The sequence below is a fragment of the Anomalospiza imberbis genome, chromosome 16 (assembly GCF_031753505.1).
Source record: "Anomalospiza imberbis isolate Cuckoo-Finch-1a 21T00152 chromosome 16, ASM3175350v1, whole genome shotgun sequence".
In the NCBI taxonomy this organism is placed as follows: domain Eukaryota; kingdom Metazoa; phylum Chordata; class Aves; order Passeriformes; family Viduidae; genus Anomalospiza; species Anomalospiza imberbis.
The window spans coordinates 7582704-7704599 of record NC_089696.1 but is presented as its reverse complement, the minus strand read 5'-3'; the positions used below and the strand labels follow the sequence as shown (position 1 = coordinate 7704599).

General features: G+C 36.9%; 2 protein-coding genes across 9 annotated transcripts; both read left to right on the top strand.

Annotated features, from left to right (window-relative positions):
• Positions 1-566: 566 nt before the first annotated feature.
• On the top strand, positions 567-9221 carry TNFRSF17 (TNF receptor superfamily member 17). Of its 5 annotated transcripts, none has more exons than XM_068206812.1 (6): positions 1207-1243; positions 3451-3667; positions 5728-5794; positions 7444-7578; positions 7748-7879; positions 8649-9221. In XM_068206812.1, the coding sequence occupies exons 4-6, from the start codon at positions 7464-7466 to the stop codon at positions 8903-8905; spliced, it is 504 nt and encodes a 167-aa protein (XP_068062913.1). In that variant the 5' UTR covers positions 1207-1243; positions 3451-3667; positions 5728-5794; positions 7444-7463; the 3' UTR covers positions 8906-9221. The 5 variants fall into 5 exon arrangements, with proteins under 5 accessions (XP_068062915.1, XP_068062913.1, XP_068062910.1 ...); XM_068206809.1 differs by having other exon boundaries at positions 3451-3671; XM_068206813.1 differs by having other exon boundaries at positions 3451-3686.
• Positions 9222-10281: 1060 nt separating this feature from the next.
• SNX29 (sorting nexin 29) lies at positions 10282-108595 on the top strand. 4 transcript variants are annotated; one of them, XM_068206807.1, is made up of 22 exons: positions 10284-10403; positions 15815-15879; positions 16775-16827; positions 17252-17376; positions 18498-18678; positions 20371-20441; positions 21300-21548; positions 23566-23935; positions 24645-24763; positions 27928-28009; positions 28506-28588; positions 35649-35712; positions 36926-37054; positions 42599-42681; positions 45557-45663; positions 50407-50523; positions 51331-51386; positions 52329-52410; positions 65667-65807; positions 80128-80267; positions 105600-105634; positions 106175-106258. In XM_068206807.1, the coding sequence occupies exons 1-21, from the start codon at positions 10397-10399 to the stop codon at positions 105616-105618; spliced, it is 2343 nt and encodes a 780-aa protein (XP_068062908.1). In that variant the 5' UTR covers positions 10284-10396; the 3' UTR covers positions 105619-105634; positions 106175-106258. The 4 variants fall into 4 exon arrangements, with proteins under 4 accessions (XP_068062907.1, XP_068062909.1, XP_068062906.1 ...); XM_068206805.1 differs by lacking the exon at positions 105600-105634 and having other exon boundaries at positions 10283-10403; positions 106175-108595; XM_068206806.1 differs by lacking the exons at positions 80128-80267; positions 105600-105634; positions 106175-106258 and adding an exon at positions 69872-72233 and having other exon boundaries at positions 10282-10403.
• Positions 108596-121896: the final 13301 nt, after the last annotated feature.

The following is a 121896-nucleotide window of genomic DNA, read 5'->3' as shown; positions in this document are numbered from 1 at the left end:
GCAAAAGAAATACATGGATTGCTACACCAGAATGCCAGTTTGTAATTTTCTGTGTCCATCTTCTCAGCTCTCAAATACCTCACATGTTCAGCTCATTATTTTTAAAAATAGTCATGTGTGTCTCTCACTTTCACGTGTATACACAACCTTTATTCTCTTTAATTGTGTATTTCTAAAAAGAAAGACCGAAAGGTCTTTTTTCACAAGTGCCATCCCTTTTTTCAGGTGACTCTAATTGGAGGCTTAGAGTTCTCAGCTGTGTGATCTATTGCTTAGTTACTCTGTATTGTTTAGATCTCAGAGATCTGTAAGGTGAGTTCTTGTTGGGTCTTTGCTCATGATGCCTCTCTTTGAATGCACAGTGCCTCCTCAGACAGAATTTCTTCTGTGGTTTTGATACCCTGAGACTCCAGACTGAAAAACAGGAGAGGGAGAGTATAGGTAAGTAGCTTTTCTGTCAAAACTGTTGTGTGTGTGGCTTTCTTGCTATCAAAGCTCAAAGAAACACAGATGGGGATTTAGGTGTGCACATTGTGAAGAACCTGTGTGCAGTTTATAAACCTTATGACAGTTAAAATGTTGTGAATAGCAGAGGGATTGCTTAATGTGGAAGGAATGTGCTGAGCAAAGAACGCACATCCAAGGAAGGGAAGAATGAGATCACTTAAATGATGTAAACAGTGACTGAGCTAGGACTAGGAAGGTTAGAGACAGGAGGGAATTTATTTTGAAGAAAGGCAGAGATTGTGTGGTTTCAGAGATCTGAAAGTCAGGTGTAGGCTTGGTGGGAGGAAGCATCATGTCAATCAGAATACTGAAGCAGCTGAAAAGAAATCTTGTGAAGTACAATCCAGACCTCTGTTTTTCTGTTCTTATGCTTTCTTTTAGATTAGCAATATTTTGATTAGAAGATTAACCTTTTGCTTCTTTAGAAGCAGCATGGCCAGCAGGACCAGCACAGTCACTGCTGCTGCTGAGGCCACACCTTGAGTGCTGTGTCCAGTTCAGGGCCCCTCGTGACAAGAAGGACGTTGAGGTGCTGGATCATGTCCAGAGAAAGGAACAGAGCTGGGGAAGGGGCTGGAGCACAAGTGTCATGAGGAATGGCTGAGTATTAACACACTGTTTACTCACACCCTTTCTGATTGCAGGGTACTCCCTGACATGGAGAAGCTCTGAGCTGCAGTGTTCACTGCTGGATTCCATAATAACTCCAGGCCAGATCTCCTGCTTTATAAATATGGTAAGAGTTTTATAACACTTAAGTTTTATATGGAAAGTTTTACATGCTGGCTGTCTCAAGGGAGGGGGAAATAGAAAACTGGTTCCACGTGGGATTTTCATGTGCTTTCTTTTCACCTTCTTAATTTTCTGGAATTCCAGTTGAGGGAGCATGTTGTCCATTAGAGATCCCTTAAGATTTTAGTTTCACTAATGACTAAAGCAGAATGGCATTATTGTTATGAAGGAAGAATATCAGCTTCATGGGATTTTTAAAGCTCCTAAAGTTCTTCTATGGCTAGTTAACATTTTTGCAGAAAATAATTTCTTCATTATGGAATTGTGAGAATGAAATAGTGAGCTTGTTTCTAAATAGGTTCAATCACTCTAGAAGTATTCTGTGCCAGTATTATTATTCCAGAGACAGCAATTTGCACGGGGAATTATTCTGGAGTAGTGGTGGCTAAATCAATTAAAATTTCCCTCCTGTCTTGAGGGACAGCACACATTGACACTGTGATGCTGTTCATGAGAATTTGAAAAAAGTGAACGTGCATTACTCAAACTTCTGATTAGCTAGAGAATTTGGCTAAAATTACCAGAACAAAAATTTATGTTAGACTTTAGTGTATACCAAACACTTTGCATAATTCATAATTGTTCCTGCACATTTATTTTTGTTGTAACTCCAATACTCCTGTTGGCATTATACCACTGATGATTTTTAGTTTATTTTGTCCACCTGCAAAATTACTAAAATAGTAGCATATAAGAGATTATTTTTCCAACATAAAATGTAAGTGCTAACATTAAGAAATAAATTATATTTACATTCTGTAAAAATTATTGTACCAACATAAAAATGTCACTGGTGTTCTAACAAGCTTAATCCAAACTTGCTTGCACAATTCCTTTTTTATGCATTGTCCTTAGTAGTTACATAACTATTCTGGCACATGTGGAATGTCAGAAAAATGAAAAGGTATCTTCTTTGCCCCAGTGGTTTGGAGTCTATTAGGACTGCTTTCCTGGGCTGTGCACTTCCTCTGTTCCATAAGCTGGTTCCTAGCTAAGTCAGCTTTGAACACAGTGGGGGATACAGAAGCTGTCTGTGATTTAATTGACTGTGTTTATACTATTGTTATTTTAATCACTATTTTAAAGGAACATTTTCTCTTCTCTTGTTTTGCTCTTTAGTCCATTTTGGAAATACTCAGTGTAGCACCAGCAACATCACTCTTTTCAAAGCTGTGGTCTAATTAAAATGTGCTGAACCAAACAGGCAAAATCCACATTGTTCTTGTTTTTGCTCTGTGTGCAAATGACATTAAACAATATTTTGTCTAAGAGCAGCATTGTTCTGTGCAGCTGGTAAAAGTTAATGGACATGATGAACCCCTTAATAGCGCCATTCTTTTATTTACTAGCAGTGTGTGCCCCATTCCTAGAACAGCTTATCTCCTCCCAGCCGTACAGTCAAAGCATGCACTTCACAAAACATGGATTTCTGAAAATAACTGCTTCAGAAAGCTTTAACACTGTTTTAGGAGATGACTGTCTCTAAGACTGCTTTTCCTTGAAGTGCAATAACTTTTGAGAAGAAAAAGTGGTGGTTTTTGGTATATACATTGGTCTTACAGATTTTTAGGATTGTTGAGGTGAGGTGATTTATATGAGACTTTTTTGGGGGATTTATTCTGTAAATAGCTTTAGAGAATTGGAGAGGATCAGAGCAAGTCTGTAGTGTAAGATTTGACAGTGTAGGTCAGTTGCCTTAGTGAGTGGGAAAAAAAGAGCTGTGCCAGCACAAAACCATCAATGTAGAAGCAACTATACAACCAGAAGAATTTCTTTGTCAGCCTAGCTAATGTTGTTTGTGAAGGGAATGTTATAGTCCTAGCAGAAAACCCTCTTTCTCTTGGTAAGTGCTATGTAATTATGCCAACAGAATTTCTGAAGTACATTCAGGCAAAAAGTTGGCACAAGCTTCAACAGAGAAACCCTGAAGCAGTGCCAGAACAAAACTTTGTTGTTTAAGTTATGTGTGGTAAACAGATCTCAAGTTATTGTTCTGTGATAGATGAATTTAAATCTTTAATCATTGACATGATGATATTACTTACTTTGATTTTCCATCCAAGTCCTCATTTTGTTATTTTTGCTTAGACACTCACAACAGCTTTTTTCAAATTAAATAGTGAAAGATAAAATTTTTCTTACCTTTTCCAGGTGACTGATTTCTGTCACATAATATCAATTTCAAATGTCACAAATAAGAACTGACAAGGATTTCTGGAAGTCTTTGGTTTCTCCAAATGTTTAACAAAGCCAACAAATTTGGGTTCGTGGCAGGAAATGCTCTGGCTGTATGTTCAGTGCTCGGTGTGCCTGTTTTCTGCAAGAGCAACATGGAACTGGAGGTGTTCTGCTCCCATGGGAGAAGGCTGTAGGTCTAAAACATTTGTGTATGTTTGGGTACAACTCCAAAGCACCAGCTCCTGCTCTGTGCTGGGCTCTGCTCCCTTCACCTGTACTCCCTTCACCAGTAAAAATGACTTGATTTCTTGAAATCCGCTTCAGCAATTTGATATCCTACTAGAACTGTCAATGCTAAAACCATTCTTCTAAACAACAAACAGAAAATATAATTCATACTAGTCTTTATAAATTGTCCCCAGGTGTCACTCCTGAGTCAGACAGAAACATTTTAGAAACAAATCTGAGAATTGGCTTTCCTTTTCTCTTTTTTCCTCCTGTTCTTTCTGCAGTTGATACTTCACTTCTTGCATTTTTTTCCCATTGCTCTCTGTAAGGATGCCAACTCCAGCAGGCCAGCTTACCTTGTCTGAATTATTCTTAGAGGATATCTTGGGGAGTTTTTGGATTTCAGTTACAGTAACGTAACTGCAGAAATACTTCCCTGGCAATACTTTGTGATTTATGGTTAAATGTTTATTGTAGTTGATAAATCCTTTCTTATTTTGTCCAACTCTGCTAGTTTCTGCCATCCTTTTGAAGCAAAATCAAATTAAAAGAAGAGAGCATTTATTAGCATCAACATGTAATTTTTTGGAAAGCCAGTGCAAGCTCTGTAAATCCCATAACTGAACAAGAGCTGAAATATAACTTTACTTGTAAGTAAGGGCATATATTTATTATTCCCTAAAGGTAAATATCACTGTAGGAGAACCATCATTCCATACCATCATCTCATTTTTTCCACATATAACAAATCAGTGTTCTGCTTAGAGGATTTAATGTGTATTATACAAGGCAATGGAACAATTATTAACATAACATAGATACAGTTTCTAAGTAACAATATCCTTAATGTCACTTAATGAATTTATTCTTAATGCTTATGGTTTTTGTTTTATTTGTTGGCTGAATCCAATATTTTACTTTACAAACAGCTTCTCAATTCAGGTATAAATCATCTCATATTAAAACCAGTTGGTATAGCACACTTCTCCCAAAAAAGTGCTTAAAGGGTTGATTGTTTTGTTTTTTTGTTTTTTTTTTTTTTTAATATTAGCTCCTTGCTATCAAAATTACTCAAAAATGAAGGTTGCACAAGAACTTATTAAGCTAGAAAATGTCTTTCTTACTCCTGGACATAGACTGTGAAATAACATGTGCTTTAGATGTGTAGTGAGATCTGTCAGGGGGAATCTATTGCTTATCAAGATCGATTGATTACATGCTTGCTTTCATGCCCTTGAGGAGAGGAACTTCTGAATGTTAGGATGTGCACAAAATAAAGGCAGCAGACCACGACAACTGTAATTACTCATTGTTTTCTGAACCGTTTGTTGCCTGTGTTTTGTCATGGCATACATCACTGACACTGTGTATAGCTCAGGGAAAAAGGCTGGCACTTGAATGGTGGCTGCTTAAAGGAATGACACAGTAGAGACCCTTTACTGTCATTGCTCCCCAGTTTCCAATGTGTGAAAAATGTATTGCTTTATTACCAAGTATTTGTGGTTTGGGGCACATCTGTCAAAAAATCAGTTTATCCTTAAAGGCTGTAAGCTTTGGGAAATAGTAGTCCAACTGTAGAGGGAAAATTACTGCTGTAAGAGACAGCATCATTCTCCAGAGCTCTGATGAAATGAGCTGTATTGTGCCTTTTACTTGGGGGGAAATTTCCTAGAGTTTGACTGAAAGTATGAGACTACTTTGTATTTACTTTGTGTCTTACAATAAATATGTTTGAACTCTAACCAGCCATACAGGAAAACTTTCTGGCCAACTGAGAGAGAAAGCATTTCTGCCACAATATCTTATTATCCTATATATACAATCTCAAATAATTAGGCATAAATTAATTTCTACTGTACTTGTTTGACTTGTTTGACAGGACTTTTCAAATGAAGACATTGGTGCATTAGTTCACCAAATGTGGATTTCTCTGGTGGACTTACTTGCATGTCGCCAGTAGGTGATCAGCTGTTTCTATATACATTTTTTTTTTTCTGTGTTGTTTCTGGCCTTTTTTTCCAGGGCCTAGGATGTAAAACTACATGAACTGACTCAATTAATGAATGAAAGCTGCTTGCCCTGTGGTCAGGTAAGCCCTCCAGCCCCTCCTCACATTTCAGAGTACATAGAGTGAAGAGCAGGACTATCCCTCTCACTAACACCAAGACATTTAATCAGCTTATCTGTATGTAATCTATCCACATCTTTAGTGACCCCCAGACATAGGCACATTTTGTTATTTCTTTCCTTGCTTTTAGATCAACGTTTCTCTGGCAAAGTCCCTTTACGGTTTTTATGAATAGTACCAATGTCACATTGAGCAGATATCAGTTGTAGGATACATCACAGCAACACGCAGAGCAGGAGTGCATAACAGTCCAACAAAGACAAATGTAAGGTGTTGCACCCCTGAAAATGTAATCCAGGAGTGCAGCAAAGACTGGGATCTTTCACCAAAGTCAGTGGATAAAAGCTTAAAGAATTGGATCAGCTTGTCTATCCTGAAATTCACTTACTGTACCTGTGGATACCATGAAGATACCTTCATGAGTATCTTTCTTGAGATCACTGTTGAGAATGTGACTGTCCTCTCCATGACTGAAAAGGCTAAACAGCATCTTAAAAGCAAAACCTGAAATTACTCTGTGCATAAAGTACCAAATGGTGCTTCATCAGAAACATGGATGATATTGCAGCCATAACTGAGGTTTCTTCCCCCAGAGGGTGATTGTATGGAGCAAGTCAGAACCAGTTTTACGATTTCAGCACCAGCACTGACTTCCTAGTGAAAGTTTTGGCATAAACCACAGTCTCTAGCCTTATTTTCTTCTGTCACATCTAAATCAGATTTCATCAATTCTTATTTATCCACTAATCTTGAAGAGGGAGAAAAGCCTGTGATAGAAAGCCTTGAGCTGTGCAAGGCCATAGAAACAAGTGCAGAAGCCACAATAAGCATTTCCATCTGCTAGAGACTAGAATACAGATCTGTTAGACTGCTCCACTAAAAACAGTTTGTGTATTCCCACACAGTGTATTTGGTGGGAAAATATGTCTCATAGTAATGTGGTTTGAAATTACAACTCTTTATACAATGTTTTCCTTTTATATTTCTGTAGTCAAAAGGGCAATTGACTTAAATATGATAAAGAGAGAGAGCCTGTAATTCTGATCTGTCTGTGGCAGTGATACTGGATAGAGGCAGTTATTGCTACTTGCTAGAAACTATTAGTTAACTTTGTATTTAAAATAAATTGTTGGAATAAAACATCAAGATACAAGTTAGCTTTGTAAACTACTTTGATTGTCACAGTCTGTAGTCACAGGCTAATTCAGAATGAGGAGCAATCGCTATGAAAAGAACCCCAGTTTTAGAGAAAAGAACAATTATTATGAAGTCCTGTTTGGAGATCTTTCTTCTCTACAGTTTGTAGTATTTAGCACCTGCTCTAGAAACATCTTCTATAAATAACCATTTTCTGTTTCAGACAAAATTTACATTGAAAACTATCTTGGTGCAGCTGCTCAGTTTTTCTAAAATTGTGAATCACCAAAAAAGGAACAGTAATTCCTTGGGGACCTCAGAGTTAAATCCTTTTTCTGTAACATGATCCCATATAGTGGAGCTGAGATGGAAGTCCATTATTACTGCTAGCTCTTTTAGAGTCGCTCAGACTGGGACCTGAGAAGCCTTTTGTACATGATCCTCGCTCTTTTACAATTTCTGTGGCTTTGTAGTTCCATAATTACTGCCCCTGATGGCACAGTGCCCCAAAAATGAATACTTTGATAATTTGCTGCTCTCTTGTACTCCTTGTCACCTCCGGTGTTCCAGTGCACCACCGCCCTCCTGTGAAAACTACTGTGAGAAGAGTAAGTAGATTTCTGCAATGTGGCTGTGCAATTTCTGCAATTTCTTTCTCTGTGGCTGTGCTGGGCATCTTCATGTTGTATTTACATTCGGGTTTGATGTGTTGGACATGTTTACTGCACATTAGTTATTGTTTATGATTAATGTAATGCATCTCTTTTATTTCATAAGGTACCAATTCAAGTGGAATTCTTTGGATTTGTTTGGGCATAGGGTTGATTTTAATATTCACTCTGTTTACCTTAATGGTCTTGTTTAAATGGAAGCACCTAAAGCAACTAAAAGAAAAACTGGAAAACACAGGTGAATAAATTCTTCATCAAATAATTTTAGATCATTGTACATTTTAGCTGCTCTTAACATGTAAAAACATTGTATATATTCCAGATTCTCATGACTGTCTTTGTTGGATTGTTTGGTCTTTGTTGGATTGTTTGGTATTCCTCAAATAGTCTCCATGAAATTATCACAGTTACTAGGGAATAAATATCCAGCTGTTGACTTGCAAAAGCAGCAATTTCTCTTTGTGGGTTCTGGATTCCGTGAGGATTGTGTTGTATATTCATACCTGGCTTACTTGCTGCTGTTTGAGAAATAATTTATGAAAACTTAAAAGCAAAAGACTTCAATAAGGGTTCCACCCTCACTGAATGCAAAAGGAATTGTTCCCAGGCAGAGGATACACATTCAATATTAGCTTTTCATTTTATAAGACTTTAAATAATTTTATTTAATATTGTAGTCTGTGAGAAGCATATGTGGTATATTGTGTGAAGGTGAAAAAAGGTTTTTTTCCATTTTACAAATACTATATTTGTGAGTTTTCAGACAATAAATAATAACTGATTAGAAAATGTGTTGAATTACTTCAATACTTATTCTGAACTAGAGGGTTGTATTGTCATTGAACAAAAGATTATCATATATAGCTACATCTTAAAACTTTCACTATACCTTAAAATTTTCACTGAGGTTAGAACATAGCTGGACCATAATGAAATTTGGATCTTTAATAGCTCTTTGTTTAGTATAGCATGATGTATGTACTAAATTAACTTCTATGTATTTACAGACTCCTCTGTGGAGCCGAATAATATTCTCAAGGCTAATACTGAAAGCAGTGTGAATACAGAAGAAATTAGACACACACTTCCAAGTGAAACATTAATGTATTCAGTGGAAGAATGCACTTGCAGTGACTGTGGCTTGGTAAAACCTCAGACTGGCTGTGAAACTTCATTTCCATTACCAGCTACTGAAGAACGAGCTACAGTTCTAGTTACCACCAAATCTTTTGATTATTACAACTATGTTCTGGGTGTCGGATGACTGGGAGAGAAGTGTATTTCTACTGAGTAATAATAAATGAGTTATTCCAGTACAGCTGTAAACCTTAATACTTGCAGTCAGTGGAGACAGTAGCACACCATCCTTAGAGCTCTCCCATTGTGCTTGCATTAATATTGTCATATTAGTTCTAATTCTAGTAATTAGTTGATTATTTCTACAGTATTCTCAGGCACTCAATCAGTTATTGGAATTTTTAGTTTCAGAAAGTCCTTGCATAGGACAGCTTTTTCTGCCTTTAGAGATTGTGCCTACTTACAGCAGATATATACAAAATAAACAAGTTTGAAAATATGTATGTTTATGTTAGACTCGGATCTTGTGCCCAAAATTACTTGATGGTATACAAGGACTGTTCCAAGAGGCGAAAATGAAGACCTACAGTACATCCAGAGTCTTGAGAAGAGTAATTTCAACACTTGGAATAGGAAGGTTTTAAAAGATGGATACCTTGTTGAGTATGGAGGCCCCTGGGTTCAGAAGGTATCACTCACTGGGTCACCCTAAGGGAAGTTGTGGTGCTGGGGAGCACAGATCATAGAATCACAGAATGTCCTGAGTCAGAAGGAACCCACAAGAGTCACTGAATTCCAGCTCCTGGCCTTCATTGCAATCCCTGCAATCCTATGTACTTTCTGGTGGTACAGGCTTTCCTTTCAGTGCCAAGTGGTTTCAGACTGAGATTTATTTATCTTTTACTAATTTTTTTTACTTACCCTTGTTACTTTTGCAAGGATGGGTGATTAATCATGCTAGACTACTCTGTGGCCTAAAATTAGGAATATATTTCTGTCACCTTGCCTTCCAAGCATTAATGTTACTTTCCTAATATTAGGCCACAGCTTTATTCCTGGAAAACTGCAACAACAGAAGCAATAACCACACCAGCAACCACAACAATCATCTTTACATGGAGCTAACATTCTACTTCAGGTTCCTGCATGAATGACAAATTGAAATGCTTCATTGCACGAAATCTACGAATGACCTGCTGCAGCATCTTTAGGAGGCTGAAACAGTTTGGGGCGAGTTGGGAGTTAGGTGCTCTGTGTGGTTTTGGTCACACAGGGCCAACACCTCTCAAAAAGGCCAAGAAACTTATGAAATTTGTTATTATCATCACTTTGTTTTTTGTTTTTATTTAACGACCCTTTCCGAGCTTCCACCCTGCACAGCACAAGCGGCAGCAGAGGACACTTGGTCTCGCTTGTCTCACCCTTCCTTTCGCGGTGTCGCGTTCCTGCCGCGCAGGATGCCTCTGCCCGGGTGGGGCCGGGCGGCTCCGGGGCCGGGGCGCGCTGAGGGCGCGGAGCCGCGCTGCGGAGCCCCGGGCCGGGAAGCGCACCGCGGCGCTCCGGGGCCGTGTTTACCTTCCGGGGCGCCGGGCGGGTTCCGGGGCGGGCGGAGGCTGCCGGCCCGGCCGTGGCTGTGCGGGAGAGCGGCGGCTCCGGCGGACGGAGCCCCGCGGGCACCATGAGCGGTGAGTGCGGCCGGGCCGGCCCCTCCGCCCCGGGCCCGCCGGGCGCTGTGGGGGCTGGCGCGGGCAGAGCGTGCCCGGGGGGCCCGGGCGGGAGTGGCACTGCCCTCGTTCCCCCCGGCTGCTCCCTGGTGCCGTGCTGAGGCACGGGACACTTGGGTCTCTTATCTCCTCATCCCGTTCCTCGTTCCGGCTTCCCTAGTTCTCCCGAAGTGGTGTTTTAGCCCGTTTTAAATCCTAAGTCCTGCCCTTGAGGGTGATGCTGGCTCACAGCACAAGTGATGCTGGGCTCGGGCATCTGTGTTGCCTCAGCTGTGCAAAATCATAGGAAATATTCGTGAGGAAATAAATGACCAAGAGAAAATAGGAGTTAAAAAAATTAAACGTATGAATTCAGGAGCATGCAGTCGGTGGGAGAGCTGAGAACCACGGCTTGTGGAAGAAGGGCCCTGTTGCTGTGTCCTTAGCTGGGTCCCGGTGAGGATATGTCTGTTTGGATGCGCTAGTTTCTGTGGTACAGGGGAGCGGTGCGGGGGCTGTGCTAAATCTTGAGGGTAAATGAGTGCTAAATCGCGAGCTTGCTGAGGTTTTGTAAAGGAAATACTTGAAGCTTTCCATGAGATTTATGACCCATAAACTATAGAACTGGAGGAAACAGATCCACTTGAATGGGCAAGCATGGAGAGTTATTTGTTAGGATAGAGTGAAAATTCTAATAGACTTTTCTCATAGAAGTAAAGGATAAGTGGTATTTATTTAATATGTATTAAAACACATCGGCAAGGATTTGTTTGAGGCTTTTTGAGAAGGAAGGTGCTTTAGTATAAACTATGATGGGTCTCTTTGTACATGTTCAGCAATGGAAGTTGCAGACAACACTCTGCACCTGAGGATTGGATCACGTATAGATCTCCCACCCTGATCGAATACATGGTGATCTTCGATGCCAAAGGCAGTAATAAAAAAACCGAGGAGTTAACTGGAGTAACTAAATGCTGCATGTTTTGTGGGGAGCAGACATTTCTGAAAGTGAACTGAAAAATAAAACCACTTCACTTGTATATTTCTCTGGTTTATTCTCACCTTTATGGTAGGAAGAAAATAGAAGATTTTTGTGGAAGAGATGAGGTAAAAACAAAAAAGATTACAATGGGGAAACCGCTTGTGAAAAATGCAAGTAACAGTGAAATCTTTCAAAGAAAGTTTCTCAAATGTTTCAGATCTTGACATAATATAGACTAAATCCTAATTACAAACTCTGTAAGAGTCATCATTTTCATATGGAAAACCTCAGCCCTTCAAATTCAAACTGGGAATAGCCTTGTGCAAATTTATGCAAATTAGAGCCTAAATCTTCCTAGGAGCCTAATCTTTGAGAGCTCTATTTCGATTCTGTGGCTCAGAAGGCAAGGTAACACCTCATGTGGCCTAAAGCTTCATCGTGTAGTTATTTTTGTTAGCTTTAATTTTTTTTTAAGGCAATGAGGAGATACATGTTTATGAGAAAAGAAACATTTAATTACTTAAAATAGAGTAATGCCTAGGGTGACATTAACATGAGTGGTTCAATTGCATAGTAACCACTCATGTATAGCCCCTGCCAAGAATTATAAAGTTTTCCCAACAATTTCAATTAGACAGCAAGATAACAAAACAAAAAAAAACCCCTAATGTTGCACTTTGACAAACAGTACTGTTACAGTGCTGTACAGTGTTTTTCTAGAATAATATAAGTCAAACTGATCAGAACAGAGAAATATCTATCATTATCATGCTTGTTTCAGATGATGTTAACATCTCATCAATTTTAACCATAGCCTTCTTTTATTGCCTGTAACAGCACTGCCTGTACTTCTGTGCCCAGTTGTGGCCTTTTAACTAACAGAGGTGTTCCTAAAATATAGATGGAAGAACTTCTTAATGGCTATAATTATGGTTAATGTTTATTTTCTTTAGCTACAATGTATTTCTGGTGGATGTGAAGGTAAATTCCTGTTGATGTAAGCTTCACCTTAATATTACTAATGCTGCTTACTAATTACATACTCATATTTTATTCTGCAGTGCTGAATAGGCTAAACTTTAAAGACAAATAATACAAGGATACAAGATTTATGTGGTTGTCAAGAATTGGGGGTGTTGTCATTTATTTAATGACAGTTTCAAAAAACTTGAAATTACAACTCGTGGTGGGGGGAGTAATCAGTAGAATCATAATAATGTAGTATAAGGTAGCATTTAAATTAGGTCTGTGTTTGTTTTATTTTAAACTTGTGCCATCAGAACCTGCATTAGAGCAAGCAAAAGGGCTTGCAGTCTGAAATGTTGCATTTAGGACATAAATGCAAGTTATATAAGAGCAATATGAGATTTATTTGTTTTACTTATATGCTGCATGTGGTGCTGAAGAGGGCTTTACCTAGGAAGAACTGGATGAAAATCCTGCTTTCCTTTACTTATATGCCAGTTTGCTGCTGCTGTAGGTGTTGATGTTTGTGTCAGAGTATGGAGAGAAGTTTGTTTTAAAAATGGAAAGCATGACCTTGAACAACAGAAAATGAAGAGGGTCACAGAGGCAGGTGCAGCACCTGAGCCTATTTTAAACTGTTTTTGACTGAGTAGATGTTGGTGGAAGGAGTCTCTTGAAGTTTCTTAGTTTTTCAACCTTATGTTTTCATAATTATTTTTAGAGTCTTGTATGAACTTCCTTTTTTATTGCAATAGTCTAAATACAGCCTTTTTCTGAGTAATGCTGTTTTTATGCATTCTATGTTTTGTATTTGTGTGTGTGTTGCTGCAGTTTTTACTGCTATTCTGAATCAGGAGATGGGTATTATAGTCAGTTTGTAATGCACGGTTAGTCTTTAAATCAGCTGGAGTTGATCACACTTAATTGATGCTCTTGTCTGAAAATATGTTTTTTTTTTTCTGAAGACTTAGTTTAGAAAATGAGAGAGAACTACATCTTCAGTAGAGTTAGTAGAGATTTATTTTTACCTTCCACCTACTGGAAACAAAACCATCACTAAATAGTACCATATTTTCTAGGCTTGTTACAAAGAAAAATACACCTTCAGCATGAAAAGAGACACAACTTAATCTTTGAATTTTTAAAAAAAAAATTAGACTTTGTGAGTATTCTTTTCCTTCTACCTTGTAAAATTTCTGTTAAGCAACAGCAGTAGAAGAATTTAGGATTTGCATTGAAGAGAAAGCTCAGCTAAGCCCTCAGTAGACACATTACATGGCCTTATAGCCTTGTTAATGGTGAGAGTGATCTGAACTGCTTCAGGAATTATTGGTTTTAATCTCCTGCAGTCACAATTGTTAGTGCAAATTTACGAGTAAAATAAAGAGAAAATACACATTGCACTCAGTCTGTAAAGTTAAGGTTGTTTGGTATCACATGCTTTAATGGTTTAGAACATTAATTAGTATAGTGAACTTCAGTAGGTATTCTGTATTTATGCATTTTTTTATATTGATCATGGTTTGGAATCTAGTTGCAAACCATTTCTGTTACCAAATAGATACAAAGAGTCCAAAGAGATGTGAATTTAAAAACTAACATGTATTGCATTTGGAAGACAAACTTGGCCCACCTACTAATATTGTCATTTGATAGATGTTTTTCTGGTCATGAAATTATTAATTGCGTACATTTGTTCTGATGTTGTCTCAAGCTTTTAATATAAAGAGAAATATTGTGTTATGCCTCTTCTTGCAGAGTTGTGTATATTCAGTGCTACTGAACATGAGAGGTTGCTCTAAAAGTTGGGATTGTTTTCCTTATTTTATAGTGATGTGATTTATTATAAAGCAAATGGATACATAGGCATGTATACATCTCCATTATGGCAATGTATGCGTGGTAAGAACATTGAATATTGTTTAATAAATTGTAATCTCTGAAGAAACACAGAGTGGAAAGGTAGGGATTATATGAATTTAGCCTTATCTTCACGCTGGCATAACTGGCATAGCTGTTAGGAAGTTAAAACCCATTTGGTGTGGGGTTTGTTCCTGGAGTCCTGGGCTGGCACTGAACATTGTTTGTGTGCACTGGAGTGCTTGACTAACAGCCCCAGACCTCACACATCACATGTCTGCACAGTTTGAGTCAGAGTTCAAAATGGGAAGCACAACTTCTTGGAAATGCCCTGTAATCAGCAAAATCAGCATTGAGAAGCTTAGTTAGCAGCTATGTTTGCATGTTTTTCCTGTTGTTTTCATTATTCTGACATACTGTGGGGGTTTTCTTCAGTTTAATGATTATATGAAACTACATGGAATATGAATTCTATTAATATATTTATATATTAAAATGAATATAAAAATATGTTATATCAGTATAATGTATATTTATATGTTATATGAGAATAAGTATTTAAAAGCAGAATAATTTCAACAAATTCTGTCGTTTCCTGCTGGTTTAAAAGCAAACTGTTTTGAATGGGATTATGAAGATAGGAAATTCTGGGATTTGGACCTCACACTGTTGGATAGCAAGAGGAAGCACATATCTTTGATGTCATCTCTCTTTGCTAGTGTGTGCTGTTTGATTTTCAGTGTTGGGAGGAATTTGCTCATGCAGAGTTTGGGTAATTGGCTTTCAGTCCATATGTACATTGGTTGTATGTTCTTTGAGAGAGAAAGGAGAATAGAATGACTTAAACTCCAGAGAGGTCACAGAGGTTTCTGATGGATGTCTTGAATTTAAGCTGAGAATAAAGAAATTACAGAGGCAATGTAGGTTATCTAAAAGAATAAATTTTACCATATTCATGGAAGTTTATAAAGGATATTCCAACAAGCAAAGTATTGTGTTATTGTTGAAAGAGCTTGAGAAGTTAAAGGTTGTCTTGCATAGCTCCTTATATAGTAACAAAATAGATTTTATAGGTGTTAATCAGAGGAACTGTGCTCTAGTTGAATTTTAAGGTATTTACTGTAACAGTTGCTCTCTGTTCACCTGGCTTAAAGCTCTTTCTGCAGTAAGGTTTGACAATAAGAAGATACTCTTGGTGTCTCTTTCTTGTTTTCCATTATTTTCTAGTGCTGTGATGCTGTACTACAGTGATAGTTGTGCTAAGAAGCTCAGGGCAAGCTGTCATCAGCTTGAATAATTATTCTGTATTCGGTACTGGTGAAATATATCTTCAAAATGGTACTAAAATAAGAATCAAGATGATATTTGAAACAGTATTGCTGCCTGTTAGAGAAAGGCTACTTGAAGCCTCAAAGCATAGTTTATACTGCATCATTTTACTTAGAGAAAATATATTAGTTAATTTAGTGGGATAATAGGCATGGGAAGAAAGTTTTCAGGGCCCAAAAGAAAGATGTTTGTGTTGACCCAAATGTATTTCAAAAAACAGTTTATTTTAAAATGATACGATTTTGTTGGATTTCAGGTTCACAGACCAATGACACTAAAAGACAATTTCTTCTAGAACGGCTACTAGATGCAGTTAAACAGGTGAGAAATCCAACAGACATTTCTGCAGTGGCTTACTCAGAGTTGTCACTACTAGCAGGGACTGTCTTTACTTTCTCCTTAACAAAGAGAATGAAAAAGAAGAAAAGGAAACAAAGAAGAAATCGTGGCTTTCATAGTACAACTGAGTTTTTGTCTGCTAGCAAACAACTACTGTGCAGTATTTATTTAAAATTCTGGTTCTGGACTGGTTATATTTGTAATAGATCTGTTTTAAATATAAGTAAAACTATACAATATATATTAGAAATATATGTTCTTGTAATCCTCATATGACTAAACTAAATTGCAGTGTACTGCAAAGTCTAACTTAGTTAATGTTTTAGAGTAGCAGCTTCTTTTCTTTGCACTAGACTTTTAGTGAATGGATAAAATACATGTAAAAATGTGATTTGTAAATGTATGTCTAGATTTGTGTCAACGTGAAGTTCAGCAAGTAGAATTTCATAGACTGAAGTCAATTTGGGAGAGCTTGGGAGGCAAAAGAATTCCTCTGAAGTAAGCCAGTGACATGCTTTTTAAAGAATGGTTCTGTAATTGTAGCACTAAGCTGGGTAAGAGCAATGTTTGGTTTTGTGGGTGCACATTTGAAACTCAAAAATAGTAATTTCCACTCAGTTTTCAATTTACTGAAGGACCTGCAGGTGTGTTGCTCTGGCTAGCGAGGATCTTTTTGAACTGCAAGAGCAGCCCATTAGTGTAACATGATGCTCTTTAAAAGCACTTTTTGGATGCAGGCTGTCTTTTGCAATGCTCTATTTTGTGCTGCTTCCTTTTTTGATATGACTTTGTTTCATATATAGAAATAGTTCAGAAAACTGAATTTATTTAGTGTAAGAAAATGTTCTTAAAATTTCTTAAAATCTGTTCATTGCAGTGTCAAATACGATTTGGAGGAAGAAAAGAAATTGCTTCAGACTCAGATAGCAGGTAAAATAGTCTAACAAAGACATGCTTAGATTTTGCATCATAATGAGATAAAACATATGGCACAAAATATTTTACATGCTCAAAAATTATATTGCATGAAAGGTAGGTTATCTGAAGCTGAAATAGCACAATTAACAGCCCCTCTAGCAGGTGAGGGTGATTTCTCAAATTGATTGCCAATTCTTCTGAATGTAACCGGAGCCTCAGGTTTCAATTGTTATGTGGTATAAGTAGATTATACTGCTGGCAAATAATGAGATTACTGCATAGGAGGGATCTTTCATTGCTTATAAGATAATGGTTCACTTTACATTTCCTATTCAGAGATCTGGAATAAAGTTGCTGTACAGAAACATAGTTGATTTTCACTATGATTTTTTTCATGGTTCCTTTTACATGAGTTCCATTAAAATTTCTGTTGCAGAGTGACCTGTTTGTGTGCTCAGTTTGAAGCTGTGTTCCAGCATGGCCTGAGGAGGAGCCGGGGATTAGCACTGACAGCAGCAGCAATCAAACAGGCAGCAGGTTTCTCCAGCAAAACTGAAACAGGTAAGTTGCTAATTATAGCTATCCTGTTTTAATTAGTTCTTATGTTCAGTCAAGTGATTTAATTTCTAAAAGGAAGTTTTAAGCATTGCACCAAACTGCAGATTGTTGGTAGGATACTTTACACCTGATGTGTTGTAGAAGTAGCAGTGAAAATGACTGTTGCTTCTTAGTCTAGTTTAACTTGCATTCATGTTTCATTGGAAATGTTGTGGTTAGGAAATCTGCACTTCCTACTGTTGCATCATGTATAGTGGCAAATTTATTTTGAATTCTGGCAGTGATCAGGGTTGTGTAATTTTGCTGTTAAGTTTTTAAAACAAGGTTTTCATTCTTGACATTGTCTTACTCAGTTCTTTAAATGCTATATTCTATATAGGTCAGATATGTTTAACTTCTAATTATTGATGTAATTTTTGGAAGAAAAATTATATTGCTTGTATTGGTTGGGTTGGTTTTTATTACTTTCTCCACACTGAAAGAGAAGATTCCTTTATTTTTCTTTTCACCGTGATGTTTCTCTTTTCTTTAATCAGAACTATATTAAGATACTGATCAGTTTTAATCAAATTTTGGGAAAAGCGCACAGAAAGTATTTTAGTGGAAAAAGATATTTTTGCTGTTTAAATGCAACACTTCTGTTTTCTAAAGTAACATGAATTTGTTATTTGCATGTCTACAAATTCTGGAGCTACCTGTTCCTTTGGACCTGCCTTCCAACATTTCACATCAGTAGTAACAAACATAGAATTCTAAAGAAATCTTTTCCCTTCCATAATATGTTTCTAGTTGAACATATGAACCTGTGGATAAAATACTAGCTTAAATGTGCTTTTAAATGTGAATTCTATGTAAAAGTATCACATTGAATCCTTTAATTTGTGTGGCTTTTTCAATGAAGTGAAAAGTTCTAAGTGCTTAAATAGCCCGAGTTCTATAGGAATAAGTAACTTATTTGACTGATGGGTTGCATGAGGGGAGTAAATGATTCACCTTTGTGTTCAAAGTTACATTGTTACCTGTTAGTTTTATAAATTTACATGTGAATGTATTCGGGTATGAGCTTAGTGGTTTTCTTGGTAGGGTGTTTGTCATGATTGTTATTATCAATCATTAAATTCTAGAGCCGGTGTTCTGGTATTATGTGAAGGAAGTGCTGAACAGACACGAGCTGCAGCGCTTCTACTCTCTGAAGGCCATCACTACAGACATTGGCAGAGGCCGGGCTTGGCTGCGCTGTGCTTTGAATGAGCATTCCCTGGAAAGATATGTTCATATGCTGCTTGCAGATAAAAATCGCCTCAGGTACTCTATCTGATACCTTTGTAATGCAGGAAGTGTACTGACAATGTCTGAAACTCCAGGCAGCCAACCAAAAGCCACAGCTCTGGTAGTACCCCGTATTAATTGCTATGCCTGTCAAGTCATTTAACATAATTCTTAAACATTTTTGTCAGTCATTAAGGTAGTGGTTTGTTTCTATATCAACATGTGACCTCTTCTCTAAATCCCTTTGCTGTTCCTTCAACAGTTTTCCTCACTGCAACCTGGACACCATGCTTTAAGGTGCCTCTCTCATTCCACTAAAATAGTACACAATTGCAGCCGTGTCTGATCTCAGTTCATCAGTGGTAATTGCCTGTTACCTTTTGGAGATCCTGTAATTGCAGAGCTCTGGCAGTGCAGCACTGGGGAGCTGCAGCTCACCGGGAAGTGGTTAGGTAGCAGTTTGTGAATCTTTTGTTACAGTTACTGAGAATAACTTACTACGCATTGTGAAATCCTGCCTTTTTCTCATATGGCTTCAACTTCTTTTCTTTATGAAAACTTGAGGTGTTTTCCTTTTTTAATCAGTAACTGTTGAGCTTGCTCAAACCAGTTGATCAATTCCAGTGGATTCAGCAGAAAGGCATTTTATTCATTTGCATTGATTAATGGATCTAGTGGATAAGCTTATTGACCAAGCTGAGTTCATTAGTACTTCCTTTTCATTTCTAGTTTGTTCCAGTCATCTGTAGCTTTCTTGCAAAAAAGATTTTGGAGAAATCAAATAAAGACAAATGAAATAAGAAAAAGGTCTGAAAATCACGAGGAAATTAGTGACTTGGATTGCTATGTCACTAATTAGTCTCAATTAGCAATGCTTGCATAGTATCAGGATTATCAGCACACTGCATTGTAATGCTATTTCTGAAAAGGTTTATTCCAGAATTTTTAAGACTTAAATGTTACCCAAATTCTAATGGGATTTACAGGATCAGTTTACATCCCCAATTATATGTTTTGGAAACTTTAAAATGAATCTGTCAGAGTTGTTTAATATGTAGATTGAGGATTTTCTGTTTTGTTTATATTAATTGAATGTTGATAGAAAAAAATACAGCATTCTGCTACTAGAAAGAACCAGACTTAGAACTACTAAATTTATGTGTTCACTGTGAAAAAATACAGGTTTTTTACATCCAAATTCATAGTTTACCCTAACTCTTTAGGGTAATTGGTGTGGGTTTGGATATTGAAACAGGTCACAGAACCATAGAATATTAGGATTTGGGTTAGAAAGGACCTTTAAAGATTGCGTAATCCAACCCTCTTGCCATGGGCAGGGACCCCTTTGACCAGAGTAGGTTGCTCGGGATAAAAGGAGCCATTTTGTTTGTGTTCATGTGTTCTAAGCTTATACAGAACATGTATAGCAATAGGTATAGAGAGATGCTGTGATTGCTAATGCAGTGTAAACCCCCCAGACCTTGAGTGGCTTTTTTTCTCCTGAAAAAGTGCAGAGCTAAAACTAAAGAAAAAAATACACTTTAGTATGTCTTTTTAGAACCATCTGAACAGTTAACAATTTCAGAATCTACAGCGAATTAACTGTGACATAAAATTTCATCCTTTGGGGTGCTCCTACTTATTCTTCAGAGCTTTTCTGTCTTTCAGAAGTGAAGAATATATTACTATAGCACTGCATGTCCTTTTTTTTTCCCTTTTAAATTACAGTGTCTTCTATGAAGACTGGTCTTTTATGATGGATGAAGAACGTTCTAGCATGATCCCTACGATGGCAGCTGGTAAGGCTTTCTCTTCAGTATAACTGCTCTTGGAAAACTACTGCATTTTGGGATGTTGCATCTGTTTCTGCTTGGGAGGAGTTTGTCTAATACACCCTGTTTGTGTGGAGAATGTGTGTCAGAGGCACAGTCAGGGTGAGTGGTCAATGTATTAGGGCAATTTATGCTATGAATTGATGGATTGTTAAAATCTTGGATCTGGCCTTCCTACAGTTAAAATATTTTCCACATAATTTTTTTAACTCTTCAGCAGTCAAGACTAACTTAAAACCAGTGCTATTTAGAGAAGCAAAGTGGGTTATTCCTGACTAGAAAAGAGTAATGATGGAATTTTATAGTAATATCAAAATTACAGGTAAATACAGGTAAGGAGAGTAAGAGTAAGGAATGATAACAAATAATTTACTTTCCTAGAGTTCATCCACAGAAGTGATGTATTATTACCTTTTATACACGTTTTTTCAACTACCTGGTCACATGCTTCATTCTGCAAGACAAGGTTCTCAGGCATTTTTGCTAATAGAATATAGGAACCAACAAATAGTAAAGTTGCAGTGAAATGGGTTTAAAGAAAAGGTTATAAATAAATGAATTCACAGTACTTTTTGATTATTTAATGTGCAGCTGAAGAGCCATCAAGAAGAATTCAGAACTGATTGCATCAGCTTGAATATAATCTAGAAAGGAATGAATGGTACATGAAAGAATAAGAATTCATGCATTGGGAAGTGTGGGAAATTTTTGGGAAAAATGTTTTCCATGTCACAGTTTCATTACTCTTTAGCTTCTATGTTCATAACTTGCATGTGACGTATATGGTGCATTTCTGGTCTCTTTTCCCCTTTCTTTTATCTGAAGGTCTGAACTCCATTCTTTTTGCTATCAACATTGATAATAAGGATTTAAATGGGCAGAGCAAATGCACACCCACTGTGTCAGATTTGTTGAAGGAATCCACACAAAATGTAACTTCCTTATTGAAGGAGTCCACTCAGGGTGTCAGCAGCCTCCTGCGGGAGATCACTGCCTCATCTGCAGTCTCCATTCTCATAAAACCTGACCAGGACTATGACCCACTGCCTGTTCTGTCCAGGAATGTAAATGCTGGTAAGCTTCTATGAATATTAGTGCCACTCAGAAACTTAGGAAATATTCAAGTGTGTTTAAATTACTTTTAAATTTACTTGTAATGTACTAATGTAGAGCAGAAGTCTTAAAAATAAGTGCACTGTACATACAAACCAGTTGAATGTGTAATTAAAAAAGCATGAAATTGGAAATATTGGATGTGAATACTGGACGGTAGCTGTGTATTTCAGCATTCTTGTATCACTGTGAGAGGGAGGCTGAACTGTTTTATTGGTAGTGCTTTGCTTGTGACCTGAATTTCGATTTCTTGTTCATAAAGTTATGCTTTGAAGTTTGTGATGTAATGATTTTTCATTTTTATTGTTGCCTTTTGCCACCTTGCCAGTCAGACACAGAGTGACTTATAGCTTTTGTTAAATATCAGATACAAATCTTAGCTTGTAAACTGCTTCAAGTAGTGACTGTGTTTACAGTCTGAATTCCTATGCAAAGCAGATAATTGCCAAAATGAAAATTTACTCATACACTCTTAACCTTGTGAGTTCTTAGTGTTGCAACCAGCTTGTATGATGTTAGTTACTAACAAAGACCCAAAGTCTTAATCTCTTATTATTTGAAATCAGTCAAGGAAAATGTGATTTTTGTTATATATTTTTTTGTTCCAAAATTAACAAAATAATGTTTTATTATCTTTGCTTCTGGAAGTTGAGCTAAAAGTTTGTTTTGCTTTGTAAAAGTACAAAACAGGAAGCAGGAAAGATTTAGGTGCTTTTCAATTAAGAAACAAGATTTGAGTTTAGGCAATAAATTGTTTTGGTTATGAGAAAAAAGCACAAACCCCACATGAGAATCTGGTAGGAACAGAAGTTGAGATAAAATCCATTTTCTATTGGCATTTAAAATAGACTTTGTCTTAAAACACAGTTTTTAGAACAATCTTGTGGTAAAGCTTTTGTTGTATAGACTTAAATGAGATTAAAATCGTAGGTGATACTTGACTTGGGATAACTTTGTTAGTATAGAATAGCCTTGCAAGATGAAAGAATTCAGTAATTGACCATATGGTGCATATGACTCCAGAACATGGTGTACCTGATGTGTACAGCACATGTGTATACAGGACATGAAAGGTACATCTGCCAATGAAATGTCTGAAATGTCACTTTAAAAAAATTGAGTTTGTTCAAATGCAATTATATGTGGAACATTAGAGCAAGTCAGATGTTTCCATTAAAGTCTGTGTTCTTTATTGTAATTCTATTTGCAAACAGAATGGGTTTTAACATCCTGTTAAACGTATGTTAGTGTTTGATGGATATGTAGCAGCTGGACTTGAATTAGACAAAGCAATTTGATCCCAGTGTGAGGTGTCTTGCTGAGTAGATTTCTGATATTTCTTGGAGAGTTTCAGCTTTGCATTTAGCTTCACGTGCACATCAGATTCAGTGAGAATAGGTAATAGTGTAAAAATAAGTGCTGTCACTGAATACATCTGGTGTAATCAGAGAGAATTTCAGCGTATTTCTAGAACAAGAGCTAATTAGCTGAAAGCTGACTTTTCAATTTTTAGAGTTTAGACAAAACTATTTGACTGTGGGTTGTAGATTTTGTTTGTATTGTGAGTTTGTTCTTCTCAGTTTTTCCTCTGTACTTCATGTTTTCTCTGTTGTGCAGATCTGCTCTGCATTATATACTAGGTGTAATCCATAGGAGGAAGTGACAGGAAGACTAACTTATTATTTTAAGTTTAATTTAATGGGTTTGTAGAACTTTTTTTTCAGTTTCAATTGAATCGTGTTATGAATGCATCTCCAGAATATCTTCTATAATCTGAATTATGTAAGACATATAAAATAAAGCTGGTAATTAGAGATTTAAAAGCTCATGTGTATGGAAAGATAATGAATGCCAGGTAGATCTAAGTGTTTTTTCCTTGACTTGAGTAATTTAGTACATGAGCTCTTTTAAGAAAAAAACAGGTTTCATATATTATTTCTCTTTTCTAAACTGTGTAAAAACTTTGTACTACTACTAGATTTGAAATACAAAAAAGATCGAAAAAAGAAGAAGAGAGTGACTAATATTATCTCATTTGATGAAGAGGAAGATGAGCAAAACCTGGGGGATTGCACAAAGACTGTGATTACAGGAGAAAGTTCAGAGGAGAGTGGAGACAGATCTTCAGTTCTTGCATTGTCTTCGTCTGAAAGCACGCTGGGAAAAAATCTGAATGGGAGTGAAAGTAACCATTCGTGGAAGAACAATTCAGTATTCATGAATGGAGAGTATGAATACCGGAAACTGGATGTGAAGAGCATTGACGATGAAGATGCAGATGAGGATGAGCTGTATGGAAAATCATTAGGAAATAAAGGCACAGAAGGTGGAACTGAAACTTCTGAAAAGTAAGTTTTGGTGCAGGAGATAGCGGTAAACTTGCCATGCTTCCCCTCTACTCCTCCTTTTCTTTTATGGGTACTGGAAATTCATGTGTTGAACTGAACTATAGATTTTCTCTTTTTTTTGTTTTTTCTCTCCATATTCCCCCTCCCCCACCTTTCCCCCCCCTTTTTTTCCCTTCTGTGGGACACTGCAGTGATGATATTTTACTTCTAAGTTTCACTGAAATCCCAAATTTTGAGATTTCAGGCTTCTTGTTCTTCTTGAAGTTCTCAGCTGTTAAAACTGTGGCATTATACAGCCAGGCTATAGTTCTCGCCTACTTGATATTTCCTTATTCTTAGCATGATAATAATACTATTTTGGCTTCTCAGTAAAAATGTGTTTTAAACAGAGTAAACTTGTTACATCAGAGTGTAGACAGTTCAACAAGGCAGGACAAAACTGAGAGAGAAAGAATAATTTTAGATACTGATATGCTTTCTTTATTTCTGACAGAAATTTGTTCAGAGAAAAAGGCAAGCACTGCTTGTCTCATCTGCTCTGGAATGTCCGATCTTTAATGAATTAATGTATGGCTGACCAAGAAATTGGCAGGCAGATTGAAATAAAGATTTTTCTTGCAGTGGTATCTCTGAAAGAAATGTAAGCATTATGAACAGTAATACTGGCTGTATAAATAGATTGGTTTGTTTGTTTGTTTGTTCTAAATAGGCCGCATGAAATAGTCACATGCAATTCTCAGATATGCAGTTGGAGTCCTCTGCAGGTCCTGAATGATGACTCAGATGTTCTGTTTCCTGTCAGTGCTGTTGGCTCCTACTCCCAAGCAGGTGGGCATTTGAATTCACAGAATTCCATCAAACTTTATTCTAGCATGGGACAATGGTAAGAAATAACAGGATTGTACAGACATGGGAGATACTGCACAACTGGGATAAAAAGTTCAAATTTATTCTAGTTCTGAATCAGAGTTCTCCATTTGAGTAGTTACTTAGTTAAGGGGGAGTTCTCAATGTCAAAATAAACCAGAGTTTTATTGGGATTAAGCTGTGGTCTTGTATTTTATTGAAGTTTAGGATAGCAGTATAAAAAGTATCCATATCCCTTTTCTAGATACCTCTAAGCTGCAAGAAGCTCCAAGTGTGTTTGAGAAGTTGAATTCAAATTAATCTTGACAGATGAGAGAGCAGCTGGAAGCAGTTCAGTTGAAGCTGTTAATTGTTGAAATACAGGATAAGAAGTGATTGACTAGGAAATAGTTGCTCAGAACAGGATATGGGAATGGTAGAACGGTTTGGGTTGGAAGGGATCTGCAGAGATCATTTGTTCTAAGACTGGCTTTCTGAGCTGTGAGCACCGCTTGCCAGCTCACATCTAATTTTTCTTGTGCCAGTATCCTCGAATCGTTTTCTGCAGGTTACAAGCTGATAGTGAATTAACAGAGCTGTGCATCAATGAGTGTGTCATTTGTAAATGTAAGCTCCATTGGCTGTGCTGTGGCCTCAGCTGCAGTATTGTATGCAGTGAGGGGCACTTCAACAATGATGTGGACCATTTGAAGCAAGCAATAGAAATGGTTAAAGGAATGGGAAAGAAGACCTGGTGCTTTTACAGTATCTGTATTAGTACCAAAAACAAACAAAAAGATCCACCAGCCCTCCCATTCACCCTGCTGATATTTTTCTAGCTGTTCATAAACCACTGAACTTTGGGTACACTCATGTCAGTAAGTATTTTAAAAATTCTCAGTGGTATTCAAATAATATTTTGTATTTTTTGCATACACATTATACGTCCAAGAGTTTAAATGGGGTGTTGATTGAAGTGTGAATCAACATCACAGTGATGGGCCTGTGAAAAAGTGTAATTCAGTTGTGTAAGTTCAGTGACAAAAATCATAAGATAATGCTGCACTGCCCTCTGCTGTATTTTAAAATATGTACCTCATAAGAAATGCCAGTGGTTAAAAGAAAAAAAAAAAACATTAAAAATTATTTCTTGTGCTGCCATATTTTTCAATTTAGAAAGGAATGGATTTAGAAAACATTGAGTAGTTTGTGGCATTGTGATCTCTTAAATACAAAACAGAAACTGTCGGGGAACATCCACAGGTTGAAATCTGGAATACAAGAATCCATTCCTGTCTGTGGGGGGTGGTGTATGGAATGGGAGCTCACAGTTGCTGTCAGTAGATGTCACGAGGCATCAGGAGCATAAGCTGGGTTTTTTGATCTGAAATCAAAAATCATGAGTGCAAGCCAAGACTTAGTTCTTGAGGCAGATGACCAAAGAGGACACCTGTATGTATCTGAATGCATCTTATCCATAACTGTCCCAGGGGCTTACTCTTACTAAGAAGACACCAAAGCCCCTTGTTTTGTGTTGCTTCATCTCAGAACTGTTTTAAATGTAATGCTCAGCCTACTGGGGATGATCAGCAGGCCCATTCTGATTCCTTCTGGGCACAGGACAGTTATTTTTAGTCCTCCTTCTGTCCCTCTTTGTGCTCTGTCATGCAAGTGAGAGTGATTCAGCATTGGGCTGGTGAAGGCAGTCAGTTCATCAGTGCTAGGAAAGCCCCCCAGACCCCACTCTCTGGTCTGATCTCACCTCTCTGAGCAGGAGGAGCTGGTGGAGTTGCAGGGAGGGTTGCACTGAGTGCGCGTTGCACAGCCCAAGTGCCAGCCAGTCAGGGACAGGGATACACACGGATGCAGGCACCCTCTCCTCACACTGACAGTTTGCTGAGATTGAAAGCTGCCTTAGGCACTTGTTTGCTTGACTCTGGGAGCTGCACTTGTGCTGGATGAATGATGTCAGAAGGAACATGCATTAGCTTATTCTGAGGACAGTCTAGCCCACTAACTGGCAAGCTCATTATTATCCTGATATTTTTTTAAAACATGAGCTTAATGAGCTCTTGTAAAATACATAGTTTAACCCAATATTTTGGTTTATAAGTCTTAATACCAATAAATAACACACACACACACACACACATATTTGAAATAGCATAATCTATAGTGTTATGTTAATATGTGTTTTCAATATTAATCTGTTGCAGTGCTCCAGGGATGTGTCAGGGCATATCATATCTCCATGTAACTAGAAATGAGAGAGCCTCCGTCAAAATGCAGTTGTTTGGAACAAAAATGGAGTATGTATTTTAGGAACTGAGCTTCAGTAAACTCTGAAGCTTCAAAAATAATTTTTCTCCTCCATAGACTTTCTGACATAACTTTATTTCCGATTAGCTTATTTTCTAGAATTTCTGCTTTTTCAATCTGTTCCATTTAGGATTGTCTTATAGTATCTTTGTAGCTCTTACACAGTGAGATGCAGAACACATCAATAAAATATGATTTTTGTTTGTTTCCACCTGAGCTTCCTCAATGACAGGCTCAGTGATGTGGATGTTTTGCTGCTGACAGTTGTGGATCTGTGGGCAGATGCACATTATTCATGCTTTTTAAACAATATCTCATCTCTCTGATTCCTGATAGTTGGTACTGGGATGTAAGGAGCCAGAGAAGAGCCACGGCGCTCTGTTGGGAATACAGAAAGCACTGATGTCTTTGCAAGGTTTCATGTGCTGGGGACTAACCGCAAATTCTTCTCCTGCAAGTTACAACCAGATTTGTTGTGAGCATGAGGTGTCATGAGGTGCTTCAACTCTGGGGGATGGCGCAAAAACTTCAGGAAGAAGTCTCCTCATAGCTTTGTGACTCTGTACATATCAAGTATAATCTAGGAATTGTGCAATACTAATTTCTTTATGATGGCTGTGTTCCAAAGAGTCTTTACAATCCTGCTGGCATTCAGGGTCAATTTGCAGAAGCCAACTTTGGAGACAGAATTAAAGGTGTTTAAAAGCTTTAGCAAGTTGAGTGTTTCTGTTTAAAAAGGTAACTGCCTAACTTCTGGATTTTTGTTTTTATTTTATTTTTGAGTAATGTAACCCAAAGGAAGGTAATGCTTGTGCATTCTACTTTAGATAACTTGGAGAATGGAGAGGGGCATGAGCATGCTGTTCATCCGGTAGAACTGGTTCCAAGGAGATCTGATCTTCCTTACAGGTATGTGCCAAATATGTTTGTCCTAAAAGAAAAAAAAACTTCACCCTGTAGCTGCCAACTTATTGTTAACTAATGTGCTTAGTACTGGAAAGCCAAATACTCATCAGGATACTTCTGCATATGTTTGGAAAGACAAATGCAAAAAACCTACAATTGCCTTTTTTGCAGAGTTTCATACACTGAACTTTCCTAATTATCTTGAAGAAGTCATTTAGTCATGTCAAATAACAAACTTGGCTTCTTGGTTTTGAAAATAGGTTTTATGTTGGTTTTTATGTTATTTTTTTACTATACTATCCATGGCCTTTTAATTCAGAATTTTTGTGTGTCTGCTTAAACCATACTCCTAGGAGATACATTAAAGGATTGTTCAACATATTTTGATTAAATATGGGTGAATAGGATAACAATTCTAGTTTCTGGAATGCTTTTCTCTTAAGTTTTGAATTCAGGATTTTGTTTTCATATATTGATTTTACTGTGCTTTTATGACTAGAGTGGAAGTCAGTCCTCCAGCTCAAGTGAATACTTTAAGCAGTATGTTGCCTTCAGCCACTGTGCCAGAATCCATGACAATTAGTAAGTACTCCCTTAATGTATCTAGATTGATGGAAATAACTTTGAAAGTCCTGTAACTCTTTCCATTTTTGTTCAATAAAATCTGCTTAGAGAGTCTTGGAGCATTTAATTTCTGATGTGCTGGTCATGTTAGTAATAACTGCTCTAAAATTATGTTTGTATTGGCAGGTTATGCTTCATTGCAGCTGATATATCCTTATATTAAATGTGGCTTCAGTAGTTAAATGAAAAATAATGATTTGATTAACATCTTTAAATTTCTACAAGTTCTGAACACACTGAGGGTTGGTTCTGATGCTGACTTGCTTATTTGGCCTGTTTTCATTAATGGCTAGTCAGAAACCAACAAACCTCACTCTTTATGTGGTTTTGATAAGAAAATCTGCTCCAAACATAAATGTATGTAGTCTTTCGCAAAACCATGAATTAAGATTAAGGGGCAGGTCAGTGATGTTTCAGTGGTATTAAGAGCAGAGCTAGACAGGATAAAATAGTTTTTGCTGCAGAGGTAGATTAATAGAAGCACAGGCAATTGGTTTATCACATATTTGATTTTTTTTCTTTGCATTCACTTGTAGAACAAAGACTTAGTTCTTAAACTGAATGTCTAAGCTTGTAAGCTAGTGTGTGTTTACGTTCCTCAGTGTACAGAATGTTCTGTAAGTCAACTGGCTTTGTTCCTAAAGCTCTTGGGTGTGGGTTTGTTTCTTCTTATAAATTTCAATATTTACTACAAGTTTTAAATTATGATATTTGGAAAGTTAGAAGTTATGCAGTCAAGATTCTTTTCTGTAATTGATTCATGCAATCATCAAAATGAATGAAATCTTAAGAAATTCTAATCTAATTTTCTAAAGTTATATTCAGATGCTGTATCAATCTGTGTTAAACGAGATAAAACAAGCAATTTCAGTGGACAGTGTTTCAGGCTGTGGCACTAGTCTGCTGACTGAGCTTTACAAAGCTGAAAAATCGTTCTTGCAAAGTACGTCATGAAGCGGCAAACTAGTTTGAGACTTCTAGGAGTCTCAGACTCCTAGAACTCTCACACTTCCAACTGAAGTGTGGAATGGACTTACTGTTATTAGCTACAGTGATACTTTGGTCACTAGATATTCTCTGCGAATGTTATTCCTACAACATCTTGTTGTTCTTATTTATTTCTTAGAGAATTGCACAGGGCAGTTTTCTGTGCCCCTGCGCTCTGTTGATTCTGCTGTTTGTAGGGGAGTCAGGTACCAGCAGGGGCCGCCGTTGGTCTCCTTCAGTTGCTCAGTTCCCAGTGTAGGTAAGAGCTATAAAATAGAAAGAAAATCTGGAGGTTTTCAATTCTCAATACTTAGCAATTTGTAAATGAAATGAAAACACAGGATCAACAGAAGCGTGCACACTATCATTAGTTTCCCAGTTCAGAGAAGGCTTTGGTGAAAGGAAGGGTGGGAAGCATGTCAAACCCATCTATAAAGCCAGTACAGCACTTAGTAAATAATCATAATTATAATTAAAATTCAGCTGACTATACATTTATAGAATTAGCGATTACCTTTATAATAGATGATCCTGGGTATGTTGAATAAAAATGCTTTTTTCAAGTTTGCTGTTATTGGTCGTAGATTCTCTACAGGAGTAATTCAGTGTTATGAGAAAGTCAGACACTGAAGCTCTTTCTCTCTATTGCAATTAGCAAAAGAATTATTAAATGCTGAGGCTTATAGCTTGGTTGCATAGCAACTGATTCTAACACATCAGGCAAGAAAAATGGAATGCAGTAGTGCAGTGAGAAAAGCTGTGAGGTCTCCAGTGACTGGATTTTTGTGTTTCTTACTTTTGAAGACAAAGCCTGAAATGGATTAAAAAAAATTATATTATTTTCCTGCTTTTTTTCCAACCTATTAGTGTAGTACTAAACTTTTTGTACTTCCTTTGATATGCAGGCTAGAAAGTTGGGAGAAGCTATAATTTCAAATTTCTGCCATTTTAAATTATTTTCCTGAATTATGTCCCATGCATTTGTGAGGTATAGGTTAACTTAGCCACAGATATATCTCAAAAAATACTAATACCACTGAAGAGAAATCCACAGAGCTTTGCTGTTTATGTCAGGCATAATTCGGAAACTGGCCCTGCTTTGCAGATTGTTTTGTCAGTAAGCTGGTCAGAAATTTTCTGTTTATGCATCTACTCTAGTATGCAATTTCAGCTTTTAAAAAAGTTTTCTTTATCTTGTTGTACTTGAATCACAAACAGCACCGTTTCAAGAGTTGCTATTGGAAGATTGTATTTTCAGCATTGTTTTTCACCAAAACAATCTCTTCTACCAGCACAAGTCTCTCCATTTTGTTTTTGCAGTAGAAAAAAAGAATAAGTTGCAAAACTTTCATTTTAGAAGGACATGAATTGTGTTCTTCTTTATGAGGTTCTTTTATTATAGTGCTATTTTTAGGAAATAATTGGTAATTTAGTTTTTTCACTATGATGTTCTTCAGTTTTTAAAATTGGGCTTCACCACAAAGGTTAGGAAAGGTTGTAACGCTGTACATCATTCCATTCTTTTTCATATATTCTTGAGAAATCCCCGAGCTTTTCATGATCACTGAAGAACTTCACTGAGTAATCAAACCTCCATGTTATATTTTTATCCTGGTTGTGTAAGTGAATAAGGTGTATGTTTTTGTACTTTCTGTGTCCTCTGAATAGCTGCTGACCTGTTCTGTAGCCCAGTTGCCACAGGTCACTGGCAGGTACTAAATTCTTGTTTGCTTTGAAAGCACAGCTGTGAAGGGAGGGTGTTTGTATTGCATCAGGGAGAGGAAAGCTGCAGTTTACTTTACAGACTTGGTTTTCACCAGGACTCTTCTATGCAGTAGAAGGGCAACACAATTTGTTTCCTACTAAAATTTGCCCTGTGAATAGTGACATGGCAGGATAATATTTACAAGGTTTTTGAGCACTAAATTAAGCCTTAAAACGCGGTGTTCATGTAGGCAGCTTAGGGAGCATCAAGCTCTTTAAGTCTTTAAAGGTCAGACTTCTGATTTAAGATGTAACTAGTCTGCTGGAAGTCTTATTTGTCTCTGAAAATATCTGTGTAAATTTTCACTCATGGAAAAAAAAAAAAAATCCTGTAAACTTCTCCCAGCCCACCCTGGTACTCTATCTGCAGGATTGCAGAGGAGGCTGCATGACCTTGTGTACTCTGAGGGATGGTTTCACTTACAGCTCATTCTTCACAACAGGTGATTGCAAATCATACTGCTCCAATCTTTGGCTAAATAGCACAAGAGTTGTGAAACTTATGACTTTTCTGGAGGTTGCTGGAAAGTGGCAGGTGTTTCTCAAAGCATTATATATTTCATGCTCTGTGACACTATGAAAGCTTTCTAGAAGCTAGATTTTGCATGAAGCATGGAATGGAACTAAAAAATGTTTTAGAGCAAATACTCACTTCATGAGTAATTAGGCACCACAGATTAATTTCAGCAATAACAGAATATTGCTAGTGTTTGAAAAAAGTGAGGTTTAATATGAAAAAATTAATGAGTACATTCCTTGATTTTTATATTATGTTTTCTTTTTTTGCTGATAAAGAGTGGTTTGGAATTACTTGTTTGTACATGGGAATTATTTTTTAAGAAGTCATTGCAAAACTACCTCTTAGGAAAAACTTCACTAGTTATCATCTTATCTTTGTCTTTATGGAACTCAGGTTATCTCACTTTTAGATATGTTTATGTTGAATGCTGATCCTTAATAACAGCAGTGTATTGCCTTTCATTAATATTATTTTACTAAACATAAATGTCATCAAGCACAAAACAACTCCGAAATAGGACCTAAAGTCTAATATCAAACACTTTTCTGAAGCAGGAATACTTGGCCATCCTCCTACTGTTTTATTAAAAAAAGAAAAGAAAAAAGAAGGGGGGGAGAAAGGTTGAGGTTGCACAGTTCAGAAGTCAGAAAATGCCAAATTTATGATTGCTGCTACAACCCTGACATTTTTTAAAATTTATTCACTTTTCTAACCCACACAATGTATGAGACATAAGACTGCTGGAGAAATTAGGTTATGATCATACACTCATCTTGAGGCAAGTGTAACAGACAGACAAATGCTCATGAACTGGGGATGTTCTGGCAGGTTTGAAGGGAACCTGCTGCAGTGTATGATACTGGATTTCCTTTGCATTCAGCTGACTGCTCTGACATGCTGCTGAAATTTTTCAAGAAGCGTAAGTGAAAGTAAGAAATTAAAATTTTTGAAAGTTTTAAATATTATACCTGAATTAAATAGGGTGGTTTCCTTTTAGTTCTACTCAGTTCCTTGCTTCAAAAATCATGACATTAAGGTTTCTGATTTTTTTTCTTGATACATTTTTACTCATTTAATTACATTAATAATGTACATTTTTGTATTTACTGTAGATAGAGAGGCTAAAGAAGTGTTGATTATAAACTGTTTAGTTCTCGTGTTTAAGTAATTTATAGAAAATATGATTCCTTAATACTCATCAATTCAAGGAAATCAGCAGAGCTCTAGCTATGGAGCAGTCTTGCTGCTCAGGTGGGCATGGGCTGGATGAGCCTTCTTGGAATTCTGGTCTCTCAGCCCAGACCAGTGGTTTGTGTTTATGCTTTCATCCACACCTCTGCTGGTACCTGTAATTGAGCTAAATTAGCAAGAAATACTGAATATGGAATGTGTTTGCATTTGTGGTCCTAAATTAAGCATCGATTTTTGCCCTTTAAGTGATAATGAAATTTGGAATTTCTGCTTTGTTGTTTCTCTCTAGTATTGTTAATTCCATGACTCTCCAAAAAAGAGGCAAATGGGAATAAATAAGCAATTTAAAGTCTTCTATTTCAAGAGGCTTCTTTTCTTCCTCTTCTGTGCAAACCATGATCTTTAGCAGGATCTTGCTTTTGTGCTCTGCTTGTGTGTTTGTGTGGGAGAGGGGAGTGAGAAAAGATGGGATTTCAGGTCTCAACTCATGCAGAAGATTCAGAGTGGAATAAGGAAAAGAAGATTAAGTTATTATGTAAGTTAAGGTTACAATTTGAATAGGCTGGTAAAATTGAAATAATGAAGCCAATTTATAATAGCTTAGCTGTATAAATGTTAATAAATCAGTGCACATTAAAATGCTGAGTACACACACAGGCAATTGCTGCAGAGTGGGCACCCTGTGCAAGTGCAGAGCCATGTCTGAGCAGCAACAGCTTTAATTTATTCAGAGTTAGAGACATAACAGCAACTACTTGTTGATTGTGCGCTATCATATTTTAATGGCACACTTAAAATATTTAAAATGCCATCGGCATGATGTGTCCTTGAGGAGGATTCTGAATTCAACATTATGGTTTAAGATTGTTATTTTGTTATGGAGTGTTACTGTACAGAAAGCTTACTGTGGATCTTTTTGCTTGTGTTGTTTATTTGTATGATGCTTTAACACTGGATTATTCCATTTTCCTCATCCACAGAGCAGTTGTTTATTTCACAGACAGGCTGATGGATTGTGGTCCCTTGAGCTAGTATTTAATACCCAGAAATTTCACTATTTCACTTCCGGTTTTTCTACAAGATTTGGATTTTTTTTTTTTTTAGGGTTGCATAAAATATGCTAAGTTCCTGTAGAAAACTAATTATTCTTTCTATGCTGAATTAATGAAGTGCAAACTCCCTCTAATGACCTACTGAAACGTTTCTTGCTAATGCCATTTAGCTCTTAAAGTATAATATGGGTGTTAAGGAATGGGCAGAAAACTGATCATCTACTTTCTCCCTGGCCAAAGACTCAGGAGTGTTTTGGAAAAAAATCTAGCATGAAGAAATTTGGATTGGCTGATTTCAAATGATATGAGAACACTGCTGAACCCTGCAGTCCTGCAAGGGTGGGATTTATCTGCAGATTACTATGGCCAGACTGGAATCATGATGTCTGCAGCACTGACTGTCAACATTTGGTTGACATAATAAAATCTTTTACATTTTATCCACTACTAGAGTTTGTCAGACTCCAATCTGGCCCATAGGACAATGTTAAGTTTTTGTTAAATTGGCAAAAACTTCTGTAACTATAGAAGATATTAAGGAAGATACAGGTAATATTGTGTACTGAGTGTAAAGAGGAAGAATGTTGTTCAATGGCTTTGCTTGCTTGAAGAAATCAAGTAATACCAGTTCTGTTAGTATATTTTCAGTAAAAGCACACAAAATTTACTGGCATCTGCACTGAATATTTGCAGAACAGAGTTGGCTGATTTATTACATGTAAACATTTCACTTAAATGTTGGGAGGAATGGTTTAATATAATTGTATCCTTGTAGTGCTTATAAAATTATTGATTAACATATGTGAAATTGTTAATGAAATTGTTGGAGCTGACACTTTTCTGTATGGTATTTGGCTGTTCTGGTATCATGTTAAACCTAACCCAAAGGAAATATTTTAAAATTCTAAAATTCTGTCAGTTATTTTTTTTTTAATATTCTTGATTTAATGACGGAAAGTATTTTTAAAGTATTTGTAAAAAAATATAAAGGATTTTATAGGAAATGATGAGGTTCAGAAATCTCATCATCTTTAGGGCTGAACTTGAGAAGCAATGCCATGAGGAAGCAATGACATTATCTCTACTCCCATCTCCCTGTAGCAGTTATTTCCTGTGTCAGGATTTACAGCCAGGAGAAGAAGCAATTTGGAGAAGCTGAACAAGTAACAGTGTATCTCATTAATAGGCATGTGGTGAAAAGGTGCTTTCTGCCCTACATCTGTGAAAACAAAACAGCTGCAACCACAGGCAGCAGTAAACATTTGTATTAAAGCCAGATGCAGACTAATTTGATTTGATCAATACTTCTGATGTGATGTTAAATAACACAGCTTTTGAAAGATTGCTCAAATTAGTGATGAGATTAAGAGCAGTTTTATGTGCTTTGCTGAATAGCAAATGGTGTTGGCATCATCTTAAGTGTGCTGCCTGTGTACATGACTTCTGGATCTGAAATGAGCAAAAATGTACACAGACATTAATCCTTTTTGTTTCTTCTTCTTAGATGAACTTCGTCAAGCTATCATGGCCATGATGAATAGAAAGGATGAACTGGAAGAACAGAATAGGTAGTTTTTTTTTTTTAATCAAGAGGGACTGTAATTAAAAAAACCTGTTCTCTAATACAAGCTGTTCTTTCTGTAAAGCTATATATAATATTTATGAAAACATTTTGATGTATATATTATTTTTTCTGTGAAAGGTTAACTTTTAAAATGTTGATACTGAAGAATAGTGTTTTGAGGGAGACTTTTTGCTTTTAGTTTGAATCAGGTAACTCTTTGTACCTTGGGAGCTTTGCAGTTGTAGTTTTTTCAAAACCAAACCTTATAGCTAGGAGATTCTGAAGCTCTGTTAAGATAGCTTTCCAAATGAGCAAAAATTTCTCCTAATGCAAATATTCAGAAAATTTCTGGTTTTTCCCTTCTGGTGAAGAAGTGATGTAGGATGGCTGACAGTGTAATGCTGAAAGTGACTTTCATTTCTCACTGTCTTGGGGCACAATGATGATGTAAATGTGGAAATGATCAGTTGCTTATATAAAATGCCATCAAACATACTTTGAATTTATTTAGTTTACTGAAACACATAATTAGATGAATGAAAATACAAATGTATTCAATGCTTTAGTAGGGCTATTTTGGTAATGCATATTTTCCTATAGGTATTTTGGGTTTTTTAATGCTGAGCTTACCAACAGATCCTATTTTCCTTCCTCCTATTCTTTCCACTCCCATAATTGCAAGTTATTGCCTCATTCAGCTTTGTGGGCTTCTTTTGGCAGAAGGACCAGGATGCTTTGGGTTTTACCATTATGCATCATGCTGCCCTTTGCTATCTCATCAAGGGTTTTTACACAAAGCTCTGTGGCAGTGCACTTGGCAGAGACAAGAACCCTGCCTGTCTTGCTATAAATTGCTTATAGATTGCTTATAGATTATTCCCAAGATGTATGGACTTGCACTGAAGTACTGAAAACACCTTACCAGCTTTTTAAAAAACCAAATTCTTTCTGCATGCTGATGCAGTAGATCCCATAATAAGTTGTGCTTTGGGCTTGTTGACCGGATAGTAATACAAATTAATACTAAGCATTTGCAACTGCTTTTTCCTTGTAGCTTTTCATATCTTTGTGTACTAAAATCAGGTGAATTTATTAAATTGAATAATGAAATTTTTGGATGACATCAGTGGTATCATTCCTCTGTGATTCTTGGAGTATACTCTAATTAGCAGGTAGTGTGTGCAGTTTCCTAAAGAGAGGCTGTTGCCTTCTTGCAGATCCCTGCGAAATCTGCTGGATGCAGAGATGGAGCATTCTGCAGCACTGAGGCAGGAGGTGGAGAACTGCAGGAGGAAGGTGGCAGAGCAGGAAGAGAGACATGCCACAAAAGTCCAAGCCTTGGCACGGTAAGAAGTGCTGAAAATGTCTCAAAAAGTAACTGCAGGGGAACAAGGGAATAACAGGGTCTGTATAGAAGGGAAATAATTTTCAAGTAGCTAAGTTTGCAGAAGAACAAAAGTGACTTAGGACTAAAAATCCTATAATAAGCAGTAGCTGTTGCTAAACGTTGTCAACAAGAGAGTACCAAGTTCTGAAGTGGTGCAGCTGTTTTTCCCACAGCTCCAGGAAGGTCAGCTGGAACAGGTTTCTCAGGACCGTTTCCAGTCGGGTTTTGAATATCTGCACAGATGGAGACTCCCCAGTCCCTTTGGGCAGCACTGTTGGCAGTGCTGTTCCTAGTGGGGTCCAGGCTGCTCTTGGCTTGCTTTGCCATGGAGCGGGCGTTGAAGATTTGTGCTCAGCTGCCTGTCCCCCAGGGCTCCCAGATCTTCCTCCACGGAGCTGTTTTCCAGCCCTCCAGCATTGCCTGGGTATCTTGAGCTATTTCTCTCCAAATGCAGGACTCTGCATTTACCCGTGTTGAACTTCACAGACATTTTCTGAGTCCAGTTCTCCAGCCTGTCCCTGTCTCCCTGGGTGGCAGCAGAGCCATGCAGTGTCTCTGCTCCTCAGTTTTGTGTTGTCTGTGACCTTGCTGAGGGTGTGCTCTGGCCCAGCATCCAGGTGATGTTAAGGTGTTAAACAGCATTGGCCCCAGTATTGAGTTGCCTCCAGCTTGACTTTGTGCTGCAGTGACATTGAAAGAATGTTAACCCTCTCCTTGTCTAAATGGGATTCAGCTTCAGAAAGACTTTTGAAGGTAAATGCTGCTGTAATAGTGTGATTTGCTTCTTACAATTCAAAATAAGCTGTAGAGTAACCATGATGTGTAAGATCTTGGAGGTGATTCATGTGTATAGTAAACAACAAACAATCCAAGAGTTAAATAATTTGCCTTACCCAGAGAGAGGAGTTTGTTTTCTGCATGCGCAAGCAGAGTGTATTTAGTGTCAATCACAAAGTACCACAGCTGAGATTCCTTTAAGCTTTTTATTGCCTATTTGAAAATGATAAATATAAAGCTTTCTTAAAAAATAAAGGTATTTAGGACACTACTAATTCTGCTTTTGATGACACATCAAACCAAACTCCTTGCTTTGAGGGAGGGAGAGATATGAATAAGTGGGTTTGACATTCATGTGCTGTAAGGCAGTAGAGACAATGCAAATACTTCATCATTTAATATTCATGTTTCAGGTTATAGGAGTTGTATATTCATATTTCTTTGACTCACTTCCCCCACAGTTTTAGAATTTGCAGTGACATATGGGTGAATCAGATATTTGTCATGCACATACCCCTTTAAAGAATAGATAAGGAGCTTTTATAACCAGACCTGAAGAGATGCTCACTTGGACTAATGAGGTATTTTTAAAAAAGTCTGTGTAATTCCTCTTATTGCTATATGGATGTGTTGTGTTGATTGCTCTTCTGAACGTCAGTTTGCCTTGTCATGTGATAAAAACAGTGTTGGGAGCTGCTGAGGCATGATAAATTCATGTGTCACCAGTTACTTTGGAAATAGAGGCATTTCTTTAATGATTCATTGCAACTCATTTTCTAACATCCTAACATAAGAAACTTTGCTTGTCATTTCTTTGGAATATAGGTTTTTCTTGTAAATTTTTTGTTGGTTCACTTTGTATGCTGTAGGTGATGCTGCTGCAATAATAAGAGTAGTATTTTTTTTTAAATAAATAGTTTAATAATAAATAAAGAAGTTGAGCAAGCTGAATAATCTAAAGAATTTGAAGTAACAGAAAGTTTGGAATTGCTTTTTGAGTGCTGCATAATACACTAGGTGAGTAAGAGGAAACTAAGTTTCAGATATTTTGAAGTCGTGAAATCTCACTCTTTCCCTTGAAAACAATTGATCACATGACCAGAGTAGAAAATTTTCCTCAGTTGTGATGTTCTGAATATTTTAAGGCAAGGGAAATCATTCAGTAACAATCTGACTGTTGTGATTTGATGAATGAATATTTTTCAGATTATGAGAGCTGATATTTATGTGTGTCCCCAAAGCACTTTTGAAGAATTTGACATAAATAGCTTCCTGAAGGCTTTGAGAACACAAATTTCAGTGACACATCAGTCAGAGCTGAAATGATGGCTTCTGGAAATCTGCAATTATTCAGCTGTTCTTCTGGACCCTCCCAAGAGTCTCTGGCCTCCCAAACAAAATTCTAGTTTACTGTGAGACATTTTCCAAAGTTTCCCATTTTCTCTTTGAAAAACGGAAGTCTTAGGTGAGCTTAGTTTCAAGTAGTGGTAATCTCATTGTTCCATGTGAAATAGTTGTATGACTCTTTCATAACAGTTTCTATATTGTTCCAAAAGAAGCAGGCTCAGGTTCAATATATTTGCTAGTGTTCTGCTAGAATACACTCAGTAAGTCTCTCTAGCATAATGTTGTCAGCTGTTCTTTTTTTTTTTTTTGTTTGTTTGGTTTTGGTTTTGTTTTTTTTTTGTTCTTGTCAATGAACCTTTCTCAAATTGCATGGACATATTGTGCCAGTGGCTTCTTGGCAATACTAAAGTTTTTTAATTGAGATTCTTTTTTTCTGTGTGGAATACTATTACATCCCTTTGCAAGGCAAAGGAATTTATTGAAGTTGACTGTGAAATTGGATAATCTCAGATTGCATATTCTTAGACTATATTCAGCAATGTTGGAGGAAAGCATATTATGAAGTACAGGCTTTGTAGCAAGAAAAGCAGATAGAGAAGATGAAAATGCACTGGGGAAATGGGGGATGAGAATTTGTCTCTGCTTTATCTTACACTTCTACATACCTCCTGTTTACTGTGAATTCTGTAACCTAATATGCCTCCTCTATCTGTCTGTGTTACTTAAACCACATTGCTTTTGGATTTGGCATTTTCTGTTATTGTGTTTTGCAGCACTTCTTTCACAGTCATAGCCCTTCAGTGATGGTTGAACTGATGTGTGGTACATCTTGAAATGATTCCATCACTTCCCTTAAGCAGCTTCTTAGAGGAAAAATATCTCTTGTTCCTGCTTGTGAAAACTAATTTGAATGTTCCTATATTACATTACTTTTTCTTCCTGCTTAGTTGGTTGGTGACATGTCACAAGTCACCAGTAGCTCCTAGACATGAAAAAAACCACTGGAAGTCAGCTCATTTAGTAAGGGACAGAGCTTCCTAGAGGGAGCAGGAGGAAGAAGTGGATGAGGAAGAATATTTGGCAGTAGGGCATCAGTGAGGGCAGGAGGAGGAGAAGCAGCTGTAGCATGAGGAGAAGGAAAGAGAAGAACTAAACAAGGTGAAAACCTCCCAGCCTCCATCTCTGATTGAACCCCCCAGCCAGGGGGAAGGTTTCAGTGATGGCAGGGCCTGCATGTAGAAGCATTTAACATCCTTCAGTCTGCAGATCTGACCTGTAACTCCTGGACAGGATTTATCTTCCTATGAAATGCTTGTTCGGAATATATCTGATAAAATACCTCTTGAAGTCATTAGAGACTTTTCAATGAGTGCTTACTAAATGTTTTTTAAAGATGCTCTGATTAAAAGAACTATATAGATTAATATACATCAGGATGGGCCCTCTTTGAAATCCAGCTGAATATTAGTAATGAGAGAGATAAGTCAAAGAATGAGAAGTAATAACCTGATAGAGGCATATTGGAAAATTGTGACTGGGCCATAGTATCCTGCTTTGAATTTCAGTCTTGTATCAAAAACCTCAAATGAATTAAAGTCTTTATCAACTTCATCTGTACTGTATCAACTTTAAGTCAAATTTAAGACAAAGTAGTAAAAACCAGGTTTTTTAAAATGCTGTCACAGTACTGTCAGAAGGCACTGAGTCTATTCTCATATGTAGAAATGAGGTGATATAGAGTTATTTCATGAGAATCCTTAATACTCAATGTGTTGTAACTGTACACAGTTATTTTCATGCAGACATTCTTACAACTCTGGTGAGAAACCTTTCTGTTTAGTTGTCACAGGAATTTTATTTAGTGAATAAATTATTTAAGTTTGTTTTAATATAGCATATGGGATAAAACTGTGTTTTTTTCTCTTTTTTCCTCTTACCCTGAATATCAGTGTTTGTCTCTGGAAAAACTGATTTGTTCTTTGTAGTCTCAGAAATGAAAAATATCATCAAATGCATAAAATCATCAAGGAATCTTAAAATTCGATTGCTGAGCAATCAATAGCTTCTCAATTATTTAGCAATCTCCTACTAAAATGCTGAATAAAACTGAGGTTACAAAGTTCAGCAAGCTGACTGAAATCCATAGGAATGGGAATATTGTGCCAGTCAAGGCTCCTTATAGGAGCAGTGTAGCATTGCTCACAGCAGCAGTTTGTGTGTGTATATATATATATATATATATATAAAATATGTGTATTTTATGTGTGTGTATATCTAATATGATAAGGACCATCAAACATACTTGCATGTTTTTTTGAATATTTCTAATTCTTAAATAAATTTCCATTAATAAAATGCCTTTTTTTTTTTTTTTTTGGGTGTGTCATCTATTTGCAGCTTTCTGTGCTGTGTTGCATGTTCAGGTCCCATCGTGCCTGGAGCATGGTCTTACTGGCCCAGATTCCCTCCTCTCTCTAATCTTGTGGGGTTCTTGTGTGTTGTGTTGCATTTGTGGCACTTACATATTTCTACCTTAGTATTTTCTTAAAGAAAAATAGCAGTTTGAATTCACAGTCTGGCAACACATTTTAGTTATGCTTCTTTGGTATAAACTTTTCTGTTATACTCACTTAACTGAATGGGCTTAGAGAGATAATTGAATTTTCAGACATGTGATTTGTCAGCTTTGTTTAAAATCAATCAGTTGGAGCCCTTTTTATTTTCCCCCAAATATAAACTAAAGTGCTTAATGTTGTTAAGTGGAGCCGTGGTAGTACCTGGTTTGAATGCTGGTACACTCCAAAGAGAAATGAGACAGGCACAGGCACTGAAGTGTGACAGCTGAAAGGATTACCTAAATTTCATGTCTTATGGTTTTCATTTAGGAATGGTTAGTGGAAACTTTTGCCTTGAATATTGTTGCTGAAGTGCTGCCATTTTCTTACAATGATAAAGCCTGTTTCTACAGCTGAATTATTATTTGCTGCAATTAGATGCAGATTAGTGAAATAATGATCTCATTTTACATTGGCCATTCTGAATTTCCTTGTGTAGCATCCCATCCTTATGTTTTAGTTGATTGTTGATTTAGGCTGTGTAGTTTGTTTGCCATCAGTATAGCATAGTACAGAAAATCTAAACTAAACAATTAATGGAAAAGTTTTGATTATGAGATAATCTGTTTCACTGATGTGTTTATGTGGTTCTGGAAAACTAATTTTCCTGCTATTCTGCTGTTGATGTATTATTTAATTTTTTTCCTTTTATCATGGTGACACGACTTAGGTAAACCTCATTATAACAGAGAGTCTATTTGTTTCCATTGAAAAGGACTTTTCATCTGTTTTGGGAAAACAATATTTTTATTTTTTATCAATAGAGAAAATGAGGTGCTAAAAGTGCAGCTTAAGAAGTATGTAGGAGCTGTCCAGATGCTCAGAAGAGAAGGTCAAACAGTGGAAGGTAAGAATAAAATGAAGGGGGGAAAAGAATCCATGCATGGGATTTGTTTTTCTGTGTGCAGCAATTCAGGGAGTAATACCTTCCAATAGTGAAAATAACATATTTGATATATTTTCCTTTTGAGAAAAATACAAATGTACATTTTTGTACTCATTTTTACAGAGCATTTTCTGGTAGATGTGGTGGTCTTACTTTTTTCAGTTAGAAGTTTTCCAGAAAAAGCTGTTTGATGAAAATTTAGCTTAAATAAAAATCTGTGAATTAATGTGATATTGAGATATAAAAATAAATACAGTATCTGTAGATTATACTGCTGTTTTGGAAATCAGTATTTGCAGATTGTTTGAAATAGACTCTGTGCTTAGTAGTAATGAGCAGATTTTATATCTGAAAGAAAATGAGTGAAGTTATCAGCAGTTTTACCTGTTTGTCTTCTGTGGTCTGTGGCAGAAGCATCCATGAGGGGCTGAATTGATATCTTGATTCTGAATCTTCTAGGGGGACCTGGGTTTCCACTGGCTACAGAAGGTGTTCAGAGAGCTGAGATGGGGTTTCAGAAATTGGCACCACTTTTAAAATTGTGAATATTTTGGTCTTATAAATGGCTGTATGAATGAATACTACTGTTCTTCAGGGTTAGCCACTGTACTTATCTGGAATTTCAAAGCTTCATTCATCCCTAAAAGGATATTTGTTAGTGAGAACACATGTTTTTACTTCCGACTTTGCTGGAGTGTAGTGATTCATAATAAGAATTATTCACAAAAACCATGGCTTAGGCTTCCTATAATAGCAGAAATTATCCTTCATTAGGTAGTGACAGTTTCCATGATGAGTATAATTATAGGAAAAGAAAAAAAAATATTCCTAGGCTAGCTATATTCCACCATGTTAAAATTATGCAGATTAGTGAGTGATAAGAATAGAAACTGAGTAGGATGGTCAGATTTTATAGATGAAAAAGGGGGATGGAACAGCACCAACATTTCTAAAAATGAACACACGTGTGCTTTATGCTGTAAAGATACTTAATCCACAGTAATTTTGTATATTTATCACTAGTGACCAGAATAAATTTCAGCTACATAAATACATTTTTCATACATTGTAACTTCACATGTTGAATTTTTATAGAACTAAATTTTTTTTCATTAGCTGCTATTGAAAATTTAGGTGAAATTTTAGTAGTACAGGGGTCTCTGACTCAAAGTACATAAGCATGTATATAATCCCTAAGAACTAGCTGCAAAAAAGAAGTGAAACAAAATGAGTTTTTTCTTTTACCAGATTTATAGAAATTATTGCACCCATGATTTGTATATGTAATGATTAATTTTAATTGTAATTAATCTTCCGAATGGCATGAAAACAAAGTCTTAAATGTGTTGTAGATTTTAGAATACAGGTTTTCTGTGTCTTGGTTTTGAAAGAGTCAGAATAAATTGGGCTTCTGCTGTTATTTTTATCACTATAAATAATGAAGACTCTACATGTTTGCTACAATAATCAGATCAAATGCTATTGAGTATGGCTTTTAAATAGTTTCCTAAAATAAGAAATGAAACTCAGCTTGATACTTTGCCTTGTGGAGACTTAAAAAGGCCAAAAACCCCACTCAGCAAATGTGATTATAAATAAATTACCCAAAAGTCAGAACTATCAGGTTTCAAAATGAATGATCACTGCTGTAGCTTGAGCAGTTGGATATTGGTATTTAAATATTTAATAAATGAGCATCTTGATTTCTCAGTCATCAGCAGGAGTTGGCTCTGTACCATTTTTTAAACCTGCTTAACTGCAATATTTATATAAAAATGCTGATCTTAGAAGTCTGGCTGAAGAACTTGAAGCAACATTTACAGGAAAAGATCTTAAAACAGCTTTCAAATTCACTTAAATAATAAACTTCTAAATTCTTCCTCAAAGCAAAAATCAGTTCCCAGGCTCAAAAATATTTAGCCAGATAAATTATGGTCTCTTCTAGCTACCTGATAGTGCTTGTATATATAGTTCAGATTTTGAAGAATGATGAAAGCATTTGTTCAGTTCCTCTTCTATTAGGGCTTTACTTTTATATGTTAACTTGTTTTCTTAGAAATTCATGAGCTGTGGGGAAAAGTGGAATTGGATTTTGTCTAACTTGGAGGAGATTTACTTAGAATAGGTCTTAAAGTGATCTTCAAATACGTAAATGATAGCTGGGAACAGGAATAGAATAATCTGTAATTTTCATTCACTACAGATAAAAGAAGAACTAATGGGCTGACATGGCAGGTGAAGGAAGTTTGATTAGCTATCAGGAAAACCTTTGTGAGAAGAGCACTTACATTTAAATAGGTTATGCAGGGAAGCATGATATCTCCCTTCTTGGAAGGTATTAGGAAGAAATTAGGAAGACAACTATCAGGAATGGAATAATTCCAGCTGATTCTGCTTGATGCAAAATCATGAAATACTGGATGAAGTATAGAATGTTCATTCTCAGTCCTGTTTTTTTTAATTTCTCTGATATGTGAACAGTTTGTGCAAACAATATAAAATATTTTGGAAGCCCAGTAAAAAAAAAAGGCTTAAAAGAGAAGCGTAAGATTAGTTGTAGAAGACTTTTGCCAGGAACTGCAGATACTACTTACATTAGACAGCTTAGTCACAGAACAGCCAAATGCTTTTGGTTTACATTCTTTTCTGTCCAAATATTTCTTACCAAAAAAGGTCCCTGCAGAATCTGTATTTTAGTGCTTGTAATAGTGTTTAATATTATGGTCTGTTCCAATGCTTTTAATAACTGCTTCTTATAGAGCTATTATTTCTAAACAGGATGCCCTGGACGTTTATGGAATTTTACTTTTTAATTTGAGGTATCTCTTTGTTATAGTTCTGCCAAACATTTGGAGCACTGATGGGGAATTTACAATTCCAGAGCAAAAGCAAGTAGAAAACAATGAGGAACTGGCCAGCTCTTATGAAAGGAAATTGATTGAGGTAAAGTTTGTACTGCACACATTTTATGGAATCCTAATTGTAAAGCAAGGTTTGAAGCTTAAATAATTTCTTTGTTCAGTTGATATCTTTTTTCCTCAAGAATGTAAAAGATAAATCTGATTTTTTTTTCTTCAAAAATAAAAAACCTCAGATAATTAAAAGTACTTTTCCTAACAGGGGCACACTTTTATATGCTGATATTAAAATGAATGTTTTAATAAATAAGCAAGTTCCTTCAGGTTTTAATTGCTGGTGGTGAAGTTGAAATCATCACAGACAATAGATTTGAGGTTTTGTCTAAGTTACAGTACATAGTTACAGGCATGGCTGTGTTGGCAGTTGAGCTTTATTTAAGGTCATAGTGAAATCTGTAGCTTTTTCTGTGCTTTCATGCTGGTTTCTGATTGCAAACCATGTTTCATTTTTGTATTACTTATTGAATACTGCAGTAGGGAAATGGCTGATAGAAGCTACTATTTCTGTTGATATGACCATGTTAGAAAAAGTTCCTAAGGCAAGATTGACTTTCAAGATTGATGTAAAGTTCATTACAGGAAAAAAATAGATTAGGGTTTCATCCAAAATTTGAATACAAAAAGTAATGAAATTTAGTATCTAATACCCATATCTGCTATTAAATATTAAATGAACATTTTTATAAAAAGTAAAAGAATTCTCTGTCTTTCTCTTGCCCAAAATACCCTGAAATTGGATACTCACATTAACTGATTAACATGAAGATGACTAAAAGGGCAGATCATGGATCAAAGAGCTTCATACAGTTCTTCTAAAACATGCATACTTGGTTATCCTTTTCTCATAGGACCGTGTGAAACTAACTCTCTCCCTAATGCTTACCTTTGGTTGAGTTCTTCTGACTCCTTTCTGGTGTTCTGTACCTATCAAGAGAATATCTTAATTAAGAATGCAGGTAAAACCTCCCTCTAAGGAGGCTGTGGAAGCCTCCTTAGTTGTACCACGTTTGTTCTGCGTGCTCAGGACTTTCTCGCTGACACTTCTGAGTTTGTGGCAGTGTCAGTGCTGACACAGCTCTGGATGTAACCACAGGAAAAGCTTTTTTATCAGTGATATTGGGAAGAGGGGGGCTGCATCTGTTTCACTTATTAGTCTCCAACAATATCCTCACATACTCCAAACAGGACATAACCCTTGTGACACCCCTTCTTGAAGGCTCTGAGCATGGCAAGCAGTGTCAGTCTCAGTAAACACTGGTAGGGCTGGACACAACTAGCAAAGACTGGGAATTACTGCAAGCATGAATAAGAATTTCATTAAATGTGCACAGTTCCCAGTTTATTTTGGGAGGAAAGCTTCGGCTTATTTTCTGCTTGTTTTGAGGAAACTCAACTTGTGCTTACCTTGTGTAGTAAGAGTAAAAAACCAATGAAGCAAAAATGAGTAATAATAAACAATGGAACCTCCTCTTCTCTTCCCCCTTTGCTCTTGGAACCAGTCCTAAAGGTGCAGAACTTAATATCCAACTTAATAAACAGAACAGACAACTGGGGATACAAGCATCTCAAAGTCACCCTAGGACCAAGCCCAAAGCAAAGCAGCTCAATGCCAACCCTATTCCTAAGTCTTTCAGTCTGTCTTGGACCAAATAACTTGTTTGCAGATGGAAATACTGTGAATAGAAAATGGAAGTTTTGAAACAGAAAGCAAAGTTTGAGCATTTTATGTCTGTATGAGTAGATTTTTTTGGAACCATCTCTGCCATTTTGAGATTTAGTGTTTTTCACTTGTAGAAAAAGGAGTTGTTAATAGGATGCCTGCTCTGTTTTGCAGCCCTTTGGCCTTGTTTCTTTTGAGAAAAAAATGTATAACAACATTGATTTTTGGAAAGGAAATCTTCTCATGGGAAAAATACACCCATTGCTTCCACTAAGAATAAAAAGAAGCAATTTTCAGTTTTGTCGAGAGTTTTTTGGGAAGCACATTGTTTTGTGTTTTGTGACTATTGGGGAAAAATGCCTACGCCTGACAAAAAGTCATTAATTCAGATGTGGCTTGTGCAAAAACTTCTATGAGGTCTTTGATGCAAACAATATTAAAAAAAACTTGGGTTCCACTAAAACACTCTGTAAGAAAATTACTAGATTTTTATTACTGCAAGTTTTTATTTATTTTATTTTACTTTTATTGTTGCATTGTTGTTAAATGTCTTTTTCTCTTCCTAGAAGTGTGTCCTTTCAAGACAGATTGTATTATTAGATGCTTAGTGAAACATTCCTAGCCTGTTTTAAGTTAACTGCTTGGTCCTTTGCTGTGAAACATGACGTGATATTTTCTCTGTCCTTTCTCTGGAGACTGCTCTCAGCTGTGGTCATGCTGGGCTGTGTAACTGCAGTACTCTCAGGCACTTAGGTTTTCTTTTGACAACTCTGAAGAGTTGTCTTAGTGTGGAGCCTCAAGTGTTTGCTTTAGCCTCACTTCACCTTCAGAGAAGGGTTTGGCCTTAAACTGTTTTCTCATATAGGAAGGAGCAAATCTAAATCATCCTCTGTCCAAGGGAAACTTAGCTTATTTATACTTTATTTTTTTGCTTCGAGCATATTGTTATGAAGAAAAAGAACAGTGAAGATGATTGAAGTCCTAGCAAAGAAATTTATTGCTTAAGGTTCATTGTGCATTGAGTAAAGGAAGATGTGACTCTATGAAAATTTAACTGAAAGGATATAATTATAAGGAGACCTTTTTATTGTTTTAGCAGACTTTGATGCAGGAGAAGTTAAAGGAACTTCAATTAATATTGTTATTCATTGCTCCTTTTGATTTGCTGTGATGGTAATGCATTTTTCTTTGACAAGGAAAAGTATTGAAGTCAGTTAATTGCTAATAAGTGATACCTGCCAGTTGTCCTTTTGATAATATAGAACAAGTGTTTTGGTGTTTTATTTGCTGTTACATTTCCCTTTTATTATTTAACTTGGCTAGGGATACTTATAAATTTTTGCATTACTTGTAGTGTTTTGAGAGAGTTGTTGAATTTACATATTAATTGAGTCTGCAAGTGGAAAGTTATTTCAAGGACATCCAAATCAGAGAGAGACAAAATAGTCACATATCATTCTGGATTTTGTTCTTCTGATAGACAGGCCCTGAAAAATCCAACATGTTTTCAAATATGTAAACTACTGAGATCCACTTGTAAATTTTTATATTGCTTTTGATAACCAGCAGTATTGCAGCTTTTCTCTGTGAATTTGCAACTAGTTGTGTGCTGTGTCTCTGTACTTGAAATGCAAGGAAGTTCTGCCTTCCAGCCCAGGTTCTGTGGAATTAACAGTGACCTGTTAATATTAACCTGGTATTCTTAAATGTTACAACACCCACTTTAAATTGGAATTAGTGGTTAAGCTAGTATGGTAAATAATTTATCTAGAATTAATAGTATTATATTATTGTTTTCTCTAGTATATTGTTGGTGTCGTTTAGCTCTTTTTTGCATATATGTTTCAGTGATTAATTACTGGGTTTGAAGGATTCTCTCTGAAATGAAATTGGAAAAGAATGCTTGGAGTTCACCTTGAGAAAATTATTTTTATTTTTTATTTATAATCAATGATGTCAGATTCTGGCCTGTCAAATTGAAGCTTTTTTTTTTGTTTGATTCTGTGAAGGATGCAGGCTTGTGTGGAACAGAGCACAAAATTAAAAACAGGCACTAAATTAAACTGAATTAAACTGCTTTATTTTGGGGAACTTCCCTGGGGAAGAGGGAGAAGGTAGAGTAATTCAAGAACAGGAAATGGTGAAATTCACAGATAATAATGAACTGCTTCCAGAAGGCAAACTATGAACTCTTAAGAGATTTGGCTGTAGTTGAAGTCTGTGTGCTGTTGCTGAGGTGCCTGGATTGAAATTCCTGTTGTTCAGCTGTGCTTTCATGCTGTTACCCTGCTGCCTCTGCTGTTCTGTAGCCCTGGAAGGGGCATGAGGAGGAGGAGGCATTCCAAGAGGTGCTGTAACAGGAGCAGGTTTCACCGTGCTGCTGGGGCAGCCCACGGGAAGGGGCCCAGCAGTGCCCACTGTGTTCATCTGACTGCTGGAACTTTCCATCCCCCTCACTCCCCCAGCCCCTGGCACTCTCAGAACACCCTGCATCACTTGCTGCTCTCTTGACTTGAAATGCAGAGCACAGCCACAGGCACGCTCAGTGTCCAAAGAGGCCACTCTGTTTACCTGTGAGAACAACCTGAGCTGCAGCCTGACTCTGGTATTTAGACTCCTCTGACCTCTCACAGATTTGCCTGGAGTGATTGACTTCTAGGTGCAATCCTATTAAAACTCCAAGTAAGGGTGAGAAAAAATCATTTATGAATTATTGACAAAGTTTAATGCAATTTGTGCATTTTGTAGTACTCCCTGTTCAAAACATTGTGATTAGTTTGTACCTGTTGAGTGCTGCATTCATCAAAGAATTAAACTGAGAACAGAAGTCAATGGGTGTTTTATTAGAATCAGTTGTCATATGATTTCGAGTGATAAGAATAAAATTTGACATGAAGTTGTATTTTGTCCTATTCAATTCAATATCAAAACTACATTTCAAAGCATGAGTCAAAATTATAGCAATGTCTGTTCTTAATGATCAGTTCAAACTACTGCATTAGCAATACTTGGAGAGTAAAAAGAAATTGATACACATGTAAGAAATTACAAAGTGGGATTTTTTTTCCCCAATTCAGATCACAGTTATCCCTTGGCTTTGCTTTTCAGGTGGCTGAAATGCATGGGGAACTGATAGAATTCAATGAGAGGCTGCACCGTGCACTGATGGCCAAGGAAGCTCTGGTGTTCCAGATGAGACAAGAACTCATTGATCTGAGAGGGCCGGTGAGTGTTTGTGTATTGCACTGTAGAATATCCCTCTGGAATAGGCTCAAACATGCTACTAATGATGAAATATCCATTAGCTTGTAAGAAATAACAGATCTGTGAAGAACTGGCTTTGAACAATCCCTTTCCTCTTAACTATTCTAGATTATGCTTTACATTCTACATTTTCCTTTTAAAGGAAAGAAGATACCCTTTAATGTTTATTCTAGCTGTAAAGTAAGGTAGAAAGCTATTTCTGTTTTGTTCTAAATGCTTTTGCAATCTGGTTTTCTGACAACTGCTATTTTGATTCTGCAGGTATTGGTCCATCATTGCATCATTATGAACTTTTGTGCTTATATAATGTTCTGTAAGAGCACAGCTGAAATAAAATGCTCTCGTGTCCTTCCCTTAATGGAATATTGGTTGTAAAAGAAAGTGATCAGTAGGTTTTATGTGCCTCATATTTTCCCATAAGTTGCCTATACACACAAAGTACTTTGTTTTAGCATCCTTTGCTCATAAAGCCCTAATTATGGTGCTCTTTCCTGCATTTTCTATGTCTTTCAAAATTACATGCTTTTATAAACCCAGATTTGTTTCTTTACAAAACTGTAGCAAATTCTAACATAAAGGACTCACAAGGGTGATATGTTCACAGTCTTCTTTCAGGATTTTGTTTTTCTTTTATTGCTTGTCAGTAATAGTTTTTATTGGCATTTATAAAATTGAATGCTGAATTGTAATTTCCTTATCATATTATGCTTTCTTAATTGAAAACATAATAGCCACTGTGTGGAAATTATTTCTGTTTTGTAAATAAAGGTCCCTGGAGATTTAAGTCAAACATCTGAAGATCAGAGTTTATCAGATTTTGAAATGTAAGTTTCATAATTCACAAATTTTTCTCTTCATATCGTCTCTGGGAAAGGAGAATAAGCAAACAGATTCAATAACTTGCTTTTCCTCTATTATTTCCAATAACTGCATTCTTAGCTGTCGTGTTCCATTGTTAAAAAGTGTGGAGAGCTGCACAGTCCATTCCCAGTGTAGTTAATAATGCTGAACTCAAGGAGTTTGGATTTGGGAAGATTCCCTTGGATTGCTTTTCAAGTGCCCTAGGTCTTGGTATTTTGCCAGAGCTCCAAGAAATTGCTGGTTTTAGTGTTTTGGTTTTGATGGGTGCTGGTTGCTATTCATCATGTGATGAACTTCCTCATTTTTACAGAATAGCTCCTTATCAGTGCTTAAAAAAAAACCCCAAAACCCCCACTAAGAACCCAGCCCAGAGCGTTCTAGAGTGTTGTGATTTGGAATTTTGCTCTTTAGTAGTCAAAATAATGAATCTTGCTTTTGTGGGTGAGGGGTTGAAAGTGTAGCTGATGTGTTTGAATCACAGAAATTTAGAGATGGGTGACAGAGTGGATGGAAATGGCTTCTGTATAATTGTGCACTGCTCTTCTGTTATTTAATGAACTTTACATGAGGTTTATGGCTGAAAATGTTGAATTTGTTGAAGTGAATAAATTTTGCTTCATGTGTATAATCAAATGTTGTCAAATGCATGCTGTGGAAAAACCCCCAAACCCCAGAAAACCTGCAGAAGGAATTGTTTCAGTTGGGTTAATTTTAGGGAATATTTTTAGATTCAGAACATATAAAAAAGTTCAGGCAGGACTCCAATTTTTCTGTTACTTCATTTGAAATTTTAAGTTGCTTTATTGATCACTTTGATCATTATCTAAATCATTGAATGTAGTTGCTTTGCAATTCTTACACATAAATATGATTCCCTGTTTGAAGTTTTTCTCTCCTCTCCTCAGATCAAATCGTGCTCTTATTAATGTTTGGATTCCCTCAGTCTTCCTGCGTGGAAAAGCTGCCAATGCATTCCATGTTTACCAGGTAAGTGAGCCAGCTGAACAGGGATTTTGTGGAGAAGTTTCTGACTGAAATAGCACATTTTAATAATTTAAAGCTCTGCATATAATTTCATTAGAGATCAGCTAATGAGCAGCAGCAGGAACTTCATATATATTCATCCATAGGATTGTGTTGATTATTCATATGGCATATTTTGAGGGTTGACTTGTAGTAGTTTAATACTTTAAAAGCATGCTAATAAGATGTCTCCGTTGGTCAGGAAGTGTAACAATTCAATATTTATCAGTAAAGCCTTCTTCAGTGTGCATGTACACGTTTTATTTCAGTTTTGGGGATAACAGTGACCAGAAACATTGTGTTCTGCCTCAGGCAGGTCTGAATCTGGGGGTTTGTGCTCCAGCCTGACTTGTAGCTGAAGCATTGAAATTGTATACTGTTCCTTGATTCCTGGATTCTTGGTTTCAGAGCAGTGACCCCTCCCTGGGCAGAATGGCAGGGTGGACTTCAAACACTGTCTAATGTGCTGTCCTAGGCTGTTTACATTTCTTTATTTGTGGATTGTTAGCAGCTGCAACATTTTTCCACTTTTGTTTCAGCCACATGTACTTAGTTCTGAACAAGATTGCTGAAGCTTGTTAACATTCCTCTCACTCTGAATGATGTTTTTTGGTAGAATTTTGAATAATTTATGAAGTGTTGGCAGGTAGTTGTAAAATACAGGAAAACACCCACCTTTTGGCCAGTAAAAGACAATGAAAAATAAGACTTGAGGTAATGGAAAGAAAAGCCACCAGGATGGGAACAGTTAGTAATTTGTTCAAAAGCACTGAATAGTCAATCAAATTGAGTTGCACAGGTGTGTGAAAACCTAACTTGTTGACAAGTGTAATATTTTTGTCTTTCTGGCTTTCACATATTTCTCCACTCTGCTGTCACTGGCTACAGATTCTCAAACCCAGACACAAGTCTGCCAACACAGGAATTCTTAAAAGCATCGATATCTCACTCCACCTGTTACTCTAATGATGTTGCAGCTCCTTGTCCACCAGAAGAGCTCTGGTTTCTACTGCTTCTTCCCTAAGCTGCTCTCTGTTGTTTTTCATCCTGCTTGAGTAGGGGGGGTGGACCAGATGGCCCACTGTGGTCCCCTCCAACCTTACCCATTCTGTGAAGAATTTAATGTTTTTTAAATTTTACTTGTAACTTGGTATCAAATTAGGTTACTAAAGACTTCAGTATTTGTCATGCAGTTTGACTGGACATCACTGTACAAGTGGGATTGTGAAAGCCTGCACAGTATGCAGAACTCACATCTACTGTAGGTGTTCTGCACATTCAAAAGGAAAATGTAGAGAGAAATCAAGCTTCCCAATTTGAAGGCGGTTCAGAGCTTTACCCAGAAATCTTCTGAAGTGACTAGAGAGTTAGATGTCACTTGTCTTTAACAGAAAACAAAGAACTTGTAATTGAAGGCTAAGCCTCTTGAGAACAGGAGAGAAGGAAGCAAAATATAGAAATATTGAAAAGATTGAAAATTCTGAATCTAAAAAAAGATCATGTTGAGAATTTTATTAGGTTTATATGTCTACAGTATAAATTTGTAATGTTGGGCATTTATAGTGTGCAAAATTTTGTTTACTGGTATATTTGAAAAATGTATAAGTTCTTCTGAATATGTTCCATTTATTATCATTTCACACTATCAGTTTACAGATGATTTTAAAGTGAAAAGTTAAATATAGCTGTCTAGAACATAGAATTACAGTCAGACTAGTTTGCCTTCAGTTACAGACAGCACAGGATATTACAGAATTTTTCCAGTGAAGAGTTGTACATTGTCTTTTAATAATTAGGAGAATAGGCAAGCAGGAATTACCTGTAGAAGTGACTTAAAACTTTTGTAATTCTTGTTAGACTTTGATCATGCCACCTGTTGAGCTTTCCTTATGTAAGAATACATGAATATCATTTCTGCCAGTTTTAGTCTCAGTAACAGGAGTGTCACTGCACCTGTGCCTCTGAAAAAGAAGTATTTTCCCAAATAGACTTCTACAACTGTGATGAAACATTTGAAGTGAGTGCCACCTCTCTGATCAATTATATAGTTGTGTGCTTGCTGAATATATATTTTACATTTTATAGTGACCAGGAAAGCATCATTAATTTAGAAAACTTCAGAATAGCTTCAATAACAGCACTGTGCATTTATCTTATTAAATCTCTGCTAAAATGTGTGCTCCTGGTTACAGAGACTTTGATTCAGTGATGAAATTGTTGACGAGGATATTTACCAGGCTACCAGTATGTCCCAAACAGGCCCAGACTGGGAGTCCAATTAGGATAAATTATTGAGCTCATTTCTGACAGTCCTTTTATTCATAATAAACCTTATTTCTACTGCCTTATCATTTATTTCTCCAGTGGCAGAACATTAAAATGCTTGTATAACTCTATGTATCAGCCACATGAGAAAGGACTTGTGGTATATCAGTATAAAGAAAAGTAGCAATATTGCAGAATGTTGGTGTGAGTGAGATTATTACCAGTGCCTTTTGGAGTCCACGTTTCTCTGGGAGAACTTGAGTGAACAGATGTAAAAAATGACTCTTGGTTGTGCTTGTTAATGCTGAGGAAAAGACATCAAATGAACTTTAGAGAAAGCTAAAGTGTGCCACCTGGAACAGGCAAAGTTTGAAAATTTGGTTTGGTTAAGCATGATTTTTAGGTTTGCTAAGTACTTATGACTGTACTTAAAGCTAATTAGGAATTAGCCCTCAGGTGCTTAACCCGACTGAAAATCAGATCATACATGTGATACTGTCAAGGTAAGATGTTGCTACTAAATGAGGGTGCTACAAAAGGGTATGAGCCTTGGCCATTGCTTTTCCAAAGGCAGTTCATGTGAGTGTATTTCTGAGATGGCTTGATCTCTTCTGCATTTGCTATTATTAGAAAGCTAAAGAGATTGTCCTTCTCTGCCCTCCTCTGATGAGCCACCTCGTTACCCTTTGCTGATTTGGAATTGTGTGTCTCTGGAGCACTTCACTTGATGGAGAGAGCAGGACTGTGCCAGGGGAGGCTTGCTAAGTCACACTTATTGTTGATGCACTTCAGAATTGTTGTCCCTTCTGTCCCTTTTTGCTTATAAATAGGTGTTTTGTAGCAGAAAATACACTACTATGTGCATACCACTTACCTTGAAAATGGCCAGAAGAGGGCGGAAACAATTGCAGACCATCTCAAGTAGTTTGAAAAATGATGAACCTATCAGTTCCATAGTGTCTGTTATCTGTTTTCAGGGACATCAAAAAGCTTCTGAAGAATATAAGAATTAGAGAAATAAATATGGGTTGCTGTGCCTCCTCGAAATCAATGCCAAATTTGCACTTGTGCTTCTTAAACCAGGAAGATAAATTAATGACATGTTAATTTGCATATCAATAGGGCCTGACTTGGACAGGATAAAAATAGAGTCCTGCAGGAGTTTTCTTATTGTGCTTGCTTTTTAAAATTTAATTTTATGTTTTTAAATTCAATGTAGATTTGTAATGCTGTTCTGAAGGGTATTTCAAAGCATTTCTTTTTGTGTCATGTTAACATCTGTTTTGGATGTTCAAAATCAGTGCATTTTTCATCCTTAAAAAAACCCCAGATGTTGCTCTTCAGTAAATACAGCAGGAAAAGTTTCCAGCACCAGCATACTTGTCACATAGTTTCAACCATCAACTAGTTTCTTTAATTTCTACTAAGGATTAAGGATTCTGGACAAGTTGAGAAATAAAACTGTGGACTCTGAAAGCGAGCAGCATTTTATAATTAATCCTATTAGATGTGGAAATTTCAATCAGACCTCTGTATTTGTAGAGTTACACTGCACTCTTGCAGCAGTGTTTAACTGGCAGAATTAACTGGTTATGAATCTTGAGGATTTCAAAACAAGCTCTGGAAACGTAGCCAAATTTTATGCTCAATTTGAATGGCTGAGTTCAAGGGGACAGTTGTGAGCAGCAGATAATTCAGTTTAGCACTATCTGTTCCTGTCTTAAAAATTAAGAGCTGGGGCTCTGTATCATTCAACTGTGGATGTTAGAACAATTAGAGGGTGTATAAATTTTAGGGGAAAAGCTATTTAGAATTGGATGTGCACTTCAGTGCAGTTATTGAGTTCAATTAAAAATATTTTTCACTTGTTTTCTCAGAATATAAATAGTAACAGAAAAATACACATTTTATAATCTCTGTTCACCATGGTGTTGTTATGGGTTACTCTCATTCTGGATTATTCCTTGTGGAGAATAGCAGATTGTCTGTTTTAAATGAAATGCCAGTAGCAGATCTTGTTGAATAAATACAGCATAAATCTCCAAATGCAGTGCACCAGAAATTCAAAGGTGAAATAGCTGAAAAGTAAAGTGACTGATAAATGCCTTCTGGCTTGCATACCACAGATTTTAAAGTAGCTAATCTGGCATAATTTTTAAAAGGTTTGAAGGAAATCTAAAATCCAAGTTGTTACAAATGATTAGGAAAGGGATAGACAAATAGAAAATGCTATTATGCTGTGTATAGTCTCTGCTTTATATGTGTGCAGTCTTACTCCTCTCCAAAGAAATATATCAACTGCAAATAATAAAGGTGAAAAAAAAAAAAAGATTTTTCACTGGAGGAGCATATTAGAAATTCTCAGCCTGCATGAAAGGCAGCCGAGAGGGGAATACAATAGCAATCTTTCAAATCATGAAGGAAATGGAGACATTTTTAACTGTTTCAAAATGCCAATTGGAGCATACATTGAAACTATTGCCTTGCAATTTCAAAACAAGTGCATGACAGTGGTCATATGTATAATATGGGGTAATAATGGAACTTTTTGTGGGTCTAGAAAATAATTGAGCTAATTAAATTGAAGAAAAATCAATCCAAACACAAAGATGTGACTTCTTTCTAAGGAAATCCCTTGATAGTGATATTTTCGGAATAATAAATACCACTATACCTTGTGTTTATATTAAGTGTTCTGGATTAAATACATTTCCTAATTCTCCAAGGAATTTTCTGAACTGTTGAGATCAGTGTGCCTTGCTGTAAGAGCAGGGTGCAAGAATCTTGGAGGTCATTTTAACTAAACATGAGTTGCCTTTCTAATGTTATGCTAATAATGACTAATTTAGTCCTAAAATGGAAATATTAGGTATGATTACAAAATATCTTTCCTTCCAACTAATGCTTATTTTCTGTGCATGACAAGCTCATTCTAAATGTTTTCAGAGCACATCCTCTCTATTTGTACTTGCTCAAGTTTGTTTTGCTTCAGGTTTAGTTCTTGATTCCTGTCTTGCCATTCAGTAGCACTGACAGATTACTAGTACAATTAATTTTGCACCTGAGTAGGAAAAAATAATTAGATGACCAATTGATGTCTTTATTATCAATCAACAAATCATAAGGATTGTTTGGACTTCAGTGGATGAAATTATCCAGGCTGTGACAGGAGCTTAGACTAGACACTCATGGCCATGTCTTCAGCAAGGACATTAGGCAGCTATCCAAGGAGCTTCAGAGGTTTATTCTCTTACAAAGTTTTCTGATGGCTATTACTGAGGGCAGACTAATTAGTTATAAACATTACAGGACACAGGCATACATGGAGAAATTAATTTGTTTTGTACGAAGTCACACTTAAGGAAGCCTGGTCTATTAAACAGACAGTTTAAATATTAGGTAACTTTTTAAAGCCAGGGTCATGGTGGCAAAAGTCTTCTCTTCCAAACAACCTGTTTTCTCTAGTTAGAGAGAAACAAGCTAGTTTCTCTAGGTTGCTTTCTGATGACTGCTATATGTGATCTCTGCAGTTTGATACCCATCTCTTTTTTGTGGCAGACATTGCTCACCATTAGAAAATAATTTCTTGTCTAATATATTCTGGGCCATACAGACAGAATCTAGATCAGAATTTAAAAAAAAAAAAAGGCATTTTCATTTTACCTCTAGATGGTGATAGTTAGATGCAGTTTCTTTAGTGTGTGAAGCAAGTTGATTATTGCAGTAATATTATTTTGTCATATTTCTCAACTGTAGAGTATCTTGTTTTCTGTATACATGTGGATACCACTTTCCTGTGAAGTGTACAGCAAATGCCATTAGTCATGCCTTTTGTTGCTATAATTATCAATGTCTGACACTCAAGATAATGAAACTGAGATTTTATGATTCCTAAAGTGATATCAGTATTTAAATGGCTTCTTGCAAATCCTCCTTGTTTGCAGAGCAGTGAACACTTTACATTATAAACCAAATAAGTTTAAAGATTAATATGCTAATCGGACAAGACTGCTACTATTTGCATATGAATAGGACACCCTAAGGCTATAATCAATAAACATTTCTTACAATTTTTTAATTCCTTTGACTATCTTCAGTCTTGCTGTTTAGTATTGGCTGACATATTTGCTTGTAATATTTCTTTTTATTTTACTTTAAATGATGTTTTAAAACCTGTTGTTTTCCTCTGCACTTCCTCTGTGAAGGAAGAGCAGTACAGTTTCCTATGAAAGCGCTTTTATCACAGGATTATGTCGGTTGGAAAACACCTCTAAGATCATGGAGTCCAGCTGTTCCCCAGCAGTGCCAAGGCCACCACTAACCCATGTCCCCCGGAGCCACATCCTCATGGCTTTTCTCAGCAGGTGTGGTGACTCCGCTCCTGGTGTGGGCAGCCTGTGCTGGACAGCCCTTTCCATGAAGAAGTTTTCCCTGTCATGCCTGAGGCTGTTTCCCCTTGTTCTGTGCCTGTTCCCTGTTCCCTGGGGGCAGAGCCCGACCCTCCCTGGCTCCAGGCTCCTGTCAGGGAGGTGTGGAGAGTGAGGAGGTCCCCCCTGAGCCTCCTCTTCTCCAGGCTGAGCCCCCCAGCTGCTCCCCACAGCCCGTGTGCTCCAGCCCCTTCCCCAGCTCCATTCCCTGCTCTGGGCACGCTCCAGCCCCTCAGTGTCCTTGCAGTGGAGAGGGAAGGATTTTCACAGAAACACAACATAAAAGAGATGGAGGAGAACAGTATCTGATACCCAAAAGTGTTTGAGGAGGACAGTGCCCAGAAAATACTTTTGAGTGAGAGATGAAACAGGGAAAGCACAGTCCAGGATGTGCCAGCTGGGCCTGTTGACCTTGAATTTAATCACAAGCCAGCATGGCCTGGGAATTTCCTCGAAGGTTGACAATGGAAGGCAATGGACTGGCAATTAAGAGTTGAAAGGTAAGCAACAAACTAAACCCAAAAAATTAAACCCAAAGTTGCATTTTATTTTCCTGATATGTGATGAATTGGATGACTTCAGCAGCTGCAGAGCTAAGCAGGCAAAAAGGAGAAATAAATAGTCTTCTAATCATATTCCATTTCAGTGCAGCTCAGGGCAAGTAGAGAGGAAAATGAACTGGAATGATTGGGAGAATTTGCAAGAAAGATGCTCTTGGCATCTCAGAGTGATTTGAGAATGCGTGAGCCAGAAAGGTTGAATGTCCCACTTTTTCTGCAATGGGACCCAAAGATGTGTCAAAGAAGTATAAGAGGAAGCATAAAGCAGAAAAAATTTTAGATAACTGGGAGGGGGTATACAAAGATGAGATCAGTCCTTGGAGACTTCTGTAATTATTTCTTTTTCTAAAGGAAACAGAATTACAGCTTAGTACATTGATTTGTTTATTGAAGTGCGGGATGCAAAAAATCCTAGGAGAGTAAAAGTAGAATTTCTATTTTCAGAGTATTTTGTAAGTACTTCTGAAAGAAGCAAATAATTTATATTCAATAAATATCTAAAATAAATATTGGTTATGTTATGTATTTTAGAAACCGATTGATGAGCTAGCCTCCTTTCCATGGCCTTAGCACCCACAATATTCTATTTGGAGAAAAAGGCAGCACCATTGTCATTTTACTTATTTTCTCTTGTGCAGAAACTTCTTTCCCTGCAGTGGTTGTTGTGCATTGCAACGACTGTGTGGTTCAAAGTGCATGTTTGTGAAATGACGTTAATTATCTGGGGTAATTATAAGTCATATTTCACTGTCTAAAGGAGCTTATTATGCTACTGAGTGATTTTTTTCTTTTGGTACTGATTTGATTTGTATATAAAAAGACAAAAAATACTGATTCTATGTAGCAAAAGTGGAGGCAGTGCTGCCTTTGTTCTCTAGTGGCCAGTCACTTTAGTGCTGTTGTGGTGAATAGAAGCAGAACTGTGACTGCAGAAGCAGTGATCATTACTCTGCATGTCTGTAACTGAGTGGATAAGCCTAAAATGTGTGACATTTTTCTCTTTAGTGGAACAGTATTGGCTGTTTTTAAGGTTCATGCTTTGGTATGTGTTATGTCATATATTCGACACTGTATCTTTCATTTTAATGAACTAAATAACAGAAACTTGAAGATTTAACATAAATATATTCAAGTATTTGTAGTCACTATGCAAGTGGATAAAATGGTCATATTGAAATAAAAGCTTTTTTGCTCAAATTCCTGTTATGTCTCTATGGCACACAAAAAGCTGCTCCTATCACAGCTGAAAAGTTTCATTGTTCCATTTGTTTTTTATTATGCAGAAAATTCTAAAATTGGATCATTTTCAAAGGGGGAACTTAACCATAAATGCAGGCCTGCAGCTGTCTCAAAATATAACTTGCATTTGTATTCATTTCTCACACTTCAGAGGTAACTTTGGAGAATTGAGCTTGAATTTATATTCTTAACAGAATCCCATTGTCCTGAAGTGAAGTAAAATGAAACTGGTTCTTACTTATTTTCATGAATACTTTTCACTTCTAAATACTTTGAGTGCAGAAATATATAATTTTGATAAAACTTAATTGGATTGAAATACATTACTCCTATTTCATAGTGTGCTTTTCTAACAGGAAAAAAGATAATTCCAATCCCCTGAGAATTATTATTTATTCAATGGTAAACTTTGATCAAAATCTCTCTTCATGCTCCTGAATAATTGAGATGTACATTAAAGTTGTACCAGAGTTTTAAGAATTAAAAGATCTTTATTATCCAAAGTATAAAACTATGGACTAATGATACTCCAAGATTTGTAGTGTTATTTAAAAGTGAATGTAAGGGAAACATTCACCAGTCAAGCTTAGCTGTATTAACATCAAAAAATAATGGTGCCAATTAGTATGTTCTGGTTTTGTGTTCATGCTGATTGGGTTGTCCCTACCAAACCAGTTGCTAATTTTCCTTTTTGTATCACATGCTTGGGCATTGGTTTGAAAGTATGTTACAAACAAGAGGATCTTGTGAGGGAAAGGAAGTTAGAAATACAGTAATACAGTAGAATTACAGTAATACAGAAGTAATAGTTTTTCTCTCACCCTTTTTTTATCCCCATGTAATGCTTACTTAGCTGGTAAATGTCACAGGAGCTTCCTTAAAGTAGATCAGTCTCTTTTGCATTCCTTATGCTGTCCATCATTTTTTTCCATGCTCAAAAGTATGACCTTGTCCAGCCTAGGACTGATTCTCTACAGACATTCTCGGTATTCTCTCTGTCCTCTGAAGTGTTCTGCTGCTGAAATGTTCTGAGTTCTCTCGTATCTTGTGCCATTTTTATATGAGGTTTAGTAGAGTTTTCATTGCTCACCTTCCCTTAACATTATTCCCATCCCTCTGGATTGGGACATGGACTCACAAGGACTTGACTTCAGCAATTTGTATTTGTGAAGCTCCCATCAATAGAATTCTCTGTCTTAGAATTCATTTTTTGCTATGTATTCAGTCCATCCTTCCAGGAAATGGGAGCCACATTTGCAGGCAAGATTCAGGAGTAACTTTGTTTAGGAATATCCTTCCTGATGTTTTATCTGGAGTTCTACAGCATGGATGTCATTGCAAGAGGAGAAGGTTCTGTAATATCTCAGTCAGTATCTCTTGCTGCCAGCTGTGCTGGAGAGGGACACAAAAGTGAATCCTCAATATACCAAACCAATACTCAATATACCAATACCAATATTTTGCATCAGAAAAGAGAAGCACCTACATGGGACTTCTGCAGATCAGAAGGATGAGTGTTGATTACAGGCATTTGGTCTGTGTGCACTAGAGCTGGAGCAAGTTAGAATTTTGGCTTTTGTCCTTTATTTTCCTCAGGCTTTTATATGTAAGAGGTGATGAGCTGTGTCAGTTGGTACCAGTCCGTTAACCAGGACTTGCTGACAGCATTTTTGGATCAGAACTGCTTAAAGATTCTTAACCTGTTAAGAAACTTCTGGCTCAAACCCCAGTACCATGGGAGCAGAATTTTTCATTTCAGTATGCAATCATTAAACTTGTGCTTTCACATTGATTCTCTGAAGATTTTTGGCATTTCAGTAACATTGCGTTAGCAGGTAGTAGACTGATAAACACTATTAAATTACTACTGTTATTGCTATTGCTCTCCAAATCTCTGACTTTCAGACATGTTTGTGATGAGAAAATAACAGACCAATTCATTAAACATACTTATTAACTGAAATTTTTCTTAGAGCTGGTGTAGCTCTTAGCTGCAGAGAGGTTGCCAATCAATTGTTACACAGGAGACCCAAGTGGAAAGTGCTCCTAAATTATGAACTGAAACTACTTAATTATTTTTTTTATATTCAAGACAATATTAAAGTGAACTCTTTTGTCTAGAAGTAAATATTCTAGCAGTGATTATGATTTAGTCTGTGCATTTTCATTACCCTGAAAATTATTTAAGTTGATATCAGGAAAACAGGGTCATCAGAAAGGAAATAAATTTATTTAGAATTGTTCTTTTAAATTGATCTAAGAATAAGCCTGAGAGCAGTCATTCAACTTTCTATAACATGGGCCTAAGATAACTATATGCCTTCAGTGACTAGACTAGGAAAAGTTTATCCAAATAATTTAGTATTTACTTAGTTTGATTTCCCAGCTGAATTTCCATTAAGTGTGTAGCAATCCCTTGGCTTGGGAATAGTGTTCCCCTCTGAGATAATAAAAGTTTAAATGTGTGCTGCATCATGAGCTTTAATATACCTTTCACAGTCTATTAGTTGATTGTCAATAAATTCAATATGGCACAGGGCTCCAAATGTTGCATTTTCATTTCTTGCTGTCTAAATGAAATCAATATCTGTGTACATAGAGGAACAGTAAGACACTTTCCAATAGTTTTATCTAAGAAATCAATCTATGTTTTTGACCTGAAAAATTTCAATTACAGTAATCAGGATTCCTTAGTTAGTTAACTATGGGTTACAGCTTAACAGGTAATGTTAAAGTGCATGATTTACCAAATCACATGTGCAAAGATAAGTGCTCAGTTAAGTTAGGATTTCCATATTAAATAACTTAGTTAAAAATAATATAAGGTTCTTTTTTTGTTTGTTTGTTTTTGTCATCCCTGCCCCCCACAGGGAAATTGAAACATGAATCTTAGGAATATATACAGAATTCCAAATAATATACTGGTTGAAGTGAGAATAGGCTGGGAGAGGGCTTACAGCTGGGTGAATAAAGATTTTAATATAGCTTTTACTACATTAAATAAATTTGATTTGATTATGCAAAACAGTTGCATTTCATATATTCCTTCATTTGCCTTTAAAGATATACTCAATTGTTAAAACAGATGGTACTGTAGGTGTTTAATTATCCTGGCTTTGTTTTCAAAGTGAAAAAGAAATCTGAATACTTCTTACAGACTTACTATTGTGGTTCCATCATTACAGTATCTGAATTCTTGTTACCAAAACTAGTTGAATTTTTGTTTACATATGTATTTGTAATTCACAATACTATGAATCTTTTAAATTTAGATGTGCTAATTTTGGAATTATAACATTCCTTTCTTGGAATTATAGTCTTCCTGTAAAAAATACATTAGCGTTTTCTACACTGAAATATTCTAATTTGACAAAATTTGCATATCTGCATAATATATTGTATTTTGTTGCAAAGAAGCCTCGTATGTATTTGAGAAACTAGGTGTCTGAAGAGAGAACTTCACAAAGACCAAAGCATGGGCAGTGTTTGTGGAAGAGGACATTCACTTAACCTCTGAAATACCACCAGTCCTGAGAAAAATTGAATTTTTTTCTCCTAAGGACTTGCAATATCTCAGAGAGAAGGACCATGCTTCAGTCACCAGGAAAAGCTGCAATTCAGTGTTGAAATTGATCACATCAAAATCCAAATTTTATTTTTATCTAGTTTCCACAAAAATACTGTTGTTACTGCCCACTCTGTGTGATGTTGGTTGGTGTTGCTTTTTTACATAAGTGTTCTGATATTTGCCTTACAGTTTACTACAAAATTATTGGGGGATTTTGGAGCTGCAAGGCAGTGTCATCAGTACTGTTCCAGCTTAATTCCTGATGTAAAATATTGGGATTATTAACACATACACAGACACACCCCCATATACACAAGAATGAATAACTACAGATTCCATTGAAGAAGCGGAGGGAAAAGGTCACTCTGCATCTTAAGTTCGGATGCTTGGTTTAGAGTTTCTGACTCGTGCTGTTTCAGCATTCTTTTAAACTGTGTCATTCCCTAGGAAAGAGTGGAATCTTAGTGTTCTGTAAGTATATTTCACTTCTGCATGACATTTTCCTAGAGAAAGCGAATATTTAGCATGTAATTGGTAATAGGCTCATGAAATAATGAGCAGCAAACAAAAACAGAATCACAAAAACTACAGCTGTGTTAAATTATACTTAATGTCCTATACAAGCAGAAAGAATGAACTGTGTTTATTTTCCAAACAATAAAATTTCTAGTTTAGTTTTCAATGTAATTTTGTTAGGAAGTAAATTAAGTTTCATACTCTGGATAAAATTAGGTTTTGCAATTCTGATGCTACAAAGCTAATTTACAAAGTTGAAAAACTGTGTTGAGGACATAGAAATCAATTTCATAGTGGTATTAAATTATTTTTTCCTTTGGTCACTGGGTAGTAGAATATGCTGGAAACCATGGTAACAAGAAGTACTGTTATGGTTGCCCCAGAGTCATGTTAAAATGAGCAATCTGTGTTTGTCTTGAGTAAAATAAGAGAGAGAAAGAGGAGGAAAAGGAAGAAGGGAGAGAATGAGGAAAATGACGTGTACAACAGCAACAGCAAATGGCCAGACATGGATCTGTGGCCGTGGGGTCCTGGAGCTTGTGGTGCCTCACATGAAGGTGCTGAGCCAGGAGGCTTTAAGGAGTGAAGGACACACATCAACCCTGCTTGTCTTTACATTATTCCCCTCCTGTCTGTATTTTGCAGGTTTATATCAGGATAAAGGATGATGAGTGGAATGTCTATCGAAGGTATGCGGAGTTCAGAAGCTTGCATCAGAAATTGCAGAATAAGTACCAGCAAGTGAGGACTTTTAACTTCCCACCAAAAAAGGCCATTGGAAACAAGGTACTTGAAAGAACTCACAGTATCAGTAAAAGTTGGGGGAAAAACCTCTCTTATCCATACACAAAAATGAGGTGACTCAAATATTTTCACACCTGCAAGTACCTGCTATTTTTATAGACATTCCCCCTATCAGCTGGAGATTCACTGATGTAGGTAATGCATTGGTTTTTCCACTTACTGAGAAGATTTATTGAATGAAATATTGGTGACTTACACAAATGCACAAACACTCAAAAACTGTACTGGACAGCCCAGTATGTAAAATGAAGTCTCTTCTCTCTTTCTCTCCAAAAAAATGCCAGCATTTCACACTGGTGGGTAATTAATTAAATCTTTCTCTAAATTTCAAAAAGTATCTATCTAAATTCCTTGAATTCCTGCACTCTTCACCAACACTTTTAAGTTCTTTAAACCAGCTTTTTAAAGACATTTTGGTACTTCATTCCTGTAATCTGTGTCTTCATGTCTTAGCCCTGCCATTTTAAAATGGGAATTTGTGTTTTCCTATCATATAGGGATTTTGAAATGAAACAGTAAATATTGTAGTAGTAAATATGTAGTACCATGTAATGAAAGTCTTTAATCATCAAAACTTTAAACTGATCAAGAGTGTAAATACACCGTGCAGTGTATGCCACAAATCCAGTAAGGATTGAGAAGTAATTGAAGTAATTTTCCTTTGCAACGTAGGAATTAGCTAAAAAATTTTTTTAGCTATCACAAGTAAAATCTCCAATATATTGGAGATTTAAATGGTGTTTATGACTGAAACATCTTTACTAAACTGCTGGGTTCTTAAATTAGAGGTTTTAGGGTTAATCAAATTTTTTAGCTTTTACATAGGACTTTCTTCTTTTACTATTTTTTTGCCTTTGTGTCACCGAGTTCTTGTATTAAATATTTTAGAAGCTCCAACCGTAGTGAACCTTGTAGTCATCAAAAGACAGCTGACATAATGACTTCAAAACTCAGATCTTCATGACATTGTGTTTGGTTTGAGACCACAGTAATAGATATATTATTAAAATGCTACGATTGTCCTTTGTGTTAGAAAAATGATCTTTGCTAATTTGTATGAATTAACGTAAATTTTCAAAAAGAAATAGAAAAAAGTTAGAAGTTCCTTTCTGGCATTCAGATGTCACTAAATGTGGATTATGAATGTTTAAAGACAGTGACTTTGACTTCCAATGATTTCCCAGGTATTTTGTAAAAATGAGTAGGTAAGCTTGGCACATGTGAAATGGCAGTGATGCACATAATCTGGGATGGGTGGTGGTGATGCAGATATATATGAAATTTATCAATAAGATCCACATGTCTGTTTGCTTGGCATAAGGTCCGGTTAAAGTGGTTCATTGCCTGCTGACTGAGGAAATGGAAGAGCTTTCTTACGAGAGCTTTCCTGCTTTTTTTTCATCTATTAGAAGATCGTGCATTTTTCATTTAATTTTTAGTGGACGGTTTTGTAATGGAAACCAGGCATTTTCTTCTTTGTTACATAACTAATTCTCCTTTTTTTGAAGTGGTGGAGTATCAGCCACTTCAGTAAATGACAAAAGACGCCTTTTAAGCTTTTTTTGATACTCTTTCATCTTTAATTACTTTAAAAACTAATTGAGTTACAACTTCAGTTGTACAATTGATGCATACAAAATTATCAGTTAAGCAGCTCATTAAAAAATTTGCATTGCTTATTCTTACAGTGCTTTAGCTTTGAGACAAATTCTACCTTAATCTTGCATAAACCCACAACCACTTATCAGATCTCAAAAAAAGGTTTTTTTCTTAGAAGTGGGTAAGAACTGGGTGCTATCCCTTGCACTCCTGAAAGTTTCCTGTGATGAGACTGGGGCAGTGTTGTGCTTGTGACCTGGCAAGTCACAGAGTGACGTTGTCACCTCAGCTGTGCAAGGCTCAGTTTGTTACACAGGAGTTTATTTGCACAGTGCATTGTGCAGGCAGATTTTTGTCCTTTTAGTGGGGCTATTTTCTGTGTGTCACGGAATGTATTCCCCTTTGGAATTTGTACCATTTCGTGCAGTAGTCCTTGGAAAATAATTGTGCTGTGTGACTGAGATGGGTTAAAGGCCCTGAGATGGCCCTGCTTTCCATGGCCAGTTGAAGGTTTAAAAATTAAGTATAAAATTAATTAATTAATGTGTGAATGCCTGTCTTGGAATTCTGTAGAACTTTCAGTTTAGGATGAGGGTTTGTGCAGCATGTTGCACATGGAAGTGTTTGGTAATAAACATTAGAAAAGATATTGCCAATACTACTTTTTTCAATACTGCTTTTTAAATGTAGTGGCTACAAAAGCACGTTTACCTTTAAATATGCAGTTAGATTTCAATAGATATTTTTTCTCCCTGATATTACTTTTACTGGTTTTGAAAGAATTGGAGCTGTCTTCCCATTTCTAGATTAATCAATGCAATCTTAAATCAATGCCTAAAGAAGAGGTTCAGTAGCTGAATTCTGCTAAAAAAAGTATCTCTTACATTAATCTATGGTTTTCATATCCTTTGCAACTTCTCAGTGTTATTAGATGCCCAAATAACATATTGGAAAAAACCAGTCCTCCATGTGTAAATGGCTAAAAATGATCATTTTATAGCTTTTGGAAAATGGCATTGATGCTTTTATATCCTTCAGGTCAGTACCTGGATGAGTTTATTCACTGCATCCCTTCAGTGCACTCTGTACTGTGGGTTTAGTGAAGGTGATGTATTTATTGTAGATGTCAGAGGCATCCAAAGGTCTTGCTGTAATTGAAACCAGCACTGAATTTTGTGTTCAGTTACATGCCCCAGATTTAGGAACCTCCGGGACCACAAGAGGACACCCTATTCTGCAGAATGACCTGGAATCACTCCTGCAGACTGACAAAATACTGTCCAGTGCTTTGCTAGGCAAAGTATTGGAGCTCAGAGGAGGGAACTCAACTAGAGGAGAGTAATGTAGAATAAAATACAGAGAAGTATTATTTTCATGCATAATTTCCCTGTTTACTGCGGTAGAAGTCAGGGAGGTCAGATTCAAATGCAAAGTTGCAGTGTTTGACATTGGGCAAATGCAAAAAGAAAGCAGAATTTCAGCTGAATGAGTATTTTAAAAAGTTGAAAAATCAAATATTATATATATTCATCAAGTAGCAGCAGAATTTGAAAATATTTAAGAAATATAACTCATTATTAATAATAATATAAATCTTGATCATTATGTTTGCAATGTATTTTTGCCTTTCATTTGTTTTCCTTCAGTTGGGACAATTTATATTAAAAGTTCATGTTCATGGTATTTCAAGAAATTATGTAAGATTAAAAACTAGCTTTAATGCTTGAGAAAACCTAAATTTAATAACAGAAAACCAATTAGTTGAAAAATACCTGAAAAGAGGAAAGAATACTGCTTTGGACAAGTAACCTTTTTGCAATTACAAAGAAGAGTGTATATTTGCCTTTCAGCTTGGTAACCTCATTTTCAAAATATTAGTTTAACATTTGAATTTATTAAGTTAGAACTAAAATAAAGCAGGGAAGAGAATAATTTCTTTTATAAATGTTGATTTGAATGAAGTTATATATTTGCTGAAGGAAAATAATAATGCTTGCAAGAGTCCATGTATTAATTTCCATATATGCTAGTCCCCATACTATGTATCTTCTACTAAAGATCTTTCAGTGCTGGTAGGAAATAGTTGTCAAAAGCTTTATAAGTAATCCTGACAAGAATAAGAGTTCTTTCTTGAATTCATCAATGCTTTGTTGGAGTAAAACAAGAAATATATTTGTTCCCTTGTTGCGTGTATAAGAGAAATGTCATGTACTCAGCATATATTTAAATTCTTTTTTAACCTGCAGATCAATTTCTTTAAAACTTAAAAATTTCACCTGTGTTGTTAACGTTTGAACTGTTCAGGTTTTGTAATTTTGAAACACATTCCCCCTGTATCAGCCTGGTTTGTGATTTGCTCAGTATTTTCTGTGTAGCTGTATATACCAAGATATGTAATTTCAAACTGATTTTTTGTACATAGTTTTTTTTTTTTTTTTTCCTTTTAGCAAGTTTTTGGGTACTTTGGATCTTTTGAACTCGTCTGTCCACTCTCTCTGTTTGTCTTTGTCACTGCTGCCTTCCTGTCAGGAATGCCCAGGACAGGCTGGGTTCCATGGGGCAGCCATCCAGTGCAGTGTGCCCACTTCTGGGAAGCTCTATACAATCACAGCACTTGACTGGAAAGGGTTCCCTGGGGTTTTTGCAAACAGATATAATTTAATTTTTTTTCATTTAAGATAACATTTACCTTACATTTGGCTTCTGAACCTTTACTGATGTTGTGTTGGTATCTCTCAAAATACTGATTAAATATTAATACATGAATATTTACTGGGCTGACTAGTCTAATTTTTTAAATATTGCAGCAGCCTTAAAATCCCAGTTGCTGCTTCTGCATTGGGCAGATTATAGTAATTGAGTAAATATAGAATTAAGAATCATCTTGCAAGAGTGTTGTCCCAGTAGAGGGCATATGAAAATAGAAATGGTTCTTTAGTTCCACTGAAGACCTGAATTCACTGATTGTCTAAGTGAGGAGAAATTGAATCAGGTAGCTTTGCACTGAGTGCTGACTTGACTGCATGATATCCTCTGCTTTCATTTAAATACTGGATACCCCATATGGAAAGGATACACAGCACTTCGCTGAGATCAGAAGAGTGACTTTGCTGTGACTTCTCAGTTGCATTGGGGGAACAATACAGAACTCTAAAATAAATGTTTCAAATCTTAGTTCAATAAAATGACTATGTACTTTTCACCTATCAGTGGCTAACCTAAATTGTAGATTAATTTGTATATGTCTCTATTTTAAAAAGTTCAAAAATATCATGTGCCTGTATTAAAAAAGATTCTATTTGTATATACACATATACATGAGCATGCATATGACAACATCAGTCAGCATTTGGGATATATATGAAGTTGGTTTCTGGAATGTATGTTGTGATTCTGCAAGTTCTGCTCCCAGGAGCTCTTTCTTTCTCCCATTTATGTCAGTGGAAACTTGCCTTTGCTCACAGAGTGCAGATGGATTCCTTTTCTTTTGTTCCCAACAGCAAAGCTGCCTTTTATCAGTGTTTGGTCTGTTTGCCTGTTGCTAAAGATAGTGAGGAGTTTAAGATAGGCTGCAGGATAACTATTTTAGGATTAGAAAGCAGAGAACATAAAGATTTTATTGCAGCTAAAAGAAAACAATAGAGCTTCCTCTTGTGCTTATAATGTTTATTGGTTTTTAAGGAAGTTTGTCAAGTAGATATGTCTGGCTCTGTGTTATATATATATCCATATATATATGAAGAACTTTGAAGCCATTCAAATTAGAGTTTGAGGGTTAGCATTTTTGCTGTTAAGGGTTTCACATGGTGTCATTGCTGTGTAACCCCTGTCATGCATTTCTCTCCTGTAAAAGCTGATTGCCATTTTTGGTAAGCAGGACCTGTCTATTCACAGACAGTACCCTCTTAAAGCTGCTTTTAGACCAGATGATGGAGGAACTAAAGTCCCTTTGGAGAGGGATGCAGCATGATAGGAACAAGGTTTTTTAAGAAACACACACACCCCTCCCACATAAAATATGTATTTGAAAATGGGAAATATAACAATTCCTGTTTAACTAGTACATAGACAATAACAGAAGGCATATGGAATGGTTGAAATAGGATGGTGCAGGAAGCATCTTAGAGGAGGAAGTAATTTCATTTTAGATTTGGCTGTTTTTCTGTCCAAATTCAGCAAAACAATTCAGGGCATCCTGAAATTTGTGTTTGGCTTGCATTGGAATCAGAAGTACAGATATATGTGCTTTTGTCTTCTGTGTGATTTAGGAGCTCATATTAACTATCTTTCATCAGGTTAGTTTGTCAAAGTCAGACTGTCAGGGGGAGCTGAGAAGAAAGCAAGACTTGTTGTCAGTGCCCGTGGGACAGGGGGCTAAATAATGTTTCTTGGTACTAAACTTTGATATCCAATGTCTTCAAGTAGAATTCGTAGAAAATTATGTTTCAGAATTGGGATACATTTATTAAAGGAGAAAATCTTTGAAAATATAAATCCTCAAGTTATATGTTAAAAATTTGAAGTTAAATATTGCTTTCAGTAATGCTACTTAGGTATGATGTAATATAGAAGCTTAAATTCTGTATTGTTCTTGATTTTCAAAGTAGATTTTAATTTTTAACCTCTTAGTGGACTTAACCAGTGTATTGAGTTATTTTCATACAGTCTTTTGCCTTGTGGGTTATAGGAAAAATTGTAGCTAATATATATTGGACAGATATGCTTGTGCTATAGTGTGGGTAAAAGGAAAAGAAATGGACCCATTTGTATTGTGTTCAAACCAGGAAAGGAACTCAAATTAATCTCATATATGGTTGTATGTGGCAATTCTATAATATACCATAGTTTTTGTGCCATTCTAAAGCCACAAAAGAAACTTTGTCCTGTAAGTTCCCTGTGTTCCTTCGTAGCCGAAAAGTTCAGTTCTCAAAGAAGCTTTAAAATGGCAATTGGGACTAAATGAATACAATCTGGTTTTCAAATATGTAACTTCATTGTGGTACCATACAAACAGAAATAAAAATAATGTGACTCCTGGCATAGTCATTAAGATTTCTAGTCACAGCACACCTGTTTCCTAACACTGTCACCTGCACACTGAGGGGGAATACAGAGTATTTCAGCTTTTGAATTCAGATCCTCTGGGTTTTCTACTGCATAAGACTGCAGTTGATATTTTATGTATACAGCACTTAGAAAAGAGCATTCAGTTCTTCTTCATTTCCATTTTTTTGTCATATCAGTATCCAAGAGAAGAGAAATAAGTCAGCAGGAAATGGTTGGCTTTTATATGACAAATACTTTATAGTAAATGCTTCCCATTGTGTGGCATGAAACGTCTGGGTTACCTGAAACTCGGCATGAAGGTTAAATCAAGCCGAGTGCAGAGCAGCATATTTCATTTTCAGGGGTCTAATTTAAAAGGTAAACAGTTCTCCAGCTTGTGCTTCTCCATCTCCATCAGAATGTCTCACTGAATTAATCTGTTCATTTGGTGCTCAAGGGCACCATTTCAATGAAATAGTGAATTGAGTCATTTTCTTTTCAAGTTACAAAAATTTCCTGCTAATTGCTGTTGAAGTTTAGGAAGAAGGACTACAGACTATTTAGGGTCTACAAAACAAAACTTTGCCTGTCAAGAGATGTTTTTATTCTTGCTGTCTTGTAATGCTATAATCAAGAGAAGCAATTTATTCTAACAAATTATTGAATATAGAGCCCATAGAAACAGTTCAGATGGTGTTGCTTTGCATCATGACATTATGGGGAAAAAAAGGAAAGTAATTTACATGCTGCTTGGACAACTGCTAGATAAAAATATGGCAGTTTTATAACAACTCATGCGTCATTTAGATATTCTAGTAGCCTCCTGGTATAAAATGAAAATATAAAAATAAATTTTCTATATTTATTTCTTATTGTGGTGGTGATGCTAAATTACCAAGTTACTTGGATTAATAAACTTCCTTTCAGAGAGATCTTAACAGGGACACCTAATTAAAAAAATAAAAGTAATACTTTCTTTTTTTGAATTTGAAATTTTACCCACATTTTTCTCTTTCCTTACATATCACTGTGCTTGATTTCACCTCTCTTCTCCTTCCCAAAATGTATTGTTTTATAAATATTGGCAAATTTTAATCTTAGTTACTATACAGCTTTTTGGGTAGTTGCTGGTACTAAAGATATTTAGTGTTAATTTTTTTAAAAAGAAAACTAAGTATTGAATACTTCAGATCATATGAAATGCTGAAGGCACTTCCTGCATGAAAAATCTGGTTTTCTTCATTGTATCATGTAAAGTATCTTTGCATGAAGGAACAATAAATTATGGGCACTTTATATTCCTCATTAATTCAATTAATATTTTAGAAAACAGAATCATCCCATCAGAATGTATCTGAATAAAATTTTAGTTAAAGAAGAATCTAGAATTTTGCATGAGAGTTAAGGTTTTGTTTTGTTATTGATTTTTTTTTATCACTGTAAGCTTACTGTATATAGAAGCTTGTACATTGTAAGCAGTGTATGTACCATGTTTCTAAAGGATTTTGAGGTGGGTTATTTTGTTGTTATTTTAAATTCAGAGTCTGTCTTTATTGGTCTTCAGGGCATTTTCAACCAGATTAAAGAATGAAATTAGGAAAGAAAACTGCAGTGTTGGAGAGAAGCACTGAACTGAGACACATTTTAACTAATATTGTTGATAGTTATTACTGTAATACAGGCTAGTGAAGAAATGGATCTCAATTTCATGAACTGTTGTGTTGTAGTTTGCAGAATCTCCTGAATAAAATTACAGGGTAGACTGCTAATACTTTATCTGAGGAGGAAACAGAAATAGTGTTTTCCTATTCAATAGCTGAGCAAGAGATGAGCCCTAGGGGTCTTGCTGCAGTTTTTTGTTGATGCATTTTCATTAACAGTTGATTCCTGACCAGTTGACAAATTAACACATGGTTGGCACATGTCTTTAAATAACAAAATATTTAGATGACACTGGATTTTATTAGCATCGCATTACCAAGTTCTTTTTCTAACAGTGGCATTAACCACAACACTAAAAAGAGATCAGTTTTAGATTTATTCTCAAGCTTTCTTTTTTCTGTTGGCATATTTACTGATTAAAATGCTGCTGTGAATAAATTGGTGCTTGACTGAGGGCATTGCAGGACTGTAGCTCACACTCAGCGTGTCTGCTACTGGCCGTGTTTGCAGCAATGCCTTTTTCAAACTACTTTACCTAAAAGCACTTTTCTGGTACCATTGAAATGAACCCAGAGCTGGAGATGGAAATGCATCAGCTATTTTAGTAGAGAAACACAGAGTAATAATTACAATTATGTAGTAAATCTCTGTTTAAAGGAAAATAGATTTCTTTTCAAAACTGACAGTTCCTTGATTTCTTCTTTGTATCTCATCCTCTTAAATTGCTGTTTGTTCCACTGAACAGTAAATGGACAAAAAAAATCTCACACTGGGATGGGGAAAATGACAATTTTATGTATTGTATCCCCTTGTTATGTTGTATAACGCTGGCCTGGTTCTGCCATACAGAATCTGGCAATACAAGTAAGATGGAAATTTTAAGTTTATGTAGTTTCAGTAATTTTGAGATGATTTTTGTGTAATATGGTGGCATCTGGTATATTCAGAATTGGAAACTGTACCTTCCTAAAAGCTTTATGATGCAATAGTTACTTAAGGATAGATGTACTGAAGTTATATTTTACTGTGACCTGTGCAAAGGTGTCAGCTTGTAAAGTGAAAATTTGCTATATAACTTTTAATTACAAACTTGTGAGAATGACTCAGCAATTGAATATTTAATTAGCTCACGTCTCAGCTTCTGATTGCCAGCTTCATTTTGAGGCTAGCATTTGGTGCCTCATAAATAGATAAAAACTGATATGGTAATTTTGCTAAGACTGGTTGGCTAAGATGGTGGAAAATATTAGGCTACATTAGAATAACCTGAGTTTATTTCTTCATTTGCAGGTTCAACTTTGAATAGCACTATTGTCAGCGTAATTTAGGATGGGATGCATTGTGTGGTATCAGAGGCTGATTAAAGTCCTAAAGCCGTATTTCCTTTCATTTCCTATTTCCCTTTATCTTAATTGAGTTGCATTGAGCCCTCAGCTGTTTTGTTGTTTGGTTTTGTTTGGGTTCTCTTTTCCCCAGTGCTACCAGCAGGAGGTTGGTTAAATGCTAAGTTATGATTAGAAGCTCAGGAGCAGTGAGTTTGATGTTGATTGCAACAGCACCAAGCCCAGAATCTAAAAGTGTTTTATCTGTCCCTAATTCATGGCAGGTAACCATGGCAATCATAGCATTTCCAAAAGCTCCTGGAAAATATTTGAAACATCTTAAGTGAGCTGTCCCATTAATAATGAAGAATACCAATGTTTCACCATCTGTTCCATACTAGCAGTGTGTATAAAAGACCAGCAGTTGTGTGAAACAATTTAAACTGCAAGTGGGAATGAACTTGGCTTGTAATGAAAAACTGCAAAAGAACACGACATAAAATATGGTACATCAGGACTCTGCGTCTTAGTTTTACACCATAACATCATCTTCTAATATATGTTGAGAGTCTCTAACTTTTCCATTATCTATTACAATTTTTAGAGATTTGTAATTTGATACTAGCATTTTGCCACGGGCAGAAGAAACGTGGCAAATTATCAGTCAAAAAGAATCTCATACAACATTTTGGGAGACATGAATTTCAGATTAAAAATATTTTACCCGATGTGTTTTGATGCTTCTGTAATCTGAAGGAGTTTTTTGCTTGTTAACTGAAATTTTGTGGTCTCTTAATCAAAATTGTGTGCTCTTGAACTGTGGGGTGGTAAATTACTTTCACTGTAGTTAGTGAAGAAACAGTAGCAGTTTTATTTTTTAGAAAATATGTCTAAAAAACTTCAGTGAAAAAGTGGGTCTTTATTTAAGTACTGTTATTTTATCTTTTTGTGCATATATTTGTTTCCCTAGAAATGAAACTACGAAATCTAACCTTTAATAATGTGAAAATGCAAAGGTTTTTTGCAAAGTGTATATATTTGTAATTTTAACAAAATTACTTAGTCCTCAAAGTACATTCACATCAAGTGTATGTAAATGTGTATATTGAACCTTAGGGGAAGGTCTTTGCTGTTTTCTCTGTGAGTACATATGAAAATGTAGACTTGTATCGACTCATACAATCACCAAAGTTATGTACTAAAAGTAGGGGGTGGGTGTCACTGATACAAACCTCAAGCAAAATTTTTCCCTGTATTTTTTGCTTGTAAATAAAAGTAGGTGTTTGTTTACGAGTTGGAATGTAAAGTACTACCTAGATTTCTGCTGTGGATAATTGGGCCCAATGAAAAGAAGGTACCTTTTTATAATTTAAGACTGAAAAAATTGGCCAGGCTTTGAGCCAGTTGTGTTTTTCTGTTACCAGTTGTTCTGTTTACTATATTGTGACAAAAACTCTTTATTACTGCGACAGCTTGGCAATAACAACTCTGTGCTAAAATCACTGCTCTGAGTAGCTGACCTGCTGTTGCAAAATGCACGTTTAATGATAAAGTGCAGACCTGGAGCTAAATCATTTTGACCTTGGTTTACATTGCTTTGGTGATGACAACGAGCCTTAGTACATGGTACAGAATTTCATGGTAGATTGCCTGGTGTTTGTTTTACAGATCAAATTCATGTCAGAGTAAAAGAACATTTTTAACTGTTTTCAGGCTGGGTTTTTATTTTATTTGCCTTTTTCCTGGACAAATGTCAGAAAAATAGCCATATTATAAGCACTAATTTGTTCAGCTGTAAACAGCAAAAAGTGCCTTCCCTAAGCATGTTCTGGCAGTCTTAATTAGAAAAGTCCTTTGTGCCATTATTTTCTGTAATCAAGGAGACTCTTTAGAGTAACATAAGGGATAGAAAGTACCTGCATTCAGGATTTTGGCCCTTATGTCTATAACAGAAGTCCTTCCTGTGAAAGATGATGTTTTTTGTTAAACACATATGAAGTACAGAAGTATTACTAAAGGAATGCAACTTCTGCTTAAGAGAAAACTTAAACATAATTGAAATTATTTCACTGAAAATACTGTTGCCAAAGATTTGTGACCAAAAAAAACTTTAGAGCTGAAAATGCTGAATGTGGTATTTAACAATGGAGGTTTTCTTGTGAAAGCCTAACTGGCAGAAGCGATGGCAGTGGAATGAGCAAGTGCAGTGAGGGTGAGGCAGCTCTTGGGAAGGGCTCTGAGCTGCCCCCGGGCGTGCCCTGGAGAGGCTCATGGAGCAAAGCAGGATTGTCCTGCCCCATGGCACAGCCCGGCAGCACCTGGGCCAGGAGGGCTCTCGCCAAAATGGGCTCAGGTGCCAAACGTCCCCTCTGCTCAAGTGGTTAAAGCTTCCAGAACCAAAGCTCTTCCACAAACTTTTTCATCTTCCCAGACATCTCCCATGAGTCCCTGTCTTGTCTTCGTCCCCACGCGGCTGGTGGCAGCAAAGTGTCCCTCCCATGGGATGATGTGGTGCTTTAAATCCTCGGAGAGCAGAGAGGGGAACACAAGGCTGTTCCTTGAGCCTCACCAAAGAATCCAGTGGGAGTAAAAACCTCAAGAAAAAGAAAAAGAAATAGTAACATAAGTGCTATTCAGTGCTAATTGTTTAATTAGCATTGAACAGCATGTTTATTTATTATTATAGTTCCATTTTATGGTAATATTATGTGTCATCATGAATTAAAATGTTTGCTTTGATGTACCCAACAGCTTGTATAGGCTTCAGTTCCACACATTGTCCTCCTGCAGCAGGGCAGGGAGCAAGCTCTGCTCTGCTCTGTCCCAGCAGCAGCTTCTCTCAGCTCTGGGAACTGCAGGTGCCCCTGCAGAGGGGCTTGGGGGGAGTTCCAGCACCGCAGCTTTGCTGGTTTAATAAAGGATGAGTTTCAAACCGCTTGCAACACAACTGGTGTGTATGTTGCTGAAAAAAACATGTGACTTATAAAAATGAAATAGAAAAGTATATAATATGTAGGGGTTTTTTTTGTTTTCACTTAGATCTCCATTGAATTAATTTATTTGGTTAATGAATACATTAATTAATTTTTGCATTATATTACTACATTGAGTGAAATGTATTAATGTAGACCTGGAATGTTGAAGCAGGACTGGACATCTGTGTACGTTCATATGTAGAAAACAAAAATAAAATGAATCTGTATATATTTTGGAATTTCATGAATTTAATTAAACAATGTAAGCACTGCTTAAGATTTGAAGTCTGTAAGTATGGATGCCTTCAGCAATTTCTTACGCCTTAGGGGACTCTATTATGTCCCTACAATTATGTCTGATTTGTTATTCCTAAAATATGCCTGTTCCTGGTAACTTCTAATGAGAGGGAAGAACAGAAGAAAATGTCAGTGAAGGTTCTAGGAATGCTACAGCAAATTCCTCCTGAACTCGAAGGAGGATCCTTGCTGTGATGGTGTTGTTCTGTTCTATCTAGGGAAGCAATAACCTTCAGATTTGCATCCCCTGCATGGCAGCATGGGCTGAACCTTTTCCATACAATGAATTTATTCAGTGTTGTCAAATGTATTTATGGTGTTTTGTTGGTGGGTTGGTTTTCTCTTTCCCCCCACCCCAAGAAACAAGAATTAATTTCAATGCCTTTTCTTACAGACATAAATAATACAGGTTGGATAGACACATCTTTTAGATAATGGTTGTTTTTGAGAGCTGTAGCTGTCTAATAATAGGTTTGGCTTGGTGCCTGAAGAACATACTGTGACATTTAAACCAGGTGAGCTGTGCCAGCCCGCCCGAGACAGAACGCTCTGGCTGGAGCATAAAGCATCCAGCACCTGATGTCACTGAAAACCTGTTAGAGCTCCCTGTTCCTGGGAAATGTGTCACCTTTAGACTATAGTCCACTGCAACTGTCATCCCTCACAGGGAAGAGGTTTCAATGACATGGAAGTTATGGGATACATGGAATCTTGCTGGCTGTGATAAACTTTTAACTTCTAGGTTCATCAGCAGAATGTGGAGTTTGTAGAACTAGTCTATTTGTTTGGGCCAACATAGTATAAAATCCTGGATCTAAAATGCTACAGAAACTTCAGTTAAACATTTTAATGAGAGTTGTGATATAATATTGAAAAAAATCTACTATATGAAGACATAATCACAAAATAAGAATTTAATAACATAAAAATGCTGGGCAGATAATTATCCATTCTGGAGTTTGTGTACCCAACATCTGAAAAGTATGATTTGGGGACACATTGTGGCAGTAAATCAGCATTTACTCCTGCAAGACTGGTAATTCTGGATCTCAAAAAATTGCATAAATTGTTATGCCACAGCCTCTGTGCTGCTGTTCTGCTCTGCCTCTCTAAGATTGCAGTGGTTTATGGTCCAGAGAAGACAGATTCTGCCAGAGAGAGGATCTGACATCCTGTCACTGGATGTTTTTGTGAAACAAGTTTTATTAGGATTCATGGTTTTCCTTTATCTCTAAGGACAGAGTCAAGGGGTTTTTGCATATTGCCAACATATTTTTATAGCTATAATAACAGAGATCATCAAAAGATCGATTTTTATGCTTACCAGGACTGTTTAGTTACATGATGAAGTTGAGAAACATATTCTTTGTGCCATTTATATTTTTTCCTCTCTATTTTTAGGATGCAAAGTTTGTGGAAGAACGACGCAAGCAGCTACAAAATTACCTAAGGAATGTAATGAACAAAATTATTCAAACTGTGCCAGAATTCACAGCCAATCCCAAAAAAGAGACACTTATTCAGCTGATGCCCTTTTTTCTGTAAGTATCTGTCAAATACTCAAGAAAATATTATGGTTTTTTCATCACAGATTAATTTAAAAAATCATGCCATAATCTGTAAAATCTTTATATCAGTTCTTTTTTTTTAAATAGAAGGCTCCTGTTCATATTGCAGGTGCTTTTGTTATATTTAAAGGTCTATATGACATATAGAGTATATTTTTGTTTACTTAAATGGTGTTTTTGAATGAAAATCACAGTGTAAATCTTTCAGAAATATCTAAGTGACTTTAAAATCTGCAATCATACATGCTCTTCAAACATTAGGTATTTTCAATTTATTTTATTTGGTCTTTCATAGTTTTGTTTTGTTTTTGCCTGTGTGGGGTTTGTATTATTTTTTAATTTTTGTTTTGGGGGATGGGGGTAGAGCATATTAGGGTCCTTACTAACCAAATAAAAAAAGTCAAGCTGTTGAACTCTTTTTAGCTGAATTTTGCAGTCTGCTGATGCACATTTTGATTTCATTAATGTTGAAGTTGAATATGTCCAGAAATAACTTCACAGTTGTCTGTTAAGTATCTCAAACCCTTTGATAGCCCATCATATAAAGGGTATAATCTGGTAAAACTGTCCCTTTTCCCTTTAAACTTATTTCTTCATGTATTTGTAAATATTTAAAACTATTTAGGAAAAAATACTAATGAAAATTTGTATTTGAAAGTTGTGTTCTTTCACTAGTAATTTTTCAGTGTAATGGTTTTTCACTCCTACACCTGTACAAATTATGTATAGGTTGAGCACTCATTTGCAGGAAATCCTCATGTGACATTTGCTGTCCACGAGCCTCTGCACAGGGTTTGTGCATCCATGCCTGTGAATCCATGGGTGGATTCATTTGCAGCTTCAAGACCAATTTCAAATGAATATGTTTCATCACAGCACCCATATTTAGTTGTATTAGTGCCTGGTCTTTTGCAGAGTGTGTCAGATTTTCAAGTTGAAATTGCATTTCAAGAAAGCTCTATTTATTAGAAAATGTAATAGATGAGTGGAGGAATGCCAAGATACATTCTGTGGCATTCATGAGTTTCCAATTTTTCTGTGGATTTGAAATCCATTTGATGAGACAACTTGCTGATGGTGTTATAAATGGTGAAGTGATCTTTGTGGAGAAAATTTCTTAAGAGATTTGCCTTTTGCTTCCTAAGAACTTATTGTCTAGAATTTGACTAAGGGGCTGGAAAGATGGAAATGGTTTAAAAGTTCCAGTTGAGGGGCCCATGTGTAGCTTTTTGTTGAGTGATTTTGAAGAAGTTATCCTTTATGTTGTACTTAGTTTTGGTTTATAAAGAAGAGGGGGGCAAATATACAATACATTTGCAATTGTAAAATGTAATTGTAAATGCCATTATACTCCTTCTCCTGTGGGTTTTTTTAAAAATCTTAATACACTATTGCTACAAAAGTAATTTATTACACTATTTTTTGGTTCTGAGAAATTGCATTTCAAGAATAGTATATTTATCATCTCCTGGCCACTTATATCTGAAACAGAAAAAAAGTGTCCTCTACCTCCTCAGCCCTAAACAATTGCTTTCTGATACTTTCTAAGTGTGTAAGTAGAATTTAGATCTCATGTTTCTGGTTATTAAAAAAGTGCCAGGTATGGGGACCCGCACAGGACAAGATGAAAATCACAATCCATGTAATGGGTTCTGCCCCTGCTGCACAAGTCTGAGTGAACACCATTTCCCTGTTATAAAACCCTCCAACTCTATATCTTCTTATAAATGTAATGTAGGGAGAGATTCAATCAATTTCACAGAAAGAGCAGAGTTTAATTGAGAAGGCAGCACGTTTAAATCCCAATATTCTAGGGGTACAATTTAGTTAGTGAAGCATTGTGATACAAAATAATGCAGTTATCTCTAAGGAGAGAGAATTGCTGAAGGAAATTGGCCAACACCATTTATCACCCATTCCTAATCACCTCTGTGATGCACTGCTCTGGTGCTAACCCTGGTGTGGGTGTTCCACAGGTGGCAAAACAACTCTTTATTTTTAGAGATTTAAAAAAAATTAATCAATTTCATCATTCTTAACACATTGTGTGAGACAATGGGCTGGAATGTTCTGTGGTATCTGGACATTACGGCAGAGATTCTGTTCCTACATGTATCTGTGAATTATTTCCTGAGAACTTTTTGTTATATACCAGATGTATCAGCATTCTCTCTTGGCTAGTGTAGGTAGTTCTCTCTGGGAATACTAGTGGGATTCTGGAAAAATTCAGCTGTTGAGCAAAATAACTACATTCCTCATCTAAAGCAGCAGACAAAATAGCTTTTTAATGCATTTTACTACGGAGATGTCAGACTCTTCTGCAGCTACAGCAGCAGCATTAAATTAATAAAAAGACATTTTTTAAAATGTGCTCCTTCTATCAGTGTCTGCAAGTGCCATCATTTCTAGGCTATTTGAACTCTCTATGGCCTTTATTATCTGAGAGTCATGACCTGGCACAGCTGGGGGTTTAAAAAGCATCTGAAAGAAAATGCATTTCAGTTCCACTTCAGATTGCCAACTTCTCCAGTATTATCCTTCCATAATGGATTTTGAGCTTCATCAACAGGAGACCTGAAATATCTTGGAGTCTGTGAATTGTTTATTACTTTAATCAGTTGTAACCTTTGTACTGTACTTGCAATTCTTCTGTTCTGTTAGGTTTAATGATATTTTGCTATAAAACACTGTAAATACATACAGAAATTCTGATATATTTAATTTTTCCTCTGTAGCACAAAGTATGTACGGTTGCTTGCATCTTTATCAATGAAGGAGCAATTACAAAATATTGAGGTATTAGTCCTATGACTGTGCTGTAGTCGGTAGTGGTACCTCAGTCTGGGAAAAAAAATTACAGACTTAATATGCATAAAAAATCTCCAGAGCATTAGATCTATCTGTTAGGAAGCAATGAAATATAAAATAAAAAAAAAATTTGGTCTTAAAGAGTTTCTTTTCACTGCAATATTACGTGACCAGGCTTCAGTGTGCAAATGAAAAATCCCATAAAGGTTATGTCTGATTAGGCATCCTATAGGTAGAAATTACAGGGTCAGTTTTAATTAATCACTTTTAAGACCTGATTGTGGTCTTAAAATATAATTACGGTGAGCAGAACATAGGATTAATATCTCTAGCACTGAATCTACTGTTAACGAATATTGCCTGAAATTTTTATTGTTTGTTCCTTTGGGAATTCCTCCCTTTCAAGTGCAGTGGTTCCATACAATCAGGCACAGATCTGACAAGGAAAAACATTTAAATTGATCTGTATGAAATAGTCTGGCACTCTTACAGAGAAAGGAATTGCTTTTATTTTGAAACTCACCTAACAGTTTGCAGTACAATAATGTGAATGAGTTTGCTACATTTCTTCCCGTCATGGTATCAAATGCTCGTGGTGACTCGTGGAAGTGTCTCTTGTTCTGAATCCTTGTACTGTGAACTGTCATTGATATATTTTTTCTCTTGTCAATCTCTACCACTTGTAATCTCAGTTTGTATCTTTTTCAGTTTTGATACTGCATTAGCTCAGTCACAGGACTGGTCAGAGTTTCCCTTATTCCACTTTCATGTCTTAATGTCAAAAATAGATTCTGACTCTACTAATTTGTCTGTTTACATGCTGAATAAAAAATTCTTTTCAGTAATAAAATTGACATCAAAAGATAAATTTTCAGTCCATGTGGAGCAGAACCTAAATCAAGAATTGGCACTGCTGAATTAGATTGCTACATCTGCTAGCTGGTGAAGGCCTTTCTGTTAATACTTACTAAAATGAACGTTTATTTGCACTTATGATTGGTTCATTATGGATAAACAAAGCTGAGTATAACAAGTACAGTTGTGTTTTAATCACATTTTTATCAATATGAAAAATTATCACACATACAGAGCTCTTCATAAATATATATAAAACGAGGAAGGATCTTTGGCAACAAGAATCACAATTCTTTGGACCATATAATTGAGTCTGTCAATATAAATCTTTATATAGATTGTATTATTTCAAGTATGTAAGAAGCTAAAAGCTTTAAAAAGTTGGGAAGAAGAATTCTAAAGTTCTGTAATGGTCTAATTTTCTATCTCTCTAGTTTTTGTATCAATTGTTCTCATTTTCTAAAAGAGAATTTCTTTCCAATGCCCTCATAATGGACACAAACTGAAATGCAGAGAAAATAATAAAACCCCCTTTTTTCCCACTGTGAGGGAGATCAACCCTGCAGCAGTTTGCCCAGAGGTTGGTGACACTCTGTGCTTGGATTTGACAGGACACAGGCCTGGGCAGCCCAGTGGGGATTGGCTCAGTGATCTCCATGGGTGCCTTCCAACCTCAAATCTGTAAATCTGGAATATCATCTTAACTCGAGCTGTGTTTTACATCCACCCTGTACAAAGAAGTGTTGGCTAAATTACAGCTGCTCACACCATGTTTGTTACCTGTGAGCAAAAGAAAGTCTGGACATGGGAAGCTCCTACAACACAGACTCCACTTGGTAGCTGTGCAGAGCTCTTCAGTAGGAATAGTGCACTTTGCTGGTTCTTCTGCATTGCTTGGATAAAAATACATGCAAGAATGGTATAAACACAGTTTGGTGAATGTTTTCACAGATTGCTGTGCTAAGTACTTTTTTATCTCATATTGTAGGCCACAGGTACATGCTACACTGGTTTCTAAATAACAATTTTATGTTCTGCTGAGCTGCAAAGCTAGACATTTATTCCCTTGTGGGAGCTGCTCAAACAGATGCTTTAACAAATGCAGAGAATCTGCTCAGTAAATCATCAGCAGGTTCTGTTGTCTGCAGGATGTATTTGAACACCAAAGGAGTCATCAGTTCTTTGTAATGATTAGAGGACTGTAATTTTAAAAAAATATGTTGTCTCCATCTCCCCTGGGTGACATTACTAGGGGCATGTTTCATAGCAGAAGTTGTGTTCTTAGGTGTTTTGTGTCAGTTGTCTTTGAGTCACCAAGTTAAATTGTAGTAAAAATAATTACTATTTCTACCTCTTTCTCATTTTGTAAAATGCTTGCACTCTCTTGGAAGGTAGAGTTATGAGAAATGTGATGGAGAGAAACTAATAGGCAAATTTCAGTGCCAGCCAATCAGCAACTCAAAAAAGAATGTCATCCTGGGAATACTCCTCTCAGGTTTATTTAGCACTAAACAGTGTTTAAAGCCAAGTATCTGCTTTTGGTCTTGCAGACAACCAAGTTAAAATATTGTGGAAGAATAGATGTTTGTTCTGAAAGAATTGAAGGATTTTGGTTTGGTTTGTGTTTGGCAGTTTTCTCATCTCTATTTCAGTTTCACCTGTCAGTGTGTCATTGAGAACATTTAAATGTGTATATTAGGGGTATTATGAGGTAAAAATAATATTAATTTCTCTACAATACCATTGCAAGTATTAAAATGTTGCTGCCCAGTAGAAATGAAATAAATCTTTTAGGCAAGTTACTGTGAGGAACCTGTGAATGTTGTATTTCTGGGTTCATTTCAAAGAAATTGACAATTGACCCTTTCAAAGTGAGTTTTGAGATACTTAAGAGGGATAAAAACATTTGCTCAGACTCAAAGTTAACTACAGATTGGTGCAACAATTATATTTCATTCAATGACTTCATCCCCACAAGGGATAGGTCATGTACAATAGATTTAGCAAAGTTTTAGTGTAAAGGATGAAGCTAAACCTTTTCACAGAAACATGAATATTAGTTAAAATAAGATTTCTGAATATACAGACATGAATATATTTGCATATGAAGATAGAGGTGTGACTCTTGTGCTGTTACTGCATCTTCAGATAAACAATAAGATGGAAAGCAAGCAAGCAGTCCCTGAAATGCTGTAAAACAATATTGAAGCAAAGTAAGGAAGTTTTAAATACAATTTTGAATCGGTTGGCTTCTCAAAAACTGAGTTGATGATGACTTCTTAAAACTATTAGGGAGCATATCTGTGCCTTGGAATGAATGGCAGCACTTAGCTGAGGCATCCTCCCGGGCTGTGGCCAGCTTGGTGCTGGGGTGCAGCCCCGAGGGGGCAACCTGTGCTGCCAGCTGGGCACTGCATGGCTCCAGTGCCTCCTCAGCACACCCCAGCTATGCTGTGGAACTGCAGTAAGCTCTCTGCTAGAGGATAGCAGCACTCTGCAATAAAATTTACATGAACAAACTGGAAATAGCATGTGCTTAAATATGGGACTTTTAATTAGTAAAGCACCTTCTAATGGCTGAAACGTGCTAATGAAACTAATTTATTGCTATGTTAATTGATTGATCTAATGTAGAGACATTACACAATATTTATCTTTCAGTTGAACTGTGTTGCCAAGCACTGATGATTGTTGAGGTAAAAATATCTTAGATATCTAAAGTTTGATTGTCATGTTCAGATAATGCAGGAAGTTTCAGTGCAAAAACGTGATATTATTTTGTGGAATTTTTGTTGATGGTAGACTTAAAATACTTGAATTTGAGTGGATTGTTTTTAACAAACATAGAGTTGTCTCACTGTTATTCTTGGGTTCTGCATTCCTCACTTTGTAACTGACAGTTTTGGTTTTAGTCTTTCATAACCTATGATGCTTGACATCAGACTTAAAAAAAGCATCATGCATGTTTTGATCTAAGTGAAATGTGAAGAAGTAGGGCAAAAATTGTTTGGTCAAAGTATATGAAAATTCAAACTTTCATCTATTTCCCTTCTGCAAGAATTGCCTGTTACGTTGTGTACTGTGGTTTTGCACATGCTGAAGTTGAAGATGTGTATTACATGGCATTCTTCAAATGTCTTAAATTTTTCCTTTCCCTGCTCTGAGTAGTTGAGAGGGAGAAGAAGAAAGAAAAAAATACATCAGGAGGAATAGAAAGAGTGATAAAATGGGCAAGAAAATGCAGGATGAAAGAGGCCTGGGATGCTTGATGTTAAAAAAAAGAGGGGTTGAATATAGTAAGGACCTATGGATAACCACTGGTACTTTAGGCTTACTAGAAGCATTTGGATTTATACAGCTGGTTTTATCCAAACATGTGAAGATGATAGAATTGTAGATTTTCATTTTACAATGGATCTACCTGGGCTTTGACAGGCGATTTGTGAAATAATTAAAGCTTTGTATAGGGCATGAACAACTGGCACACGCTCCCATTGATTGTTCAAGTCTGTCAGGGAGCATTTACTGCGACTCTGCTGCTGCTTTGCACAGGGTAAAGAGCTGTCCTGCACCCTCTGATTTTGCTCTTACCAGTGGTTTGTCTTTTTAAATGGTCTGAACAGGTTCTAGCACCTCTGACCTGAGCTAGGGAAGGGTGGTTATCATGGCAATAACATTAATAGCAGTCACAGGCTTCTGAGAGTTGCTGCAGATGGAAATAGATTCCAAATACCCATCAGCACTTAAAATATTTGCTGACTTCAACTTGGTTCTGCTGTTAGTAGTTTTACAGAAGTTAGCAGTCAAGCAACTGCTCACTGGAATTTAAATGACTTTTTTTTTGATCAGGAAGAATATTTTGCATAGTCCCTAATGATTAGCATGAGGCATATAGAATAACCAACAAGATATGCCTTTTGTATCAAAACATTATAGTCCTTTACATGTCAGATAAAAATTAAACAAAGTCAAAATTTGGAATATATAAATATATGTTTTGATATATTTAAAATTATTTTTGTAATGCTGCTGATTTTCTTCTCAATTGTTAAAGTAAAAAGGACTAGAAAAACTGTTTGCTTTTCTTAGTTCTTTATTTCTCTCAGCTGCATTTCTATAGGTTTTCTTTTCCAGCAGGTGGTCTTATTAAATTTGCCAGCAATGCCCAATGCAAATAAGTTTTATTCAGGTAAAAGAATCTGTTTATGTCTCTTGAAGTTTTCTTCCTTTTGCCCCCAATTTCTTGCTGTCAGTTGCATTTTCTCAGTCTTGCAGTTTTAAGGCACCACTGAGTCAGAAGTATTTGAGTATTCAGAAGTACAATTGAAAGGACTTAGTACTGCAGGGATGGGTAATAGTGAAAGTATTACAGAAACATCCCTCTAAGCTCACCCTAATGAAACACCTCAGTCTTGCAGTCTTCCAGGACTGAGACACCTCAAGGAAAAGGTGTTTGTCATTTTTGTCTTGGTGTGATGCTCAGTAAAGCTGGGGTGCTATTCAGCAACTCCATAATGCTGAAGAGGTTTATGTGTTTTATTTATTGCCCCACTATTGAGCCTTACCATTAAAAAACAAAGAATCAACTTCACTTTGAAATGGTGTGACTTACACCAATTACCATCTCAATAAAGACAGTGAAACTTGCTTTGCTGACATAATTGAAATGAATTGTTTAACAGACTTCACAAATAGGTGTTTATGAGCATATTTCCATCAATTAGGTTTTCATAATGCTTTTTTATATTCAGAGTGACCTTTACTGTGGTTATGAGAAGAATAATTTAGTGCATACTGTACAAGGATTGAATACTCTCCAGTCACCATTGGAAACATTTGAGGACTTGTGATCTTTACAGTTGCCTTGGAATAAACTTCTGTTTAATGCTGCCTGAGAAAATAAGAATTATGTTTAAAATTACTGAAACAAATGACAGAGGGGCTATGCTATGATTCCTTTTGCATGTGTAGAAATGTACAGGAAATGTTCTCCATTGCATTGGTTGAAAAAATGGGACAAAAATAAAAAGCAAGTATATTGACAGCAACAGTTATAAAGCACTTTGTGTGTTACTAACTGATGTATATTGGTTTCCTTTATAATCACACAATTTATAAAGCTCTGGAACAAACAGAATATGTTGAAAACAGCCATGGTCAATGTAAGAAAAAACTTAAGTGCTTTACAAAAGGAGCTTTTAACTGTGCTGTGCATTTTGTGATGTTCAATTCCCATCTGTCTTTTGCAAGGAACTGGCTGGATCAGGATGTTTTTGAATGGTTTTTTTTTTCATTGGGCCCCATGAATTCTATCATCACTTTCTAGCCTTTTTCTCTGAGTTAATAACAGGCTTTGTAATGAAAAAGCGTTCCCAGGGATGAGTTGTGATTCTCAGCAGCACATCCTTCTTCCTTGCTCCTTTGCTGCTTGCCAGCAAACTCAGCAAGTCTTTAGCAAAAGACAGGGTTTCTAAACTCTGGGGTTTGTGTCTCTAACACACTGAACTTGTGGCAGTGCAAGAAGATATCAAGATTTTTCTGATAAAAGAACTCAGAGCCAGTTAAGTTTTGTGTCATTACAGCAGTGATCCTGTTTCCTTGGTTACAGGTCACATGCACTCCCTTGTTAAAAAGTGAATTCTTTATACATTCAGGCATTTCTGTACTGAGCAGGTGTTTCTGAAATTGGTAGCAAAAAATAGGCTCTGGAGCCAGGAAAGAAAGTTTCACTTTGGAGGTTGGGCACACCATTCCTGTCAGCATATTTACTGCACACTCATGTCTGGCATGGTGTTGCCAAAGTGAATCAGAAACTGTTTCTAATTAAACACACAGAAAAATCCTGCTTCTATTTCGTCCATATCTATCTCATAAACAATGGCTCCAATATTTTTAAAGCTCCTTATGCCATTTTTGGATCTGGAACAAATTTTTGCATCTGGGCTATGAAAAGTAGAATGCTGGAAATGCTAATACAGTTAAGTGTGCAGGACTTCAAAGTCCTGTCCTCATTCTTGATAGCACGAAAGCACCTTACTGGAGATAAGGTATGGAACAATCAGTTTACTTTTTTGCTTTCAGCCATGTTGACAGCCATCTTTAGACCTTTTCTGTGTAGTGTGGTGTGGTTGTCCTAAGTGACTAAAAGAACAAAGATGTTCTTGTCAGATGAGCCATATGACAGCTGTACCTGACACTCAAATACAGAATTACTGCACCTTTCTTGTAAGCACTGTGGTTTCTACCAAATTCTCACTTTATTCCCTTCTGATTATCAGCAGTGGTTAATATATTGAATTAATGACATACAGGAATAGAATTTAACCCAAGAGGATGTCATTATCATAACATGTTAAAAGGCACAGCACAGTGTCAAGATGTTAGTTTAAATTAATTTAATAGCAGTGCATAAAACAGGAAAGTCCAGATTGCAACAGTGTAGTTGTTCACCAGAGTAATTCTTTTAACTGGAGTGACTTGATCATTAGGAACTTTCAAATGAGGTTTTCAGCCTGGAGGAGCCTACTGAAAATACTGGAATTTTTCACAAAATATGTTTGGGAAGTTAGAGCAATAGAATAAAAATTTGTCAAATACTGAGTAGGATTTGCTCAGGATTTACTGGGCTTGGGCAGTGTCACGCTGTGATTGAGCTCTGGGTGGCTGAAAACCAGAGTGAGTCAACAGGGACTTGAGGCCTATATTGTAATAAAGGAAATGTGAAACAAGGGCAAACTGAAACATGAACAGGTGAATTGATTTGAAAGAGATAACTTGATGTTGTTAATGCAGGAGGGAATTGGTTTCCATGGGGAGCTATGGGAATGATGATTTCTGGACAACAGAGGTTTGACTCACCAACATAGAATCAACTTAGCTCAGGAGTTTGTTGAGAGAATAATTGGGCATGAACAGAAGCAAACAATAGCTGGGTTTTAGTGGGTAACAGTGTTGTGGCTGCCAGTGTGAATTATTATAGATAGAAAACTGGAGAAAGTAGGGAATGCAAGAATGAATGAGCTGAATAAGAGTAGAGGAGTGCTGTAAAATGTAATAGGAGCAAGAGACTGAAGGAGACAGTTTGGATTGATTGAAGAGAATGAGGTGAAAAAGGGAAAATGGTGGAAAAGAATGTAAAAAAAGAGAGCACTTAGACAGGCTTTATTTTACTTTACTGCATTTTATGCACACATAGAAGAAGCCATTTCATTAGAAGGGTACTGGGATTTTCTTTCATTTTTTGAAATAGCAATGGTAGCTGAACTAGCAACCAAAGGTGTTCACCATAGGTACAGAATTTTTATTTAAACACTACGGTAGGAAGGGATTTTGTCTTCTGAAAACAAGCCTTGAAAAAAATATACCTGGGTGATTCTGGTAGTTTAGAATATTCTTACTGTGTATAAAGATGCAGCTCCACATAGGATCTTGGGGTGAGAAGGTCTGGTGCAATGAGCATTCTGCATTCAGTGTTACTCCAGGTACAGAGCAATGTAAATGCCTGGCAAGAGGAGATCCCTCTGCTTTGGTTATCTGACCAGCTTGGTGGGCATTCAGTGGACCTGTTCTCTGTGTGCTGGGACAAAACTGCCTCTCATCCTTTAATCCTCAGCTCTGTAAGCTTCCATTCTCTCAATTTCATACCCTGACTATATGTTTGTGAAGTGCCTTCAGCATAATTCAGGATATTTTTTTTTAAGTAGTGGAAATTTGGAAAATGCACAAGCAATCATCTTCTGTCTTCAACTTTATTGTCTGCATACTATAAAATCAATTTTTGCTCATGTAAACATTTAATAGATTCTAAGGTAATTTATATGTTGATGCTCTCCATTCCAGCAGTATATGTACTCTACTCATCCTGAAACCCTAGAATCTGGATTTCCTCAGTAGGAAACAATTTCTTTGTGCAGTTCTAAAGCTCTGCTACAACTGTTCATTGGTATCAGGATAGTGTTAGCAGATATATGAAATTATGAAATGTGCATGTGTGGGGCATACACAAATACTCACAAAATCAAATCCAGGTGGCAATTTTAATAATACTTACAATGGAGATATTTGTGACATCATGTGTGTCAGTTCACTGTGCTCATTCTCCAGGCCTAAGGTATGAACTCAGTGGAAGGATATGGGAAGGAGAGCCGTGTGCCCTGGAGAGCCAGCCCTGAGGGGACAGGGACCCTCTTGGGCAGGGCTGTGCTTGGCTCAGAGCACATTGGCACCTTGGGCTCGTTGTGCTTTTGCCTTTTAGCTGTGGCTGCTGCTCAGTCTGTGCCAGAGCAGCTCAGCCAGCCCTGCCCAGAGCCTCAGTCTGCCTGGCAGCCCCGCTTGCCAGGTTGTCTCCCTGAGGGCTGGATGGGCGCTCTGTTCTGCAGCTCTGTGCTGGGTTAAAGAGCTCTTGGTGCTGTGTTTGTCTCCAAAAGCAATGCCATGGTGTTGTACCTAAATCTTGGGTAAAGCAAATGCATGTTTTAGTTCTCATGCAAAATAATGAATCGAGAGTTGCAAAGCATAACCATGAAAACAGTCAAATACAAACCAATGTCTGTAAACCTGCTCTCCATTACCCTCCTAGTCTGCACCTGATTACTGACAACTGTAGAATATTGACATTGAAATTTTCATGTTTGAAAGGGTTTGACATCTCTACAAGATTGATAAAAACTTTCCAAGTGAGCACATAGAACGTATTTCTACTTGAATAGCTAAGAAATATAACAGGGAATTTTGTTTCTTCTTCCCTTCAAATAATTGTAATTATTAAATACTCAGATTCTATTTTGTTCATTAACAAGTATTCATAATTTTTAAAGGAAGCTAGCTAGTAAAAGTAAGCTATTACTATCATTGCAATTGTCTAGTTACTTCCTTTTACTATGTAAACCAGTTTCTGGCATGATTGAGTAGAATTCTTTTTAAAAAATTGCTTCAATCACACACCTAATTTAATGAAAAAGAGTTTTATTTTCTATGTGTTATCCTTCTTTTTCTAGTAAATGGGACTAGGCATGTCTGGACAGTTTATTTCCCAGTTATCCTCTCTGTCTGTAAAAATTTGCTCCATTATTCTGCTGGAATTGACTTTTTCAGAGGGGGATAGCACAGAGGAGTTTGCAACTCGATCAATCAATAGCTGAGAATGTGCTAAAATGCTGGGAGTGTGAGCAAGTGCAGATGCCTCTGTGTTCTTGCTGTCCTTGCTGTATGACAGTGACTACCTTCCAGCATGTGGGACCTCTCATACCTTGAACTACCAAAGCTATGTCTTTTTGTCCCTTTTCAATCAAAGCCCCCAAAATTATTCCAATGTTTTAAAATGGGAACAGAATTTGCAACATAAAAAGCCCACAAACATATAGAATTATGTTGCATCCTAATGCTTATTTTGATGTAGCATCCAGGTCAAAGCACCAGACTGGCCAAAAAAAAAAATCAAAGTGAGTATTTTAATTTGGTGTGAAGATAATTTTCTTCTCAGTATAATTTTTAAGCTGCTGAGCAGGTGAGAGTACACTAAATTGCCTCTGTAGCGACTGCATAATGGGACATGTGGATGGTAGGAGCCATTTACTGCATAGTTGTTCAGGACTGGCTCAGGTGCCTCACTGTGTCATGTGCACACCCCACAGACACCTCTGATGCAGCTGTATAATGTTCTTTTCACAATATTTGTCCTTCTTGAGCCAATTGCCTGGCCTTGCCCAAATCTACATGAGTTCCCTGTAATGAATTTGTGATTTTAAAGTGTACTTTTTGGCCTACTAAATCCTGCAAAACAGTTTGTAATATTTATTCTACAGCTGCACTTAAACTAGCTGATCTATAATTGCTTGTTAAGTTTCTCTTTCTGGAGCTTATTTTAAGAAAATTGCCAGCTTTAGATATTCACAGTCAAATCTCAGCATATGAAGATTGCATAACAGCCAGTTCAGGAGATGTATTTTGGAGAACTTACAGGTAGGGGAAGGGAACCATCTGCAGGTCCCTGACAGAAAACAAGTTTCCAGCAGAAAGTGTTTTGAACACTGTTGATGTGAACATGTTGTTTTGTAAGAAGCCATCTGGTCAGCCAGAGCAGCGTGTGTGTGAGTGCAGATGGATCTGGGAGCTGGGGATCCAGAGCCCTGAGCTCCCTCTCCTGCTCCTGGGGACTGCCCCTGGGAGAATGTGCTGACCCACTGCACCCAGTGAGCCTGGATCCCACAGCTGAGCTCTTTGTGGGAATGGCACAATGCTGGAAGGAGGAGATAATTCCTCAAGTTCCATTCTCCGTCCAGCTGAAAGCAGGGTGCAGGTAGGTGTGATAGCAGGAGGGCTCAGGGCAGATGGGATGGTGAGCTTCCCTTATCAGTAAGTTCTCATAGCCCACCACTGTTTTTTGAAATTAGAATTTGAAGTATACAGCTGAAGAGGGAATTATTTCTTTAAGTATATGGTCACAGAATGAATAGAATCTGATTAATAGAACTTGAAGAAACCAAACAAAATAATACTGTATTTATCATATATATTGTATTTATAACGTATTTAGAAGTTGCATAGCATGCAATTGTGGCACTTAAAGATGTCTTTGAAGCCATACTGTTCTCACAAAGAGTAAGGTTATTTCTACTCCTGATTTTCTCTGATGCGTTGAAAGGAACTTAGGGGCTTCTTATTCACTTCAACCATTCTGCATTGCAAAATATATTACTTAAACTATGCTAGTGTGGCCTGGGGGATGTGACCTGCACAAAACCCAGTCTGGAGATTTGTGAGTTTAATTCCCTACTTAGTAAAATGTTACATGGAGTCATGAAACTGATAGACACAGTTTATAACAGATGACTCCTGGTACAAACCATTGCGGAAATTCAGAGTGTGTGTTCAAGAGAAAAACTTTAATTTGACATTTTCAGCTTCTATTAACAGGGGAAGCTTGATAGAGATACTTGCCAACAGCACAGACCATCGAAAGATCACTTTTCTTGTACGAGTTTCTAAAATGTAGGAGAATAGAAGAACTCCCAGACCAGCATGCTGCCTTTGTACATTCACAGCATTGGATGTACAAAGGCATCACCTCCAGCCAGAGCAGGATTTAGGGGATTTGTTGTTTGGGAAGCAGGGTCTGAGTTCTGTGACCTACCAGGCTGGCTCTGTCTCCTTCTGGTCAGGGCACAGAGCACTGTTCTGTCTTCAGTTCCCAAACACCCTCTGTTGGGTCACCAAACTGCCCTTCTGATACTCTCTGAAGCGGAAAATGGCATTCCCAAGGTTTCTGGTGCAGTTAAACAATGAATGGCCCCTGTAAGTCCCTGCCTGGTGACCATCCCAGGGGGCACTGCTGGTGGTTGCGCCCTGCACATCAGGCCTTGGGGCACAAGGAGCTGCTCTCCATTCAACCAAGGGCCTTTTTCATATTGGGTGGTTCTCTGTGACATCTACAAACACTTTTGGCACAGGATGGCATTTGCAAACAGTTTTGGCGTGGTGGATTTCTGTAATGCATTGTCAGAGATATTGCCAGCTGAGCTCTCAGACATATGTTTATGATGTTTGCTCCAGATCCCCTGAAATGTCAATATCTCAGAGCAATTGCCCTTGAGAAATCTGTTATACAGGGGAAAAAAGGGGAATAATTATTCAAAATACACTGTTCTTTAAATCAGAATAAGTGTGTGCAAATGTATTCCCATATGTAAATTTTACATAATTGCTTGAATGGCAGAACTAGTAGAATGATTTTTAAAAAAATAATTTGCTAATGAAACAACATGACTTTTTTTCCTCTTCATGTAACTGTTAGATTTAGAGTATTGCATTAAAAAATATTCTGTAATGCTGATTTCACTGGGAATAAAACCAAAGATTAAGTTTAATTACTTTTCCACAGTGGAAGAGATTTTGAGGAATGAAAGAGCCTATGTTGAGGATGGGAAATAAACTTTATTCCTTTCTTTTAGCATATGAAGCAGTAAGGAATACTCACGAAACTGTGGTTTAGAGCAATCTGTTTATACATCTTATATTGCAGTCTTCCAGTGCTTATTCATGCTCCTTTCTGTGCAACACTGGCAGTAAGAGATAAATGGATGCATGCATTCAAAGATGTAAAACAAATAATCTGCATAAGGGAGGTATCTTTGTACTTGTGCATGTACTTGGCTTTAATCCAGACCATAACAAGCTTGTTTATGCCCAACTGCACAGTTTTTCAAAAGAAGGTGGGTTATTTCTTTTCCTTATTTGAACTTGTATTGAAAAATATTGCAGCAGCCATCAATTTTTCCTGTGAAAACAGCAGGAATTAGCTACAGGCCATCGCTGAAATTCAAAACATCCTACAGAAGCTTTGTTCCTTGGTTTTGCTTATCTGCCAGCTGTAAACATAATCCATTCACTTCTGTTGTATTACAGATCCTATTTTTGTGGTATATTTTAATATGTTTGGTACTTGTGTGGTGGTAGCAGAATTCATGAACAGTTAGCTGAAATATCCTAGAATAACTTGATGTAATTAGAGGTACTTGTCTATTAATAACAAAAATTCATAGTATGCAGCCTTCCTTCCCTGCCATAGCTCTTCACTTCATTAACCAATGGGTAAAGAAAGCAATTTTGGCTGGTTTTTTTTTTTTTTTTTTTTTTTTACTTTCGACTGCTTCAGAGGTCTCCAAATACATCCTCTGTAGATACAAATGAGGCCCAATGTCAGTTCAGAAATGCCAAATGACCTGAACACTCGAGGTCTGTGCAGAAGTAGCAGTGGCAGCATCCTGAGCCAGTGCTGGTGCGTGTGCAGCAGCAGGGATGGCTCAGAAATCCATCTCCCTGTGCTTCCACCCTGCTCCTGCATAGCCCAGGGACAGCACCCGGCGAGAACTTTGCCTATTTACAGCCTCAGTCTGACATCAGGCTCTGCTGCTCTGGGAGGATGCAGCCACGGCTGGATGGAGACTTTTCCTAATGCAGACCTGCTTCATTGCTAAACAGGCTTCTTCTGTTCACTCTTGCTCAAATAACCCGATTTTAACCAGAAATTCCAGGAGGGATTTGTCCTGGGATGGCTGGGGTCACCATCTTCAAGAGCAGGCCAAAGTAATTTTTCTTCAAATCTTCACATATTAATTACATGGTGCTCCAGAGTTTGATTGACAACAGCAGGATGGAGGTTTATTTTCAGTTTAAGATTTTAGAAGTGTAACACAATTACACTTAAGAGTTTAGTAAAACTCATGTTATGTTTTAAAAATAGACCTGCTAATCTTTGGGTCTGAAAGTTAGAAATATGGGTCTTGCAAACAGCAGAGTCCATTTCTTACTATTCTGTGTCTATCTGACTTCTGAAATCTTGTTTCTCAAATTTTATTCTTATCCTAAAGAACTCATAAATTAATTCTTTATAAGAGATTTACTTTATTAGTTTTAATACAGTAAATAATACACATACACTGAACAGCTCTAAATGTCTGACTCTGTTAGAAATCTTTCAGTAGAAGACTCCTACATAATAAAATAGATAAATCCTAAAGCATCAGCTATTGGGAATAGTCAGGTATGACCAAAGGGAAAGAAAATGGCGTTGGTTTGCAGACTGAATATTTCATCATATTTTTACTGTTAGTGCTATAGCTGAGTCAAAATGCATCTAAATCCTGAAGACTTCAAGAAAATCCAGTGCCCAGCATTGCTGAGCACAGGGCAGGGATAAGATGAAAAGGGTTCCTGTCTGCCTGTGCAGCTGCCACTGCACTGAGGTTCCGTGTGTCACCTGAGCAGGGCACAAACAGCCTCTCTGCTGTTCAGGCCAGCACAGAGCACTGCAGGGCAACTGCAGGCACACACCTCCCCTCCTGTCTGCTGGGGCTGTTCTCCTGCTGGCACAGCAGAGCTACCCCAACAGAGATACAATTCTGCACCATCTCACAGCCTGGTACCGAGCCTGTGCACCTGTAATACTGACCAGTGACACAGGTGCTTCACTGAAAACCAGGGAAAGGGAGTCACTGTTCAGTTCAAAATTTACTTAGAGGCGTACGATGTCCTCTGTCAAAGCTGACTGTTCTTCCTAACAGCAAAGTCTTCATGTGGCCAAAGCCACAAAACTCAAAGAAACAAGATGAGGATTTCATAGGTAAATAAGGAAAGTGCCTGTCTTGGCATCCTGTGATGCTTTGATAGCTTCCTTCTGGGACCAAACTCCGCTGGCCTCCAGAAGCAGATTCTTTGGGCAGCAGCAGCCATTTCCAAGCTTCTCCAGGAGTTGGAACTGAGAAGGTTCAGCAGCTCCCAGCTGCCAGGAATGTCACTCCAGCCCTGGAGCTACTCTGCAGTGGCTGCCAGCAGTGGGACAGCCACGGCTGCTCACTGGTGTCCTAAATTTAAGTTCTAGTATTCTGACACATATTATTGCAAATCTGATTTATTTTAATTTTGAACTCGTTGGCAAAGTTCTGAGTTACAGAGGGACCCAGATGATACACTTTTTAGAGGCTCTGAATCTAATCATACCTGGAGACCTGACCCCAAATTTCAGGAGCTTCTGGCCAGCAATGCATTGTGCATTGAACTCCCACTGGAGTCAGTAGCAAATTTTGCTGCCTGTTAACCTAATTTGGAGTCATAATGAAAAAAAAAAAAGGATGAGCTGCATTTATCACAGACATTTTGATTTTACAGAGAAAATAATTAAAATATGATTAAACAGAAAATGTGATTTTGGTTGCTAATTATTGTGGTCGTCTTTTCGCTGGCCAGCCTGATGCTTGTTTAGTTTCTGTCTAATCCATCAGGATTGTTGCATCCCAAGCTGGCTCCTGTAGTCATTTACTAGGCAGTGTCATTCTTCCATGAGCTTCCTTTTCTGTCTTGGATTAAATGTAAACATTAGTCCCTGTCTTCATTACCAAGAACAAAGTCAGCATTTCCCTTGTTATTCTGTTGATGGTACTCATTTATTTACATATTTCCCCATCTTGATTACTTTTGTTTATTTAGAGAGTACAGATCTAATTCCACTCTACCAAGTCTCAACCCAGTGATTATGTTGCCAGGTGCAGATGTACTGTTTTCTATGGGTTTATCCAACTCAGTGGGAATTTCTTTTTTATCTTAAGAAAACTAAATAATGGGCTAAAATGAAGAATAATTTAAAAGCTCACAGGGGTTGAGATTATGGCCTATATTTTTGAGGTTTTTAGGGCATGGATCACTATTAGTATCAAGCTTATGGCTGGAATGCAATAACATGCCCTTAGTATTTAAAAAACAAAACCCAGAAAGAGTGATTGCTGTAGAGCAGTGTTCTTCATGTTACTGTTGTCACCATATTTTCCAGGAAAGTTATGATTATGATTCCTGGAGCAGTTTCTAAGTTTGTCCATTTTTATATTCATAGCTGTTATTTTTAATGTGACATTGGTTCAAATCTGGATCTGTCCCTGAGAATGGTCACATCAGCTCTCTCCTGCCTTGCACATGTTAATATCATGTGTAATCTTCATGAGAAATGAAGATACTTCAGAGAAGCAGCTGATACCTCTTAACTTGATGGAGCAATTAAGACTGAAGGACTTCCTTAGAAGATCAAAACAACATGTTTTGATCAGAACTTTTCTCTATAGTTCCATTTGCTTCCATGGTAATTTTAAAAGAAGGGCCCTGTCCTTAAAAATACAAGAATGATGGTAATTGTTTGTGCAGGTTTTTATGATGGGCAGTTTACTGGCAAAACCCAAGCAAAGAGCACATTATTCCTTTGCAGACTATTTAAACTCACTGAAAGCTGCACCTGCCAGTGCTTTGGGGTAGATATTCCTGCCTGGCTGAATTTGAATCAAAGAGTCAGGGAGAGTGGAGGGGACAGAGCCCCTCAGCAGGGACACAGCAGCCAGCTGGCTCCACCAGGGCCATGGCCCAGCTCAGAGCTGAAGCACCAGGAGCTGTTTGTTCCCGAGCCCATGGGAAAACAGGAGACTGCTAACTGCTGCTCTTCCCAGGTGCTGGAATTAGGGGGCGTTGAAGGCTGAAAGTCTGATGTGGTAAAGCAAGGCAGGAATATGCACCAAGTTTTTTACTGCCATTAGTTTCAGTACATTAGTGAGCTCAGGATCAGGTAAATGATAGGGATGAACAGATAAGAAGAAATATTTTAAGCTTTCAGATTTTTCCTCTCTGTGATACTGGCAAAATTAAGCAAATTGGAGGAGATTATAAACTTTTTTTTTTTACCCCAGTGCTTGACATGGAATGTGATTAATTATTTGCATTTGTGTGCTGTGTAAGCTAGATGTGGAGAGCTTGGGGGTGTTAGTACTTAACTCTTTTTACTGGCTTCATGTGTCCCAGTGTCTGAGAAGGCATTTGCTGTAAACTTTGTTGTTATGCCCAATGCCTATTGTATTGATTATATGCTGTTTAAAAGCTAATTTGGTAATTAAATTTGTCCGCCCTCCGTGTCAAAACCATTGTGTGCAAACAGTTTGTGAATATGGAGGAGGAAGTGCCTGGCTGGTCGCTGTAATGCACTGCTGCCTTAGCACCTGGAAATTGCTACTTGCCAAGCAAAAGTTTTAGTTTATTTTCTTGTATATGATGCATTTTGAATCCTAATGCATGTCTTCAGTTTCCTCAATATTTTCAATAACAACGTATTCTAGCTGTCTTTACTTTCCTTAAAGATAATTACTTACTAGCAGGAAAACCCAAACCCAGGAACTGACACTGTTCTTCTAAAAGCAAATCTGACCTTTTGTTATTACATAAAGAACCTCGGATCATGTTCTGCTTCTGAACCATGTTCATGAAATCCCCTCTCGCTGAGTGTGGTGGGTGTGCTGCTCACACAGGGTCACCCCTGACAGGAGGAGAATGACTAGAGCTGAATGTTGGTGATTTCCAGATGGGAATGGATGGAACAGCCAAACCTCCTGCCTTTCAGCTGAGCACAGGAATACAGAAAACCAAATATATAAGTTATAAATAAATGTAAATATGTGTGTAGTAGTCTCTGTCTTCCTAGTTAGCTGGGCAGGGGTCATTTGCCAGAGCACAGTATTCATGCATTCCCTTATTCTGTCTGGGGCATCACAAAACATGGAGAGTAACCATTCCCAAATGTAGAGGTCATTGTGCAGTGGAAAGCACAAGTGGAAATTAGAGTATAAGTAGAAGTATTGCTTAGATGGAAACTGATGAAAGGCCACCTTTGCAGGGTTCTGAGCCTTTCCTAAGTGAAAGAGTGTATAACACAGATATTATTCAGTTATAGAACTATGAGATACAGTAAACATCTTGTTATGCCAACTTAAAAATGAAGTTAGTGGGAAAAATGTGTCGTCAGCATTATGTACAGTGTCATGGTTTACAGACAAATTCAAATAACAGTGCAGATGTTGATGAAGAAAGTCTTCATGCTGTTATGGAAACTGAATTGTAGCATGTGAATGTTCAAGTCAGGGGAATTTGAATTGTAACAAATGGAAACACGATTATGTGTCATTATTTCACTGCAAGAAGAGATCAAATATGTCATGAGTGTAAAAGTGTATATGTGGAAGTAGAAGGAGCTGCACATTAACCAAATCGTTCGACAGAGTATTAGAATTAATGCTTTTCATTTCTTGAAATTTCATTTCAGATCTAATCTTGATGGGAAATGATTATTCAGTTTGTAATCTGACAACTTTGCTCTAATAGCGTCTTCAGGATTTTCAGTGTTTAAGTGTGCTAGAGAGGGATTCTCTTTCTATCTCTTCTTTTAATAACCGACTCTTTAAACATCCAAATCAGACATTTGTATTAATAAATGGAGATCACAGTTTCTCATTAATAATTATACTTAATTTCTACAAATTTGGAGCAGTGGCAGGAAATGTGTCTCCAACTATTTTTACACTTCACCAACTGGAAACCAAGATTTTACCCAGTTGACTGCAAAGCAGGAGTTAATACAGTGAATTCAGAATCTTAGTTAATAATGCCACTAAACAGGTGTCTTATCTGATTTTAATTGGCAGAAGGTGCTGAGATACATTGCATTGTCAAGTCAGAATTAGTTCTCAATTGTCTAATAAGGATCTCCTGATATGGGTGTTGCTTAACAGGATCTTTTTGAGGAGCTGCCTGCCTGAGCAACACATTAAGTGTTGAGGTTATTACCAGAATTAATTATTATAATGACTAACAAAGAATTAATAGCACAAGAAGCTGGCAAAAGTCACCACATTCACTTGGCAGTGAATGCCCTTTTTCATGAGGTGTGTTTAACATAACTCAAGTAAAACTAGAATTATTAATGTCTCCAGAGAGGCATTTACGTGTGAGGTAGATCTATAGATAGATACATGAAATGCCTGATCCTGAGCTTTGCTACATTCCCAAGATGTGCTTATTCTGTTCTCTGATCTCTGGCTGATACAAAAGTATTTCCAGTTGCAGATATGTTATACTATTTTTATCAGAAACTTCTCTCTCTAATTTTATCCTGAAGAATAGGCATTGAGTTGGGAAATAAATTTCTTCATGTAAACGCTCACATCAGCCAAGAGAATACTGCAGTTCCATATACTGATTATGTAAAGAAATCCCCACAAAATACAGTTTGCATTTGGATACAGAGAGAGCAATAAATCAAAGGTATGAACAAACCAGCAGCTGATGAAAAGGACCAGTTATTTTAAGCTATTTTCTATAGATGCACCTCAGGCAGAACTTGACACCAAGACAAAATCAATGAAACTGAATCGTTTGCCAAACAAACGCTGGGCAGATCAATCAGGAATGCTTAAAAGCTAAACAATGACCTGGTGGGTAGGAGGAATTGATTGCCTCAGCAGGTTGCTTTTTTTTCCAGAATCGGCCAAGGTGAGAATGTAGAAAAGAACTTGAGCCTTTAATAGGTGGAAATTCCACTGCTGAACAGGGCAGTGCCTGGCAAGCCTCTCTGCCTGGACCCTGCTAAGGCTTCTGTGACTCAGAAAGAACAGCATGAAAAGCAGAATGTTTTATTAAAGCCAAACAGGTGTAGCTGGGACAGGTGTAGGCTTAGGTGAATTACAAATTTACCTCAGGGACTTGGGGGAGCCGGGCTGGCAGAGTTACTGCAGCACAGGTACTCCCTGGTTTAGATTTAGGTATTTTAAATTTGTATTTTAATCTGAGTAAAACAAGGTGGACCCTAACTCAGCACCCCCAAACTAACCGAGGGACTATTTTTACTGAGTGTGACAAACGAGAGGATTTTCAAACCTTGTAGGTAATGGCTTATTCTTCGTTCTTCATCCCAAACACTGGGTGGCAAAAAGATTTGTCTCAATTCCATCTTCATGTGTATTTGCCAGAAATACAGACAGAACATTTTAAGGTCTTTATCTCTCTGTCCAAGAGTTCGTGGAATATTTGACCAGTTGAACTGTCAATACATTTAGAAAGTGTCTTGTTTAGTACCAGAGACTGTATAGGTGTCATTCGACCTCTATGCCAGAACTAAATTATTAAATCTAATAACAGGAGACGGAAGAGAGGGGAGATGACTCCTTTCCTCCTACTTGCTTACCGTGTGTTTTGGGTTGGTTATTTTGGCAAGAAAGCCAGAGCTGAAGCAGGAGAGTGAGATGGGTGGTTCTCCCATCAGGTTTAGAAAAAGGGAGGATGAAAAGGGGGCTGAAAGACTCTTAAATTTATGACTCTTTTTTAATGCTTGAAACTTTTTCCCTGTTAAACATCTGTTTCCATAGAAGTTGATCAATTCAATTTCAGCTCCAGTTTTCTTTTCATGCTGGATGCATGAAGATGTAATTCCTCAGATACACATTGATTTCTGTAAACCTACATTAGATAATGATGTGTCTTAGATTGTCATTATAAAAATTAGCTAAGACATTTAAGATAAATTAATCTCTAATTTAGTTATTAGATATATCATGTTGTGGAGTAGCATCATTTAAATTAGCAGAATTACTTGCAATTTCTGTCCTTTGCTCACAGACATTGGTGTTCATGTAATTACCCTAAATGACCTGATTACCTCAGCCCTGCCAGACTGAAATTATTTCATCTCTCTTCATTTTAGGGGAACTCCTTCTGCCTCTTTTGCCCTTTTCCCTCTGAATAGCTTTGCTCCATTGGGCTGGCACTGATGTCGTTTTGGGGACATGCCAGCAGGAGGAGCTTGTGCATTAAAATGTGCTTTCCATAAAGCAATCACCAAATTACAGTAATTGCACTCCACTCGTGCTCTCGGGTGCAAGGTAAACCCCCTTGTACCTGCCAAGGATCCGCGTGTGCCTCAGACAGCCAAAGCTCTGTCAGCAGAGGCCATCGTGCTGGTGAATTAACCTAGTTTAGATCGAGCAAAGCCCAAGGAGGTGAACATTTAATTTTATTCCATTGTATGTTTGATATTTGGATTATTTTACGTTTACATGTTCTGAAAAAATACATATCATAAAACAAAATCACAACCCTCTGAAGTCAATGTCACATGCTCTCTTTTACAAGCATTACAGTATCAACACTGCATTGCTCAATTTTATAAATAGTATAAAATTATGAGTAATAATATTCATGTTACTAAAAGAAATCCATGGTAATGAGAACAGCTGAAATTGGATTCATATGATCAGAATTCTCTACAGCAACTTAGATAGCATTGCTGAGTTTTAGAGTAAGAAATTGTAGGGCCACAGTTGGAAGTCCAATTATCCTTGGCTTCCAAGAATTAATAACATAGGCTAAATTAATTTTTAGACTTTTTACTTTAGTGACAAGGAAAATAAGGAATTAAAGATCTAACTTATTAATCTGGTTATTGAAGAAGAGGAGGATGTATGCCACAGGTATTTTATGCATTTTTTCACACAAAGAACTTCTTAGTTACCTTGGAAGACTAAATACTATAATAGGAATGTGGTGAATCTTGATTTAGGAAAATCCTTTATTATTTTAACTAATGCTATTTCAGAATTTCCTGCTTAGAAATTTAGACCAGTTAAATACTCTGCCATTAAAAAACCCCACAAAACTTTATTTTCTGTTGCTTAGCATCTGTACTGAACATAACTTTTCCGTACTGCTTTTTTCCTCTTCCCTTTGTGGGGGCAGCTGTGTGTGCACTGTAGTTCTGAAGCCAGTGGCAGGGCAGGACAGCTGCCCTTCCTTGCAGAAGTGCTCTGCTGCCTGCAAGTGAATTTTCCAGGCAATCCCAGGACTCGTTAAAGGCTTTTCCTTTGCCAACATCTCTCCCATGTTGGTGCTCCAAACGCCTCAGTGGGGCCTGGGTGTGCCTGTGGCTCTGGCAGGAGGGACTGACCTGTGTGTGAGAAAGGCCACTCTGCAGGAAAAGAAACTGCACAGAGAACTTTGGGGGTTGTTATAAAATATATTTGTGTTTGTTTAATATGGCCAGAAGTGCAGATGAGCGATTTCTCCTTTCTGGACTTGTTGTCACATTCTGAAGATAGGTATTGTAAAGTTGGGGTTTTTCACTTAGGAAAATAAGCTTGGCTTTGTGTGCTGTGTTATTTTATTGCTTAGCTGAGTTGCTAAATGCAAAACTTAGTTTTATTTATTTATCTGTGTGTAAGCAGTTTAATTAAAAACCACGTGGAGTCCTGTAAAAGAATGGCAAAAGTACAATGCTATCCCTTTATACTGTAGTTTTCCGAGGAGTCTATAGCCTGAATATCACCTAGGTAAGCTGGAATTTTCTGTTACTGCTTGTTTTTGAACTTAATGTATTTCTCAGAGTCTTTTGCAAAAGGCTCATTCATGTAAGACTGTAGTCTGTTGTGGGTCAGGAGAGACTGAAGAATTCAGGGATGTATTACCAATGTACTTCATCATGTAATGATACATCCATCCATGATTAGAGGATTGTTAATTGAGCATCATCCAAGCTCATCGATTTTGCTTGTATTTTATCACTTCAAAATGCTTTTCCCACCATTTTTGATCTGCAACTCATAGAGATCCGCTTTTATCCTGTAACTTGCAATCTTCCATAAAGTATTGAAAGTTCTACTAGGTCTCATTTCTGAAAGAGCCCATTTTGTAATTCACACTTGAGACACCAGTAGAAAGAACGCAATTCCGTGATGTTGAAGATGTGTGCTGTACTTCGCAGTCATGTGCCAGGCTCTCATAACATCTGCTTTTTTCATGTTGGAAGTAACTACACAACAATTTACATATAACATAAATGAGCTCTTCTGTGTTTATTTTTGTCTCCCTAGTGATATCCCACCCTCTGGAGAGCCAGTGAGCAAAAGCAATCGCTCGAAAGTGAGCACCCGCTTCCCCAAACTGTCCCGCAGCCACCCCAGGGAGCCCCGGAGCCTGGAGCCTCAGAGCGGTGACCTCTGACCCTTCTCCTCAGTTGTCACCGTGGGCAGCACGTACTTAAGTTGTTCTGTCATTCCTTCCTAGCCTATATTTATAATTTAAGTTCCTGAAGAGACTACAGCTGCATCGACTTAAATCCTGAAAAGAGACGTTCATTACCAAGGGTCATATCCTGACTGACTACTTTGGATGGAAGGCAGTAATCACTTTCTCAAAAGAATATGAGGGCTCTTCACTAGAGCTCAGCAAACTGATCGGCATTTCCTTTGTTTTGTAAAGCTGCACTGCACAAATTCTCCTTTGTTCCTCTGAAGTCCTTCTGTCACAATGAATTCCTTGTTTGTATTATGTTGTCCCTTTTCCATGTACAGTTTTCTGTTCCAGAGAGACATGGGCTTCATGTCAAGACAATTTTTTTTTCCTTAGAGGAACCCCTATGATTATCACTACTTAATATGTCAGAAGGATGTGCTTAAAAGAACCTCACTAATTTATTACCTTTTGTAAATAGAAAGACTGGGTTGTTTTGGTTTTTTTTATTGTAAACCTCTGACACACAAAGGTTTTTAAAAAACTTCACAATGTAGATGATGACAAAAACATTACAGGTGGAAAAATAGCTTTTGTACATTTCTAGATAGATATTCTCAATAGATTCATCTGTGGGAAGTAGTTCTTTAAAATCAGAGAATGTAATTATTTTTATTGAAATTTCAGTCTTGCAGTAAGGCAGGTGCAATATTATTCATTTCTACAAACCACCACAAGGATACACAAAATTAGCGTGGTACAAAGCAGTGCTTTTAAGTCTTGGATTATATTTTCTTATTAATTTGTTGGTTATGTTACAGAACAGTCCATCATTAACAAGGCAGTGTGGAATTCTTAATCTGATTTTGTAATACCCTTCACATGGTGATACTTAAAAATTGCCTGTAATGAAAGTGCCTGTTACCCATCACCTCTTATTGAAAAGTAATTTGTAATGCTACTATTGCAAGAGTAACTAAAAAATTGACAAGAATTGTTACAAGTGATGGAAGTCCTGACGTGGATTAACTGGAATCCAGTTCAGTATCCATTAACTGCACTGCCATAGGCAGTTAATTATGTTTTAGCTATCTTCTTCTCTTCATTAAGTTTAAGCAGTGTGTGTTCAAATTTTCTATCAATTGTGTTCTGGTTTTCCTTTATGTAAGTACATCTTTCCTCTCAGAAGTTTTTTTGGATAATGTTACTTAAATTGATGTATCTTGTCATTTTATTATCCATTCATTATATTAAATTTTCACATCTTATATTATTCTCCAGGAAAAACAAGCTGATGATTAAGAACAGATTTTGTACCTCAGTGCTTTACTAAAGTTCTGGCAAACTGGAACTTGTGTTCTGCAGTGCTGTGAGCAGCGAGTGCTGTTCAGGCAGGTCAGTGGTCAGTTGTTTTCAGTGGCACCTCTCAGGTGAGAAAGGCTTTGTTACCCACAGTGAGTGGCGTCAGCACTGCCTGAGCGTGAGCCCCACGTGCTGGATTCCCACCACTGAAATATGGAGCTTTCAGATTGCACTCAACAGCAGAATGTGGCAGAGAGGAGTGGGATTCACTCTCCAGGTCAGAAATTTCAGCAGGTAAAATACCACAAAGTAAAATCACATCACAGAAATGAAACGATATTTCCCAGTCAGTAAGAGATGTCAGTTACCACACAGACAAAGAGAAAAACCCAAAGGCCAGCCTTGAAGCTCACAGCTGTGTGTTCATTAACAAATTAATTACTGTTGGTGTTTTGTGCTGGTTACAGTGGGACACTCACTTAAGAAGAAAGGAAAGTGAGTAGATTGGCAGTTAAGTAGCTTCTCCAAACTCTTCAGCCTGATGCACTGCTGATGATTTAACTTGTCTTTGTTGGAAAGAGAAGCAGCTATAATGATGGTCCCACTTTGAAACAATTTTAACTCATTTTTCAGAAAGTGGAGACTTGGTTAGTAGAAATATGGCACATATACTAACACTGAATTGCAAGTAAATTTGAAAGAAAACACTGTGTGGAAACCTTTGTGATGTATCTGTTACATGAAGCTGTATTCATTTTCAAGAAATAATTCACAGATTCAAGTACTTATTCAGCAAACTGCAAATGGTAAGAAATTTCATTTACTGCACACTGAATTTCTTTTTAGTTGTTTAAAAGGACTTTTTTGTATCTGCATTTGGCTCTTAAAATGATTTCATTCCTGATTATCTTGCTTCTTGTAAATTTTAAAGTATGTATGTAGATCACATAAAGATACTAAACTTGTTTACCATGTACAAATTGCTCTTTGTTAACTTTAGCTGAATTGTGTATCAGCTGCTAAGATGACAGTCTGCAAACAATGTTCACTTGGTGATACAAGATACCATAAGGGGTGCATTACTAATCTTTTTAAAAGCTCCACTAAAATCCCAGGAAATAATCAAATGAAAGCCTTTCTTTACAAGGTGGCATTCCCACTTTATACCCCTGGTTATGTTGAAGACTACAGAGGAACCTGCATGAGTGCCAGTGGGTGCCTAATGACAGGAATGCCCAAATTTTTCCCACCTCAAGACATTCTGAAAGGCCCTGTCTTAGAATCCTGTATATCTGTTACAAATCTCACTACTGTTCATTCACCAGAACCAGCAAAGCCTCTTGAAGAAGGCTGACCAGTTGGTATTAAGAATCCCAAGTAGGTACATTATTCACCTGAAATACCTGTAGCAATGATTGTGCCAGTGGAATGATTTTATCAGCTTATCCTGTTCACCCAGTTCCATGCAGTTACAATTTTTGTAGTTCTAAACTTCCTTTGGCTGACTCACTGCTCTTAAACCCCTGTCTGTGCTCAGTGGGTGGCTCACAATGAGCTGCTGGGTTCATTACTAATGAATTATTAATTAATTCATTACTGACCCTTCCTGCTGGCACCAGTGGCCATTGCTGTAATCCCAGGACGAGGACTCGGGACTGGCTGGGCCCTGGAGCTGTTCCTGGCTGGTAGAGCCAGCCTAGAGCAATTTGTGGTCTTGTTAGCATTTCATTCCTGCTTTGTCTTTAGATCCAGGGCTTCTCCTCTGCATCCTTTAGTGACTGTTCAAAATAAATTGGAAAAAAGCGGCACAACTTCTACTGCAATGCTGCTCTCCAGTCACCTCCACCATGAACCCTTCCCTAAGAAATGCAGAGCAGGCAGAGCTCTTCCAGCTTTTGCAGATGTCTCCATCAGTATTCACAGACTGACTGTGGTTTTTCAGAATCTCATTTATTTAGAGATTCTGTCATTCATTATACAGAATGCAATGTGTCGACTTGGCTTTTGCAAATTAAATCAAAGTTCTCAATAATAATAATAATAGTAATAAATTTCCAAGGTTTATATAAGGCAGGATATTGACATAGTTATAAAGGCTTAAATTGATATGTCCATTAAGTCACATATTCTTAGGAAGATAATAATTTCAAAGCCAGTCTTTTTAATGGAATATATTGTTGATGTGATTGTTGTAATCAAATTATGCTACCTTACAGAATCTACTGCAAGTCATAAACCGTTGTGATTGAATTAATACAAGCATTTAGAGAAAGAACAGAATGGTATTAAAGATTACTGGCTCAAAATTGTGACCTATTGCTAAGGTGGAGTGTTTCTTTGTAACAGTCATGTTTTATTGTACAGAATAATATCTACGTGGTAGCTGTCAAATTAATTAATACAAACCCACTAACAATGGGGTTGACTGACTCAGAGCAGCAAGCTAATAATAAATGAGACTTGGTGAATCCCCAGTGAACTAATGATGCTTCTGTCAGGACATATTAATGATTAAGGACCTGGTATTTTGTTACCAGAATCAGTAATTGGTGCTTTCTGATATTGATGTCATTATTTTTCCTTCAAAGAATGCAGGGATCTCAGTTCTGCTAAAAGTTTCGTGCCATTTCAAAGGTTCAAACCCCCCCACCCCAAAACATTTTTCATCCAATTTCTTGGAATTTTGGGAACAGATAATATATACAAGTGGATAGAAATACAGTTACCTGCTGAGAAACCTGTGGAACAGCTGTTTAAAAGGAAAAAGAAAAAACCTTTTTGACCAAATCCTGCTGCTATACACCCTTGCAAATCTTGGAAGCAGCCTGGGGCTCCTCCAGCTGGAACTCTAGGATATATGAAAAGAAACCTGTTCCACACTCAGACACATTTTTCTCCTTGGAAACAACAGTAATGCTTCTGAACTGGATCTTGAGTCACTTCTGGAAAAGTGATTAAACAATTCAAGAAAGTAAAGGATTTCTCCCTTCATTTTCTATAGGTTAGGGCATTTCAGTCAGCACCCAGCATCACATGGAATATTAACTTGATTATTATTTTGGAAGTTTGGTAGTTTCATAGCATTTTATATTCAAAGATATTCACTTTACTATAGGAAAATATCTATATGAAATACAAAATGTATTTTAAAATATCAATTAACCTGCTTTGTGTTTCACATTTTGAATGGAAGATAGACCACTTGTTCTACAGTGGTGTGATGCTGTACATTTCATTTATTTCTCACTCTACACTAACTGTACTTTTATGATCCAGTTATAGGGAACTTAGATTATTTATAAATTCCTTCCACAAAAATCATGAGAGCATATTTCTAATCAATATTGATGGCTTAGTTTTTTGTTCATAATGGCATGAATTCTAGACAACAGCACTGAAATGTTTAGGAAGGAATGACTTTTCCAAATTTACAAATTGCTGCAAATAACTAGACTAAAAAAAAACAACTGTTCTTTATCACATCAAACCAGAATTCAGTGCCCTTCCCTGTAGGGGAATGAGTTCCTTAACAAGATTTCAGAAACCATCTCCACGCCATGACAGTAGTTAAACTGTCAGAAGTGGGGTTTTTTTGAGTATTAATCATTTAAGACACTAATCATTATAAAAATGTAAGTATGGTTGAAAATACAGTTCAGAAAGTCTGTGCTTTACCTTCTTAGTTAACACTGAGATGAAGAACTCAGTGTCTTGGATGTGGGACCAAACCTGTTGGCAACTGAAGAAGCTGAATTTCCTTCTTGACTGAGGAGAGGGATTTTTTTTGTTGTTACTATCAAACTGTAGAAAAGATATTATTAATTAAGCATATATATATGTACAATAGTCACATAAGTATTAATAAACTGCAATATTATTTTAACTTGCTATGCTAATGTTTACATAATAGAATTTTTAAGCAAATGTATATATATAAAATTTTCTAAATACTCTCTTGGTTTTTTTTTTTAATATCCTGTGGTAATTTTATTGTAACCAGGTTAAAATATGCTACTTTACCAAGAAGAAAATAAAAAAGATCTTTTCTTTGAAGTAGAGTGTTTCTACATCCTATTTGTCCTATTCAGCTGTTTTATAATTGCTTCTTTGATTTATGTTCATTTTTCATTACGTTTCTAGAATGATGTATGTACATAACAGACATTGTTAAAATCTTATTTCTTCACATGAGAAGTAGTATATATTGAAAGTCATCTCAAACATTTCCGTTTATAATCACGTTAGATAAATCATTCAAACAGGAAGGCAAGCAATGCCAGGCAATGCCACCACATTTGTGGGGTTTGGCTTTTTTACATTCAGAGTCCACATCTGAATGTTTTATTTCCTTTTATTGCACCATGATACAGTTGGCAATTCATATCCAGTTCATCACTGTGTCATAACTGGCACTTTCATATCCAGGTCAAAACTGGATGCTTCTATATCATGTGAAAAATGAAGTTTTAAAAAGGAAGTTTTAGAAAGGAAGCATTATATGCCTTTAATCAATTTCCACCAGTCAAAGCTGTAGTTTAACAAAAATAAAGTGTTGGTAAATTCCTCATACTCACAGAATAACCTGCTGGTTAATTCAATTACAATTCTTCAAGCCACTGCCATTCTAGTGTGATCTAATTAGTTGAACAGTTCATGTTAAAAAAAGACAGACACTTATTGTAAAATTCACAGTGATGTTTATCTCCATCTTTTAAAACCTGTAGCAGGTTACGTGTCAATACGGAAGTTAGATGACAGAACTTTTATTTTAATTAGTCTTGTCAGTCCTTGGGATTTTGTTTTTGCTTTTCATATCTCAGTTACTTAAGATCATAAAGCAAAATTATGTTATGAACTTTAATAGTTTCAGGCGAAGGTTTTATTTTCCTTTTCTGTCTGCTTGAGGTACTAGAGCACAAAGAGCCTCAGGCTGTTGATGGGGACTGTATGGACTGCACAGGGGTGGAGTTTCAACTCTGCAGAAGTGTCTGTTCCCAGTGGGACTTTCTTGGCCACTTGAGCTCTATTTCTGAGCCTTGGAACTGCATGGGAAGGGTAAAATCTCATCATTAGGGGAGAGACAAGCAGCTTCCCAGCCCTGGGCTGGAGAAGGCTGGAAAGCACAGGGTTGGTGCTGTAACTCTTTATGTCCAGCTTGTCCAGCTGCTGGGATGCTGCTGCTTAGTTGCCACCTCTAAAATCCTGGGAAGAACAAGATCATTTGAAGGGACTACTGATCTTTCTGTGCATGCAGGCAAAGCTTCAGGCTGCGTTTGGCAAATTGTAACAGCTTGGCATTTCTACATGGGCCTACAGAGTTTAAAGTTTTTCTTTTCAGGAAAGGACCTCTGGAGGATTTACTGCTTTTTATTTATTTTTTTTATTTCCCAAAAAAATTTAAGAAAATAAGGAAAGTGCTTTGTGCAAACGATCTGTCAGAAGAAAGAGCAAGATATTTTTAAGATAATGTTAGAGTAAGATTTTTGCTACTGCACTTCAGTCTTTCTGAATGACCTTTTAAGTATTGTAAGTGAACTTACTGTATTCCCAAAATTAAAATAGATAGCTGACATTTTGATATATTGCAAGTCGTGCTTGATTTTGTTCTAGAAAATTATCATGCAGATTGTGTGTGTGTGTGTGTGTGTGTGTGTGATGCCTATTTTCTGAATTATTCTTGCCATTTTTTGACCTGCACTGGGACAGCAGGCTTTTATTATGTGAGATTTCTAAGAACCAAGTGATAACTTACTTTATTTCCAATTCAACAATATCCGTGCCATTTCCAACATTTCTTAATTTCCCAGTATTTTAAAGATGCTCAGCAAATGCATATACCTTATGCCATACACTGTCATTGCTAAATGTCTTTATTTTTATTGTCACCTTCTAGCCTTACTCATATGCAGCTTGTAATTGGTTCAGTCACGTGGGCCCCCCATTAACAGATGTCCTGCCTCCAGAGCTTTGTGCTGAGCAAACTGTTGTGCTCTGGGTGAGCCTCTGCACTTCCACTTTGTTAAAAATACTGAGCCTGTGGCACCTCAGGCTTGGTCTTTCTGTGTGAAGCTCTTTATATGCTTGGAGATTCACTTTTTACACCAGCTTATGCTGAGTTTGTGATATTTTTGGATTCTCCATTGCATCACTTAGATCTGTCCTTCCCCAGTTTTCTAGAATTCATGTCTGACAAATTCACCCTTGCATAGGGCTTCAGCTCTGATTTTAACTAGTCCATTTTCCTATTAAGAATATTTTCATGATTAATTTTATTCCTGTGCTGCATGTTGCTCAGAATCAGCTGAGGTACATCAAGGGTTTGTTTTACTCAGTGTCAGTTCTACGCCATCAACTTTTCATGGGCTTGATCCCAGTATGGGTCATTCACTTCAGAGTTGGACTCCATGATCCTTGTGGATTCCTTCCAACTCAGAATATTCTGTGATTCTGTGGAACTTTGCATGACAAAAGCCTGTTTTTAATAATTCCAACTAACATCTGCCAGAGCTGTCAAAAACAATGCCTTTATTGGGGAATTATTGCTATTATAAAATAAATTTCATATTGCTGTTACATAGCTTAAATCTCTGAAAAATATTTACAGGTTAAGTGACTTTAGCAAGAAAAGATTTAATCAGGTTAATGCTAATTTTAAATGCCTAATTTTTGTAAGTATTTTACTTTTTTCTTAATTTTATTCCCTATTTTTTCAAGTGCTAAATCATCCATGAAGGAAGATGCTTCAACATGTGCCAATTTCACTGACAGTTTCTATATTTCAGTTTCTAGCTGGAAATTAAATTATGTTTATTAACATTCCCAATTTTATATAGAATCATCGAATCATTCAGGTTGAAAAACACCTCTAAGATCATCAAATCTAACTGTTCCCCCTGCACTGCCAAGTCCCTCATTACCCCATGTCCCTAAGTGCCATATGTGATGCCTTAAGTTTTAGCTTTTATATTTTTCAGATTCTGTGCTGCTTTGGTGTGTAGTTCTGAGCTTCATATTAAGTGTTGGTGAGCTCTCTTCACAGAGTGGGTAGACAAAACAATTCCTTTTCTAGCTTGGGACCAAGGACAACCAATCCAAATTTCAGGCCCAAGAGAATAAGCAATGGTGGACTGAAGAGAGAAAAGCATAAAGGGTGGGACTTCATAACTTGAGGCTGTAGTTGGACAATTAACTCCAATATGCAAATGGAGCAGAATTTATAAAAGCGTGAGACCTTGTGACTGGCCATCCATTTTGTGACCATTTTGGTTCATCTTGGGTGCAGCCCTGGCTGAGCTCTTGTGCTGCCCAAGGTGGATCCATTGACGCCTTTTAATAAATCCCTACTTTATTCTTTAACTCTGTTCTAGGTCAGCCTTCTCAAGGCATCATATGCACACAACTTTTAAATCCCTCCAGGGATGGTGAGTCTGCCCCTTCCCTGGGCAGCTGTGCCAGGACTTGACAACCCTTTTGGTGAAGCCATTGTTCCTAATATCCAATCAAAATCTTCCTTGGGACAACTGGAGGCCATTTCCCGTCCTTCTGTTACTGGGGAGGCCAACCCCCACCTGGCTGCACCGTCCTTCCAGGTAGCTGGGGAGAGTGAGAAGGTCCCTCCTGAGCCTCCTTTTCCGCAGGCTGAGCTCCCCCAGCACCTCCGTGTCCAGTTCTTGTCATGAAAGAACTGGACACAGGACTTGAGGTGTGGCCTCAGCAGTGCCTGGGACAGGGGGACAGTCACTGCCCTGGTCCTGCTGGCCATGCTGTTCCTGAGAAAATTTTCAGGTGCCTTCCAAAGAGGGAAGATAGGTTTATAGAGAAGTATAAAATCAAATATAATTGCATATAGTTAAGTAATATTCTAGCTACAAATTAAAGCAGGTAACACCTCAGATGTCTGTAATTGGAAATATACCTTGTTTCCACTGGAATACACAAGCAAGTGTATTTCTTAACTGTAAGACTAAATAAAAAAATAATGTCCTTTATATCTGAGCTGCTGAGCAGTTTGAAGGATCTGCTTTTCAGATCTGAGCTTTAGATACACACTGATACTTAGTAGCATACAATTTAGCTACTCACTTAGCTTTATCTTGAAGAGCTGAAATTCTCAGTGGGCTTTTGTCTAATACAGTGATGGAACACACAGTTCTTTGTGCACCCAAAATGATACGTATGGCTTCAAGCAGTTAAAAACATGAGAGGCATTTTTGCAGTGTTACTTTAATTTCAAACAATGCATTAGATATAATTGTCATTTTTGGAAACCATCTGGTTGATATTTTTCAAAGGTGAAAAGAAAGTGTGAATTGGCAGAAGAGATACATCAGTACTTCTGAGCAGTTGAAAATACAAGGTAATTGGATACTAGAAGAAAAGGAAAATAAAAGAAAGCACATGTTCTGACCCATCAAGAAGCAACGGAAAAAGTGAGTGAGGAATTCAATGTAGGAATACATTAAAAAGATGTTAAAAATATTACTACATCAAACTGCCACCATATGTTCCATAATGAGATAAAACAAAGTGGGTAATGGATCTGTTACCGAGTCTGCCAAGCCATAGGACCCTTTGGATATGTCAGTAATTAACAAATAACATCTGCTGTCAACTGCTGTACTTAATCAGCATGGGCAGGGTTCTCCTCCCTGTGTGACAGAGGGTACACTATGATAGTCTGCTTCTCCTTAGGGATTGAAAATGTCTTTGACCACACTGCTGCATGCAAAACTCCTGCTGAGGTGTAATTAATGGGAAATGCAGAAACAGCAGAACACAGCTAGATTGGCACTATCAGTGCAGACTAAGAGCTCTGACTACCTTTGATAATTTTTCTGTCAGATAATTCCTGATGGCTTTAATGCCCTACTGTGTTTACAGATTGCACCTTCAGAGTGGCTGAGCAGCTTTTTCAGATATGCAGAGAGACTAATAACTGAACAGGTATGACCTTGTTTTTGCTGATAACAGGGACATGAAAATGTGTTAAGGCTTGTTAATTGACTCCTTGGTCACAGAGAAACTGTCCAATGCAATGCACCAATGCACCTTGAGAACCACCATCAATATACAGGAAATTAAAAGATGCTGAAGGTCTCAAAAGAAGTGAGTTTCAGAACTTCTCTGAGTTGCAGCAGTAGTGGAAGTCTGCAAGAGTTGATTTACTTATCCTGTCTATTTCTGAATTCATCCTGTCCTGAGAATTCACAAGGTTCCTCCAGACCTCCAGACCAGAGGAATATTGGATGCACTGAAGTAGCTCTGTGCCCTTTAAGTAGAGCTGGTACAGAGAAATGGGGATTTGCAAAGCAAAGAGCTGACCTTTCATTCATATCCACATGTTCCAGAATGGATTTAAATACAAATCTTAGAATTCTTGTGCCAGAACAACAATTGGAAATAATGAGATTTTCCTTTAATCTTCATCAAGGTTCATTACACAGATAATATACAATTTATTACATAGATAATGAATATCTAATTAGCTAAAATAACACTCAAAACTATCTAAAAGAAAGTGCTTAAGTTGGTAAATAATTTTTCCAAATTTAAGTAAATTTGTTTAATCATGATTGGTTGCTGATGCAGGTGTTACTGTGCTGATGTAATGTGAGTTTTAAGCACCCCCTGCTCTGATCAGACTGGTCTGGGTTGCACAGAATAATTCAGTTTCTGTGATTATCCCTTTGCTCTCCCATGAATTGTGATAACAAGATACCCACTTTAAATAATAATGGTATTAATTAAGACAATGCAGTATCAAGACAGTCATGGGGCTGGACAGAGTGCCCAGTCCCATAGTGAGGAGCAGTGTTCCATTGTCCCTGACTGCTCTGCTTTGCCAACACAGGCAGCCATCTCCCTTCTCTGTCCCATAGCAAACACGTAGTCAAACACCTCCTTCCTAAGCCACCACTGAGAGTAACTTAAGGCTGAGAATCCTCACTCCAGTTTGTCTTTGCACTTGGGCTGTTCTGATAGCATTTAAAGAACAGAGACCCCTTACGAGTTGCACTTTGGTTGCTCAAAAAGAAGGCATCTAAAATACAAAAAATATTGTTTGACCTGACAATGCAGTTCTATTTAAGAAACAAAAAGTGTACTGGATAATATATGCAGACACCTCTGTCATGAAGCCTGTTGGGGTTTCACACCCAATTATCTGTGACCACCTCTGGTTACCATAGCAATTCTCTCTTAATTAGAAATTCACTCTGCTCATGGCCTATCTGTGCTAAAGCAGGAAATTCAGTTACACACTTGGGCATTTTATTTATTTGTTTATACATTGACTGTAATTTACTGTGTCAAATGACATCTATATTCAGTAGTGCTCTGGATTTTTGACTCAAACACTGATTAGAATTGTAATTCTTCAATGTGTCCTTGACCCACTCTCAGTCTGTATATAAGGGGCAGGCCACCAGGAGAGAGGGCAGTGATATTGGAGGTGTTAATACTTGAAATAACATGGTCAGTAAAGTGGAAGCAGCTCTCTGCTGCTCAAGATGAAGGATTCTGTGAAACCTTCCACCTGGCATTCAGGCTCAAGCTGGTATTATAACATTTTCAAAAGGAAGGGGTCTCTGCCCATATAAGAAGTATTTAATAATGTGTGAAGTTGTCCATGAGGTGGACAAAAACCTCCACAGAGTGTTTTAGTGCCAGATGAAAGACATTTATTCATTCTCTTAGAAAAAATAAGAGGAATGAGAATAACTTACGTGCACTGAAAGAAGGCAATTCTAAAAGCACACCAATGCTCAGGGCACAAGCTCAGAAGCAAAGGTTATGATCCTAAACACTCCTTCCTGTAATCCTGGGATGAGCAGAGACTCATAATTCTTGGAGTTCAGACCAAAACTGTAGTGTCAAAAATCTCTGTGGTTTCTGATGTAGGTCTAGAACCTCAAAGTACAAACAACTCTTTCTAAGATAAATCCCCAAACAAAAAGCTACAGCATGGATCAGTTATTTCAAGGGAACAGGACAAAAATAGAACATGATTCAGAAATGTACTCAGATAGTGCATTTATAAAACCAATTTAAGAACTTCCTAAGCAGAATAGAATAGAAAAGTAGAAGACAAACTAGAATGAACTAATGCATTGCCAAGTCCAGAGATTGGTTTTGAATGTTTCATCTACTTGTTGCAACATCCAAGGGCTACAGGCTTTTAGTCTTTAATCTGGAGTGCCTGGGCTGCAAGGGGTTTAGGACTGTACTTTGATATGAGAGAACTGAGAGAAAGAACATGAAACATTCAGCTTAAAAGAGAAGGTTACCCTGTCTGCTATCTTTCACAAAGATCTCTACTGCAGGCCCTGACATACAATGAGGGAGGCTTTAGCATTTATGTAAACTCATCAGCCAGGTTGGAGTGCAATGCCACATGGAGAAATTGTCACTTACTGTGTGCTATGAAGCTCATATAAATTCTGTTATATCTCACTAATATGTAACATGCTGAAAAGCACAAGCAAAAGCAGTCTTACCTTCTGCCATACATTGCACCATGTCTCCAGATTCTCATGTAATACAGTTTTTTGGTTATTGCCAGAAATGCCACTGTTACATCTGAGCAGGACCAGACAAAAAAACAGCAGAAGAAATCCAAACCAATTTCAGCTTTGTGGTCATGATGTGGACAGGAGATATCAACCAGGTGACAGCTGAGCCCTGTCAACTTTCATTTTTTAATTTAGTGCTTCTCCCAGCTTATTCAAATGCTAGATTCAGAATTAAAATGCAGTTGTTATTTTTTCTGAACACGCCTGGCACAGAAAGAAATGGTGTTTTTAATTTAATCTGTCTGAAAACAATCTTTAAATGAGTAATAAATAGTTCTTAAGAAGCACAAGTATATTGGGCAATTGGAATGTATCTTTAATTACAATTTTAGCCTTAATAATTATTCTTGAGTCAGCTGTACAACATTATTACCATAAGCAAACCTGCCTATTTTAAAATCTAATGTCACAGTGCAATTGATTAAAGTAAAATGAGATTATCCAGCAGTAAAAGCTTCAGTGACTGCTTAGGGGAGCAGTCAGCATGTATACATGTATGTTTGCCAACATTCTCAGTATAAACTAAATGACTTGTTATATGGTATCTTTGTTGTGCCTGGATTCTGATTTTCTATGAGTCATCCCTTGATGTACTGAAATAGAATAAGATGAGTAAGAGAGTCAATTTATAGGGAAAAAAGTCCACAAGCTGCGTAAGGTACAACACAGCTACAGAGGGATTATTCAACTTATCTGTGCTCTTTATTGGCTCTGAATTTCAGAACCCTCCTGCCATTGGATATCTTCTGCAGGGAGCAGTTCTATAAAAAACCTCATGAAGAACAAAGGTCAGTCTTTATTACTACATAGACCATAACAGTTTTCTTTCTGATTAACATTTTCTATTGAATTCAGACTCATCTGTAGCTGCAAAATTGCATTACATGTAGCACTGTGAAGGCACATAGCATGTCTGTGTGATGAAGGGGATAAAAGCAGTTTTCTATTACCACCACATTAAGTTGGGATTGGATTTTGCATTATGACTTATCATCTTATTTTGCATATTGCTAAACAGACTGTAATGTTCCATTTAGATGTAACTGAGCTGGAATGTGAGGGAATTTTAAGCATTTGTATAAGGACAAGAGGAGGGAGCACATCTGACATGTTTAGATTTTTAGGTTGTCTTCAATGAATAGTGTCCTACAATTATCATATTGATATTTTTCACTCAGAGAGGTAAAAAAACCCTGTGCAGTATATTTTGACTATGCCGTCAGGAATAGTTTGAAAAATCCTTAATTGCAGCATTAAGAAAATGAAATAGCAACAGTGTCCTGCAGAGAAGTGTCAAACATGAGAATTCTCTGGCTGTGCAAGGGGCGACCACATACTGATAGTTTTACAAAGTATAAAGCCATACTACAGGGATATATTCTTAAGGCTGAAGCTTTTCCTCAAGACTCATTATTTCAAAAATATTTAGAGTAAAAGGATACTAAAGAAGTTATCTACTCAATATCATAACTAATGGATAAATGGTAATGGTAAAGTTGTAGTTTTATGGTATTTAGTTCAAGATAAGCTACTGCGAAAAGTAATTTTTAAAAAATAACAGTTAACAATTTACCTTTGCTTTGCTTTGTAAAATAGTTTTCTATTTGTGTTTCAACTGTTCATTGTTATGTAACTGTTCCCATGGCCCATGGAAATCAGGTTCAGTCTGAGGTTAAATGGTATCTTGTTGAAGCAGGGATGTGACCCAGGATGAAGGACTCGTATGACTGTTTTCCTGCCTTGTAAATCTTCTGCCTCTGCATACATGGATGCGTAGGAAGAGGAGAGCAGATGTGAGGGAAAGGTCAGGGATGCTCTGAAGTCTGGGAGGCTTTCCTTTGTATGAGATTTGGATGACTCCTTCGTGCAGATGCATGAAAACCTTCCTCCACTGTTGTTTATTTTAGCGAAGTATAAACCAGGAAAGAAAGAAAAGCCCAGACCAGTTAGCATGCATATACCAAATGCCATCCAAATCCAGTGTTGACCCACAGTCAGTATAATACTCAACTAATAAGAAGATTCCCTCACATATAAACATATTTTCTATATCTGTATCAAACAACTGAATATCCAAAATTGCTAAACTGAAACAATTTGTGCATTTGTGTGGGTATGCAGTTTTAGTAAATCAAATTACAAAGCTTCCCAGTGCACTGGAGAACAGAGAATTGCTTCTTTGTGGCTGCACATATTTTTTTAGATTTTAGTGTAGTAAATTGTTCTGAGTTTGACATTATAACAAAGGATAATCTTATGAACAGTTCCAGTTATAATGTTCTATTAGCTATAAGCAAGGGATAAACTGTGATCATTTTCCCATTAGAGGTGGGTTAGTTGAAGCTGTAATGGAGTACATAGTATTTTAAACTCAATGCCACCACAGATTAACTGTACTTTCCATTAAGAGACATTGAGAAGGATTCCCAGTACTTGGTTTCTCCGGATATGCCACATTCTGATGACAAACACCCAGGAAACTCAATCCATGGGCTGAGCCTATAGCTCCTCTCCACAGGTAAAGGAAACCAGCCAGAGTTGCTTTGTTTAAAGGTGACTCTTTGGCTGCTGTGAATCTCCAAGTTCTCTTTGTTTCCTATTTGTTATTTTCCTTTTGCCTGTAGCTCAGAATTTTACAAAGACATCCAATTAAAGGAAAAAATGCATCTGTGCAATTGGTTTATTCTGATATTCAAAATGTTTCCCAGAGT

What these genes read in the sequence shown, in the direction of transcription:
- TNFRSF17 (XM_068206814.1), top strand. Translation starts at nt 800, where the DNA reads ATGTCAATCAGAATACTGAAGCAGCTGAAAAGAAATCTTGTGAAGTAC. An exon ending in TGTTCTTATGCTTTCTTTTA is followed by an intron (nt 888 to 1,151) that starts GATTAGCAATAT and finishes TTCTGATTGCAG; the next exon opens with GGTACTCCCTGACATGGAGA. An exon ending in TGAAAACTACTGTGAGAAGA is followed by an intron (nt 7,579 to 7,747) that starts GTAAGTAGATTT and finishes TTATTTCATAAG; the next exon opens with GTACCAATTCAAGTGGAATT.
- SNX29 (XM_068206805.1), top strand. An exon ending in GATCCCTACGATGGCAGCTG is followed by an intron (nt 20,442 to 21,299) that starts GTAAGGCTTTCT and finishes TTTTATCTGAAG; the next exon opens with GTCTGAACTCCATTCTTTTT. An exon ending in GTCCAGGAATGTAAATGCTG is followed by an intron (nt 21,549 to 23,565) that starts GTAAGCTTCTAT and finishes TACTACTACTAG; the next exon opens with ATTTGAAATACAAAAAAGAT.